Source organism: Drosophila willistoni (genome assembly GCF_018902025.1).
Source record: "Drosophila willistoni isolate 14030-0811.24 chromosome 2R unlocalized genomic scaffold, UCI_dwil_1.1 Seg167, whole genome shotgun sequence".
In the NCBI taxonomy this organism is placed as follows: domain Eukaryota; kingdom Metazoa; phylum Arthropoda; class Insecta; order Diptera; family Drosophilidae; genus Drosophila; species Drosophila willistoni.
This window is the reverse complement of record NW_025814050.1, coordinates 10887738-11030336: the sequence shown is the minus strand read 5'-3', so window position 1 is coordinate 11030336 and position 142599 is coordinate 10887738. Positions and strand designations below refer to the sequence as shown.

The 142599-nt window shown below is 34.2% G+C and overlaps 16 protein-coding genes and 3 non-coding genes across 22 annotated transcripts in view; 13 read left to right on the top strand and 6 right to left on the bottom strand.

The window, feature by feature from the left end:
* Positions 1-303, top strand: part of LOC6642570 (RNA polymerase II-associated factor 1 homolog) — a 1325-nt gene extending 1022 nt beyond the window's left edge. Inside the window, exons 2-3 of the mRNA XM_002064703.3 lie at positions 1-73; positions 136-303. The exon at positions 1-73 is cut by the window's left edge and continues 819 nt beyond it. Coding sequence (XP_002064739.1) covers positions 1-73; positions 136-207 — 145 coding nt within the window. The 3' untranslated portion in view covers positions 208-303. The remainder of the gene's footprint in view (positions 74-135) is intronic.
* Positions 304-41996: 41693 nt separating this feature from the next.
* Positions 41997-43873, top strand: LOC111518545. The gene is made up of 2 exons (XM_023175661.2): positions 41997-42096; positions 42163-43873. Exons 1-2 carry the CDS (start codon positions 42072-42074, stop codon positions 43773-43775), a joined length of 1638 nt encoding a protein of 545 aa, XP_023031429.1. The 5' UTR covers positions 41997-42071; the 3' UTR covers positions 43776-43873.
* Positions 43874-44113: 240 nt separating this feature from the next.
* Positions 44114-45073, top strand: LOC6642568. The gene has a single exon (XM_002064701.4). It carries the CDS (start codon positions 44238-44240, stop codon positions 44892-44894), a length of 657 nt encoding a protein of 218 aa, XP_002064737.1. The 5' UTR covers positions 44114-44237; the 3' UTR covers positions 44895-45073.
* Positions 45074-45158: 85 nt separating this feature from the next.
* LOC6642567 (cryptochrome-2) lies at positions 45159-47401 on the bottom strand. Its single transcript, XM_002064700.4, has 2 exons — positions 46552-47401; positions 45159-46487 (listed from the first exon to the last, which is right to left on the bottom strand). Exons 1-2 carry the CDS (start codon positions 47219-47221, stop codon positions 45517-45519), a joined length of 1641 nt encoding a protein of 546 aa, XP_002064736.1. The 5' UTR covers positions 47222-47401; the 3' UTR covers positions 45159-45516.
* A 274-nt stretch (positions 47402-47675) lies between these two features.
* LOC111518618 (sperm-associated antigen 7) lies at positions 47676-50429 on the top strand. Of its 3 annotated transcripts, none has more exons than XM_047010864.1 (6): positions 47676-47983; positions 48052-49414; positions 49501-49559; positions 49779-49885; positions 50071-50135; positions 50329-50429. In XM_047010864.1, exon 2 carries the CDS (start codon positions 48108-48110, stop codon positions 48882-48884), a length of 777 nt encoding a protein of 258 aa, XP_046866820.1. In that variant the 5' UTR covers positions 47676-47983; positions 48052-48107; the 3' UTR covers positions 48885-49414; positions 49501-49559; positions 49779-49885; positions 50071-50135; positions 50329-50429. The 3 variants fall into 3 exon arrangements, with proteins under 3 accessions (XP_046866820.1, XP_046866819.1, XP_046866818.1); XM_047010863.1 differs by having other exon boundaries at positions 49501-49578; positions 50075-50135; XM_047010862.1 differs by having other exon boundaries at positions 49501-49578.
* LOC6642565 lies at positions 49633-49710 on the top strand. Its single transcript, XR_049712.2, has one exon. It is a non-coding gene; the product is annotated as a small nucleolar RNA Me28S-Cm2645 (small nucleolar RNA).
* LOC6642564 lies at positions 49924-50003 on the top strand. The gene has a single exon (XR_049711.2). It is a non-coding gene; the product is annotated as a small nucleolar RNA Me28S-Cm2645 (small nucleolar RNA).
* Positions 50171-50252, top strand: LOC6642420. The gene has a single exon (XR_049710.3). It is a non-coding gene; the product is annotated as a small nucleolar RNA Me28S-Cm2645 (small nucleolar RNA).
* Positions 50430-50523: 94 nt separating the features above from the next.
* LOC6642419 (transmembrane protein 230) lies at positions 50524-51305 on the top strand. Its single transcript, XM_002064698.4, has 2 exons — positions 50524-50857; positions 50931-51305. The coding sequence occupies exons 1-2, from the start codon at positions 50648-50650 to the stop codon at positions 51117-51119; spliced, it is 399 nt and encodes a 132-aa protein (XP_002064734.1). The 5' UTR covers positions 50524-50647; the 3' UTR covers positions 51120-51305.
* A 409-nt stretch (positions 51306-51714) lies between these two features.
* On the bottom strand, positions 51715-56891 carry LOC6642418 (protein brunelleschi). The gene is made up of 8 exons (XM_002064697.4): positions 56278-56891; positions 54653-56217; positions 54349-54592; positions 53214-54282; positions 52959-53152; positions 52708-52899; positions 52436-52643; positions 51715-52132 (listed from the first exon to the last, which is right to left on the bottom strand). The coding sequence occupies exons 1-8, from the start codon at positions 56471-56473 to the stop codon at positions 51895-51897; spliced, it is 3906 nt and encodes a 1301-aa protein (XP_002064733.1). The 5' UTR covers positions 56474-56891; the 3' UTR covers positions 51715-51894.
* Positions 56892-56983: 92 nt separating this feature from the next.
* Positions 56984-59659, top strand: LOC6642417 (eEF1A lysine and N-terminal methyltransferase homolog). The gene is made up of 7 exons (XM_002064696.3): positions 56984-57152; positions 57232-57354; positions 57422-57658; positions 57714-58540; positions 58601-58793; positions 58852-58991; positions 59056-59659. The coding sequence occupies exons 1-7, from the start codon at positions 57061-57063 to the stop codon at positions 59463-59465; spliced, it is 2022 nt and encodes a 673-aa protein (XP_002064732.1). The 5' UTR covers positions 56984-57060; the 3' UTR covers positions 59466-59659.
* A 416-nt stretch (positions 59660-60075) lies between these two features.
* LOC6642416 (SUN domain-containing ossification factor) lies at positions 60076-86044 on the bottom strand. Of its 2 annotated transcripts, XM_023175566.2 has the most exons (6): positions 85735-86044; positions 84923-85645; positions 64900-65078; positions 62839-64838; positions 61117-61798; positions 60076-61045 (listed from the first exon to the last, which is right to left on the bottom strand). In XM_023175566.2, the coding sequence occupies exons 1-6, from the start codon at positions 85785-85787 to the stop codon at positions 60279-60281; spliced, it is 4404 nt and encodes a 1467-aa protein (XP_023031334.2). In that variant the 5' UTR covers positions 85788-86044; the 3' UTR covers positions 60076-60278. The 2 variants fall into 2 exon arrangements, with proteins under 2 accessions (XP_023031334.2, XP_023031335.1); XM_023175567.2 differs by lacking the exons at positions 84923-85645; positions 85735-86044 and adding an exon at positions 65938-66086.
* Positions 86045-86188: 144 nt separating this feature from the next.
* On the top strand, positions 86189-88849 carry LOC6642105 (serine/threonine-protein kinase TBK1). Its single transcript, XM_002064693.4, has 6 exons — positions 86189-86364; positions 86436-87462; positions 87518-87797; positions 87863-87938; positions 87994-88118; positions 88182-88849. Exons 1-6 carry the CDS (start codon positions 86281-86283, stop codon positions 88750-88752), a joined length of 2163 nt encoding a protein of 720 aa, XP_002064729.1. The 5' UTR covers positions 86189-86280; the 3' UTR covers positions 88753-88849.
* Positions 88850-89832: 983 nt separating this feature from the next.
* Positions 89833-92821, top strand: LOC6642104 (carcinine transporter). Its single transcript, XM_002064692.4, has 7 exons — positions 89833-90041; positions 90102-90326; positions 90482-90667; positions 90832-91090; positions 91307-91898; positions 91966-92364; positions 92420-92821. Exons 1-7 carry the CDS (start codon positions 89946-89948, stop codon positions 92694-92696), a joined length of 2034 nt encoding a protein of 677 aa, XP_002064728.1. The 5' UTR covers positions 89833-89945; the 3' UTR covers positions 92697-92821.
* Positions 92822-93127: 306 nt separating this feature from the next.
* LOC6642103 (vacuolar protein sorting-associated protein 52 homolog) lies at positions 93128-95808 on the top strand. Its single transcript, XM_002064691.4, has 7 exons — positions 93128-93358; positions 93425-94026; positions 94085-94300; positions 94360-94515; positions 94574-94692; positions 94936-95056; positions 95113-95808. The coding sequence occupies exons 1-7, from the start codon at positions 93205-93207 to the stop codon at positions 95740-95742; spliced, it is 1998 nt and encodes a 665-aa protein (XP_002064727.1). The 5' UTR covers positions 93128-93204; the 3' UTR covers positions 95743-95808.
* Positions 95736-97150, bottom strand: LOC6642102 (thioredoxin domain-containing protein 17). The gene is made up of 3 exons (XM_002064690.4): positions 96811-97150; positions 96631-96712; positions 95736-95990 (listed from the first exon to the last, which is right to left on the bottom strand). Exons 1-3 carry the CDS (start codon positions 96956-96958, stop codon positions 95837-95839), a joined length of 384 nt encoding a protein of 127 aa, XP_002064726.1. The 5' UTR covers positions 96959-97150; the 3' UTR covers positions 95736-95836.
* Positions 97151-97775: 625 nt separating this feature from the next.
* LOC6642101 (mitochondrial import inner membrane translocase subunit Tim21) lies at positions 97776-99032 on the top strand. Its single transcript, XM_002064689.4, has 3 exons — positions 97776-97974; positions 98072-98490; positions 98556-99032. The coding sequence occupies exons 1-3, from the start codon at positions 97839-97841 to the stop codon at positions 98745-98747; spliced, it is 747 nt and encodes a 248-aa protein (XP_002064725.2). The 5' UTR covers positions 97776-97838; the 3' UTR covers positions 98748-99032.
* A 122-nt stretch (positions 99033-99154) lies between these two features.
* LOC6642100 lies at positions 99155-100339 on the bottom strand. The gene has a single exon (XM_002064688.4). The coding sequence runs from the start codon at positions 100232-100234 to the stop codon at positions 99284-99286; it is 951 nt and encodes a 316-aa protein (XP_002064724.3). The 5' UTR covers positions 100235-100339; the 3' UTR covers positions 99155-99283.
* An 836-nt stretch (positions 100340-101175) lies between these two features.
* LOC26528902 (protein toll) lies at positions 101176-102348 on the bottom strand. The gene has a single exon (XM_015178415.2). The coding sequence runs from the start codon at positions 102346-102348 to the stop codon at positions 101176-101178; it is 1173 nt and encodes a 390-aa protein (XP_015033901.2).
* Between the last annotated feature and the right edge of the window lie 40251 nt (positions 102349-142599).

Genomic DNA, 142599 nt, shown 5'->3' with positions numbered 1-142599 from the left:
ACCCGTGGATCGTTACGTAAAATTGCGTAGAGAACGACCCCGTCCTCAGGCATTGACCAATAAGTGTCTGTTGGTGAGTTTTCTTTTTCCACAAAATATCTAAAAATTATTTATTAATTTGTTGTTACTTCTTAGCAAGTGAAACGTGTGCCAGTTAAAAAAGATGCCAACAAAAAGAAGATTGGCACCAAGGAAACTAATGCTTAATGGTCTGGTATTCAATTTTTCGAAGGAGAACATTAGAATTGGGAATCTCATGTATTTATCTAATCTATAATAAAGACTTTCTCCCATTTCCTTGAAGTGCTTCGAGTTTTTGACGTTTTTATTAACACTATTGGGGCGCAGCTAATATAAAGCAAATCACAAAAAAACGATAGTTTTCTTTTAGTTATTGAACCAGGTAAGGCTAGGCTCAGCAGGTTTAATATTTCCCCATCTGAAAAAGCAGAACTGTTTCTATTTTTATAACCCAAAAAATAATTCACTTTATCATTCAAAATTTAAAAAACAAGACTAGAATGAAGCATCACACTGCGGTTAATCGATAATGAAAAATTGACTATGACTTGTCTGCTACAGTAAAAAGGAAAGTTGACATTCTGAACCGAATTTAGTTTCAATTTCAGCATTGTGTAACTTAAATAAGTTCTCTTCATAGATGTCTGATTTCCACAAACAATTCGTAGGCTCAACTTTTGGCCAAACCAATTTTGCAATTGAATTCCTCTTATCTTTGAGTGAGTTTCCTTTCTTTTTGCCAAATCAAAAGTCAGTTAAATCAAACAGAAACAAAAAATGTAAAACTACAAAACAGATTTCAGTCTTTTGTGTGTGTATAAAACTTGACCTCGGTTAAACTGGCTGCTCCACAGTATGTTGCAAAGTTGAGAGTACAAATCTGTTTAATTAAGGCCGAAGACTGGGATCTACTCTTGTGCTGTGAGTGATGAGGTGTTGGTTAGCCTTTGGGGTTGGCAAATTGCTTGGTCAGTTCTTTGTTACCCAACAAGAGGAGTTCATTTCATTTGCCTTTTTGCCTTTTTTTTGAAGAGAGAAAGAGAGTGTGAGAGAAAGAGGGGGCAGTTTGGTTTATGTCCAGGTCCGGGCTTGGATTCGGTTACGGATTCGGGCTAGGTGCCAGGGCGATAATTTGTTGCCGGCCAGTCGCAACCTCTCGTAACTTACCCAACAGCCCAAAGAGAAACTCAATTTATAAATGGAATCGTTTACTTTCCTTTCATTCTTTTCTTTTCCTTTCTCTTTTTTTATATATTTGTGTGTTGTAGAAAAGTAAGATTTGAATTTGGCTGACTTTCATTCTTACGTACTCACTTATCGCTTGATAGATACACTTGGGTCCATTTGATTGCTTTGATGTATGACCACCCAGATTTGGGTAAGACCTCCTCCTCCACTTTGATTTGTTAAGAAGGTTCAATGCACTTGAATTTGTATTTGTTGCTTTTGATGTTTGGACATTAGTTTCCAAAAAAAGATTTTCATCAACAAACGTTAGTTTAGTTAACATTTTCTTGGGTAAAGGCAACTTTAAAGTGAGCAAAAACACTCCAACCGCACAACTAATCTACTTAAACCAAAAAATATATCTTTGAAAATGTTTTGGCAGCTGCCAAACCAAAGTTAAATAAAATTCCACAACCAAAGACTGCAAAAACGAAATGTCATAAAAAAAAAATTGTCTTTTTTTCTGACTCTGGGTATAGAAATAGTTGGAAATTCAGCTTAGCCAGGAAATGTGTGTTTTTGATATCAAGGAAATAGTTGCCAGACAGCCCCACAAAAATTCTGAACCATAACTAAAATAAATATTGACAGCCAGCTAATACCTTACAAGTGTAACTTAAATTGATAGGTAATTTAATCACTTAAGAAATTGGGGTTGATATTTAAATATTTAGTTAGTTAGTGTCACGCGATTTCCAGGTCTCAGCCTTAAAACAGCTTCCAATAAAATTTTTTGTATATTACACATATGTCATGTTGACCGAAATATTTACTTCAATGTCGCTTCGTTTTATTCGTAGCACTTAAAGCTATTGGATTTAGTTTTTTGTATTTAATTTAACCATTTCTTGAATGCACTTTAAACATTTTAGTACAATTTATTCCAAATGTTTTTGGCTAAGGATAGAATAGTTTCTATTTCTTCATTAAAAGTATAATTTTTGAATAGTTCAAAGTGTCATTTCTTTTAGCATTTTGTGCCATCCTTGCCAATTTACCTGCCATGAAGCAAGGGGAAGGGATGCAGGACAAGTAATCGCCTGCGCGTGGCAGTAGCTGAAGCAGCCATTTTGCTGGGGTCAAGTGTAAAGTTAAATAAAAACGCTTAGCTCACACACACACACAAGGGCAAGATGAAGAGCAAAAAGCAGGGCTGGATTTATGTTGAGCCTTTTGTTGACGTTGGCATGACTGCCAGTTGCCTGGCCAGCATGTCCAAGTAAGATTTGTGTCGGGGGCAAACGAAGTCCAAGGCGAAGAATGCACAAATATTCACATTACACAGCAGGAAAACGAAGCAAAAAGAGAAGACTCTTAAAATTACACCAACGGAGTGGGCGTCCTTCATCCGCCACCATCTGGGTTCTTGAGTGTGTCAGCTAACGGCTAAAATGATGTCAAGTCAAAAAATACAAGAAAAAATAAGTAAAGAAACTAATTTCCTAAGATAGTGTCAACTGCAACTTTTCGCTTGTCCTGCTGCTGCTCCTGTTGGTTGTCCTTGGGCTATTTACTTCATTTTCAAGTGTGTGGCCCACTCGACTGCATTAGGAGGACAAAAATGATGGCCAAAACGTTGACCATGATGATATGAAATGAGCTAATTGGAATGCGCTAAAGTATTGCAATTTTTTTATTGTACTTTTTTTCTCATTCTCTCTCTTTGTATCAACACCTCAGCCTCATATCACCCCACAAATGAAGGGAAAGATAAAACAGTTAATTAAAACAAAAATTTGCTTAATCAAAAGTTTTTGCCATTTTGCCAGGCTTTTTGTTATTGTTGCGACTTTGGCATTGGTATTTACTTGGCGTCAGCAAAAGTATTTCATTCTCATACAGTCAAAGGCATATAAATAGGCATTAACCTATAGTAGGGAAACAGTTTCTAAAAATGAAGAGTTTGTTGTATTAACTTTTGACTAAACATTGTAAAGAGAATTAGTAAAGAATATTATTAATTAGATTAAATTGTATAACAAAACTTCACCAAAACCAAGTTTAGTCTTCTCTTACATTAACTTTCAATTGTACTATAGATGTTGAAAAATTCAGTTTGTCACTTTACAAGGTCACATTCATTTATTTATTAAAAGTGTGATAAAGTTTCCTCTTTCGAAAATTTCCATACGAATAATTTCAATGAATATTTTTTCTATATTTTGACCTTTGTTCGTTAGTTGCAAAGTAAAAGTGAAATATTTAAATGCCCAGCGGTGTTGATTTATATTTATTTATTGATGAGTGGCAAAGGCATGTAACCACAAATTAATTGGCTTGGTTAGACGCCCGCAACGGACCGGAAAGCTACATAAAACTTTACCGTCTCGATTGATTGATGGCCAGGTGGTTAGTGGCCGCATAGGAAATGGAGACGGAGAAAGGTGAACACACGGGAGCTCACACAGCTTGCTTGGCTTGAAAACTTGATGAATATTTATTTTTCTTCAGGAATAACCACAAAAGCCTAAAAACTTTTCTACAATATAAAATTACGTTTTAAACACATTTTTGTTTATGAAATTTAAGTGGATTTGCCGCAATGCTGTATATTCTCGACAATTTTGTAATTCCCTGTAAATAATATCGTATTCTGTTTACTTTGATCCTTGTGATACTCCAATGAGTTCCTCTGTTTTTTTATCATTAAATATCTTTCCTTAATATTAATTGCTATAAATTTTATGTGCTATGGCAAAAGTTCGTTTGCCACTTTATCATCCTGTTCTCCGTTCATCTTCTGCTCTAATAAATTATGTGAAACAACTCTCTCATAGAAATCACCAAACATAAATTAAAGTTTCCAATCATGAATCATTAAACTATGCAATAACAACAAGAACACAAAAGTAAAAACTTTTCCCTCAGACAAAGAGCACCACAATTTCCATGGTATATCAAGAAATTAAAACTTTGACCAACTATTTAGATACAAATCCAAGAAATGGTCAACAAAATGGTTAGGAAAAAAAGGGTCAAATATTCAACAAAAACCAAAGCCGTAAAAACCACTAAAGAAAATGTGTTAATAAAATGAAAAGAAAGATTTGCATTTAAAAGACTAAAAGAAAGAAGCCAACACTCTTTTTGGCCATTGGAGATAAATAAAAGAGAATATAATTTTCATTTTGTCCTCACACAGAGCTTAGGCAACTTCAAAGCTTGTGAATCCAATCAGAGAATTGTCGACTAGACGTCAATTGATACAAAACAAATGACCCTGTATCTTGGCTTATCCTCCAAAATGTTTTAAATATATAAAAGCTAAAAGAAACAAGTTGAAGGCTTAAGAACACCCAAGCCAACAAAATCGATTGGAGATGAAACTTTTCTTACAATCTGCTCATAATTTTGTTCTTCTACTTGATATTTATTGCGGCAAGGGCTTTCTCTGTGTACTGTGTCCTTACATACCAATGAACATATGCATATGTGTGTATAATGGAAAGGAAGAATCCTTGCACACATTGCATTTTCCCAAGTTAACGCAGAAGCCAAGGAAGGCAGAAAAAATGACTCCTCGTTTGCTTGGCGCAACGTTCAAAGCAATTCCACTTCTGTGTATACATATATTAAATGAAAATGTCGTTAGAATGACTATTTTGATGCTGATTATTTGTATCGGTAGTTAGAATGTATATTTTGATGCTGATTATTTGTATTACAATTTAATAAATAAAACAGCGAGAAAAATGCTTACATATATGAATATAAATATTTGCTTTGCCCACTTGTTTTACTATTTCTGTCTCTGTAAGTTGGCGACCCTCTTTGGCCTCCAATCTTACAGTCCAACCACCTGCCAAGCCCAATCAAACACCAAAACTTACCTTATCTCTTGGTCTACTTCAGTAAACATATAAAACAAACCAGTAAAAAGCGGTTATGCCCCACTTATATCAGACCAAAAGTGTGCTAGTATGTCTATATTCCTACTGCTGATGGTTTATATCAAAAAAGAGAAAAAAGGAGGCAGAGAGAGACAGTGAGCTCAAGAGAGGGAGGGAAATGGAATATGTAAGAAAAAGTGTCTTTCAAATGCGTATATTTACGATTTTTTGTACCGTGTAAGCCGAAAGGATATAATTTCGCATGCGAATCCAATCCAACTAAAAAATATATCCTAGGAGCACCCAAATATCTATGCATTATCTTAAAAGTTAGCAAGAAACGAGTCAGTGCGAATTTACTAAAATTAATAATTCTTCCATTTTAAAGAAGAAGATGGATAACATAATTATTTAGTCGAAACAAACTTCTCTGATTCAACGAAAAAGATAAAATATACATATACCAAGTGAAAATTGAATTAATTCTTTTCTTCTATTATCAAAACTTTTATTTCTTTCAATGTTAAATAAGGCTTTATAAGGATGTAATAACAGCTTGAACTCTCCAGCCTTAACTTAAAACTTGAATTTAAAAGCATTCCAAAGAATATATTTTTGGGAAAAGAAAAATATATTCTAATTAATTTTTAACAACAGTTTTCCTTTTTTTTTTCCTTAATTTTAAACAATATTAAATGTACCTACTATTTTTGCTTAAAAAAAGTAAACAAACATCAAAATGAATTCAAAGTAACCCAATATACCTGAATTTAAAAACATGGATTATCTTTTATTAATATTTACAAAGTTTTTGGGTTAAAAAGTGTTTAAATGTTTTAAATGAAGTTGCCTTAAGTATAAGATAAACTGTTTAAGTAGTAATTAATACAATATTTAACTGACATTTTTCTGAAAAGCAAAACTTTTATGAATTTTTTTAGACATTGAAGTTTGTGAGTTGGGAATAAAAAACAATTTAGCAAAGAGAATAGCCCTGTAAATTCTTTACAGGATATATTTTGTTCGCCAAAAACCTGACTTTATTCATTTGTGTTACTCTCTTCATTTCTTTTTTGTAACAGTAACAGTAAAAATAAAAAGAATGTAATATAAAATAAAATAATAATACAAAGTAAAGCAGTACCCTCAGCAGCAATTGCAACATGTCTCAGGAGCAACACCAGATGCTGCTGTTGCATTCACTATATCAGGATGTACAAGCATGTGTGTGTATTCGTGTGTAACTATGCCCATAGAGACTATGGGTAAAATAAGTTTGCCATAAAGTTTGTTATAACGGCAACGCAACACAACACACACACCCAGACAAAAAATACAGCCATCTATGTATGTATGTGCATACAACATACATGCCACAAAAGTTGCATATACTTAATCAGCCTAACAAGATGAGTCCCATGTAGACAAGGTCGTGAGTTTTTACAATCAGCGTTAAACAAATACTTCAAGCTTAACACTTGGCTATTAAAAGAACAATATCTGCATATAAAATATTCTTAAGAGTGATTTGGTGAAAGGTTTCTTTCTCTTTAACCCCAAGTGCGTCTTGTTATATTTGTGACACATTTGACAGATTTTAAAGTTTTCTTTTTACGGATTAAGTTAAAGATTATATTTTATTGTGCAATAAATTTTATGAATTCTCAGCCCACTTTTATTGTATTTGACTTTATGTCTAAGAAACGGTAATCCATTCATTGAAATGAAAAGGTCTTAAGCTACTTTTGTTCTGGTTTTTATTTGTATGGACTTAAAAATTAATAAAAGATTTGCACTTACAGGAACATACATATATTTTTTTTGCTGTAAATTGAATTGTACTAAGAGAATAGCTTTCTTTGACCTTTTTAGTAAACTTTATATTAAATTTCTTTCATTGAAGCATATTCCCCTTCTTTATTTTTCCACTGCAATTTATTTTATTGCCGGTCTAGAAGTACATATATTTGTATAACAGTCTATCTGCCTCTCTATCTCTCACTGACTTTGTCCAAAACTGTCTGAGCGTGTGTGTGTGTGTGTTCCACATTCGCTTTAAGCTACTCGTACGCAGAGCACAAAACACAAATAATGTTGCTGCCAGCTTTTGGGCGCAAAATGCCAAGCCAAGCGCAATTAATGCGCCATCTCTGCACTACTCACACCTGTATGAGTGCATGAATCTCCGACGTGTTGAGGCAAGCCGCAACATAAAAAAAATAAACAAATGAAAAAAGAAATAACACATGAATGGCAAATTATTTTTTTTTTTTACCATTGCAGCTTATGCTGTGAATTTTTTTTCTTTTTCTGTTTGTTGTTGAATAACTAATTCCACACAGTTTTCTGCCAAAAACTTTTGCAGTTGAACGACTTCCGTGGCCTGTATATACTCAGCATGAGGGCATGAGAGCATGGCAGAATGACGACGATGATGATGATGTTGGTCTTGTGGCTGGCTGTGCCATTGTTTCTTTTACACAATATTTATGTTACGGTTACAAGGTTTTTTAGGCCCACATTTACTTTATTTTCCTTTGCTATATACTTTACTTTACAGACCACTTGGCTTTTCTCTTTTCTTACACAATGCTCTTACCATAAAAATAAGAAAAAGGTCTGTTAAAAATTATTAAAGGCTTGCAACACATTAAAGGATTTATCTGCATGCAGAGATTAAGTCTTAAATAGTTGAGTTTTTTCGAGCAAGTCTTTGTAGGCACATAAGTTTTTCAATTTGATTTCCCATAAGTAGAATCAATTTAGGGTTGATTAAACTTATTTGAGCAAAACAATGTAAAGAAAGGATAATGAACTTCTCAACTGTTGGTTGCTTCATCATTTAACTCCAATATGTACAACTTATGTAAGTTAGTGTATATTCACTTCGTCATTGCTTAATCTGAAGATTTTGGTTTTCTTTCAGTCAAAGCATATAACCAAACACACACGCACACACATTCAATAATACACCACACCCAATTCAAAGCCGGAAATGCTTGTTCTCAAAGGTTTCAAAATGGTTAAAAGCTTTGCCAAAATACATACATATGTGTATGTCTCAGTGTGTTTGTGTGTGTGTTATTGTGTATGAGTGTGCGTGTGCTACTGTGCGTATATATGACAGTAAGTCAAACAAATCGTTTGTTAATTGGCTGTCATGTATTTTTTATCTTCTTTTTAAATCTCGAAAATTTGCTAAAGGGCAGAAAAAAACGCATACGCCATGTTGCCAAACGAAGGAAATGGCATTTGCCTTTGATTACCTCTATGGCTTTGATATTCAATTGATTATAATGAGCAAAAATAAAATATAAAACGGTAAAAAAAGATTCTGCCAAAATAGTTAATGAACATAAAAAAATATATTATTGACATGTCAAATGAATTTTCACCCAAAAATAGGCTATACATAGTCAAAGCATGGGCCTTAATTAAAACTCATTTTTTGAATAAGATTTTCAAATTCCAAATAAAATGCATAAAATGCCCTGATTAAAGCCTTTTTTAAGACAAAAATTCGACACAGCCAAAAAACAACAAAAAAAGGTCATTAAAAATTCCACTGTTTGCCCTGTATGTAAGTGGCTTCCCATCGGATGAATACAATTTCAATTATGCATATCAAACATATATATATATACTTGTATATATGTATATAGATAGATATATATATTTTTTCTCGGTACCGCAGCCTTTCAATTTACATCAAAAGAGAGTCTCACCAACTCAATAAAAAATGCAGCCAAACTAATTTTAAAATAATGTGCGCTAAAATAACAGAACAGTCCAGTAAAAAAAAATATATTAGACAGCTAGACATTGCTTATCTATAACGAAATTAAAATACTCTATTTTTTTGAAATTGCATCGACGAATTTACTACTTGGTTAACATAAACCAAGCCAATGAGAGAGTTCATAGAATGTGTATTTTTTTAAGTGAATAATAATCATTTTCCTTTTATACATTGAGTTATTATTATTTTTGGTTGATGTAATAATAAGAGTCGAAGAATGAATGTGTGAAACTGATCATACAAAAAATTGGATTTTATGAAGCTTAACTTAATTTAAAATCAGAATTATTCATGAGGTAGCTAAATGATGTTTTTAAAGACCAATGTAATGTGAAATTTTTAAAACATTCCAGAATGTAATTTCTGAATCTGAATTTCTGAATTCCCCTTTTATTATATCTTTAGTATATAATTTATTTTTATCCCTCAAGGCCAAATCTTTAGCGTTTATATGAAAAAAATTATTGATTATTAGTTTATCAATGCGAAAATAAAAAAAATTTGAAAAGGAATGTTTCTGTGATTTTAATAACACTCAAACATTAGGTAGATTAATCAATACAATCATAGAATGTCTACAATATTAGCCGATTTAAAAATCTAAGTTAAACCTTTTTTGTTTTGAAATATCAATCAAAAAGTTGTGGCTGTTTTAGCGAACTTTGTGTTGTGATAGGTCAATTGACCTGAAGCCTGATAAGCCCAATTATATCAATCGAAAACATTAAAAAAAAACAAATTAACCGACAGTTAGTATATATGTATATTTATATCTGTAAAGGGCTATGCCCGAAATTTGTGTTACTTTTTGTCTTAATAAAGAAATCATTGTAATCGTCTCTTTATATTAGCTATCTTCTCTTAATCTCTAACTTCGTTACAATATGCATTGGTCCCATTTGCATTTGCAGTGTATAAAAATCAAGTAAAGAGTGTGAAAAAGCATTTGCTCTTCAAAGTGTAAAATTAACATGCAGCGCATTGAAGAAGAGCTTCAACGAATAAAATCCAAAAAAATTTATACTAGAAATTGCAATTTAATTAATGAAATGCGTTACAGGCAGCAGACAAAGTGAGAAAGATAGATGCAGAAGCTGGAGAGGAGATATACATACATACATATAGAGCACGGGCCAGCACAGCTGAAAAAACCGAGCAGAAAAGTGTGAAGAGTGAATTGTGGGTGAGAGAAAATGGGAAAGTGAAAGCTGCATAGCATAGCAATGGAAAATTACTAGAAAACCAAATTAACCAAATTAGCAAGCTGTAAATTTTTAGCCAACAGCTGGCAAAATGCAGCAAATTAATAAAGTTTCACATTATTAGAGTAAGAAACTGAACAAATTTTTTTTTGTTCGTTTTCAACATTTGGCAGTTTTTTTTTTCGTCGTTTTTTGGGCATTTGCCCAATTTAATTTTGCTTGTAGTTCTTAAGCAGACGGTAAAGTTTGTGAGCCGTTTTTTTCCCCAATTCTTTTTTTTTTGCGTTGTTTGTTGCTTCCTTAGAGCCCAGTTTTTTCGTCTTGAGCCTGTGTTTTAAGTAAGTTGGGCAAGTTCTTTGTGTAAATTATATACGCAGCAGAGAAAAGTTTTTTAGCTTGAATTTATTGCTAAGGACAGAGACATGCTAAACTTCCCTTACCATTCGTCCGAATTCCCTCACCTACTACACACTTTACTTTGTCACGACAAATCGGATGAGAGGAAAATAGAAAAGGGAAAAAAACACACACACACACATACACATCTAAAAGATATGCAGGATTCACACAAACGCATCCTGCAAGCAATTGACCTAATTTCATTCTAGACATTTGACTATGTATGTGTGTTGGTCGTGTTTTATTTGTTGTTTGTTCCTTTTTTTTGTCGTGCCATCGCGGTAATGGCCACCGTTTAGCTTATGGTTTCGGTTTGTTGACACAGGATATGCACGGGATATTCTGCCAGGATGTGCCACATTTGCCGCCCTTTTGTGGCATTCGGCACCTTTATCCAAAATATTGCGCATATTGTGGATATATTTTGTTGTATTTTTAGAGCTTAATGTCGCCAACATATTTACCTATATCCATAAATTTTATAATAGTTGGCAGAATTTTGTTTTTACCTTTTCTCGTTTTGCTCAGTTTGGTTTCTGGTGCAAAATTTTGTTTTTATTTGATGTTTTACATAATTAAGTACATGTCGAAATAGAAACTTTTATGGCAAGTGTGTTAATGTGTGCGTGTGTGTGTTTGTGTAAAAATAGGAAACTTTCCCAAAGCTCAAATTGTTGGCTCAAGGTAATACACTTGTTTTTGTTTGGCTTTATTTAATTGAATTTCATCTAATTTAGTTTCATTAATAAGGGAATAGAAAAATTTGTTTTGTTTTTTTTTTTTTGGGTCAAGTGTTAAAAAGTAAATTAAAAAATGTAGAGAAATGTTAGTTGAACTTGCAATTTTTATTATTAGATGTAATTTGAAAGTTATGAATAATATTTATATCAACAAAAACTAAAATGAATATAGAATTTCTATAAGTAAATTGTGGAAAAAGTTACTAAAAATGCAAATGAAACTATGTAGACAAACACTGAAACTGGAATTCGTTTAAACCATTTACAAAATATAATTTGCACATTTGTAAGCTTAAATACTATAATTTAATTATGAAACAAGAAGACGACAGGAATGTATACTTCTCTCTTCGTGCCTCATGTCGAAAAGGACGGATTGACTTAACATACCCAAGAATTAAAATGTATTTAGGTACAAGTTTGGCAACTAAACTACATCAAATCTAATATGAAAACCTACAACATTTTTATGCAAGTTAAAGTAATAACACTTAAGAACTTTAAACAAGTAAATAGATAACTTAAAAAACTAATTGACTTTGTCCCGTGTGAAATTGCTTGGCCAGAACATCTTTCAATCGATTTATGCATTTTCAGAATACAATTTTTTTGCCATCATCAGCAGCAAACAAAATTTTCTTATGAGCAAAGTTTTATGCTTGCACATAATTTTTGAGTAAAACCTATAACTATCTATATACAGTTAAGTGTACACACACACACACACATTTACGCTAAGGCGATGACACAACGAGGGACATGAAGTCTGAGTGGGCTGAGAACGACCCAGAACCAAGAACCACTCAAACCACTTTTAATTGCATTTAATTAGCTGTTCGTTCGACTTTCACTTTTTAGTTTGGCCCCAATTTTCGTTCGACTTTACACTTTGTTATCGTCCGTCGGCGTAGTCGTCGGTTTTTGCCGTTGTGCGTACTCCTGGCCATCCTGGCCATGTCGACACAAGGACCGCAAAAAAAAAAAGAAAGAAGAGAAAAAAATTCGAAAAGGAAAAAGGAAGAAAATTCTTGAAAAATTATATATGTATATACTTTCCTTATACTTATATAGAAGTTGACCGACATAAATTTCATTAATTAGTTGAAAATTTGCTTGAGCATTTTTGAAGAATTGTTAATGCTGGTTGTTGGCTGCTGGCCCAATTTTCATTTTAGGCCATTTTCATCGTTGGTCATTAACAAAATATTTATGAGGCTTGTTTGAAGTAAGTAAATTGCAAAAAACTGGCCAAGATTACCATGTAATTAGGCAAAGAAACGACAACGTGAAAATGAGATGACGTAATCCTTAATATTTTATCCAGTTGTGCCCTAACCAAACGGCAAAAGGATATCTGAAAGTCATCAAAATGTGTATCATAAACAAAAGAAGACAACATTTTGTAGCAAACGATTATTAACTAGAAATATATGGAAATTTTAAGTTAAAATAAATTGTATCAAAACGATTCTTTCACAAAAGTAAAGGGTATGTCAAAGTCAAAGTTTTACAACAATTTAAAGACTAACTTCTTGGGTATTCACTTGGGCATTTGCCTCAAATATTTTATTGTAAACTTTTCACGCCCTTCGCTTTGGGCTCAAGTGTTCAGGCAATGAAACGTAAAACAACAACGACAAAAAAAACAACCAACACCGACTTGACCAACTTTAAGGATCACTTTAAGCCTCAGACATCAGCAGTGTTTGATAAACAAACAAACAAACTTGTCTAATGTTCTACTTTCCTTTCCTTTTCTTACATTTTTCTCTGTGTTATTTTGTGGCTCAAGGATATGCCAGACATAAACCAAAAGCACAACGCCCCGATGCCTTTACGAATCGATGGCAGGAAACTCATTTCATCATTGACAAATTCTACTTCTCTTCTTATTGAGAGGGACCAAATCGAGAAAGATTGAGAGGGCCAAATAGAGAGCAGACAAAAAAAGAAGCACACAAAAATTGGCAACCTACTGAGAAAATGGGGATAAATCAATTGAAAAATATTAATGAATTATTTATGAGATAGGACAGCCAAAGAGAGAGAGAGCGAGAGAGAAAACAGATTTGGGGTGAATGGAAACGAAAGCCAAAGAGAGGGAATGCAGAACACTGAACCACAACGCCAAAGGAAGCCCCCAGAGGAAATAACCACAAAACACAAAAAACAAAAAAAAAACCCCACCACCAACTGAAACAAATCGGCCAAAAGAAATAACTGTGAAAAAATTACGCTGGAGACTAATAAAACAAGATTATTGCGGTAAAACCACAGACAGTTGCTAAAGTTGAGAAAGGAGAATTTGCTCTACCTCTCATCTTTAGGTTCTCTCTGCCCCAGAGCCACCTCCGAGCGGCATGCAACTAGACAATGAGCCAGTCATAAATCACTGGCCACAGAATGGCGTAAAGTGAAACGCGGACAGCGTAAAACTGCATTTGTGTGTGTGTGTAAGTGTGCGAGCAATGCAGAACTCTCACTCACTCACACATACACCACAAAAACTAGGAAACATATATCCTTATGCATTGCAGAAGGACGCGTCAGGAGCGAAACCAACTCGCATGCATTTAAGCAGTTTGCTTTAGTCATGAAGCCAATGACAATGATGATGATGATCATAATGATGATTATAATCACAATTATGGCAACATGAAGCATACTGCAATGTCTTCTAACCGCATATACACCATCAAACCAATATGAAAGTGTGTACGTATCTTTATATATGTGTGTGTGTAGATATAAAGAACAGACCATGTAAACATTCAATATTGACACAAAATCAATAGAACTAGGAAGATTAGATAAAGGAATGCATTTGCTTATGGATTGTAGAGGAATTCAATTCAAGACAAATTTATCAAAATTATTAAATTTTATTTTGATTTTCAACAATTAAATTCATAAAATCAATTTAATAGTTTTAATATTTGTTACACTTCTTTAATGAATAAACTTTTTAACTAAAAATTGTTTGTAATTGGGAGGCAAGCCTAAAGTAATTGTTATAACATTTACTTCTTTGTGTTTGTATAAATTTTTTTATTATATATAGGCCTCTTAATTGCCTTCCCCCAAAAAAACGTTAATACATTGTGTAGTTTGAGCGAGTTTTAGTTCATTTAAGAAATAAATAAATAAGGTGAAAGCCAATTTAAAAGTTGACACGTTGAAAACGTTTAAACAGACCTTTTTAAATAATATGCTTTGGGTTCTTGTTTAGTTCATGGTCTGAAAGGAATGCTTCAAAAAAGTAGACAACAGATTTTTTGCACCAAAAATTTAAAATTTTTCAAAAAGGAAATACGTAGTTTTAGTCTAACAGGTAGTTTTTAATACATAAAATGTTGACAAATTTTGTCAAGTATAGTTTTAGTATAATGTGTGATATAATGAACACATTAACCACACGTTACTCACAGAAAATTACAAGTAATACAAGAATCGGTAATAAGTTCCATATTATCTCAATATAGCTAGGATAAAAAACAACTGTTGCTATATGTCAATGTTAACTAAGGCAATACAACAGCGTGATCCGAAAGGTAATAAAAGTCCTAAGATCGCATTATGGTAAGATATATTTGAAGATGAAACTTAGACTTATCCAACTCACAGTATTGAATACTTAACAATGATAATTTTGAGTATGTTTTACCAACCGGATATGTCTTTCTAATGGTAAAACACATCTGAATGTTTTATTAATCAAAATGGTTTCAATTAATCAATGAACCTTTCATTTAGGAGCTCATATATGTAGAACAATATATTTTCCAATTCAGGATATATGAACCATGCCAAACGCTCTAACCACCACCAACTAAAAATTAGCTTTCTCAATAACAACTTATTCCAATAAAACTTTAAAATATGAAAATAAATCTTAATTGTTTTATCTATTCTTAAGTTCTGTGTTAAGTTATCAGAGAGAGAAGAAACTTTTTAGATTGAAGAACTTGGCCACTTACAAAATTGAAATGGCCAAAACAAATTTACGACTTATGTATGTATGTATGTGTGGAGAAATATTTCCCAAGAAGCGTAATAAACAAATATTTCAATTTTTATGCAAGCATACAAATTTCTTAGTTTCTCATTTTTGCATTTATGAACAATAACAAATTGTATACAAATGAATTGCTTATGCTTGAGCTGCTTATATTTCTTGTTGTTGTCGTTGTTGGTCTCCCTCAAGTATATCCCTCTCTCTCTCTCTCACTCTCTATGTGTAGAGTTAACTATGTATTTTGCATTATGCATTAAATGCAATTTGAACTGTTAAAAGCATACTCTTAACGCTATTTGTTGCCGGCTTTGGACGTTTATGGCCATTTCTGCTTATTTTCGCACGCACACGTAAACATAATTTGCATTGCTGCTGAAATATTATGGCAGTGGCTAAAAAGTATGCAACAGCAATTTTTTATTATTACGCTAAACAAACAACAACAAGGACAAGGCACAACATAAAAAAAAAAAGTTGTTGAAGTGGGCAAATGAAAGAGAGAGCGAGCACTTACCGTTATAAAATGGCCAGAGCGAATGTTGCTGCTGATGTTGTTGTTGTTGTTGTTGTTGCTGTTGTATTATGCTAAAAACTAACGCCATTATAATAATAACTGCTCGCGTCCTGCATTGGTGGCTTCTCCTAGTTGTTGTTGCTATTGTTGTTGCTGCTGCTGCTGCTGTAGCGTCAATGTCGACGCCAGCAGCAGCAGCTTGGCTTGGGTTACGATGCCGATGTTTTGCTGTTTTGTTGCTGTTGCCGCTGCTGGTGCTGCTGCTGCTGTTGCTGCCGCCATTGGCGCCGCATAAATTTATATTGCGAATTTGTTTGTATTGTTGTTCGTGATGTTGCTGCTTTTGTTGCTGTTGCTGTTGTTGCTGTTGTTTCACAATAACTATTGCCTCCGGCATCCAGCTACAGTTAATAGTTTTTGTATTTGCTTGAGTTTTATTTGCCGGATTTTTATTCGAAATTGCTTGTTGCTGTTGCATTTAAGTGTTGTTGCTGTTGCCACTGTTGCAATTGACGCTGTTGCTGGTATTTCTACTGCCGCTGCAGTCACCGTCAACTTTAACATCATACTGCGCCATTGGTTTGTTATTTTTAGTTATTCTTTTTTTTTTTAGTTTTTCCCCTTTGTTGTTAGAATATTGTCAATAAAAAGTTTTTTTTAGCTGTTGCTTGCTATTTGGGTCAAGTATTATTCACGTTTTGCATAGATTGATATTGGATAGGTCATAAAGTGTTTCTGCTTAGCTTATCAAACTTTTTATAACTAATTGTTGAACATTGAAAATTGAAGTACATAAATAATATCAAAAGAATTCACAAAGCGAAATATATTGAACTTTTGTTCAAATACTCCACTAAGTTTAGTTTTAAAGTGTATTTTAACATACTTCTTTTAGTTTTTCAGTTAGAAATTGCAGTAAGTATAAATAGATTATAAAATGCAGACTCAATCAACATAACATCGACATAAATAAAGAGCCTTACGAACTGCTTATCAAACGCATTCAAATGAAATAATGACACAGGCCAACAAAACTGAGATCCAGATACCAAAGTACAGTGCCGGATTAACCCATCACGAGGCCTATAGCATCCCAGACACCTAAGTATAAATCTTCAGGGCTGGAATTCTTTAAGAAGACATAAAATAGCTGGATAAATGAAAACAATTATTTTCGACACCATGTTTGAATGATTTTACATAATGATTTGTTGCTAAAAAACCAGTTAAAAATTAATTTTCCAAAACTTCAAAAATTTAAATTAGAGATTAATGAAACTAATGTTTTTGGGAATATTTTGCTCTTTATTTGCATTTATTTTCTCGCTTGAAATGATAACTTAATAGTTACCGTGATTTACAATTCAAAATGAAAAATTAAAAGCATTAAAATGAGATATCACTTCGAAAATTTGTTGAAATTTTGAAAAAAAATATCAAAGCCAACATCGGCTATGCCGAAGTTTATATACCCTTGCAGTCCTTGGTAATAATAATTTTACATGTTCAAAATTTGTTTTCTGCAACTCAATTCATCAATATACAAACAAAACAATTTTACTCCCTATTTTACAATTATTTTACAATCACATATGTAAATTTCATAGCATACTCCGATTTTTATGAAAATGTTTCTTCTAGTTCTTCGTGAGCTATATGATATAGTGGTCCGATCCTGATGGTTTTCATACTTTATTTTTCCCGGGTAATAAAAAACCCCGATATTTCAGCCCGATAGCTCTTAAGACGGCTGAGTAAAACGCATTCGCACAGACGGACGGACGGACGGACGGACGGACGGACAGACGGACATGGCTATATCAACTCAGCTTCTCATGCTGACAAACATCTGACCAATTTTATAATACCCTCTGCAAGGGTATAATAACAGTTTTTTTTCAGTAATTAAAAATCTCTAAAGTAAACTTCTAATAACTCTTAGCAATTGTTTATAGCTTGTCCAAATGATCAGTTCTGCTCTGCCATCAAGGAGATATAGTTACTTGATGGTGCAAAAATAAGCGTTTTTGTTTGTTTTGGAAGCATGAAAATTATTGTGTCAGTAAAAAAAAACAATGTAGAGCATTTGAAAAATGAGTTATATCTACTAAACTCTCATTGAATTTAACTAACGTTTCAAAATTGTTTGTGGGTCTGGGTTTCGGCTCATTTTTTGTCGGCCTGTGTTAAATGAAATACAAGTGTATGAAAGTTCTGTCAATGAAATAAACACTAAAAGGCAATAACTAGATATTTAATATAAATGCACTTGACATACTTTATGTGTGCTGTACTTTTAATGACAATTAGGAATGCAATCATTTAAATTGCAGGTCATTTGGTAAAAACAATATATTTAGCATTTCGTTTTTTATTTGGACAATTTGCTAAATTTACCATTTGCATGGATATCTAAATTTCACAGCTAGGCCACTACGATAATTACATTTTTCACACCACACACACATACACACACTTATACATATATCTCGGACTAATCAGAAAATTGAACTACCCATAGAGAAGACATTTTTTTAACCCCTATTTATTTATTTTCCATTGTTTGGCCAGTTCAAGTGCAAAGCAATAAATCTACACACACACCCACACAGTAGAGAATAAAATGGCAAGAATAGCAAAGTGTTCCGTGTTGAATTTCATTCGTTGCATCATTAATTACACAATTTTGTATTGGTAGTTGTGTGTGTTTGTGTGTGCTTAAAGCAGAGAAACTTCGGGGCATGCCACGAAAACCGCATGCGGCCGCAATTCGATAATAAATCATTTACCTAGCGTTTGGATTCCAGGAAAAGCAAAAAAAAAAACACAGAAATGAAAGTGAAAGTAAACCAAACGAACTGAAATGAAATCAAAAAACCACAATGTTTACCCCTTTTTCTCTGTTTTTTCAATTTTTGTATTTGCTATGGCAAAACTGATAAGGATTAAAAGGATAACCACCATACAGGACAAAGAAAAAGGCATGAACAACAAACAAAAAAAGCAAACAGCAAGACAAACGGTTAAATCAAGTCCTTGGCTTACATAGCGTATACGTTATAGGAGACAGAAATGAGCATCAAACGACCCACGAATGCAATTAAATTAGAGTAAAGTAACAAATGGCTTAAATAAGCGTAGACCCAAACAAAAAATAGGTGGGAGAGAGAGAAAGCAATGTTAACTGATAGAAAAGCAAAATAGAGCACAAAATGGCAAAAGTGGCGGTGAAAATGAGAAAAGCAAAAATGGAACACTAAGAGCACAGGTAGTAAAAGCGCCAAGTAAATGGGCTAAACTTTGGCATAGAAACATTGGCAAAACAAAAAAAAAAAAGAAGAACAAAAGCGTAAATGCAAAAATAGAAAGTTCTCAGAGTTCTTTCTATCTCTCCCTCTTTTTCTTTCTCTCTGGCAAAAGCAACAGATGAATTAGGACAAAGCAATGGAAATGAATTTAATAATTTAAGGTTTTAAAGATAGAAATAAAAGATGGAAATTTCATCGCACTGACAAGAGAATTGTGAGAATTTGAACAAAAAATCGTATAATGAAGCTCTAGCCAAAGAAAGAACTAAAGAGTGTTAGGAGTAATAAAAAAAATTGCTATTCATATAATTATTTAGATCTTCTTTTATTTGCTCATCTTTTATTATATTTCAGTTCAGTTATTGAAAACCAAACCCTTATCATCAAATGTCAATAACTAAAAGCTCTACGCTTAATGATTTTAGAAATCTACTATATAATATCTTCCAAATCTATGAAATTTAATTAACAATTTTAATGAAATTCTTATCAAAAAAATAGAAAACAATTAAGCATTTCCTTGCCTTGGGATGTAATTTTTGGTATTCCATGAAATTTCAATAAGTATTACTTATTTACGTCTACCCACTCAATTAAAAATAAGAAACGTAAAATGATTTACATTTTCAAGTGAAATAAATACATACATTTATCATGTTCTTTGTCTTGTAATTACTTTACCCAAAAAAAGAAAGGAATAATTGAAAAGTTGAAAGTGAAGACCTTGAATAGAGACAAATAAAAAAGCAAAAATTTTGTATTTATTGTGTGACTTTTTGTTACCGTCTCAAGGCAACAGGATACCGCTTTTGACAAAAGCTGCTTACGATTGACACCTGACCATTGTCAGGGGATGATAAGGAGAAAAGAGCCAAAAAACAAACAGAAGTAGCTTTACTTTTAACAACGTATTCTTGTTGTTGCCGTTGCCTTGGGTATTGGCAAAATCAATCAAGTTGGTCAGGCATGCGAATGACATAGAATTTTATTCATTTGCCTGAGCTAGGTCGAAGGTCACACAAAGTCTCATGTTCGAAGTCACTTGAAGTGTCTGGAGCACTTTTGGCCCAACAAAAAAAGGTAAATACTTAAAGAAATTTTAAACAAAATCTTTTGCCTTTAAGTTTAAGACTGATTAATTAGCTTGGCTTAAACTAATCTCATAAGAATCATTAATTATTGCATAGAAACCATTATGCGTTTTATGAGAAAGTAAACATAACTTTTGACCTACAAACTAGTTCGACTTTCGACAATGTATGCGTGTGTGTGAGTGTGTGTGTTTATTTATGCTAATCTAGACATATGTAGAAAACTGATGAATTCTAAAGAATAATGCACTTTGACTGGCATTTTCTAACTCTTCTCTATGTATGTGTAGTAGTTGGGTCCTGGCAAGCCGCTTAACCTTAGCTCATGTCCTCAAGCTTCTCCACCAGCTGTCGCTGTGGTTGCCTAACACACACACACACACACACCCTCGTCCCTTTTGCTATGTTTTTACTCAGAAAATTTTTGGGAGGTGCAGCAATGGATGGGCGATGGATAATAAAAACCAGTTTCCTGAAAATTGCTTCGGCATGTGCTGCTGCAAAAAGGTTTTTAATCTTTATGAAGCATATTTCATATATGTATCGCATGTTCTATATGTGTGTGGGTGCGTGTGTGTGTATGTGTGCACACGTGTATATATGCGTGTACATGTTTTTTATGCTCAACCTTACACGCAAGCATGACATATTATTAAGGTTATTAAAAAGCATTTTGGAAAACCTACATAAATTAATGATGAAACATTTTCTTTATTTTTAATTTATTTCTTAATACATTTCGATTTAAAAATTTCTTCTAGTATTGACAAATTTCTGAAATTGATAAATATATATATATATATATATTAAAGGATATTAAACTACTGAAATCCATGGATAATTGTTTTTAACTTTGCTCAATTTCTTTTATGTGTTTGATCAAATTTTGCTTAAGTCAGGAGTCTTAGAATTCTTTTCTTATATTTTGACCATTATAAAGTTCATTTTTGCTTTTTGTGGATATTTAATTTTTTTTCGACAATTTAATAATTACTAAATTAGTTTGTTAAGAATTTGAATTCAAAGTTTAAGACATGCCAATCACTAAAAATCTCGTCGTATTATAAGAAACTGCTTGTTAAACTGTTCCACTAACCACGAACTAAAATTAACCTTCTTAATATAAAAACACAGAAAATTCACATTGATTTTGGCATTTTCTAGGGATGAATATAGACGAAAGGAGAAGGCAAATCGTTTGCAAAGAATTTGGAAAACTCTTTAAAAGGGACCAAAGATAATCATAACCAATCGTCAATTTTTAAATTTTATTTTAAAGCTTATAAAGTCTTTATTAATAAAGGCAAAACTAAAACTATTCACTTTTTTTAAAAAAGGAGGTGATGGGATTCTTATTGCTCTCTCTTTACTAAAAATATCAAAATTATGAAACAAAATTAAATAAAAAGGAATCACAAAGCTGACAGTTAAACCGTTTTCTTCCTCGAAAAAAACAAATGTTAGTTAACTATTTGGCGGAAAATCATCTTTCTAAAGTAATTCGAACTAAACCTAATAGAACTAACTCACTAAAAACAAAACAAAAGTTTTGCATATTCAAATTTTTGTAAACAATTTGAACTTTTAAAAACTTTTTGAAAGTCAAAATTTTCTAAAAAGAAAGTCGAACATCGTCCAAAAATGTATTAAGTAAAATTTGTACCATAATTTTCAAATGTTTTGTTGAAATTGCAAAATTTAATTTACATCAATCTTGAATTAACAATAATCAAATTATCTATTATTGTGTGATAGATTGGTACCTAACTCAAAGTCAATTTGAGTATTTATCTTATATGACAAACTATAACTTATGACAAAAAATAACTCAAAAAAAACACTGTCTAACGTTTTTCCAATGAATTTCGATAACAGTTACTGGTTTTAGATTAGAAAAATTAGTTCTTACACATATGTATAAACTTCAAATGACAATAATCTAATGAACAAAGATTAAAATTTTGAAAAGTGTTCTATTCGTTCCCGACTAGTGCAATGACAAAAGAAATAAAGATTTATGCAGTTCAAATAAAGTAAGTTCTGCGTGAAATGTTTCATTTATTTGCCCTAAATAATATAATTTGGTGAAAGAGTCTTGAGAATATTTAGCTTTAAGTGGTAAAAGCTGTTATTCATTCAAGCCATATGTTGCACGGATTGTCTACAACTACAGCTTTCCCTCTCACTCTCTTTATCTCTTTGTCTCGCTTTGTGCTATTATCTTTAAGCCAGTTAATCCATAGGAACAACAACCAAACAGTGAACAACTTCTGCATCTCACTCGCACCCGCACACACACATAACTCGCCATAGAACACAAACAGTAAACACAACTCAAACACCTCCCGAGCCACCCAAATCAGCAAACCAGTGAGCCAATCTTTCAGCCAACCCAACTAAACAAACACTTTTCCATGCACTTGTCGAACAAGCGTTATTAAAGGCGCCTTCTCTCATTCTCGCATTGAAGAAACAAAAACCGAAACCAACCAACCAACAGCAAAAAAAAAAAAGGACCATCGCATGTTTGGGCCACATTTCGTAGGCTTAAATTTACGAGAACTCAATTCCACTCTGACACTCGGGACACTCACAAACACACACTCACACATACTGGCAAATAAAAGCAGTGTATAGTAAATTGCTTGACGATTTTCGCGAATTATTTTTTTTTCTTTTTTGTATATGGACCCAAATAAGTATGCTATGCTTTTTGAACGCCTCAATGCACATAAATCACATGGGAGGGCAATTGAAGTCAAAGAACTACGTTTTAATATCATATACCGCATACAAAATGTCAAACATTTTTATTTATATTGACACAAACATGGCAAATATTGGTTCGTTGGCTTTGCTTTTTAGCCGGCCACGCACGATTGGCAATGCGATTTGGGTTACTTAATTTCATGGTTAATCCGTTACACAATGTAAACTGTCAATTGTCAATCGGCAATGCTAATTGCCGATGCATGTCCATATCTCTGTCTGTCTGTCTGTTCATCAGTCCGTTTTCACTTCAAATATGCAGAAATCCTTGCATAAAAATGAATGTTTGTGTTCGCTGTCGATGATGTTGATGATGAGTGCATCGCCTGCCGCGTTTGTTGATATCTTTCACAATTGTTGTTGAAATGTTCATGAATATTTAAACTTCTATTGTTGTTTTCATTGTTTGTTCGACGTTCGTCGGTTGTCAGTTGTCGGTTGTTGTGCGGCTCTTTAGGGATTTCCCCCATCAACAACAACTACAACAACAACAACAAGAATACACAATAATAACAACCACAAAAATCCATTGCTTGTTGCCCTTGCCTCGTTAACGCACTTTTCTGAGACAAACCATCGCACGGCCTGCCTCAACTGCAACTTATGTAGATTACGCGAATATTTTTTCTCGTCACTCGACTTTTTGTGTGTCTGTGTGTGTGTGCGTGTTTCGTCTTCCTTTTCCTTTTGGCTTTATTTTTCTCTTTTTTGTTGTACCGATTTCAATTTATTTTTACACGTGTCACACTTCCGCAGCCCCTGAACGCCGTTAGACTACTGCTGGTTGCTACTGCTGCTGTGTCTGATGTGAGACGAGAGTTTTGGTCTGTGATGACGATGGTTCCCACTGCCAGGATAACAACGAAGCATAGGCCGAGGCAACGACAACATCAGCAGCAGCAGCAGCAGCCGCAGCAGCGGCAGCAACGAAAACAGCAGCAACAGTCAGTGAGCCGAAGGCATAGGTTGAAATCTGATAAAGTAGCTTGATACGATTCCCCTCGGCCAAACGAATTCGCCGCACTCCGAAAATTCTACAGTCAGGGGTTGGCTATAGAGGATTACAAGATTCCTGTTAACTCGACTGTAAAGGCAAGTTATTTACAACGCTGTAAGCTTGGTGAATTGAATAGTTATTAAATTTATTATGAAATTTAGTAAATTCAGCTAAAAATCATGAGCTTACTTGTATTTCGACAACTAGTCTCTTTAAATATCTTGGTTTCTGTTTCAACTTCAAGAATCTGTTATTAAAATATGCTAGTCGCACCACTTTAATCTAAAGATGAACGGTTTAGTTTTTAGTTTCTATATATCTAATAAAGATTTAACAATAGTTTTATTGTATTTCTTTGTATTTGTCAGTCTTTGTTTACAGAATTATCTCAAAAAATTAATCTATTAAAAATTAAAAAGCTTCCGATTGGAAAATCAAAACAAAAAATTCCTTGCTTCAAAAGTCAAAACAGTTTATAATGTTTTGGAAATCAAGTTTTGTACATATGTTCGTAGGTTTAACTCGAAACCTTAAGCTCGTCTTTCTTCAATTTTGGCTCAAAACCACTTTTCCTGTTCAAGTTTGAGTTGGCTTTTTCTTCCTTTCTTTTTAGTAGCTCAAAGGAGACTTAAGGATCTAACAATACTTTTAAAAATTCTTTTTATTTCTCGATAAAAAAAATTATTAATCAGAAATTGTATAGCAAAGAAAAGTGAAATGAATTGCCATTTTTTTTTAAATTCTAACGGATGTTGTTACGTGGTTATTAACTAAACTAAAATATTTTTAGATTTCCCACTTGATCTAAAAAGGAATAATGTGAATTCTATGATACTAAATTACTATTATTTGTCGCTTTTGCAGCATTTCCTTAATCTAAAATTGCTGTTAACATTGTACTAAAATTTACTTGTCAAGGATTTCCCGCTTTGTGTCCTTTTACCAATATTTTATCGGGAACTAAAGCACTAAGGGTACTAAAAATTACCATTTTTTGTCGCCACAGTCGATGTTAAATGTTCAACCCCTGTAAAATTTTCCTTAATTTCCTTTTCAATCGTTTGTCTTTTTTGAGGGGTGGATTTTTCATTTTCAATAGTCTTTCAACCATAGGGGAAATTCAGGAGTGAGTTTTCAGTAACAAATCAAAACAAATTAAAATAACATTTTTTATACTTTCTAACGAAATATTTAAATCGAAATTTCTAGACAAAAAAGATTCAATAAAAACCATTTTCGGGCGGACTGTATGAAATTTTTACAAAAAATCGATTTGAAGGTAATTTTGATGCAAAAAACTTTGGGATTTATTATTTTTAAGATTTTAGATTAAATTCCAATATTTTGCACTATTTTTAATAAATAACGCTTGTTTTTAAATTAAAATTATGTTGATATTGTTCAACATTTTTTATATAAAGTATAGTCTAAAATTAAGATGTTTTTAAAGCCCCATAAAAACATCTTAAACAAGGAAAAATAGTATTTTATCCTAAAAGACAACAAATCAAACTACTTTTTGATTTTTATTTATTTTAAAAAAATTCAAAATTTTTTAAAAATGTACTAATCGATAAGTCAAACAGTAGCCGAAAATGTCTTTGTCTTTCTTCAAGCAATTGTTGAGATTAAATTGATAGCCACACATCTTTAGAAATCAATGGATTGAACTATTAAGTAACACTTATCAATAAATAACAAGATTTGTAAGATTTTGAAAGGGTCCCTTCTGTATTAAATTAAAATTAAATATGCCAATGCCTGGCATATTGATATAATTGATTATAATTACAACTACAACTGCAATTGGTGTCACCAATTAAATTTTACTAGGATGAATAAAAACTTTTCCCTGCATTGCAAAATCCATTGACATTTGCTTGCCGTCAACGCGAAACTCTATCAAGTTATTTTGCACACACACTCACACACTCTATCTCTGTCTCTCAAGGTGAACTCAATTGAATTCTCAACATTTGCACATCAATTATTTCACAAGCAGCGCGTCGAGTAAGCTTTTTATGGTGCCAATGCGGAACATTGAAAAAAATATATGTATATACATATAAACCAGTTAGTACGTAGTTGGGTAGACATACATATATGGAATATGAGTTCATATACAGTTAGCCGGCACTGAAAATCAGTCAACCAAAAATTGTTCCAGCGCCAGTTGTAGATGCTGACACTAACTTTTGGCAATTGAATCCGGAGGCTGATGAAAAGTTGTCAAAAATCGAAGGCATAATCCAATATCTCCTAGATTATATAGCAGAACTTTTTAAGTCTGAATAAAAAAAACACAAAAACTACTTCAACTAGCCTAGTAAATTTTCTCACTCAAATTATATATGTATGTATGTAAGAAAATTAAACTTTAGACTCTCAATTTTAGAGCAAACCCATGTAACAGGCTGCGTTTCAAAATGTAGCATAATGGTCGATTGTTTGTGTTTGGAACAAAATTATGCGGTTTCCGAAAATTTAAAAGACATTTTAAAGCAATTTCGAAAAATTTTTAACTTTAAAGACATTCTTATTAACTTAAGAAGAATAACATTATTGTTAAAGAATCTATGTATAATTGAAAAACTATAATTTATTGCATGTATTTCCTAAGATAGTATCATAGCTCACACTGCCATCGCCAAGGGAGAGAGGAACTGTTTGTATACTCTTTTCTTAAATATCTATTCATATATTCATTCATATATACAACCATGCATTCATTTATAGATATGTTCACATCTATTCTCATATATCCATTTATATTATATGATATTATATTTATTTATCATCTATTAGTCATTCATTTTTCAATTGTGATTAAGTGTAGTAGATTCAAAGCTTTATACTTACCTTATGTATCAGCTTTATTTACTATAAGGAAGCTGTTTTTAAATCTAGTTATTTGATGCATTTCTTACTTTAGTCTTGTATTATTAATAAGATTACTAAGCTTCAATAAATTCACTTCTTTAATACGAATGATTTATTTGAAAGGGTTATACAAGGACAGAAGTTTTTTGGCCGATTCAAAAGGACGACGCTGCGAGCTACATGAACTTAAATCGCAATTATATATATACTTCTATACAAACATTGGAAAAAGTTTGTTTTTTCAGCATTTTCCATTTTTCCCTTCTAGTTAAGCTACCACTTTAAGTAAGAGTAGACTAAAAAAAAGACATCTTTCATATCTGCTGATGAATTCGTGGCAGTGGCATAAATCCACTGACAAGCATTGAAAAAATGCCCCAGCTAATACATAAAATAACACAATGCAATACCAGAAATATGAAAACGGGTAAAAATCCTTCTACAAGCCCCCACAACCGAAAAAAAAGAAAAACTCAAACCGAAAAAAAATGTCAGTAAAATTTTGGTGACTCAAAATTTTTGGCGCCAAAACCATACGAAAAAATAACAAAAGTGGGGAGAGAACACAAAAAAAAAGAGAAAAAATAGAAAACAAATCGTGAACTCAACAGAAAAGTCGCTGGAAATTTATTCAGTCAACGTCGAAGTTCATTTGAGTGTCATAAATCAGTTGCTTTCCACTTTGCCACCCAGAACCAACCCAAGGCGCAAATGGCAAGGAAATTTGTTGTTGATGGTGGATCAGGGGGCGAGTATATCGGTGTCGATGTGGGCGTGGGCATCGTAGGGGCATATAAATGACAACTTTGACTATTGGCTGCCATTGCACGTACAACAAAAACTGCAGCTTGGGCACGATTCTGGCTACGCCAAGTTGGATGATGTTGCCATGGCCATGGCATATTTGTGCAGCAGCAAAGAGAAAAAAGAAACTATAGAAGAAATATTTTCGAAATCGTTGCTATGTAGAGTCAAATGTCAGGAGAAATCCTGTCTAGCGCACACCCACACACATACACAGACATTCTGAAGAAATATCTTCAACTGACTTTGTATAATATAAGAAACGAACACCAACAAAAAACAAACCATGTTATAAATCAATTTGAATTGCGCGAACAGTTTAAAACGACAAACGATTGCAACAGGAGCGGAGAGCAAAAGGAGAAATAAAAGTATTTGCTAAAGCGGAAAATTCTGTTTATTTAGGCAATTTTGTGGAAGCAAATATTTCCATCTAAAAGTGCAGAGTGTTTAAAGTGGCCAGCAGGCAATGATTCTAAGAATTATTTCACTTTTTCTAGTTTACTTTTCCTAAGCGATTGGAAATGTTTAAACGAATCTATCTTAATTGTAAAACATATTTAAATGTAAGTAGAAAGTCAAATCATAAAGAATTGTAATCCAAAGTGTTGGAATAACGCATAGATTTGAAATAAAACTTTAACAGTTGTAGATGAAAAGATTACTATAGATAGATAAGCTAGTCTTTTGAAAACCACACTTTGAAGCAATAACGTAACTTATCTTACCCAGAAAATGGTCTAAGATTCAAAAGAATCGTAAAGAAATGTAGTAATCTGAAGCTAGGCAAAAAGGCAGTAGTTCGATACTGTATGTCCACGACTTACGGACAATTCGATTGTATTAAGGAAATTCGATCTGTGTGGCTTATACGGGAGACAATTTGTGAAAAATCTGGCAAGAAATAAATTAAATATATGTTCATTATAAAACTAAGAGATACACCTTTGAAGCTATAACTGTCATCTATCAATATGGATATTAAAAGGTTATTTTGTCATAAAGAAAAACTGTAAATAAAGAAGCCAGCAAAATAACAAACTTTCAGAATTGTAATAATGGCAACTATAAATTTAATTGCTCTCAGTACTTACATTAGTTTCTAGTTTTACCTTTAGTAATTACTAAAGTACTTACTTTAGTATTTAGTAAATTTAGGCAGACTAAGAGTTGTAGAGTCAAAATTTTTTTGCTTATATACTAACTGCATTGACTCCAATGCCGACATTAAACCATAGAATGCTGAAAATATTTTTCAACTTCTCTTAGAGAATTTGCTATATATTCTTGTGTGATTTAACAAACATATAACTAACTTAGAGGCCATATAAATAATTTATGATAAAGCGAATCAACAATGTTCTTTAGGGTTTTATTTAAACAATAAAAACTAGAGCTGTGTGAATAAAAAAAATATTTATAAATTACATGAGACAATCATAAATAGGGCTAAATAATAATATTTCTTGTAAATTTTATATATCTGACAAATGGCCGTTAAAAAATTTAAAGCATTGGGTTATAAATAAGAATCACAAGTGCAAAGTTTTTTTAACGATTCTAAAATTTTATGATATTTAATAATATAGTTTATAGTCAAACTCCTTAGATGTTTTCAATATAAAATTTCAATAGAATTCAGGCAACATGCATCCCCGAAAGACTTCAACACTTTCAATTTGCAACTTAAGCAACTTCACTCAAATGCTCCTTTTTATTCCTTTTCTTGTGTGCCTGAAGAGTCTTGAGACTGCTGTGAAGTCTTCTGACCTCTAGAATGACCACAGCAGCAGAAGCAAAAGCAGAAGCAGGAAGAGTAGCTCAATTACACCTGGAAAACACCTTTATCACTTTGCCACACTCCAGAGTCTGTCGCTTAGACGTTCCTCTTGAAGAAGTCAAGAGTGAAATTAAACAAGAACGAGAGCAAAAAAAAATAAAAGAAGAAAATCATCGGACAACGAGCAACTGGCAAGAACACCCAAAGCAAAACGTAAGCATTTTCCATCTGGACAGAGGAGTAACAGCAGGCTAAATGCTGCTATGGAACTAAAACTCATAACGGAAGTGATGATGATGCTGATGATTTCCGCAAACAAATATTTCGTTTGTTGTGTTAACAAGCAGTGGTATGGGGGGTAAAAGGAAGGAAGAAAGCTAAGCAAAAAAAATAATAAAAGGTGAAATGAAGAAAGAATAGAAAAAAACAAGAAAGAGCAAGGATCAACATTAGCCCAACATTTTGGAATGGTTTTGGTATGTCCCACTGCCGCCAGGTATAATATGCCAAGTGTAAAGTCTATGCATAAATGTGTGTATGTGTGTGTGTGTGTGTGTGTGTGTGTGTGTGTGTATGTGGGTGTTTGTGTTACCTTTTCGCATACAAAAGCGTGCGCATGTGTTTAAAAATTTTTGCACCTCTCTTGGCTAACCATCCGCTTCTTACTTCTTCATTGTTCTGCTTCCGGTTTGTGGTTTTTTGTTTTTGGCAGGCTGCAGCAAAAATGAGCTCAGTGGGTTAAATGGAAACATCTACACACACACACACATTTACTTTTTTTCTCATTCTCATTTTTAGTTATGCAAATGGGTTAGGCGCATCCCAAAAAAAAAAAAAAACTATAAAAAAATATGAAATAAAACAACAGCATCAAAAACAAAACAAGAAATTCTACAAATAAAACAAAAAATATATATAAAATATGAAAGTCCTTTTGCCAACTGGGACTACAGCAAGCAGCTCTCCTGTGCTTGACACTTGCAGATTTAGCGCTTCATTTGCAGAATGCTCCGGCACCAACAGCTGGCAGAATGAGGGTGGCACCCAGGCCTGGGTTAGTTTACGACTTTAAGCATATCCTCATTTGTTGTCAAGATTTTTTGAGCACAAAACAAAAAACAGACTACCCATTAAACTAAGCTTTTAGTTTGAGGGAAAAGTTGACCAAATAATTATCTTCAAATTACACACAGAGTTAACAATTATAAAGTCAAGCAACTGCTACACATTTAGCTTTGGTCAGAGAGAGTCATGTGATAAAGTTCAATCACTAATAAAAAATCAATGTTGTCTTGGGGGCTAAAACATTTTAGAAGTGGGCGTTTAAGATGTCTGTGATGAGAAAGTTTCAAGCAAACATTTTCAATTGACAAACTTCCGTTCATATCCTTTTTAAATTAAAGAGTTAGTTCACTTTGTGTGTTCCTTTGAACTCATGGCCAAAAAAGAGAAGCACTAAAATCTAAAAGTGGCCATAACAAAGTTAAAAACCAACCGAAACCAAAATCATAAGAAATTTAAAGCTCCAATTACACATCGAAAGAAATTTGTGGTTTATTTATGGGGAAACTTTGCGGTAATTGCATCTGATTGAAGATTAAAGGGAGACTCTTAAGCATTATTTTAAGTGGATTTTTGCTATTTTCATCCATTAATCTAATATCAAAGTAATCACCATATGTGAGTGGCCAGATATGGGCAGAGCTGTCAGCTTTGTCATATTTTTTGGAAATTCTTTCCAAATTTTAATTCATTTGAATGATATCGAATTAAAAGAAATTTAAGTGGTTCACTAAAGGTAAAGTGTGAATATTACTAAAGAGGATGATAAAAGACAATCATGATAGACTAATTACTTAGAAACTTATAGTTTAGTTCAATTAAATTTAAGTTTAAATTGTATTTTATTTAGTTCTAAGAATTCAAATCAAAATCAATTTAAAATAAATGCCATATAATTGTTGCTGCAAATGTCTAATTCGACATGGATAAAAATCAGTCGAAAACGATTCCCATAAATAGTGTATCACTTTTTTAATTTTAATCACAAATTTTTCGTTAATAATTATTCTAAAATATATCTTTTTATCAATATCATTTTTGAAAATATGATACAATTTATAGTTTTTATAGTTTTTAATAATTTTCCGAGTTTTAGCCAATTTATCTAATTCGATCACAGCTAAAACTTTATTAATGTATACATATAGAACCATTTTTTAAAATTTCTTTCAGCACTCTAATCCTGCAATTCCATTTTGTTGTCCTATATAATCATAGATTAAAAATTCGAAATTATGAAAAGATAAATTTAAAGAAATAGCCTAACTCACTGAGAAAATATATAATATTACAAAATAGTTGGGAGTCACGTTTTTCAGCGTTCCTTTTTCTAAAATCAAATATCAATTAAATGAAAAAAATATTACTAACACTAGATAAATACTTCAAAACACAATGTTTCAGGGGAAAATAATTTTTTTACAGTAATTGGCACAAAGCGTATAGAACATAACTTGTATTCTTAAAGCTAAAGAAACAAATTGAATGTTTGATTTTTTTACTTTTAAAAAATTTTTAAACTTAATGAAAGAAAGAAATGAAAGTTGAAGAACGGCGGAAAATGGTTTAGTTGGGATACTTACAAACCTTCGAACTAGTTACTCGGAGAATACATTTAAATCTTCATTTTGAAAATATAATGAAAAATTAAAATTTATCCGAAGTAGTGCATTTGCGCTAATCGAAATTCCAATGTTTTGTAAAATTTAATGCTGCTTCTTTTGAAATGTCAATATTGATGGCATACTTAGCATGTCAGCAAAATCATATGATGAATATTTTAGCAATTGCCAAAAATGTTTCGAATGCAATCAAAAATGCGCAATATCAATAATCCACCAACCATCCATTCATCCATCCATTCATTCATTCATTTATCCCTTATGTCACTTGTAGTGGCTCCAGGCCAAACTCTTTCTCTTTTGTGATATGGCATGTTAATTGCCTGTATTTGCCTATATTGCATAAATAATTATATCCTTTTCACAAAAGACACAGAAATCCGCGAGCTAAATACACACAAACACTGAAGGCATGTGCAGGGTGGGAGGAGAAATTTTGGAAAATGTACATAAACGAAATTGAGCGCAAATAATAAGGCATTGAAAATGATATTGACTCGACACGGACACGGACATGGATACGAATATGGAGACTGAGACACGCAACCGGAGACGTAGTTAGGGAAAGCGATTAGCAGCCAACTCAATTTATGCAATAGAAAACTCCAAGGAAATGAGGAAGAAAAACTGGGCGAGGACGAGCCAAACAATTATACTGATAAAACGTGATTGATTATGTAAGGCCGAACAGCATTTACAATCATTTTATAATACTCTAATAACTGCAAGGTATATACTTATTGTTAGAGGTTTTATAAAAGGTAAAGGTAAAGGGGTAAAATGGCAAAACCGTCTAGGCTAAAGATATTTGAGGTTTTCAGACCTTAGTTAATATATATTTTAGATTTAAAAACAAAAAAAATCAATATCGACTCTCGACTTATCTTAAAGTTTTCTTAACTAGTTTTTTATATCAAGCCTGAACCAAACTAAGTTTTGTATAGTTTTTAATACTATTTGTTAAGTTTTTATTTTTGCTATATCTATTTCTAGAATTTTTGCAATCATAAAACATAAATTAGTTATATTTACTATCAAATAAAGTATAATAATTAAGAATTTGCTAATATAAATATTTTTATTTCATAAATTTTGTACTCAACTCGAGAATGAAATGAAACTCTATGAAAGTCAATTATTTTAGAAAAATTTTTCTTGAATGAATGTTTTGTTCTTAAAGAAGACTCCAATTAATTCATTATTTTTTAGCATGGACTTACGTATGCAAAGCGGTGGGAAGGGAATCGGAGAGTCTGGACCCTTTTGAAATTTATAATGTTGGATTTTTATTTGAGTCTCTTTAGGCTCAACTTTAAATTTTTAAATTTTCAAGTCAAAAAATCTTTGTCTATTGGTCTGACCCCACATGGAAATGTTTCTGTATATATGTAAGTCCACTTTTTACAAACAAATAAATGAGTTTATTAAAATTAAATAAGAATTCCCTTAATTAATCCTTAAAACGTATAAAAACATTTTTAGAACTACAATACATAAAGTATCCACCAGACACTCTACAAAAGTTATTAGGCCAAAATTTCTTCGATAATTTATTAAATTTTTTTAAACTTTAAAGCATTAACCATATCTTTTTTTGTATAAGGGTATCTAAAAATGATGATGATTTGGCCAACAAGTAAGCAGAGAGAGAGAGAGACTTTCGTTTCCTGCACCAAGAGCAACAGAGCAACGAAAATGAAACGAAAATTTTCAATCAATAAAATAATTATATGTCGTTCTATGTGTGCAATGGAGTGTGCAAATTTTCAATCAACTCGGTGGCAGTCTTCGAAAATATTTTCTGTGTGGCGCAATAAAAATAAGTGAGGACAGGCCCCAATAGTAGCTCCTGGCGCCTGCTCTTAGTATGGGTGTCTGAGTGTGTGTGTGTGTGTGTGTTGGTAGGGGGAGAAAGGGAAGTGAAGGGATCCACCCAGTACTGGTACTGGAGTAAAATCTACTTAACCAAATTGATGACAATGCGATAAGTCAGACGGCGAGTTAAGCTGCTTAAATGCTTATAAACTGCCAGCCAGAACCAACCAAACTCAGCCAACACACACACACACTTACACACACACACAGAGGAAAAAAAAGAAGGTGCGTTTGGAAGGAAACACAAATGGATATATGAATGAAATGGAATGGAAGGGGCTAAAAATATGTGCATCTACTTTATATGATTCTTTCATATTAAGCCACATACCCATCCAATGCCAATTGGTTAGCACAAAAACTTTTTGGCTGGCTATGCGAATTATTTGCTCTGCATATGCCGAGCCTTTCCTCTGGCTTTGCTTGCTTGGGTTGCATAAATTGTCGTCATGCCATGCCGCATTAAATTCAGCCCTGGCACGTACAACAATTTGAGAGAAGAAGCTGGGCCATCGCCATCATAGTATCCATAGCCTTTGACCAAAAATGTTTTGCCAGGTAGGAATTGTCGTAAATATATCAAACATTCGTTCGTGCCATAAATAAGGAAAATGCGTGCACTTTCTTTACCTATAATTGGCAATTTGCCTTTTGCTATTCGTTAGTTTTGTCCCATTTCATCTTTCACCTTTTAGCAAAAATGTGTTCTTTGACTTATGAACTACAAGCAAATATTCCAGAGACAGACAGAGAGGGATAGAGTAAAAGCAAGCTCATTAGCACTAAAAATATGTACTAGAAAATTAAATTTGGAAAAAGAAAACATTTTCATTCGTTCTTGAATGAGACTTTTTCTATAGATTCGAAACTTTTTTTTAATCTTTAATGCAATGTCTAAGGACTTTTTCGTATAAAAATATTAATATTCTAAAAAAAATTGATGCTACAAATCTTAAACTTAAATCAAAATCCCATCAAAACAATTGAAAGTAAAGATTTCTTTAATTGTGAAAGTGATTTTTTATTTCTCTTCTATAAATGCATTTTTAAGAAATATTTGCACTTTTTATACTTTGGCCGAGTGCCATAAACTTTCTCCTGGTCAAAAGTAGAGCGCCAAAAAAAAAAATCGAAAAAAATCAACAGAAAAAGAAGAATCAAAGAAACAAACAAGAAATATAAAAGTTAATGCTGCATTGTCAACCGCAGAAGGTCAAGCTGAATTATTGATTTAGACAAATAGGTCTGCTACGGATGACTAACAGCGACAACAACAACAACAACAACAAATACGATGAAAATCAAATTCAACAAGCAATGGGGAAAAGGCGAAGAAAATTCATGCATTAAACATTTGTCAGTTGCACATTGTGAAAATGCTGGAAATTCGTCTATGGGGAAATTGGCAAGGCAATTGATGAAACATTTTGTTCAATAATTTTGTTTTTCCTCTTCTTTTTTTTTATAGATGGATACATATCAGTATCAATTTGACCCCAAGGACTTTAAATTTCATAATTTGATAACTATGTCTGTGTGTGTAGTCGAAAATTGAAATCCCCCAATGACCGAAAGCAACATAAAAGCTGAGAAGCTAACTTACTATTAACAATAAATGGATTTCTTATAATTTTTATACAATTTCTTTTTGTGTGTAACGGTTTCGATTGAATAAATTGTTAGAAAACTGCCAACTACAAAACTACAAGTTAGTCAAAGCAATTTACTGGACCGTAAATCATATTCTCCAAGGTAGATATGAAATTGATTTATATGGCATGGCCCATGATAAATCATGTTCCAAAAAAAAATAACAAAAAAAAAAACGGTAGACAAAAAAGGGAACACCAGAATGAATTTCATATAGCTAAATGTTGATAGTATATAGTAGAAACCGATGTCATGCTAACATCAAAGTTAAGCCAAAAAGAAAGCTTAGAGTAGGGTAACATGGATGCAAAATAAATGGAATAGCATAAAAAGTCCAACAAAAAATAAAGAAATATATATTTTGATTGAACTATTTTCTTTATACCTTAGTATTAAATGTCATGATAAAAGTCGATTTAAGCAAAGTAAAAAAAAGAGAATCTATTTAGCACCTGGAATACTGTTTTAATACAAATCATTTTGATGAGTCTCTTTTGAGTCTTGGTTTTTTCACTGAGGTTACATTAAATATGCATACATAAGTCCAAACTCGAAACTGAGTCGAAAATAAAGGGGTCGTAAGAAGTCCTGGCTAAGGATTCATTTATGTCAGACATAGAAGTCATTTATGATTATGATTTATGTCTATTTGTATCATATTCAAAGAAGATTCGTAAAAGTCCTGGTGGGAAGTTCCAGTTAAATTAAGTAACTTCGAGTTACTTTTAACTTTTCATGCTTACTTGAAGTTTATGGCTTTGTCTTTCAGTTATCTCAAAATGTCATTGGTTTCCAGCTCTAAGGATACATACTTTACCTTCTTTAAGATTTCAATTAAATTTAAGAACATTCAACAATATTCTTAAGACTCAAAAACTCTTTATTAAAGGTTTATAGAAGTTTCAATAAACGTCAAAATATTTGTTTACGAAAAATTGAGTGAAGCAAACATTTTATAATAAAATATCAGCTAAATCTATTATAATACAAGAGTCAAAAGCCTATAAAGGAATATAAGTTGAAAGAAATGCCTCCCTAATGTGTGCAACAGTCTATCAACAAATTTGTATTTCCTTAGATATAGTACTTTTAATGATTTATAAACAAGGACAACCATTTTTATTTCCAAAGTTCCTTGTTGATCTCAAAAAGCGATTTTTTCGACTTTTGATATCCATTTGACATCCTTAGATCTATAAATGCCACCGCTCTTAAAAAGATGAGAGAATGAAAACAATCTCCAATATTTCATAAAAAAGACAATTTGGATTATATGAAATAATTTTTAATATTTTTGTTCGTGTAATTATTAGAAAAATTCAACAAAGGGGTAATAAAATTTATTTTATTTTGGATAAAATTGAAAAATTACTAATCGAAATTCACTCGGTTAGGCTAAAGAGTTTACCTTTTAGAAAGTAAAGTCTTAAAAAAGCGATTTATAAGGTTTCGAAAGTTTACTAGAATATCCATTCTATCCGAAAATATTAAAAAAATTTTCAGAGAATACATTTTATGCGTTGTTTTGTTCAAAATTCTTATGAGGCTTAATTTCTTTGTATTGTACGGAGTCTGGATTTATTGAGCCATGTAAAGTCGACCACTCTCTCTTACATTTTTTAAAACAGCTTGGTATTAGTACAACAGAGGACTTAGGTCCTCTGTGTGTGAGTCAATAGTAAAAGAAACCATTGGGTTCCTGCCCCCTTACGTATGCAACAGCACAGATGCATTCCACAGGGCAAGCATTGTTTTGTTGGACCGTCAGCAAAGGTCACTCTAAACAGCCAAAAATTGAACTTTGACTTGGTTTTACATTGGGATGCAAGGGTATTAGAAAAGGACATGGTGCACCCCGGGTGGTATTGGGGAGAGAGAAGAGTACTTGAATTAAAGTGAAAGTACACACAAACACACACTCGTTTGTTTGGAAAGGGAAGCAGTTCAATAGTTTGGCCTTACCATACAATGAAGAGTGAAAAGGAATATGAACCATAAATAGCAAACAAATGGTCACATGGGAACGCTTTTCTATAAAGAGGACAGCTGAAGAGAAAGCGAGGGAGAGAAAGTTGGAAGTGTATAAACAAAACCACAAAAGCAATAGCAAACAAAATCGAGCTAATTACGTTTTGAATGTGTGTGTGTGTGTGTTTATTTTCGTATTTGTTTATGTGTGTGAGTGACCAAAAACAATTTGTTGCCAAAAATTATCTGCTAAATTAAGCAATTTCAATTCAACAAACGAAACGTAAAAGCAAGACAGCAAATCTAACGATTTTCTTTCATCCAAACTGAAACCTGAATCCCAAGCTCAATTACGTGTGTGTCAGTGTATGCGTGTCTGAGGAAGTGGACTGCGTGTGTATGTGTGTGTTAGGTGAAAAGGAACTTTCACAAATCGCTTGCTAAGTATCTCATAATGGCCGCTTGGTTCGGCATATTCCCACAAGCGTGGAGTGGTTTTTTTTTTTTTTTGGGATGAGAACTCTATCTTGTCTTGACCATAAAATAATGCAAAATGCAACCACTGTAACAGAATTTCATTCTGCTTACTTGTATAAAAATTACCCTCAATAGCTAGTACTTTAGCAAATATGGAGAAACTGGGATATTAATTTTATCTTTAGTATTAGAGAACTTTTAATTTAAATTCAAACAATGCTCTTTGTTTAAGATTTAAGATCTAGAGATACCAATCGCCTTTTTGTTGCTTTACTAAAATCGATATAATGATCAAGTCAGATCAGATTAATTTAATATATGTGCATTCATTTAACCATTGATTTTTATTTACATAATTTATATGGAGTACTTTTATATTAATTCAGTCGCAGAAAAAAACAGAATTTATTTCATTTTAGTTGACTTCAGGTACTCGTTGAGTGCATGTAAATTATACAAAATATTTCTGGCTACTTCATTTCCAAAGAGTTTTTGAGACTTTAATCGGTGTAGAATATATGTAAGTAGGCTTTAATATGTATGTATCCTGATCGAAAAAGAGAGAAAATTAAATTTCGAAGTTGATTACCTACCATCAAATTTCACGATAAGCTTTTGTAGAACTAAGAAGCATTTGTTTGCGGGACGTACATTCATATTTACTTATAAAATTTCAAGTATGAAATACGTAGAAATTTTGCTCTCGACTTACTGGGTTTTTCGATTTTCCGTAATGGCTCTGATCCCGACCCACCCGGATTATCGGGGTCTAACTGTATTTAATATGGTTTAGGAGTAATTTTAAAATTACTTAGGCTTATTACGATAATCTTCTTTTATAGACTCTAATAGAGAACAATTAACCGCCAATTTTTTGGGAAAATTTTCAGAGTACATGTAATGCATTTCACTTCAACGCTTTATTAAGTTTTTTATTAAATTTTTAAATTTTATTCTTTAAAAAATATTAAAGAAAATTATTTGTTGAATTCCTTATAGTAAATGTTTTAGATGTATGTTTTGCCGGCTCGAGGTCAAATTTTCTTTTGTGAATAAAACAAAATAATAATATTTTGTGTTGTTCTTTTCCGATATATTTCGACCACTCATCGGTGGTCGTCTTCAGGGCAATTATTTTTACACGTCCGCACACTGTGTGTGTAGCTCCACGTCACAGTGTGCGGACGTGTAAAAATAATTGCCCTGAAGACGACCACCGATGAGTGGTCGAAATATATCGGAAAAGAACAACACAAAATATTATTATTTTGTTTTATTCACAAAAGAAAATTTGACCTCGAGCCGGCAAAACATACATTTAACAATAAAAGGTCGCAAAAAATCAACAAGTAAATGTTTTAGTTTATTGGAAAATCTCATTCACTCAGCTAAATTTCAACTTAAAGCCTTAAGATTGTATATTGTATAAATAAATGAATTTGCTTGATACATTACTAAAAATGATGGCCATTTGCTTCGCAAATGAGACATCATTATGGCAAACTTTAATCACACAGAGAGCCTAAAACTATGCAACGAAAAAAACAAACACACAAACACTATAGAAAAACTAAGCTAGAGCAAGGGACAAAAACGTATAATTATTGAGAGCGAGCTACTCGGTTTTCGAACAGGTGAGCCGTATATATCTTTGTGTGTGTGTGTGTGTGTGTCATACTGTTAATGATGTTTTGCAACTTCACACACAAACACACACACACACGCATATGTATGTATGGAGACCAGGCCACACACTTTTAGCATCCAATTAGCGGCAAAACGGGTTCCAAGCGGGCATTTTTTCTGTTTTTTCTTTCTGTTTTTTTTTTTTTTTAGCCATCTGACTGCTGCTACTGTCTAACAAGCACTCGAATCGCTCTTTTTTTTTGTTTTGCACGGCAAAACTCACATATGTTTCACTGTGTGTGTTTGTGTTTGTTAGTTTGCACACAGATACACCCACAGAAACACCCTCGAGCTTTTGTGTGTGCAGAGGAGCAAACAACAACAACAAACATAGAGTTGGGGCCAAATGAAAAATGGCAACACTTTAACTTTTGAACGGTGTGGCGCCTCTTCTTTATCTTTTTATCAAATGCGTTTTCTTTTTTTTTTACATAATAGAACTACTAGTATTAGTAGTAGTAGTAGTAGTACGACTGCAACAAAAACAACAACAAAAACTAATCCAATGTGCTAAAGTGAACCAAACTCCGACTGAGTTTGGCTTATGAAAATAAAGTCAACAACCGTAAACTTTTCCGGGCAAATGTTAAGCACTGTCGAATTCCAATTAAGTTTTAAAATTTGATCAAATGAATGATGGAATTTTATACATCTTTGAATTAAATATGGGTTATTCAACAAAAGAAAGGAACAACAGAAAACATATTCAGGACAAAGAAGCAGAGAAAGAGAGAGAGAGACAAAGAGAGAAAGGGAAACCTTCTTCTCTTGACCCCTGCAAGAAACAAATTATCAAGGATTTTACGTTTTTCTTTCATACTTTCTTTTTTTGGCAACTATGTACATAGAGAATGAAAAGTACATGCTAGTGCCATTATGGAAAGTAATAAACCAGACTGAAGCAATTAAAACATTTTCTTGTTCCACACAAAAAACATAAAAAAAATATGGAAAGAAACAAGTTCCAAAAAAGAAAACAAACTTTAAAACTATTTAATGCAGGTAAAGTGTAAAGAATGTTGTTGATGATAAGGTATACTTTGACTATACATAGATGTAGAAATATACCTAAAGATCATTCGGATACATAATATTAACGGATAAAGAATTCAATATTATCAGGTATCAACTATAGAAATATATTTCAAAAACTAAAATCAAATATGTAATAGGTTGATTCCTTTAAATTGTATTTATTTTTATTTATTCTATGTATGTAAGTATCTCTGTCTCTCTCTCTCTCTCTATCTATCTCTCTCCTTATCTCTCCTTATCTCTCTCTATCTCTCTCTATCTCTCTCTAATTCTCTCTCTCTATCTCTCTGAGAGAATGAGTACTACCGTCTTAAGTGAACAAGCCTGCCAGAAATACCAATTATAGGAATAAATTATAAATCTTACAATTCTTTATCTATTACCAATGTGGCTAATGTACCAGCATCAAAACGATGTAAACTAAATTTTAAGAAAATTTTAGTTGATTTCCGAGTTTATAGTCTCGAGGTGTCTATCTATAGCAGGTATATTCGAATTGATCTGAGCAAACTCAGTGTCCTTCGAGATGTATATAAATAAATGCTTTTAAACTTACCGTTGTTTCCCGAAATTTTCCGATCGACAGCTATGACGTGTCCGTTTCAGAGTATCTTTACAAAAGTCTTCATAAAACAAAACTAGTAGGCGGAAAAGGTCGATATAGCATTAGTTACCATCAGCTGATGAGTCTTTTGGGATACCACATAGTTAAAAGTTCCTTTAGGGAACTTTTTGCGATGTGTTTCGTCTCTGCTCCTAGAAATTAATCACAATCGTTAGTGTGCTAAAAGTTCAATCGGTTCATCAAATTATGGGGATAGCAGGGGGCATGGCGAAAGAAAAATTTGGTCGCTTACACAGCGTAAGCATTTTTGCTTTTCTGCGATTTTAATATATACATATACATATGTGTACTTATTCATACCATTTCATACATTTCACCATATAGGCGCAAAATTAAAAGAAGTTTAAATTTTGGGGAATTCCCGTTTTATTATAAGCGAATCTTAAAAATTATGTAAAATGAACTTTTTAAAGAAACTGGAAGGGATTCCCCGTTTTATGTTCTTTTTAAGGGTTATCCCCCAATCTATAAAAGCTATCGATTTTTAATCGATTATTCTCATTATGCCATTATTTGAGGCGAATTGAATTCTTTATATATATGTATATATATGTAGTTTAATCGAATTGATTTATTGAAATCGAAATAAGTAAAAAAAAAGAATAAGTGTTTGTCGTATTGCACGTGCTGCTGCAGAAAACTTTAAGCTTTATTTAAAAAACCTTGTGCTAAAATTATTCAAAGAAAATTACATAATGTTAAAGTTTGACACCTATAATCGTAAGTTGATTAATAAATATATACATACAGCAAACCACAATGATTTCATGGGGATTCCCATTACAGGGAGACGCCATTATGTCAAGAATGGGTTGTGGTTCACCGAAGACCATATTCCAGTACGAAAGCTATTTCTCACCAAGATATCAGAAAATCTGAAGGAGGACACGTTAGTTGAACATTTTAAAAGATTCGGGAGTGTCATAAGTGTTCAGCTCTTCAACAATGCTACACGAAATTGCGTGCCTAATCGGACATTGTCCAGGGTCTATGGCAGACAAAGGTATAAAGAGCAGCGAAAATGCGGATTTGTTCTCTTTGCCAATGCAAGCGATGCGACCAAAGCTTTGGAAATGAAGATTCATCATGTGAATGGCCATAAGATCTATGTCATTGTGGCCGATAGTTGGCACCAACCGGATTTGTATGGGGTTTCAGAGCCCCCAACTGCCGGCGATCAGTCAGGGGAGGCGTACATTTTAAAGATTCCTGATGATTGCCTATCAATGATTCTGAAATATCTTCCATTGGCGGATCAAGTCCACTTCCAAAGTGTTTGCGAGCGCTTTCAGTCTGTATATCAGTTAACTGCACGATCCATACATAAATCTATTGCTTCGCAAGAATTGGATAATTTGACACTTTGGGAGTGTCGCCAATTTTTTCGCAGTTCCGGGCCATATGTGACGGACTTGAATATAGGTTTGCACGCAAACTTCAGAAATCGCTTTTTGAAATATTTTGGAAGAAATTGCATCAACTTGAAGTCTTTGGACCTTTCGGATATCCCATTAAGTGGAGACATGTTTTCCATTACCCATAAGACAAAGAATCTGATGAAATTTGACCTGACTGATGAAGAGCTGTTAGCTTTGAAGAACTTGAAGAATCTAAAAACACTTAACCTAGCCCGGAATGGTTCTCTCACTGATCTTCATCTAGATAAGCTTCCTGTCTCGATTGAAAACCTAAACTTGGATTATTGTATTGGTATTCAGTCAGGCCATTTAATTCAGATGTCCAAGTCTTTAACAAATCTAAGGGAACTCAACATTTCCTTTGTCAATTACACTATTGGAGAGGTTTTTAGTTATATGGTAAAAAATGGCTGCTGCCCTTTACTAGAAACATTGGGAGTTTCCATTGATGGCCAATATGAAGAAGCCCAATTACCTAAACTAAAGAGTATTTACATTCACTCCATATCATGGGAACTTACCGCTACCAAACTCTTTGATCAACTGGTACTTTTTAAATCCGAGCAATTGGAAGAATTAAAAATTAGTGAAAACTTAACTAAGCAAAGACTCATGAAAATCGCAAAGTTAAGTGGATTGAAGACTCTATTGGTTCGGAAAGTGCCCAACATTGATGATGAAGTCTTGGACGCGTTTACCAACTTAAGAAAACTGGAGCACATCGAACTTACAAACTGCAATCAAGTTAACGATTCTAACGTTTTGCGTCTGGTACTTGGATGCCCGAAGTTGCATGAGGTCAAACTTGACTTCTATTATTATTCACAAATAACTCAAAAGTTATTAGACAATATTATTATCAAGATTCCAATTTACTACAAAAAAAATGAGCGCAAGTTGCCCATAACAATTTATTTTGACTCGTGTAGTAACCTACAGACTCCTGCAGCTCAGGATATAGTTAAGATAATACTAGACTAAATGATAAAATAAGTTAAATCCCAAACTGATTGAAAATGAATTTAATTATGTACATTTTGAAATTACTTTTAATAAAGTCTATTCAAATTCCTAACTAATCGCTAAATCTATAACTAACTAACAATTGTATTATTGAAATTTACAGGGTGGAATGGTCCAAAATATACTTACGTATCTAACATACAGAGGAAAGCTTGCAAGACCCCATAAAGTGTATATGTATATGGATTCTGGATTAGTAAAGCCCAGGCCCTTTAGTTTTTTGAAAACTTTCCTAATCAACTTAGCCTTGACTTTAACTTTCCATTCGATTGCCAATGTCTACGATTTCTCTATAGAAGGATTTCAGTCATACAGTTCCGGGCAAATCAACGGCATCTCCTCATTTTTCAAAAAAAAAAAAATAAATAAAAATTAAATTTTCTTTTAACAATTCAAAAAAAAACAACAGAAAGAGTAAAAATGTTTCGATTCATGCGTGTAGTATCCAAAAAGATTGTTTCAGCCCCCAGGAACATAGCCGTTCGCTTGGCCCAGCATGCCAATATGTCCACCAGTCTGCTGTGCCGTTCATCAAGCCGGAAGCAACGATCCGATGGCATCAAGGTGACCGACATCGACATTTACGATCTGGCCAAGGGGGATAAGGAATTTACACGCAACTTTCTAACTTCCATGAGTGTGCTGACCAAGGGAAATGTCGAGAGTCCAGCTAGTTCCACAAAACCAGAAGATACAGCCGAAACCAACTCTATTGGGGACGAAGCTCCTGGCAGCAGTGGACCGGCTACCTCATGTGGTTCAAGTTCAGTTCTGGACAGAGATGGCAATCCAATTGTGCCAATTGAGATCGATGGCTGGAATCAAGACTACGAGGATGGCGATCTGACAGTCCAAAAGAACAATTCCGTGGACATTGGTAATGATGAGGAATACAAGCAGGAAATGTGCTTGAAAGTGCCAGAAAAGCGTGAAGGTCACTTTGAATACAAAGGAATCAAGATCACATTGCCGAAATCGGCTTCCAAGGATATTGGCACATATCGCTTTCGACGAGATGCCGAAGATTTTGAAACCGTGGCCGATGACATTCGTGTCGTCAAATATGACAAAAAATAGAAAAAAAATTTTTTGACAAAATTTGTTTTGGCATATTCAATAGTTTCAATTTCCTTTCGATTGTAATATGCCAATTTAACCAAATTTGATTTTTTTTTTTCAAACAATTACAAGAATCATTTAGAGGACAATATTTTAAATTTTTGGATTTCATATAAAAATAAAAGGGATTGCAGTAAGTTTCTCGATGGTCTTTAAATTTTCTTATCTAGTTAACAATTCATTCGTTTAATATACTTTTTAAAATATATTTCAATATATTGAATTTCAAACATTGTTGATACTATAAACCCTTTAACACATTTTTGGTTTTTGTGTTGAATTTACAGCCAAAAAAAAAAAACAATTCAAGTTAATGTTCTCATTCATGCTAATAATCTATGGTTTTTTTTTTTTGTTTTTGCAATGCTTTTTGGTCAAATGATATCCGTGATTATGCCAAGTAAGGTTGTTTGTTGGTGATTTATGCGATGGCAGGGCAAAAGAAATGGCTGCGCCTTGGTCTCACGACTTGGTTTCCAGTCGTTTATAATGGGCCACATTATTGACGATGAAGTTGAGCCAAGGCCAAGGAGGAAAGAAAAACTCAAGAAAATTTATGTCAAAAAATTTCTTTAAGAGTTCATTTGCGTCTGCGTTTGGCGGCTCCAGCCGCTTTGTTGCCCTTTCGTTTTCCTGTGGCTGAGCGATCATCCTCCAGTTCGTCGTTGTCGTCATTTAGCATGGAATCCTCTTGTTTGCCCGTCCTCACTTCACGATTGATTTTGTAGGCCTCACTCATCTTTTTGATATTCTCCTTGTGGACCAATTCATGCTTAACTATGCGATGGGGATAATCCTCACCGAGAACACAACCGTATTCCCGTTGAGCCTGTAATGTGGCCAACCAGGGCTCATAGATTTGTTTGTTAGGATAATTGGCCAGTTCGGGACAATATTTTCTTATATAATTCCCTTGAGGATCAGTTTTTTTGCCAAATGCCACCGGGCTATAGACACGAAAGTATTGATGGAAAAATGCCGAAGCCGATAGCCACATCCAATTTCCGGCATTCAAGGCCCAATCCTGATCCAAAAGCAATTGCTCAAACACACGTTGACCCTCCTCCCATGATATCCAGAGATCTCCACGTGTAAGAAAACACGCAACCGCATGTCGCGCCAAATGATGGATCCAACCCTCTTGCCGCAATTGACGCATTATGGCATCAATAAATGGATAACCAGTGCGTCCATATGTCCAGGCCTCCAAGTGTTCAGGGTGCTCCTGCCATGGGATTTGCAGGCAATATACGTTACCCAACATGCGATCAAAGTTTGGCTCGGCAGCTGCTACAGTATAATAGAATTCCCGCCAAAGTACTTGGCCAACTAGGGAAACCGGGGGCTGAGAGTGTTTCGGATGCTTGGCCAGAATTTCTTTGAGACGTTGATAAAAGAGTCGTGAGCTAAGGCATCCAAATTTAAGATACGGACTCAATACTGTTGTACTGGGCTCCAGGGAATTGGGCGCAGTGTTGGGCTTCTCGAAACGAGCCACCCAAAGTTCATCATTAAGGGAATCCTCCATGCGACGCAATCCCTCAGTTTCTCCTGAAAAGAGTTGATAAAATTAAGTACTTTGCATATAAAGAAGTTAAATTAATTTCTTAATTACCACCCGGAAATATATTTGGACCCAATTCGTTGGGCTTCTTGACCAACTGCTCCTGGCTAGGACAATCGTAGACTTTATCATTTTCTTGCTCCAATTCATCTCGAGACGGTTGAGTCAGAGCATCCAGCTTCTCTGGCTTGTCCAACACTTTGGCCAGCTTCAATTTCTCGACCAATGCCAAAAACTTTTGATACGTAATGGGAGCTTTGCCCAGATTCTTGGCAATCACCAGCTCAGGATTGTATATAGTATGCGAGCAATGTGTCTCCACCTTAATGCCCGCCGCCTTGGCTATTTTCTGTACAGCAGCATCTCTTGTCTGGGCATATGGCTCGATGTCCGACTCAAAGGTCAACAGTTCTACGTTCCAACTCTTGAATAATCGAGGAAAGACCTCAATGGGTTTGCCCCTAACAACGTATAGGCGAGAATTCAATTGCCTTAGCTGCTTATCCAAATCGTCAAGCGTTTGCTGGAGGAAACGCCAACGATTCGCTCCTACTTGCATCCAGTCTAAAATCCCTGGATCTAGGATGAAAATTGGACGCACATAGAACTTTTTAGGGGCAGCTTGAGCTGTGGTGAATATTTGCATCAAGGCGGGATTATCATGAACCCGCAGACCCTTACGAAACCAATGGATAAGGGTGGCTTTTGTTTTGGCTTCCATATTCGCTTCCGGCACGTGTTGAGCAAAGCAATAACGGTTCTTTATTCCAATTTAAAGACAAAAATTCTTATTCAAATGCAGAAAACACGCGCGACTTTGCGTTGAAGTGCTGCCAACTTAATACAAACTCGCACTGTGAAACAAAGTCTATTCTTTGAAAGTCATATTAGTGTCATATTATATTCAGTGTCTAAAATATTAAAAAAAAATTAAAATTAAAATTATGCACAATAAAAAATATAAATACATAAAGAAATTTTTTTAGATGAATAAAAATATTATATTATTATAATACATATTTAGAAAAAAATATTTACTTCATGAGAATTATAAAAATTTGGTATAAAAATCTGCTAATATATATATTTTTGTTGCTTTAGAGTACATCGCAGTAGGTCGAGTCTATCAAATAGCAAAAATAAAATTAATACCTAGGCTATTCGAATATTAAAAAGAAGTGAATACAACTGCTATTAAATTAAAAACTATAAATAAGAAAAGCAAATTATACAACTAATATTGCACTTCTTGAAATTTGCCGGAAACTACTCAAGACTATAATTTTTCTCAGTGTAAACAGCTGATGAGGAAATCAAAGATACCAAAATTTGTATAGTTTCTTTTCAATAAGTTGGTAGTTCCCTTCGAGCTGCACCGGCCAATAAATAAAAGAAAAATAAAGGTTTATTTTTACAAGAATAAAACAAATAGTTGGGACTTAATTGCTAAACAATTAAATCTAATAATAGACTAAACAAAGTAGTGAGTATACACTGGCTTCGTTCGAGGCAGAATCAATAAAATAACACGCCCTCTTCTTCAATTTATAGCGTCAAATAGAAAGTGATTAGTTTGGGGGCAGGGGCAAGGACAGACGGTCATCAAAATGGACCTCCTCGACTCCATTCTATCCTCCATGGACGCTCCGCCAGCCACAAATGAGCAACAGAAGACGCTGATTAAGAAACAAAGGGAAATGATGGAACGCATGCAAAACAAACAGAAAGAGGAATTATTAAGATTTCGGAAATATGTAGAGGAGCGCATGGGCCGCTTTGCCAAGGATGATCGACTATGCATTGAGTTTCAGCCGCTGGATAAAGTGCATCGTTCTGTTATTCATGAAATAGCCGAAAATGGAGGCTTTATAGCCATGAGTTTTGGACGCGAGGATGTTGACCGACATTCGGTTGTGTACAAAAAGGAGCATGCCCCCGGTGAAGATGAGGTGACGGCCCGTCGCAATGGCGATGGATGGAATGAGGAGATAGCCAAAGAATATGCCGAAAGGCGACAAGAACGTCTAGAGCAAGAGCAAAGTGAACAGGCCGAATTGGCAAGCAGCAGTTCAGGAACCCAATCCTTGGACAACACAGATCAAACGGGTTCAACCAGCGCCGGTGGCGATATCAAACCAACATCGAACTACAAGGCTAAATATGCTCATCTTATAGGTGAGTCCGCTGCTTTACAAGCGGCTCGCAAAACAGAGACAAATCAAAGCTATGGATTTGTGCCTAGTAAAAATAAAAAGGACATGCGTTCCATAGAGCAAACGCTGGCCGATATTCAGGCCAAAAAACGGCTCAAGCTCCAGCAGCAACAGGAACAGCAAGAACAACAGCAGCAGGAGGACGAGCCGCAGCAGGGCCCTGTTGATTAGATTAGAAAACGTTTCCTTAACATATTTTTTTTGTTAACAAATCCAGTTTTAGTCACTTGCGAAGAAAGGAAGTCGTCATCGGACTGCCATGTTAACTTGTAAGCAATTCAATATTATTGTTGGCCAATAGGACGCATAGAAGTAACAATAACCTATAAATTTTTAGAACAAGTTATATATATATATACTACGTATTAAACTGCAGTGTCCAATTCGCAATATCTATTTATATAATAAAAAAAATACAAAAAAAAAGTAAATTACTGGTAGATTCAAAACATTGCCCCAGTGTTGGAAAATAGTGGAAATTATTTTTAAGCAAACACTGCTCAGATACTGGGAGCCTGCGGTCTAAACTCGAGAAGTCTCTTTTAGACCTCTGGAGAGCTGGTAACACTGATCAATTGCACCACGTGTTGAACGGGACTAGCGGAAAAAGATTGGAAGAACATTACAACATGCTAGAAAAAATTTGTTTAAAAATGGATTTACAACCTTAAAAAATTGGCTGTTGCCTACGAGTAGGAACAGTAAGTTGAATTCGTTTAATTTAACTGAGTTTTATGATGGTTACGTATATTTTTATCTAATCCGTTATTTTCCATGTTGTTTTCAGATGGAGCACCCCCTTTGGATGTTTGAGACTTTTTGGACATTGAATGTACCTTAATAAAGGTAAACTAATGCCTGATCTGTAAGTATGCAATCTTTATATACATGTGCATATGTGTATCATTACACACATTTAATGTGTATGATGAATAACTTAGATAGGGACAACTGATGTCTATGACTGATTTATCTAACTTGATAGTAGAGCTGACTTCAAATTGATATACACTTAAGAATTTAGTTCTTTGACTTTGCACTAATTTATGAAATTGAATTTTTCAGATGGAGCACCCTTTAAGAACAAGGAACCTCTTAAACAGAGATGACCACGTGCTTATCTAAGTTTCAATCGAATGATGCACCACCATTCTGAGTGCTTCGAATTTGATGTAAGTCTTTTATGAATGATAAACAATTTTTCTGTATTTTATGTATGATGAATAATTTAGATAGGGACAACTGATGTCTATGACTGATTTATCTAATTTGATAGTAGATCTGACGCTAAAATAATATTATATAGAAATGGAATTCCATGATTTTGCACTAAAGTATGAAATTACACATTTTTTAGATAGAACACTGTGGAAACCAAATTTAAAAGTGGAAAGGAAGTGCGCTGGACCTTTTTAAATGATTGTGAGTATATTATCAAAAAGAATAACAATGAATACTATGATATGATGAATACTATAGATAGGGACAACTGATGTCTATGACTGATTTTTATCTAATTTGATAGTAGATCTGAACATATCTAACTTAAACAAAATTTTTAAATGCTGCGTTAAACACAAAACTAATTCTATATTATGTGTGTTTGTTTTTACAGATGCCGATGAATAATTGTTGTCGCCTATAACAGTGACTAAAAATTAAATTTAGCATTTATATAATCAATAAAAGCGAAATAAACTAATTTTTGTATTTTAATTATTATCGTAACATTTCAAACAATTTAAATTTTAATTTTAAATTTGGTTTATTTGTCATTTGGTCACATTGATAGCTGCTTGGCATTTCTAAGTTTGTGAAATCTGGTCACACTGGATGGATGAAGCAGCTGTTTTTGGGGCTAGCCGGTTTTGTTTTTATTTTTTATTGCAAATCCATAGCGTTACTACCAAGATCATCAAGTTGCCAAATTAAAGATGATGCCCACCAAGTCTGATTCACGTCGACGACTCAATGCCGGATTACACGTGAATGATGATTGCAAGGATTATGTCAAGGTCTCGAGTGGAGCTAGCGAGGTTGATGGCTTTATAAATGAACAATGGGTACCACCCAGTTCCGCCGCGGAGGAGCAGATACCGTGGAAAACCATATTCATAATATTCACATTATTTGTAGGCGGATCCGTGAGTGCCAGTTCAATGGTCTTTCCTGTGTATACATATAGCACATAATATATTGTTCATTGTTCTCTGACAGATTTGCATCGGTTGCGCCACTTACGATTGGCTAATGGATGTGAATCAGGAGCGCTCTGATCGCATCTGGGCTTTGCTTATCATTGGGGCCCTAACCATTATTCCTGGTGGTTATTATCTGATGGTGTTATCCTGCATTTTATTACATCGTCGTGGCTATTCCATGGATGATATAAGACGCTTGGGTTAAGGATCACAAATTAGTTTAGTTTTAGATTTTTGTTTATTGCGATTTCATTTACTACATTTTCATTGGCATAATTTGTCTCAACTCTTGTCCAAAGTTAAAGCAACAATCTTTATATTTAATGTAATTAATATAAGTTATAACTCCAATAACTGTTTTTTTTTTTGTTTTTGCTGTGTTGTATAAAAATATTTTGTATATATGAATTGTTATCAAAATTTTTTATATGTGTAACTTTCATACCATCATTCTAACTACATATTTCTATATATATATATATGTTGATAACTGAAACGGAATATAAAGCAATGTGAAATAAACACGTTTTCATATCACATCACTCTTAATTCTCGCCTAAAGCTTTACTCGCATATATTAATGTATATAGATTTATATTATGGCCATTCTTTGTCTATCAAGCAATATATATATGTATATACATACGGGATTATATCGCTTATCAGAAGTTATTCTTAAGCGCGTCTAAATTGTAAATTAATTTAAAGCCAATAATTTTGGAAAATTTGAGCTTAAATTTATACACTGTTATATGATTTTTATTTTAGAAACAATTGCTTTTGATTTCATTGTTTTGGTTTTTCTTTCTTTTTTTTTGATGGGGCTAATAAAATTGTATATAAAGAAGAATGTAGGAAAGGGCGCAATGCGTACACATATATATATAAATATAACAAAATTAAACTACAATTAACAAAAATTACATTATTTTCTTGTGTGTTATTTTAACAGTTCTTATTATTTGTTGGTTTTTTTGTGTTCACTGCTCAACAACGGTTACCTCAATGGGTGGTATAAACTTCCAGACATGGGCCTGTTGCTCATCATAGCTGGCGGAGAATGTTTCTAATTGACCTATTTGATTTGTGGTTGCTCCGAGCTGGGTCTGCGGTTTTGTCGAGCACTCAATACTGGCCTTAAATCGTCCAGGTGTAAAGAATATCACAGAGCAAGTGTGCTGCATATGCTCTTCTCTCTCCAGAATAGGAATGACAATTCTACAAATTGAAAATTGAAATTATTTAGGTTACTATGATGACAAATATATTTGATATTTGTTATAGTAAGTAAATCTATTTTAGTGGAAGCGACTAGATTAAGGACTACAAAAAATGTTTTAATCACTCAAACGACCTTATGTTAGCTTGATTAGCCAAGATTAGACAAAAGAGGCTTCGCCTAATCTATTTAGAACTAAACAATTAATGTTCTATATGCTCTGATTACATTCTGATCACATTTTTTACGAGACATATAATTACAATTCCATTTACCACAGCAAAGACTAACGATTGCCTTACCTATTTGGTCCAGAAATGGCCACGCGTGTCTCTAAATTATAATTCTCCATTCCATTCAAATAGTCCTGATAGAATTTAATGCTCAGCACTAAATTCTTAAGCGGTTGCAACGATTTATTTGTCAATTGAATGCTAAGCAATGCACATTGGCCCACAGTGCACATCATTTCGCTGTGCGGCTGCACGGGAGTCTCACGGAAGGTAATGTCTACACGAAAAACAAATAAAATTATTTCAAAACTTTCTTTTCAATCAAAGTTTTTGTCATTTACCCCACTGCAAGGGAGATACTGTGGTCAGATCTACCATGGATTGTGCCAGCACAATGCCACGCAGGCAGGCAATGCCTTCAATATCGGTTCCCGTCAATAGCCAACTAATTTTTACCCGCTCGGCAATATGGGTTGAGCAAAGTTTGCTTAGAGCATCGTTAAACGAAAGCAATTGTGTGCGAAAACAAAGTTCTGAAGGGAAAGGAATCAGGTTATAATTTTGCAAAGCAGAAGAAAGTGACAAGTCTCACCTCTTTCTAGATTCTCCGCAGCTTCCTGTGCTCGTGCCGCGCATACTTGCTCCAATGAACAACGATCCACTGGTATGGGCACACGGCAACTTTCTTTGGCCTCGATGAGTATATTCTTGTTATCCGTATAATTGAGCGACATCTCTTGAGCGGTTAAATTGGATATATCCAACACTAGATAGAACTGGGAAGCTCTGTAAACAGAAAACCACATTAATCTGATGATCCTTAGAGTTTAGATAAATTGTTACTTACACCTCAGCAGGTAAAACATCCCATCCAGTGACCTGAACACTTGGCATCAATTCCAGATTGACAGAAACCGCACATTGGCGACAATAGCCGCCGGTTAGACCTTCACCGCCTGAATATTTCAATCGTACCTGAGCTTCTATGTGTTGGGAATATTGTGACCCCAGGCTAGATGGTCCTCCTGCTCCTGCAGCACCGCCACCACTCGGCTGCAGACTGAGATGGGCCAGCGAATGTTGCGCCCCCGAGATGGTAGAACGAAAACTCGAATTTTGCGGATCTTGTCGATGACTCCGATGTTGCGGAGAACCTACCCTTGAGGGTAGACTTGCATGACCAGAAGCTGACATCGTTGAATAATGCGTTAACGAGGAGGATGCTGGTCCATAATCTCCAGCCGGACAGCTGGAATGTAATGAGGCACTCGGTCCGGTCACAGGACAAACAAAATCGGCCTCCGCATAAATGTGCAAAACAAAATCAATGGAAGCCTGCGGTGGCACCGGCAATTTAGCTTGCAATGCCTCATTATCAAAACTAAAGATTTTCTTTTGCACATCTTGCTCCACATTGGAATTGATGTTGATTTCCAAATACTCCAGAGGCAGTGTGGAGCTCTCGTTTGTTATGGTAATGGTACAACTAGACGATTCACCATTGTAGAGCGTAAGACTGGCCGATGTGACCACAATGTCCGAGCTATTTAGATTGCTAAATGTCGCCGTTTGGGGCAGAGATGTCTTTACCCCAATACGTGGCAGGGCGGGAATCACTTCAATTAAATAATTTGGCGGAAAATTGCGTCCACGCATATGTTTCAGTCGGCAATTGGATTTAACGCCCAGGGTGTGCGTGCTAAAACCCTGTAAATCCAATTGCCCCGTCTCAATGGGCGTGCCATGCAGCGACACATAGGTGGGCACATGCGGTTGCAATACAATGGTTTGGGGTATCGATTCAAAGACCACGCCATTGGTCAATAGACGCATATCCGTAATGGTCAGTTCAAAGGGCAGAGGATTACGCAAACGAACGCACACCTCGCTCAGATCGTTTTGAACCCAAAGAAAAGCTAAAAACAAAAAACAACTCATATTACACAATGGTTAACCGATATTTCATTGCTCATTTCCTTTACCGATTTTATTTTTATCCTTCTTTTTATCCCTTCGATCCATGGAATTGAAATGAATTGGTGTAAACAGAAATGGACCACTGTCCGCTTTGGCTACTTTGATCCTTTGTGGCCTTAGATGAGCTGCCAAGTCCTTAACATTTAGATCCATACAATAGGGAAGATCGGTGAGATTGGCGGGAGGTATCACAGTGCCATTCTCAAGCACCAGAGGTACGGGTGATCCCTCGCATTGGGCACTTAAATTCTACAGAAGATATAAGAGCACATTAAGGAATAGAACAAATAAATCAATCGAATTATTCACCTGCAATTGGACAGCCATTTCACTTTGCTCCGTCGTGGACATATTATTCCATTGCGTTTGTAATAAAAATGTCATATGCCTTGTGGCTAGAGCCGAATGTCCTAATCTTCTGGCAGCTGATATTAAACTTTGCACCAAATCAATTTGCAGTGCTGGCCAACCAGATGAATTTTCCAATACCTCGAGAGGATCCAATGAAAGTAAATAACCGGAAAAGCTGCCCAACATTAGGCGATAACTTTGATTCCAATCAGGAGCCTGACTACCCTGCTGGACATGTTTGAGGGCGGCCAAACGTTGAAAGAATGCTGCTTTACGTTGATAGCCAATTTGCTGATAAAGATCCGTAATGACCTCAAAACGCTTGACCCGTTCCGGTTCACTCATGCTCAGATTTATGTAGAGTATGTTCTGCAAGAACACGGCCACATCCAAGGGCCGATTTTGTTCAATGCAAATCCTTGAGGCTTTCAAAGCAGCCTCCGTCTCAATGGTGGCCGCATGTCGATATTTACTATAGTTAATGATTGCCTTGCGATAGAAATTGGTTATCTCCTCCGGCTTGAGTATATTCAAAGGCAGTTCACCATTCCGGGTGGCATGCAGAGCGGCCGGGGCAGATATTGTGGATGTGGAAGAGGATGATGAATTTGTAGTGGGTGTCCCAGAATTGGAGGAATTTGTTGTGTTTGTCACCAGGGAAGATACCGATGAGCAGGAAGAGGAAGTCGAAGTCAGCCGTACATCGTTCATATCGGGAGGATTGATTTTCTTTGTTGCATCACTTGCACGCCATTTCTCTGGCGTATTCCTTAACGGAGATGAGGTGCCCGCTTCCTGGAGTGAGGCATTTCTATGAAGCGTTTCAATCTCCCGCATTTGAGGATACAGTAAAACCGACGATGCTGCACATAGCCCCTCCTCAGTGCCACCGACCCATAGGGAATCGCCGACAGAACGCAGTGTTTCATTGGCATTGTGATACAAAGTTAAGGCATCCTCGACTAAGCCCGCTTGCAGGGACAAATCAGCCAAATTCTTCATAACTCTGCCCACGCAACGTTTGCGATTGTTCCTTGATTCCATATCCAAACCAACAAAGTCCCGCTTCTCGAATGGAGCCAGCAACAGTTGAACCTTATCTGCCTTTTCACGTGACCTTTCCAGGCGACGCGATTCAAGCACCCAAAACAATGCCTGAACAAAGTCTGAGATGCGGCCATCCAAATCGGAGCAAGGATCATGTTCGCGATAGAAGAATGCTTGCGATTTGAAATTCGATGGCGTCGTGTAGTCATCCTGTAAGCGATGACCCTCCTCCTCGCCTTCTTTCTCTTCGGGACCAAAGAATATGGCACGAAATTCGTATAGGGTGCTACCATAGCGCACCTTTAAAGATTCATGCTGACGACAGAGCTCATTCAGTTCGGTCTGTGTCTCAAATTTGCCAATTGTGATGAGTCCCAGTAAACGGCGATGGGTTTGAAAGTCACCCCAATCGTTATGCTCGACTGGATGATCATGGATAAAGCGTACCCAGATTGTACGTTGATGACCACTTGAATCTAGAGAGATAAAAGTTGAGATTAGTCAGCGATAGGTGAGGTAGATGTCCAAGCACTCACCAGTCACTTTGATTTGATTGACACGACGCACTTTCTCAAATGCCCTTTGCAGGACTCGGGCCCGGGATGGCCCTACACCTCGGAGGAGTACCAATAGGCAACTATGATGCAAGGCATTCTGTTCATAGTCGGGTCGTGACATAACTGACTCCACGTTGCTACCATGAGACAGCATAAGACCAACTGCAGAACGCATTTACTTTGCTATTGGAATTGATACACTGAAGGGAATTTGGATCCTGTCAATTTGAGGGTTTGATCCGTCTGATCCCAGCCCGAGGCCGGCTTAGTAACTGCCCATTGTCTTTAAAAATAGTCGGATAACTCCTACTATTTAGTTCAGCCCTCCCCCTTTTCCGCCTGCTCCAGTGCTGCTGGCCTGCTTCTTTGATGATGATGTTGCTTTTGCTTTCACTTCGCACTCAGTTACCGCCTCTTCAGTTCTTACTCTTGGACAGTTTGCCTGTGCCACATGGACTAGAGTAAAGGTCAAGTGGTGGTCGTTTATAATTTTGATTGATTATTATGCAAATTATGTAAATTCAAAACGATATTAAACGAAAACAATTTAAGATAAACTTTTTAATGAAGAAATTGTCCAAGAGAATAAGTGGAAATGCTGGTCACACTATTCAACTCTTGCCATTATTTTTTTACCACTATTTTTTTTAGCCACTATTGAATGAATTAGCGGTGCGCAACTAAAAATCACTGTATTCCTGAACTTAACATGTGTAGGAATCATTTTTGAAAATTTATTTTATTTAATTTAAACTTAAAACAATGAATTTACTACCCAAAACGCGAGAGGAATTCGCCCAGACCGACTACTGGAATGAGTTCTTCAAGAAGCGCGGTGAAAAAGCTTTTGAATGGTAAATGCAACAATTGTTTGAAACGTTTAAGAACACGTTTTGTTGTTATTTTGTTTTAATACATTTATTTTGCTTATAGGTATGGAGAATATTTGGAGCTATGCGATCAGATACACAAATACATTAAACCGGTGGACAAAATTCTAATGCTCGGCTGTGGTAATTCAAAATTGAGCATGGATATGTATGACACCGGTTTCCGGTATGAATATGGAATTCCATAATTTATATTTCATGTTTATTAACAATTACAAAATGTATATATTTAGGGATATTACCAACATTGATATCTCACCGGTGGCTGTAAAAAAGATGTTGGAACTTAATGCCAGGACAAGGCCAGACATGAAATTCATACAAATGGATGCAACAGCTATGAGCTTTCCGGATGAACATTTTTCAGTGGCCCTAGATAAGGGTACATTGGATGCTTTATTTGTCGATGATACGGAGGAGACCAAAGAATTGGTCAACAAGTACTTTAACGAGATTCTAAGGACTATGCGGTAAGCTTGTGAGGCTATGTTGATTGTCAAAGCTCTAATCTTTTGACTCTTTCAGGAATGGCGGTCGTTATGTGTGCATATCTCTGCTTCAGGAACATATTCTCAATTATCTGCTCCAGTATCTGCCTAGTCATAATTGTATGCTTCGCATTGTCCATTGCCTGGGTGTGGAACAGTCCAATAAGGAAAAGAATGCCGATGATGCCTTAAGTTTACCCGTTTTCGTGGTTGTTGCAACTAAGTTTAAGAGTCTACCCATGCCAATATTGGAATTTGGTTTGGCCAATGATAAAATGCAAAGATTTTCCATTGCCAAAGATTTGGCCAATGCTGTGGCATCGGTGCAAAAGGCTGCCTTGGTATGCAATGGGCTGGCACGCTCCAATCTTGCCGGGCACAATGAGGTGACCATGGATTTGCATCGTCCTGGAGATGAAACACCACGTTATACCGTTTATATCTTGGATCAGCCACCATCACGTGGTCTGGGCAAATATGCAGCATTCATTGTGCCTCAGGGCAGGGAAATTGAATGGCTTTTTGCTACTCCAGCGGGTCGAAAAAAACTCCAAGCATCGGCCAAATATCAACGACTTGCAGTGGTTACTTTACATCGTGATCAGGTCTATAGCACACTGGATGAAGTGAAATCGGAGCTGGGTGTTAGTATTAAGAATTTAGCCCCAGCGGGTCTCACTGACCAAATTCCCTATCTCTCCCTCGGTTCGGATGTGGGCAAGAGAGAAACTCTGATAAGTGGTTTTTCCAAGATATCCGGAGATTTTCGTATAGAAGAAGTAGAGGCCAATGGCAAAACATTGCGTCGCCTTATATTTTTAAACAATCAATTTGTCGTCCAATCGGAAGCTTCAGTCAAGACAAGTAAGTAATGGACTTATATCTTCCTGTAGAATAAAAAATTGATCTTAAGTGCTTTTTCAGTAAAAATCAAAGGTAACAAGGAGCGTAAGAAGATTGATTTCGGTTATTTGGCCTGTCAACATCATTTGTATATGTCTGTGGGTGTCCAACTGGCTACAACTCTGCAGCATCCGCAAAAGAATGTGGAGAAAGATGTTCTAGTCATAGGCCTGGGTGGCGGTGGCCTTTGTAGCTTCCTTCATGCAGCTTTGCCGTAAGTCTGAATAGATTTTTAAATAATTTCGCTTATTAAGTTTATTTCTTCATTGTAGTCAAGCAAGGATTACAGCTGTTGAGATTGATCCTATTATGCTGGAAGTTGCTGAACAATATTTTGATCTTAAACAGGACAAACGTCTGCATGTGGTAATCGATGATGGTCTGTCGTTTGTGGAAAGATGTCGTAATGAAGGTATGACTATATATTTCATATTACTACTATGTTTTTCTATTAAATTTAACCATCTAAACTTTAGATATACACTTTGATGCCGTACTCTTTGATGTGGACAGCAAAGATCTTTCGCTGGGCATGAGTTGTCCCCCAAAAAGTTTTATAGCTCCTGTTATCCTGGAGCATATCAAAGAAATCATTGGTCCAAAGGGTCTCTTTATGTTGAATCTTGTTTGCCGCGATGAAAGTTTGCGAAGCGAAGCCTTGGAAAATTTACAAAAAACTTTTTCGGCTGTCTGTAGTTATAAACTGGATGAGGATATTAATGAAATTGTCTATTGTGCCAACGATGCAAAGTACAAAACTATTGAGCAGTGGAAAAAACAAATGGGAACAGCTGCACGTGGTCTAAATGGGGCAGTCCGTGAACATAAATTGGCCACTGATGATGCTCTTGAAGTGGCCGAGTTCTTGAATGAATTGAAACTTTAACGTTAATCGATGTGATGTTACTAATATTGTTAAGAGATGAACATTTTTAAACTTTACATTTTGTAGATATTTTTTATAGAAAACGCAAATGTTGAATCTAAAATAAACCCAAAATTAAATTGTAATACAGAATTGTTGGTTTAAATGAATGTAAATAGCATTTATATAAATAAAAAAATATCTAAACTATTTAACTAAATTGTATATAAATTGCTAATTATAATAGATAATAACAAGGATAACTTATTCATTGATTGGCAAAGAATTTGCAAATTGTTTTTCGTTTCGTTTTCACTTAAATATTAAACTAAAAACTACTTCTTTTTTTTTTAGCAAGAATAATAACGAGGCTTGGAATTATCATAAATGAAATAATTTAAATTACACTAATATCTAGGTTCTGTTGATTTTCCTTTAGAGATATTTTTCTAGTTGTTGGGCAAAAAGTATTAAAAAAAGGAAAGCTATAAAACTATATAAGTACTACATGTTAAACTTCGTGTTTCATTTATAAATCATTTTTTGTTTTGTTTTCATTTTTTTTACAGTCATTTTGCATTTGATTGCAACTCATACATACATATATAGGAAAAGAAGGAACTTTTTGAAAATTTGTTGGGAAATTCCATTGTAATATCCCGACACAATTTTGTATCTTTTACATTTTTGTTTCATCAAAGAAGGTGAACACAATGGTTAAAAAGAAGTTAGCGGAAAGTTAAGTATACTCTATATAAACAATCGTTTTTGTTAATTAATAACTGGGCATTATCAGTTGGCTAAACAACTAAGTTAAGCTGAATAAAACATTCATCAAAAGACTTTTCGAAACAGATTATTAAACGCTCGCTGTTTTTTCTTTGTGGTGGATGAAGTGGTACTGCCACCACTGCTGCTATTACTGCTCGTGGGTAGTGGAATCTTTTGAATTAGGCCATTTCCATTGTGATTGACACTCTCACCGGACGAGATGATGGCCTCGCCAAGTATGCGAAATGAATTTTCCGTTGATGTTAACGGAAATGGAACTTCTGACAGCGATGCACTATCCAAACTATTGGCGTTCATTCTAGCGGCCAGTTTCTGTTGATGCTTTTCATTGCGTTTCAAGCGATACCATTCCCAGGAGGTGGCCTCATGGGCTGAATGGCTATTTTTGATGCCACCATTAAAACTGCCACCTTTGTTCTTGCTCTTGCCAAACGGGGATTTAAAGAAACCTGGCGAGGACAATCGACGTGTTTTTTTGTTCGCCGAATTGTTGCTGGCGTTATTCTCCTGGACGGGATCTACTTTGCCATCGACTGTATCCAATATCTGATAGCCCGATGGACCGTCAGGCATGAATTCATTGTAAGCCAAATCGCTGGTTGGTATAAAATTGGCCAAATCATCATCGTCAAGTATCAAACTCTCATCGTAATCCGTCTGAGATGGCTCCTCGGAGTGTTCATCTAGCGGCGAGTAAGTGGCTGGCGCAGATTCTTGTCGTTTAAGGCCATTTCCTACTCCCATTGGCTGAGATTTCTTTCTATTGGCTTTGATTTGTGGTGGCTGTTGCTTAAGACTTTTTAATGTATCTACAAGGTAAGAAAAACAAATCATTTATAACTATTCAGGCTTAGGGAATAGTTTTATTGACTCTACTTACCCACATCGAAGAATTTATCTGTAACTGATTCCTCCTTATGCCATGAATTTTTTGCTCCCTTACGTTTGTGAAGCGACGCCCGAGCACTGGCATTTAGCATATTGGCTGCGATATTATTATTACTGCCATAGCAAACGGATATCTTTCGTTGCCTCATGGAAGGGTCTTCAGCATTTGATGAACTATCGCCGCATTCCTTAAGTATAAGCATGGCCTCTTCGCTAGGACGACGCTGTTTCGCCGGCGATTGTTGGGACTCACCCGTCGTCGTGGTCGTCATTTGTTCATAGGATTTGCGACGACTTAGCTTCAGCTTTTGCTTAGATGGCGATGTGGCAGCTGCTGCTGCTGTTGGCAGTAACTGTTGGGTCTGGCGACGCAATTTGCGATAGTAGACTGTGCCCATTACCAGCATGAGGAATATACAAGTGCCCACGATAATGATCACCAGTATGCAAGCCTGCACTTGGTAGGTTAGAGCACGCACCTCACCGGCCAATTCGGCACTTTGCTGCTGATAGAGTTGCTCCTGCTCAATATAGCGACGACTTTGATCCTCCAGGGAGCGCACTGTTAGCGTCTGTTGGGTTAGAGTCTGTTGTAGTTCCTCCACTTGCTTCTTATAGCGACGCGATAGCTCCTCCAAGTACTGGCCAGACAGCGACATATTGCGTTCGAGAGCCTGCAAAAGACAAAACACGAAAAGGTATTATTATTATTTTGGCGAGCTGTTGTTACGCCAACTAGCATGATGACGTTGGTTGGTGGGTGCTGGTTGGGGTGGTTCATAGGTAACTATTTTAGCGCGCAAAAAAAAAAAAAAAACTGTTACAAGGATGAAATTGAGAGCCCTTGGGCGGGGCCAATAAAGAGCTACCGGAAAGTAGCTACCTATTGTAATGGCTGAACAACACGCAACTTGGCTATAAACAAGACAGCTGGGGGACAATGAACTAGAGAGCAAAGCTGGCCTGGGAATACCCTAACTTATAAACAAAGTTGGCTAGGTTTAACCGAAGTTTGTTTACTCTTGTCGCTCTATCTATCTAACAGCTATATAATATAGTTAACTGATTCCGATCAAATTTACGAAAATTATAAATTCTTATTTGCATATGTTAATAATTTGAAGATATCCAAGAACAATGCTGCTTGTTATCCGATCTTCTTGAAATTTGGCATTGTCGTTAATAACTCAATTAAATTAACCTAATTTATTTTTATGATAATCGCTTAGAAAATAATGAAGTTATTTACATTAGTCTTTCTCTTCGACCGAGCGTTGTTATCGAAACTTTTTAAAAATATATGAAAAAGTTTCAATCCAAAAATATAAAGAATCCTAAATGGAAAATTTCAACACCATCTCTCATAACATTCTAAGAGGATTTTACTTTGTCTGGACAGACAGCCAAACAAACAGGCTATATGATCTTTTCTTGTCGTTGTAATCAAGAATATATATACTTTAGAAGGTCGGATACGGGTTGGACACTTCTGATCAGAATACATATACCCTTTTTAAAGGAGTATAACATAAATAGCATTTAGTTGAACTTGTTTGATACTGAAACTAAATTTTTTTATCTATCTGGCGTTTCCATAAGGAAATACTCTTTACCATGTGCGAGAGTATTTCTATATGTGTGTGTAAGTGTCTGTGTTTGTGTGTAATGACGCACATGCTCTTTTGGTAACCACTTGGTGGGTGTTTGGACTTACCTTAATGCGATTTGAGAGCCTTATGAAGACACTTTCCGACTGTGCTCCATTTGTGAGCTTTTGTTGTAGGTTGACACCATTGGAACCGGCTGGTATAGCACCACCGACAGTGGCTCCGCCTCCGCCATTGACAACAGCAGCAGCAGCTGCTGCTGCTCCACCGCCAGCTGTTATCGATGCCACCGTTGTGGTTAGAAGATTATCAATACTCTCCCAATTGGCTGGATTTGTTTCCTCAATGGCCAGATCCGAGCTGCTAGATGCTGTCTCTGTGGTGCTTGAGGTGCTAGCGGCTACTGTTGAGCTATCTTCAGTGCTGCTCGCCTCTGTGCCCAAGAGAGCTGGAGGTTCTTGGGTTGGAGATGGAACAGCCTGAGCTTCCTCTAGGACAGGCGGCACATTAAAGATATTGACATCTGCTGGTGTTGGAGGTAATTGTTGGCTGGGCTTAGAGGCAATTGGTTGATCAGAAATCGAAGGCGTCTCCTTAACAGGCAACTCTTGACTATTTATAGTCTGCGGATTAAGTAATTCCAAACTGGGAGTTGAGCTTTGGGATAAAAATTCAACGGGTTTTTCTTCTTGGGCAATTTCCTGGCTTATCTCGGGAGCATTTAAGTTAATCTGTTCTTCCTTTCGCGGCAAATCGAGTGGTTTCTCTAAGGTTGCTGGTTGCTGCTCCACTGTTATATTGTGTTCCACTTGTAGAAGCTTGCATAGGGCTCCAACTTGCTCTGGCGGCAACATACTAACATAGTAACTCTTTCGTTTGGCCCACGTAAAGGTGAGTGAGGCGCTGGTCAAACTTATGCCATATTCCTCTTCACAGATTTGACTTTTTAGCAGATCCTCCCTCAGTTGGGGTAGATGGAGAAGCAATTGCAGTTGATGAAATTGACAAGATATCAGTGTGTTGACACGTTCCACCAGTGTGACATTGCAAGTGGCACAGCTAAACGAATCAAATGATGCAGTGCGACAGAGCAACGATTCGCTGGACCATTTAAACGCTTTGGTGGGCTTAACTAAAACTTCGGCGGCCTTCTTCACAATTTGCATAACAGCATCGGAGGCACTTTGAAATATATTACCACCACCTCCGCTACCAGCACCACCACCACCAGCACCATTACCACCACTACCACCAGCGCCACCGCCGGATGACTTATGAGCTTGATCCTGTTGTCCACCAAAATCATCATAGAAATCATCCAGTTCATCGTTTGGACGAATTTCCGTCTCGAATGCCTCATATTCCGATGTTCCAAATACCCGAAATAGCGAAACAGGACAAAAATGTTCCTTGGAGTAATGTGAATGTATATCGACACGAACAAATTTCCCAAAGAGATGAGGATGCAATTCAAATGTCTGGACGGTGCGCTTATCTTCCGCAGCAAATCGTCCCACATTGCTCCAATCTCGGGTGGGAAATCTCTTGGAAACGGCTACAGTAAAATTTTTCGGTGACGAACTAAACAATTCAAAATTAGCCAATTCGACTTTTTGGGCTTGAATTGCTTCGCATAGTTCCACGACAAACCAAATGCGACTTCCGCATGTACTCAACATGTACTCATCACTGGAATGACTCAACACGGCTCCCGTATTGGTGGCATCTGCATTGGAGGCTATTATCTTGGCCCCACAGTCGGGTGAGGCATAGTTTTTGGCTCGCAATTTCAATGTGGGTTGCTTGCCATTGCCCGAACTGGTGGCATTTCTTCTCTGAGCCGAATTATTAACCACTTGTTGCTCCAACTCCATAGCCTGCTCTCGACTGGCCTCAGCTTCCATTTGCTTCTGTGCCCACTCTGAGAATACGGGCATGGGTACCTCCTCGGTCAAATTGCTAGTGATTACATCACTATCATTCGCCTGACCAACTCCATCATTACTTGCTGTCAAAGTTTCGTTAATGCTGCCTTCAACAGGAGCCAAAATTGATTCATCTGTATCAACACCTCCTCCTGGATCATTTATTTTCAAGATTTGCTCATCTGCAGGGAAAATACGAAAAGGTTTTTATATAAACTATAATAGGGTATTTTTTTAACTTACCCTGCTGAGGCAATTCCTTGGAATTTTCCTCCTGCTGTTCGCGTGGATCACTTTTGTTACTGGCTGTTGCCGCCTGCTCAGCCTTGTCCAGGATAACTGCATCCAAACGGTTCTTTATATGCTCCAATGGCAGCTCTGTAACCGTTACAGTCGGCAGCTCTGTTATGATCTCAGGAAAGCTGCAAACAAATAAAGTTAATATATACATTAGAGGAAAGAAATATGCCATTTAAGATATAGGTACAACAAAGTCTTTTGGAACTTGTTAAACAGTTTCTATTATCTATTTAGATTTTTTAGTATATAATACTAAAACACTCTTAGGATAACCCATTTGTTCGAAAACGGATTTTGCCAACTTTCCTGGATCTTCCCGCCATTCTTTAGGCCATATTCTCTTCTGGGGCTTTTTGTGATTCGAATCATTCCCTTTTCAGACAAACTTTCTAATTACAATATCCATCTTTTTATCTTTTTACAATATCTATCAACAACACTTCAAATATAGGCACAGTTTTGTTGTTATGAAAACTTCTGATCTTCATCGTAGATTTATCTACCACTCTCTCAGCCAATTGATTTATGTAAAAGTAATTATTGTAAACAAAAATCATTTGGAAATCTTTCAATTATATAAACAAATGATTTAATAATTGCCTCATTTTTATTTTTCCAAAAATAAATAAACTAATTTTTCGATTTTGATAAAAATAGTAAAATATTATTTTTATTTATTATTAATATGCATAAAAAATTGTTATTTTTTGATTGATAAAATAAAAATCCAAAAACCTAAAATTATAAAATTTTAACTGTAATATTGAAAACAACAAAAAATATACTAACGGCTCTTAAAAAAATACAAACATAAAAACACATATATCTCTTCAGATTTTTAATACAAACTTTATACATGTTTTTAGTAAATATTTAAAGAAAGTTCAAGTTTGGAAGGGTGCACAGTATAAGTATAAGTATAATATTAGTAAAAACCTTAAAATAAAAACGACTGCTTTCTTTGTTTTAAATTTAGCTCACCTCATAAACACAGTCGATATGGCCAAAATTTGTGAGAACCATATTATCCAGAAGAATATTAAAAACATGGTTAAATTTGTTTTCAACTTTTTCAACTCGCTACAAATGAATTTCATAACGCATTGTAGCAGCATTTTGTTAACACATTTGAAACTTTAGTTAAGAAGCACTTGAACAATGAAATAATTAATTTATTTATCATAATGTAGCAGAAGTTTTGCCCTATTTTTTCGTTTTTTGTTTTGTGACAACAGCTGTGACCGTGGCTACAAAATATGCTAAAGATTGTGTTCTATCTATCTGTCAGTTCCTCACTTTGATTTTTTTTTTCTCTTTTGTCTGGAGGTGAGAAACCGCCACGTCGGAAGTTTATTTAATAACTGATAAATAACGAAAATGATTAAATGTAAATATAAATGTAGTTGTAGAGCAATGCAGAGAGAATTTGTATAAAAGGCGCGACCAAGTTTCAGCTGTTGACTCAATATAAAATATACAAAAACTGAAACGTTTGTTTTAGCGAGCAAACAGCTGCAGCTTCAACTCTGAAGAGAGAGAGATATATAGTATATACTATATAGTATACATTATAGACGATTTCGGTGCCAGTGACATGAAAGCGAATGCACGATTTATAAATTCACTTTTTAAGATTGTGTGATAACAAATCAAATTGCAATTAAAGCAATTAATTACCCGCCCATAACGAAATCTTTATACTCTTGCAAAGAAAACAATGAATACAACTAATCTCCTGCTTTAGTTTAGTTCGAATCTAAGGTCATGTTAATCAGAAATGGGGTTTCAATCAATTAGACCATGGTTTATCAAATTTATAACTAGCATGAAATTCAGCCATTTGTATAGAAAGTATATTCTTAATGTTAATATTCTTTTTTTTGTATACCTATTAACTAACCTATCAAAAACCACGTGACCTATATTTTCCAGAAATTTGAGACCCCTCCCTTCACCTAGTAACTAAGTGAGAGACACCTGCCCTACTTTGTGACATTCTCAAAAACCATCTACCACTTTTAGAGCGTCATCTATGTACTAAACTGAGTTACACAATTATCTCAAATTGTTTCAGATTGGTTCAAAACCTAAAAACTTTCATTTAAATTAAAATCTTTAAACTGTGAATTAGAAATTTTCAAAATATTTGGAAATATTTTGTAAATAGCAAAACTTAAGTTTTCCCTTTTTTTTGGTTTGTTTATTTAAAGGGAATATCCTTCACTCACTTTTCCTAGACCAATAACCTACGAAACGACATTATTCAAATTTTCGATTTTTCGTTTGTATTTTTGGTTCTTGATGATGACCTTTTTCATTTAGAAAAATATAAAACTCCAAATTTTTTCCAAATGAGATATTTCATGTAAAAATGATCTAAAATTCGACTTGTCTATAAATAGAGAATTGCTAAGATTTGCAAAAGTTTATGAAAATGTAAGACGCAACTTTTTATTTTAGTTCAAAAAGATTGTTGTTAATTTTTGAAATTTGTTGCTTAATTTGAAAGTTTTCAGGGATTCAGGGATTGGAGGGATAAAAAATTTAAAAGACTATTGTTGTATTATAATTTCAAATTTCTAGTGTATATTTTGAAAACAGAACAGCTAAAGCGTAATTAATTGTAATATAATTATGAACTCTAATTTCTATGGGCGATTTAACGTTTTTTTAAATTATTTATCTTAGATAAGAATTAATTAGATAATAGTACAAAATCATTCCATTTCGAGATCTTTACAGAAACATTAAAATCGTATTTCACTTTGATGTACTCATAAAATTTTTAAGAAGAAAATATATGAACACAATTGTTTAACTTTTAAATGTTTTCAAAATCATTTTTATGTTAAATTGTTGTTCAAAAATTTGAACATATAGAAAATGCATTATTTGTTCATTTTTGACTCTTTGCAATGTCAAAATATCTTGCCAATTATCTATTCAAATAGAAATATTTCTAACAAGCACGTGTCATAAAATGAAACAAAATGTAATGTAAAAATGTTTCTTTTTTTTTTTTTCAAAAACAAAACACAACTTAATTGACATAATTTGCATTTATCTATTTACAAAAGTATATATAAATAAATAAATTTTATATATACAAGTCCTTAAAAATTATGCCAAGTGCAAAAAGTGCGTATGCAAAAAAACAAAAAGAAAAAAATTATTATTATTCCGTTGACAAGATTATGAATAGAATTTACTATAAATAAATTATAAAAGAAATGTGTCAAGATGAAATGACAAACAAAAGCAAAAATTCAAATTTATTAAATACTCTAGCAAAAAGCAAGTTAAATGACTTTTTAAAAGTTCTTTACTAAGAAACATCTCAATAGATTATTTCAAATGGGATTTTTTGTTGTCGATGATAAGAAAATCACGTTTCGTGTGGGAATTCACTTTGACTGTTTCTATGGAATAGAAGTATTAATGAACCCTGTAAAGATTAAATTTAATAAAAACATATTTTTATTGCTGATTAACAATGTAAATCCTATGTGTAAGGTGTAATCTAAATGCATAAAAGTGTTGATTTCTTTTGAATATTTTCCACTCGTAATTTTTAGACAAATATCTTCAATTAATAGCCTAAATTGGGCACATGGCAATGTTTCAATTCTTCCCTGTTAAAAATATATATAATTACTGAAAAAAAAACAAAATCGATGTAATTTATGCAATTGTTAATCTTTTAAGTTCAACAATTAATTCTTTTCGCTTGGCTTGGTCACTGACCGCATTCAATAAATTTATCGGACAATAAAGTATATACATATATAGTATAGGTAAATGTCGAGCCTCCTTACCCCACATTATTATTATGTGAATGCATGTACATCATACACTATATAAATTTCCTGCTTCAAAAGCTTTGCTCGTCATTCTTAGACTGTCGTCTCATTTACAATTTTATTTCGCTTTTGGGTATTTCCTATTTACGTCAAAGACTTTAATATGGATTATAATATAATATACAAATACAAACGCACATATTTTTATACGTTTCTAAATGTATATATAATGTGTTTTGGTATTTAATCAGTTTGTGTGACACATTAATACAGTTCACATGACACCTAGAAAACCATAAATGTGTTCTACTTTGCGTATGCGTGATATTAAGACTTTAAACAGAAGTTTAGGAAGCATTTAAAGCAAACACTTTACTTTCCCCTTTTAAATTCACTTTCACATAATTGGTAAAAAGATCCCAACACTTAACTATTTATGTTTAATTTCATTAGCAATGCCATATAATTTTTTTTTAATGATTTCTGACTACCTATAAAATTAAACAAGCCATTAAAAACTTATGAAACAGGTAAAAAAAACAAATAACTACTAACAAACAAAAAAGCGTAAAAGACGGTGAAAAAAAGTAAATATCGCAAAAGGTTTCAAAAACTACGCAAATCGCACACACACACACACACACACAAATCTCACAAAGACTATTAGCATATTCTTTTACAGTAATAAATGTAATAGCCAATAACATATTAAATGATCTTTTTGTTTATTTTTTAAATAAAATTGCAATACTTTAAAGTTATTGTTGTAAATTTTGTTTTTTTTTTTAAAACAAATTTTTAAAGTAGTTTAAAAAATATATCGAGTTTGCCATTTTTTCTATTTTTATTGCTAGAGATATATCGCTTTATCAATTTATTCAATTATCGATTTATATTCACAGTTATCAAAACCTCAGTTTGTAAAAAAAGTTAAAGTTTATTCTTAGCTCTCTTTTTGGTTCGCAGTTCTATGACGACAATGTATCTACATATAAATGAAAATATTAGAAGCAAAATTAAGACGCAATACCAAAGGCTATCTTTTTCATACTGCTTTGATAGCATATGGCTCTCTGTCTTTCAACTTGAATAACCCAAAACGGGCCCACAGTTGAAGCCCTCAATTGCACTGTTTTCTTTGTCTGATTTCTATAAGTTGTAATAATAAAATCCCCTTCATTTTATTAAATCTTCTGCGTACATCAAGGAGAAGCTTAAATACGAAATCTCGATTGAATGGATTTAAAACTGAGAAAGTAGTTTGGATAGAAACAGACAAACGGGCAACGTGACTCTGAAGGACACTCTGCGAAAGTACGAGTATTCTGGATGAACAGTCAATCCTAAGCTTCTCTCTCTCTTGTCTGCTCCGAGCATTTACAAAAAATAGAAAGCGAATACAAAAGAACTAGTGTTCAAAAAAGATCAAATGAGCAAAAAATAAAAATTTAAAGAAAACATGTTTAAACTCATTTTTTACATTTCAAACCTAAATTCCCCAAAAAAAATTTTTTAATTATTAAATCTGATTAGTATTTGCATTTTAAAGCTATAAAGAGAGCTTCAAAAATAATTGAATAATTATTAACTTATGGAGAGTTTCATTTTATTAAATAATTCTTTGATTTTTTTGTGTTTTTTTTATAAGTAGGCTTAAGTAATTGTTCGCTCATGTTCGTTTGTAACCTCTTTAAAATCAAAAAATTGTATTTTGTAACCAATCAGTTCAAGTGGCCTTTCCGATGAATGAGAAAAAGAAAAACACAGGGAGAAACAACGACAAAAAAAAAAAAACAAAAAACTATGCCACAACAACAACAAAACGAGATGAAAAACTTATAGGAAGACAAGTTACGAGAGCGCAACGGACGCGTCACCTGACGCCTCTGCATCATCTTAACTCTGGGCAACTTGAGATGTCTAGAGGTGGGTTCGTCTCCATCACTCCCATCTTTACTACTCCCCTCTATCTGTCTCTCTCTCTCTCTTTCCCTGTGTCGTCTGCCCCGTTTTGAAAAACCTCAAAGGCTTTTCATGAAAAAGTCACGAAAAACACTTGAGCCGAGTCTCTGTAATAATTAGCAAAACATTTGTATGCATTTTTATTGCATAATAAACAACTCATCACATAAATATAGTAGTTAGGGCACCTTTTGGAAGCTAACAACCGTAATGCCTATGTGTCTTTAAGTTTTCACTTTAAGCTAATTAAACGAACTAAACCATCGATTAGTTAGTTACTTGTGGTGCCAGTCGCAAAATGATTGGTGAAAATTCTTAGAGCGATCAACTAATTGATTACCTTTTAAAGCCAAAATTCTCAACCAGCAAACCCACAACTTATGTCAACAGTACGCCCACAAGATAACCAGGTATATGTACATATATATACTACCCAGCTGGTGGCTGATAGTTGGCATATTTATGGCTTGTTTTCTGTCTGCCGTGAGTCGGCATCAAAAATTCACAAACTGCGAAAATTGTCTTGGGCACTAAGCCAGACATTCAGCTGAGTGATCGAGCCAGAGTCAAAGCGAGAGACAGAGAAAAATAGAGGTGAGCTGGAGGAAGGTGCCACCACATATTGGGTTAGCCCCGTTCCGGCATTTTGCATATGGCCTACAAGTTTGTCAGGAATTTCTGGCTTTTCTTTGACTATTTGAATAACTTAAGACGCATAAAATAAAATAATTATTCCATATTTTTTTTTTTGCCATGTGTGAAAAAGTGAAAATATGGTATAAGCCATTTTTGACTAGTTACTACAATATTTTCTGTAAATATTAGAACTAGTTTATATGGCGATTAGATTGATGCAAAATGTTACTACTTTAGCTGGCACACTCTGCGTATACGTTATTATTGGGTAAATGAGAATAATGAGATTATTGGGTAAAAATCCATCAATCATATTAATATTGAATTCCAATTTAAAGGCATATGAAAACGATAGTAGAACAGATTAATGCAACTTTATAATGCCCCTAGAAACATGTTTTTTAAATTTAAATTATATCTGTTTTTTTTTCTGTTGTGTTTAAGAACATTTTTTTTGCGCATAAGTTAGGGTTTCGGTATATATTATAGGAAATATGATCCATAAAATTTTATTTATTCTGTTTGCATAGTGATTCGGCACTGTTCGAAATATTTAAAATATGGTTTGTCCAGTTAGCACTTTAACAATTTTAAAAAATTTGTAAGAAATTTTTCTACACTTCATTTGAATGGTGTCATTTTATATGTAAAACAAAACAAATATCCAAGCGAAAACACATTTTACCCCAAAAATAAGTTTTTTTCAGGACCTTTTTTAAGGTTTATTAAAGAAATTTGGACTTTTCTAAACACAGAAAGTTTTAAGTTTTTATTTAACGCCAGAACTTATCTTAAAGTAAATCCTGAGCTGATATCAAGAATGATATAAAGAGAAAAGAGCTGGAATTCAAAACATTTTATTTACTAGGGGACTAGAGGTAAATGTATATTAAAAGTTTTATTAAAATCGGTTTTCTTATAATTTAATTAATTTAATGTTGATATGTTTCAACAAATTCATTAATAACCAATGTATTTGGTTTATGTTCTCGTTGCATCACGTTCAAAAATGATATATTTAGATTTGATGAGATTTTTTTTCTAGCAAAAAGACAAATAGTCGAAAACAGAAAATGGTTTTTCCTCAAAATATATTTTTAATATTCAAAGCTGAACAACATTCTTCACATACGTTTATATACATATGTGTTTAATAAACTTGTAATATCAATTAAATTTGAAATTTTTTAAGTAAAATTGTTTAACAAAACAATTTAAATCCTCTTTTTTGGTATATATTTGTCTGATCTATACGTACATTTTGCTATCAAATTGAATATGTAAAATAATGCAAAGGATAAGAATATATGGATAGGGATAAAGAATTAGATTGGGCGATTAGAGCAGTTTACAAGGATACATAGAGCAGTTTTCCTTCATTTGCCTTCCCAAGGATTCACCACTGAAATGAAGTCAATTGCAATAGTGGCAGTATTTCCCATTTCTTACTGAGAAATCTTTATTACAAGTTGATTTTCAATACTTTTATATTTATATATTATACTTATTTTATTTTCACACAGGTTACGAATCATATCAATGAGAAGATCGAAACTGGTCTTACATTTCAATTTCTGATTAACACAAAAACAATAAAAAATTCCAAAACTTTGTTTATGATCATTGCAAAACGTGCTATCATTTAGCGCTAAAAATTTAGTTAATTGACGTTCGTTGAACTTGAGAGTGCTCGAAACAAAGTAGATCAACTAAAATTAGTTATCAATATTAACTCATTTTAAAGCACATAATTATGAAAAACAAAACCTTACTTAAAGAAACAGTTTTTTGTTACATCTGTTTTCTGGCTTTAGTCATTATAGATAAAAACTTATCGCAAATGTGTGTGTCTCGGTGTGTGTATGTATTTTAGATAGTATGTATTTAGGTTTTAATTTATGCCAAAGCAAATAGTTTTAAGATTTCGCACAGTCGAAAAACTGGAATTGTAATGATGATGATGTTGCTTCTACGCTTTTTAATTGATGAACAAACTCAATTATAGACAATTTGTGGATCTTAATGGTTTGACATCCGGTTAGTTTTTTAGTGGATCTGATTGTCAAATAAACTAGAACAAATATTTGTTATTGTCAAAATCAATAGAATTTGAGATCTATTTTTTTTGTGGACTATTTATACAATAAACAATTGGCAACTAGCAAAAAAAAAAAAAAAACAAATCAATAATCCAAAAGAGGAAATGGAAAGGTCATCAGAAGGATGTCACAGCTGTAGTCAAGGACTTCTACACACATAAGTATTCAATTTACATGAAATATTTGTGTTTCAATTGAGTTAAAGTATTTCTGCTTCGTTCAAGTGCACAGCGGGCACAAGGACTAAAGGATTACACGCACGGGATAAGGATATATTATTATCTATTAAATAGATGGTTAGATGATATCCTTGTCTTAGTTCACTTCACTTTACACAATGCGCGGCACCACTCAAAACCGAGAGCCACCACCACACACCACACAGCGGAGGCGACGAAAAACGCACGATCGCACCACTGGAAATCGAAATGAGAACTGAATTGTATTAACGGAGTAAACTCTAGGTAATTGTGGTCCAAGTGTGCAGAAAATTAACCGGCCATATGTCGCACACACACATTGAGACTCACCAGAGAGACATAGAGAGAAATACAAAGAGAGTGGAAAAACAGATTTCTCACTGTCTCCCCACTCACACACACACACACACCAATACCAATACCATCAGCCAGAAAGAGACTCATAACATTCGGCATCATTTGTAAATGCACTTGCAACAGCTCTGCCAGCTGAAACGTCGACGTCGACTGCAATTTGCCGGCAAACTTGTCACACAGCATATTGAGCTAACCGCAACTCCTACCTCCCCGCACCCTTCGGGCCTGTCTGGGCATCAACTAAATTTGATAACAAGAAAGAAAAGCCTCTAAGAGAAAGAGCTTTTCACACATATACACACACTGAAACACACACACAGCTTCTCTTTGATGATGATAAGATAAAAGACGCAAATTGCAACTAAAACTAACCATTCATTTGACTTAACCGATCTTAATATGGCTATGACCATATGCATCAACGATTTAAATTATATACCCATATTGTTGGACTCATTTTATTTAATGCTTCGTTTAATCATTCGATTAATATTGGATTATTTTTATTTTTTAACTTTATTTAAAATAATTTGCGGTGCCTTTGATCTCATCGGTAGTTTTTGTGAATTATTTGTACAATCATTTTACAAAGAATGGTTCGGAATATTTTAGATTCAAAAAAGTTTAATCGTTGTTCTTCATTTAAACTACAACTTATTTCTAAAACGTTATCAAAAGTGTCCTAGATTCCAATTCTACAATGTTTAAATTATTAATTTAATAATTTTATTTTGTTTATTGTATCAACAATAAAGGTTAAACGGTTTATCTTAGATTTGTCGAACGTTGATCGAACTAGGCTCTAGAGGTTAGAATTTTCATGCTAATTTTGAACTGACGCTTGATCTTTACACTTAAATTAGATTTTTATGAATTTCGGTATTCTTTAGAGTTTTAGAGAATATGAATCTATTGTATACAAATTATGAATAAATTGAAGAAAAACTAACTCAGCCGCTGCAAGTGACTGACTATATATACACTGCCAAACAACATTTTTTTTCTGAAATGTAAGTATATAAATTTTTGACCGATAGTTTCCTAAATTTTATAGTAATTCGGAAATTTAATTTATAATTTTTTTTTTTACTAAATTATTTTATCGAAATCTAGGTGTGTTATTTGAAATCCTGAAAAAACTTTTTTTAATGAGCATATAATAACCTTTTGTTTTTTCTCTTCTGTGCACTGTTCGACTTTTCACACATTAGGTTTTGAATGCTTAAAAATTCTGTAAATAATTGAAATATATTTTAATCAAATGAATGCATATGCTATGTATATACTTAGTCAGTTTAATTTGTTGTCTTTTAGGATAAATTTCTATTTCGATTCACTTTAAATTTTTGGGGTCTATGTGGGCTTTTAAAATTAGTTAATTTCATTTACTTATGTCGCATAACAAATTTTGTACAAAATCAGCATAATTTTAATTCAAAGCGTTATTTATTAAAAATAGTACAATATGTTGAAATATAATCTATAATTATTTAAAAAATAAAATTACATCAAGGTTATCTTCGAACCGACTTTTATACACTCGGCTCTGCCCAAACTATAATGGGTAGATTTTTTTTTGACCACAGATTTGGATTCGTTGGATTGATATTTATAAGACTATCTGATAAACAAAAGTTAGTTTTCTACTGTCCTATCTAAAAACTGGGCATCTTTTAAATTGATTATATAATAAAATGCTTGTGAGATCAGATCAAAAATATAGCAGCTAAAAATTTTCTTGACACTTTTTCGGCATTTGTTCAATAAGCCACAAAGAGCAAGAAAAAAAATGGTTTATTTATTTATTATTTTCGGTTTTTGAGTTTTGCAAATCATAGAAAAAAATATATTTGATTGGCAACTTCATGACTGTTGCCTACTTGAGCTCCTCTACCACCCACAAGGCAACAAAAAATTGTGTCTCTGTGATAGAAATGCAAATATTGTTTATTCCAGACCAATGTCTGGAGTCTCCCTCTCCCTCTCTCCCTTTGGGGCACAGCTGCATTATAATGGAGCAAAAGAGTAAGCAGAAAGAAGAAAAAGAAGGTGTCGGAAACGACTTTTAGCCCCCACAAAATAAAATGCAGCACAACAAACAGCTTCGCCTTCAAAGCCCCCAAGGAAGCAGAAAAAAAAATTTTTTTTGAGTCTGTGGCACTTTTTTTTTTGAGTGTGTGATTTGCCTTGTGACAGGTTTATGTCTAAATCTGCAAGCTGCAGGACCATTAGCTTGGCAAGGCGTGGGCAAAAATTTACAACAAAAACATTTTTTTTTATTTTTATAACAGATAGATAAAAATCATCAGGATATTTGAGCAAGTTGGACAAACAAAATATTCAAACATATTTAATTGCCACAAGTGCAAAAAAACGGCTAAACAAAAACACACCAAAAAAAAGTGAAATGTGGCTCATAAATTGGCCATGCAACCGCTGGCAAGTTGCAAACACAAACAACACACAAAAAAGTCCTATAAAAAAATTAAAAGAAAAAAATACAAAAACAAAAAATTGGCAAATCGCCGCCAAAATGTCTTTGATGATGTTGACTCCTTTTGTCCAAAAAAAAAAAAAAAACCTTAAACAAATAAAAAGGTTACAACAACGGGCCAACAGTGTCAATTGAATTGAACGACGATGCCAACTGCGGTGGCGGCTGCTGTTGCCGGTTGCTGGTTGCTGGTTGCCGGTTGCCATCGCAGTGAGACGCCTGCATTGAAAGATAAACACTTGTAATCCGAAAGTGTTTTCGAACCCAAAAGGCGCTTACACAATTGACTCTAACAACCAGCTACATTGAGCACACACACGAGTTGTTAAGTGGTTCGTGGCTTAGGTGTTCGAAGAAAGAGAAGACCGAGAGAGATAGAGTGAGACAGACCCATGTGGGAAACGTAAAAGGTTCGACAACGGCTACGTCTGTGGAAAGTGCGGCAAGTGCAAGTGCAGAAACGATTTTTATCTATCTTGTAGTTCGAGATGCTGTCAAAAGATGCTGTTGCGGGTGAAAACCAAGGCAAAGATCAGGCCAAATAAGGCAAATGCAATTAAATTTCAAGTTCAATAGGTTGCCAAATAATCGACAAGAACCGAAAAAAAAACAAAAAATAAATGCCTATTTCCCACACGTCTTAACACAGACATCAAAGCGTAAACTCCTCAAAGTATCTACGAAAAAGTAAAAGCTTAAGGAAATCAAAAATAATCTAAATAATACAAGTAGTTTTTAAATTAAATACTTTTAAAGTTCTTGACTAAACCGATTCCTAAATGAAACACACCTATTGAAAGAAAAAACGTAGAATCTTCATCTTTAGAAACTCTGGAATTTCTAAGCTTTGCTCTTTCTTTTTCTTTCATTAAGTTGTAATTCTTAACTAGTTTTAGCGTTCAAGATTTCGTTAGGCCTTAGCAACACTTGTAGTTCTAAGCTGATAATAGATATCGTGTTCTCTTTTTAGTACTATGAAATAATTTGTTTCGTAAGATCAAACTCAAGTCGGCTGAAATTTTTGATACATTTTTCGAAAGGTTTATGTGTTAACTGTATCTGATTTTAAGCAAGTTTACCGTAGTTATCATTAGTTTTATATAAAATCGCCAAGATGTTACTCTTTTGATAAGCACATTAGGAATCGGAAAATGTTTCTTTCGTTATATCACCTTTTGCTTTGAATTAAAAGTTTCTTGCACATTAAATTAAAATTAAAAACTATTTTTTAACGAATGATTTTGATTTCTCAGGTTACAAGTATTTGTTCTTTAAAAGGCAGGACGCCTTTAGCAGAAATTTGACGGAAGAAAAGAAAAGAATTATATGGAAAATGTCGTATTTTTAAATATTTACTTTTAACCCGAAGAAACCGAAAACACTGATGAAATAATAATGTTTCAAACTTTTAAAAGGACTTACAATCTCATAATATAAAATTTAATATCTTTCTCTCTCTAGATATTAAAGTAAATTTTCGAAAGCCTGTTTGATGTTTCAAAGTTGTTCACTATGCCTTTTTTGCTAAATGTACACTTTGTGTAAATAAGGTCAAGAGATCATTACAATAAAACTAAGGAGAAACATATGTTTTTACAACTGGCGCCTCTCACCTCTTACCACCAAATTGGTTGTAAATTTGCCAAACCTCTAAAGCTAAATATCGATTTTGGTTGGAACAAATTTTCAAATGGTTTTGCTTTTAAGTAAAAGTAGTGCAACATTGTTTCAGTCTTTAATAGGCGTAGAAAAAAGGAATGTTTAAATTGTAGCAGAACTGTTTACCTACAGATTTTTTAATTACTTTGTACTCAAAGATAAGAAATATTTAAAAAGGAGATTGTAAGCCATTAATACCATTTTAGTTCCTTGAGTAAAATTTTCACATTTACAACTAAATTGAGTTACGTTTTTTCCAATTACTATTAGACAAAAGTTTGCTATTAGTTTAATAATAAGATTATATAAGACATCTATTATTATTGTTTGCACCTATTTGTCTGTGGTTTTAACATAAATTATAGGATTTCGTTTATATGCCAATTAACTGAATATTCCTTTTCATTTTCATTAAATTGATCAACAATACAAAAGATCAATTTAATGAACGAACAGACACATAGCAAATAAAAATAAAAATGAAGCCATTACTTTTGGGAAAAATATCGTTAAAATACAAAAAAAAACGTATATTTTTTATCTATATTTTTTTTATATCCATTACGTATCTACATAAATAATTTTTTTTAAGCCTAAAGATATATTTAATGTTTAATGATTGAATGAAATAAATTATTATGCCAAAAAAAAAACTTACAAATTCACAAATATCATTTAATTTTAGCGGCTTTAATAGAAAGTTATGACGAAATACTTCCACCTACTGAAAAATCCTTAAATCTAAGAGAAATCTAACTTTAAAATGTAAAAAAACATATACATATTAGCTTAGAAAGATTTGACAATAAATATCTTTAAATGTTTGTTTAATGTATAGACCACCTTAATTTCTTTTTTCGATACTTTTATTAAATTGCAAGTTGTAATTTATCAGGATTTTTGAATCATTCACCATGCCATCTCGAATCTCTCAAGAGGTAAAATTTTCTCTCAACCATCACTATTGACAGTAACCGCTTAAAAAATGCTTATTAATTTGTAAGTATCACAAAAAAAAAAAAAAAACAAAACAAATACAAATTGAATAAAAACTGCAGCTGCCTCAACCCACCATCTTCCCAATCCTTAGTGCCCCATGGAACACCTACGCCTTGAACATTTTTCACTCTGCACGATGCCCAGCGAACCAACCAAACGGCGGCTACGCGTCTATGTCTATGTCTGAGGCATTTTTTTCGCTAGAGACTTGATAGAAAAAATGCCGGCAACAACAATAACCGGCTTTTCCGAAGAGACTTTGAATGAAAGAAGAAAAAAAAAAGACAGAGACACAAAAAATGCAAAAGGAATGTGATGCGAGACAAGTGAAGGCGTATGTATGTATGGTACAATCAACGCATGATCATGCTACTAACTTAATCAATGCAGCAGTTAGACAAGAGATCAGTTGATCGTTGCGATCAACAATTGATGGACGAAAGTCAATGACGACAATCCTGATCATCATCATCATCATGACGACGCTCACTCACAATCAATTAAGTATTTGGCGAAACAATTTTTCAATACCCTTGTAGAGGGTATAACGAAATATTTGTTCAGTGCCTGTTTGATTTGCTTACTAAAATATATGGACATTGGTCAATGGCTGGCATAGAGTATCGAAGCTGTCGGATTTAGCTCCTTTTGGTTTATCGTTAGTTTTTGTTTTTGCTGTTGTTCAGATAGATAAGATCATTATGGCATAGCCATGATCGTTGAGCGATCATTGACAGCAAATGTAATGTAAACTGAATTAGTGATGAGCACGATTAATCTTGTGATAGGCATAAGTGACAATTTATCTACAGGTGAACCAAAATTTGATAAGACTTTGTCACACAAATGCGATAGAAGTTCCAGGTCAAATTCAAAGACGAGATCTACTTTTTTTAAGTTCTCTTATCTTGAAGTTAAACTGGAATATCGTCAAGGCCGATTGTGCTATAGTTACCATATTTTTCAAAACTGTTCAAATTTGCCTTTCAATATTGTTTTCTAATATGAGGTTTAATACCAACAGAGCGCCTTGTTTTCAAGATACTGATACTAAAACAAGAAAGTGTGTAACTAATGTTTTAAATTTTTATTTTATTTTTAATTTTTGTGCTCCTAGTTTTTTCTTTCTAAGTATCATTTGCTTTAGAAATAGATTTTAAAATATTAATTTAAGCGATTATATTTATTTTTGTTCTATGAATAATAATTAATAATTGCAGATCTTAAATTAATATAAAAAATTTAAAGAACCAATAGATTAATTAATTATTTTTGGTTTTTATCTTCAATTAAAGTAATTATTGAAAATAAAAACTAAAATTAATAATTTATTAAACTTTAAAAATAGAAAATTTAAAAAATCTGATTTTGCAATCCTCGATATTAAAATACACACAGCATAGATTAATAAAATATTGGAGCTAATTTTACAAATTTATTATATTTATCGATGATTTTATACTTCTTTTGATGGTTCAATAATCGCACACCTTTCGATGAATTTCGATTAATGATATTATTTTTGCCATCACTAAAAATTGAGGCAAGGCAAAATCAAAAACTTAACCAGCGCCCCAAAATGTATTTGCATAAGTGTCGAATTGAACATGATAATGTGTTTTTGCCAAGTTTGATTACCGTTCAGCAAGATCATGATACATTTGAAAGCAACAAATTTTTTAATTTTTTCTTTTTTATTATTTTTTTAGAGAGTCCTTTACAACAAGAAGAAGACGAAGAAGAAAGTGAAAGTGAAACGATCTGCGACGATCACCTGCCAACTACTCTACACACACACACACACACACACACACATTATGTGTGAATCGTATATGTCTGTCTGGGGGGGAAAAAGGCAAAAGTCTTGCCAATTCCACTCATCCTCCTGCTCTTCCCTCTCCCCTATCTCATCTTATCCCAGTTGTTACTGGGGCTAATGTTTTCATTCTGAAAATTTATATGCCTAAATGAAAGTTGCGGGGGAGCTAGCAAAAGGTTGAAGCATCAAATCAAATTTTAACACTTTGATGTTAATAAATTGTGAAAAATGTTGAGCAAAGCCTTTTAAAGGATCAAAAAAAAAAAAAAAAAACATATATAGCGTTGGCGCGACCCACAGCGATGAATTGTAAACGCAGTTTCATTTTCGAAATTTTGAAATGGCCACCGCCAATATATTAAGCTGATACGGAGAGAGAAAAAGAGCCACAGACACACAACTAGGAGAAGGACAGACAGAGAGGTGACAGGAGGAAGAGGAGATTTGACGAGGAGGCATTTAGAAAGTACGCGCGCGCGCACCACTCACAAAACAAAGCAAAACAAAAACACAAAAAAGAAAGAAAAACCCGAGGAAAATAAATTGAAAAACTGTAAAGCAAATTACCGGCAAAAGGCTTTGTGACAAGACATGGCGTGGGTGGGTGGTTGCTGCTGCTGCTGCCTCTCTGAAGCTCTCCAGTCTTCCAGTCGTTATGGTCTCTTGGTCTCGTGGTCGTGGTCATGGCCCGGCATTGGGTATTGGCTATTGGCCGAATGCAAAAGACCTGACTCCAAACCTCTCTTGGCGTTAAATAATTTATTATTTTTAAATATTTTCTACCACATGTCCATGCAAATATGTTTCCCTAATTAGCTCGAGGCTATCAATAAGGAAACGACCAGAAGAAGCAACGTACCGAAAAAAAAGGAAGACTAAAATCAATTCTAACTAGAAAAAATCAAAACTTGAAAAAGAAAACTCATTGGAACAAAAACTTTTCTTTGCATAAGTTTTAATTTTGGAGAACGGGACTATTTTGGAGACCAAAACCATGTGAAGGTCGTTAGAAACAAGGAAAAAGAACGAAGATTTAAATTGACTTTAAATATACAGAATTATAATATTCTTCCAAACTTTGGAATTAAGCTTCCCTAAGGTTGATGGATTTCTACATATATTGTTTATGGACATTCACTTGGCAATTAATCTTTAACGAGACGAGTCCTTTTAATCGTCCCTTTAATTTATTACAACATGTGTAATGTAACAGGTTCAATTATGACTCTACTTCTATGTCTTCTATTGTCTTAAAATATTTTGGTTATGAATCTAAATATTGACCTGTATAGGAGGACAATCTTCAAATATTAAAAAAAAAATAATCCAGAAAGTTCCCTCTGTCGATTTAGCTGTCATTTAGCTGTTAAATTTTCCAAAATTACATTATGGAGAGCCCTTAAAACTTTTATTGTTCATCGTTTTTCCTAACAATAATTAGCTTTATGTTCTGTTGAACATAAAGAAAAGGCCAATATCGGACTAACTGAAATGATTAAAGAGCTGCTGATAACCAAAATTAGTTAATATTACGTGGCAAATTAATAAACATAGCAACTATTGCTGTCAATTAAAATGATAACTAAATTCGTACATTAATCAAATTAAGGCCCAAATATATTTCTGCGCATTGGAGTGACCAATACAACTGAGGGTACTCAAAATGTTGGAAAATAGTGTACAAAAACCACTTGCAACTAGCGCCACATGTTGCATTCAATTTCCCAAAACTCAAATTGCAGCTCAAATATCTTCAATGGGAAGAAATGGCCCGCCCCCTCTTCACACCATAATATGTGAATACATTCCTTCTCACATTTGGCTTTGGTGACGGGTCAAATTGTGTTCCTCCTTTCTAACAACATCACAATAATAAAAAAATAACACAATCTGGTTGAAGCTTAATAAAAATGTTTCAAGACTTTTGTTGCCTAGCCATAAAAGGAGTCAATCTGTTTATTGGTAAACGATGTTTGGTTTTCTTAGTGTTAATTAAATAAATTTAAATAAATAATTTATTTTTTCCAAAGATTTCTAAGGGGTTTTTTTTTTAAAGCTTTCTAAATTTATGAAGTTGTTTTAGATTTTTTTAAACTGCTATCTGCTATCTAATAATGTTAATAAAATTACTTTTCTAATGCAATTTTTAGAAACGAAACGAACATTTTCATTATTTTTAATTTTTAACATCATTTGCATTTGTTTTTGTCAATGCCAATGAAAAGCATCTTATTGGCAATATAATTTTGAATGCTAATTTAATTACCAATGCAGTAGAAAAGTAATTAAATAGGACAATTTTGTGCTCTTGTATTGATTAGAAGTATCTACAACAAATTGAAATAGCTACTTAAGCTAATTAGCTTACACGAGCTTACTTAATTTGTTTACTGAGTTTCTTTTTATCTCGATTCAATTTAAATTCTTCTCCAGTTTCCTTTACAATCAGTTGCTAACCAAATAAGATTATGTAAAGCCAGCTTTACTTGCCAGACTGACAACAAACCACAAATAGTTATAACTAAATGTTTATCTACAATTAAATTATATCATATTTATCAATATTAAATTACATTTGACGTCGTGAATACTCTCTATGAGATAGGAAAAAGTTGAGTTAGCAAATGTTTTTCGTCCAACACGTTTCTCGGTAAGAGATCAAGCAAACATTTGGAAATTGTCATTAGTTGAAAAAGCGAGCTATTGATAAATATATTGGCAAAGTTTTGTCTATTTTTAGAAGCACAACAACTAAAATGCAAAACAATTCAATATTGACCTTGGGGGGCCCAGTTAAGTGAGAGGCAACTTTGTTATTTGTTTTCTGATCGCATTTTAAGTAGATTTTGTTTCATCTTTTGACATGAGACACTCTTGGGAATGAACTTGAAAATCGTGCGTAAACCCAAACGACGTGACAACACACAGCAACAGAAAAAAAATGTTGATAAGAACTCTTGTGTGTGTATGTATATGAAGAAATCTATATTATAATCCATGGGAGTAGTAAATAGTTTCATCCATATAGCTGATAAGCTTTCAATTTAATAAGCGAGACCAGAGAGAGAGAGAGAGAGAGAGAGGGCAAAGGAATGTGTTTCACACAGTTCCGCAGCGACTTTCCATACATTTATCTAGTTCCGTTTTTGCATTTATCAATTTCAACTCAAATGTACATGATTTCAATATGAATTCCAATAATATATACTCTATACTCTACTGATTTCAACATTAAGAAAAGAACACAAAACTATATTTTGCTTGGATGAAAAGGTTTTAAAAAGTGAAAACTGTTTTATTAAAAAATATAAGTATGTACGTTATGGTTAAGAGGAGCGCAAGTAATGGTAGAATTTCTTTATCTATTGTCCGCCCTCTCTTGTTACTTATCTACTCTTTTTACTACTTTCTTACTCTCATGCTTTATTGCGTTTTTACTACACACACGTTCAAGTTCAATGTAAACAAATGTCACGTCAATTACAAAATGTGGGAATATAATTTAATTGATAATTTAAATTACGTATGTATGTACATACGTAGGTTTAATGTAAATATTCATAGAGACGAGGGAATCTCCCAATATGCAAATTATGTAAAAAGTTTATTTCAATTGCTTTATTTGTACCCTTTCAGAACTTTTGACATTTAAAACACTAATTTTCATCGAATATAATTAATTAAATAATAATACCAAAGATTAAAGTTCGAGTCAAAGACCTCATAATCATATGTTATGTATTAATATTTTATCTAACATAGTAAATAAATAATGATTTGAATTTGATCATCAATGTTGTAATTTCCATAGAGTTAAAAAATTTGCAATGTCGTTGGATTTTGATTTTTGGGAAAGGGTATACCAAAGTCGCATATGGCATTTGTTTTCGACTAGACCTACTTTTTATAAAACGTTCATTTTTTATTTGCTTTTTACTTACCCTTTTGTAGATTCATCTTGTTTTTGTTGCTGTTGTTGATTTTGCTTTGGTTTCAGCTCAGCCTCGGATGGCATTTCACTAACACTAGGCACTTTATTGTAATTATTATTATTATTATTTAATTGATTTTTTGGCACTTGAACTGCGGCAGCGGCATCGGCAGCTTTGTCAGTGTGTTCCAACGATTTGTCGACATTGACATTATCTGCATTATTTGCATTATAATTGCTATTTACATTAGGAGGAGAAGCAGGCATCGGAGGCGCCAACACTGACGTGTCTATTGAAATTTCGCCTTCTTCTCCACTCTCATTATGGGGCAGCTCGTGGGGCGCCGCTTCGCTTGTTGTTGCTGTTGTTGTTGTTGGCTCATGGCCAATTGATTCCTTTATCGATTCCCTATCGGGCACTTGACTTTCTTTTACTTCTGTTACTACATTTCGATCTACTTTAGCTACTCCTTCGACTTTATCTACTTCTAATGCTAAAATTGGGGCTTTTTCTTCAGCCGCAAATTCTGTTGCAATTTTCTTAATTTTTTTGTAATTTGGCAATACTTTGTCCTTGTCTGGCGGCTCAGGCGTCATTGTGTCTGGCTTAAGTGGCGCCTCCGTTTCTATCTGTTGTTGTTGCTGTTGCTGGTCTTGCTGATTGGTTGCAACTTTCGTTGCAGTTGTTGTTGTAGTTGCAGCTGCCACATTGTCGTAGAGCCAAAAACAGCAGCTGTAAAGGAGAAGGAGAGTAAGGGAGAAAAAAAACAGGAAGTCAATTGGAAATTTTCTAAAAACAAAGCAGATCCAAAGAAAACTTACCTTAGTAATAAATTTATATACATAAAACGCACTAAATGCATGCGTATAGGCATTTTGTTTTGCCGTTGCTTTATATTGCTTTGTTTCTAATTAAATTCACTTTCAATTGCTAAATTTTTAATTCAGTATAAAACTGAAAATTAACCGTTGTTTTTTGTTGCCATTTGCTGTTGAACAAAATTGTTGAGTGCCCCATAGAAATGGATGTTACACTGCTTCATTGATTTTATTGCAAATATTTGGCATTTTCTATAGTTTTCTTGTTTTAAACTAATAAATAACTTAAAAAACGAGCGCACACAAAAAAATTTGTTCAACGCGACGGAAAACAACAAAAAAAAACTAGAGATGGGCCTTGAGATAAAACCAAATGTTATCGATTCTAACGAAACTGCGACTTATTGCGAATGGTCACGGTCGATAACAACACGGGAACAATCGATAAAAAAAAAGTGCAGTCTTTTTTTTGGTAGTTTCAGGCTTGTTGCACTTGTAACGAAATGAATCAACAAATTTGAAATAAAATAAATAATAACTAAATATACCATGTCTTTCCTACGTGGATCGGTCAACTATGTGTGGTGCACCACCAGTGTGCTGGGTAAAGGAGCCACCGGCTCTGTTTTTCAGGTAAGTTGTGCGTCATCAAAAATGCATATACATGTCCCTAATCTAGTGATTCCCCTTTCGTCTTTGGCCAGGGTGTTAACAAGATCACTGGCGAATCGGTGGCAGTCAAAACCTTTAATCCATATAGCCACATGCGACCAGCCGATGTACAAATGCGTGAATTTGAGGCCTTAAAGAAAGTTAATCATGAGAATATTGTCAAGTTGCTGGCCATTGAGGAGGATCAGGAGGGTCGTGGTAAAGTGATTGTCATGGAACTCTGCACCGGTGGTAGTCTTTTTAATATTCTCGATGATCCTGAGAACTCCTATGGTCTGCCCCAAAATGAATTCCTATTGGTTCTCGAGCATCTTTGTGCTGGCATGAAACATTTGCGTGACAACAAATTGGTTCATCGTGATCTTAAGCCCGGAAACATTATGAAATTTATATCGGAAGATGGTCAAACTGTTTATAAGCTTACCGATTTTGGTGCTGCACGTGAGCTGGAGGATAATCAGCCATTTGCCTCACTGTATGGCACTGAGGAGTATCTACATCCTGATCTCTATGAGCGTGCTGTTCTACGAAAGTCCATACAACGCTCATTTACAGCCAATGTCGATCTTTGGTCCATTGGTGTCACGCTCTATCATGTGGCTACAGGTAATTTACCCTTCCGTCCATTTGGGGGGCGTAAAAATCGTGAGACTATGCATCAAATTACCACAAAGAAGGCTTCCGGAGTCATATCGGGCACACAGCTATCGGAGAATGGTCCCATAGAATGGTCAACATCATTGCCACCCCATGCTCACCTCTCGCAGGGTCTTAAGACTCTGGTTACGCCCTTGCTGGCTGGCCTGCTCGAGGAGAACCGCGATAAGACTTGGTCTTTTGATAGATTTTTTCAGGAGGTTACACTTATACTGCGCAAGCGGGTCATTCATGTGTTCTATATGAATCGAACAAGTTCCGTAGAAGTATTCCTGGAGCCCGATGAACAAATTGACAATTTCAGAGAACGCATTTTCATTCAAACTGAAGTGCCACTGGAAAAACAAATTTTATTGTTCAATAATGAGCATCTGGAGAAAAGGGTTACACCCCGAACAATTGGTAAGAGATATTACACTTCAAATAATACAAGAAATTTAACAAGAAATCTTTACAGTCAAAGCATTTCCGGCCACCACAACAGAGCAACCGATATTCCTCTATAGCAACGATGATAATAATGTTCAATTGCCAAATCAATTGGATTTACCCAAATTTCCAGTATTTCCACCAAACGTTTCCGTTGAAAATGATGCCAGTTTGGCCAAGCAGGCCTGCAGTGTGGGTCATGAGTGTAAGAGACGTGTGGATATATTCACAACCATGGATATACTCATTAAAAAAGGTGTAGAGCAATTTATTGAAATGCTTATAACAACCATTGGCTTGCTGCTAAAGTAAGAATATATGTTTACTTTAAACTTTTGCAATGATTTAACTTTTATGTACCTCTTTGTTGTAGGAAAACTGAAAGTTTTGACAATCTCTTGTCCACAGTTATTGATTATGCCGATGTTGTGCAGAGCACGACGCGTGTGGTAATATTATTAACAAACCACATTTAATATAGTAAATAGATAATATTTCTTTTAGACCAAAGGTGATCAGGAATTAAAGTCCCTATTGAATGTATTAAATGTAGTCAAAAGTGATTTTGATGGAGCAGCGGATGTTATTACACAAATGCACAAACATTTTGTTACAGACGATGAACTAAAGTAAGTGAATTTTTCTAAATTTTGACAATTGATTTAATAATAAACTGTTTGCTTTCAATGCAGTGATCAATGGTCATCATCGATGCACGGCAAGAAATGTCCTTGCCGCACTCGTGCCAGTGCTCAGGCCAAATATCTTGTGGAACGTTTACGTGATTCGTGGCAGCATCTATTACGTGATAGAGCAACACGCACTTTAACCTACAACGATGAGCAGTTCCATGCTCTTGAGAAAATCAAAGGTGATCACAATGGCAAACGCATAAAGGCCTTGCTAATGGATAATGTAAATCCGGCTGTAGCCCAAATTGCTGAATGTCTTGCCGATTGGTATAAATTGGCCCAAACCGTTTATCTAAAGACACAAATTTTGGAGAAAGATGTTCGAGATTGTGAACGTAAATTGAATAGCATACGGGATGAGCTCTATCATGTCAAATCGGATTTAAAATTGGATGTCGATACAAAGACCATAAATAATAATAATCAATTGGCCAAAATTGAGGAGCGCAATAGATTGCGAATAATGCAACAACAACAACAAGAAGTAATGGCTGTTATGAGAAAAAATAGTGAAGTGATTTCATTGCTAAGTCAATTGGGCATTGGAAATGGAGTCATAGACAACTCATAGCAACAGCAAACACTGACATTTTTCTAGACTTAACTAAACATTCAACTATTTTGCATACATGTATTTGTGTTTATATTTTACTTTATGAAGTTAAGTTAAAAAATATATACAGATATTTAATTTTATAATTTTGTCTTTTAAAAAGAAATAACGTTGGTGCTTGGTTTAACTAAAATAATAATTTAAAGATTACTTCCAAGTAGAACTTGGAATACAATGCTTTTAATCTAGACATTTTGAGATAATGAAAAATATTTGTGGGATGAAAAAGATTATTATCTTTTTTTAAATTACAAAAATGTGCACAATTTCATAATTTTCTATAATATTAAATTTAAAAAATTACTTTTTGAAATATTAATGCAGATTGAAAAATCATTCTAACTTAATAATAAAGAAATGCATTTTTTTTTAATATTTCAAGAGATAACTAAAGACTAACTATCCAGAGATTCATGAAATTAAGATTTATTCGTTAATTTTTTTATTAAAAATATTAATTGACAATTAATTTGACTAAAATTCTAATTTAAATAAATATAGATATTAATTGAAGAAATTACTTTCGAAAATCATCAAAGCATTGGCATAGATACAGATTAGCAATGTTAAAAGTTTTTGAGAATTTTCTAAAATATTTTTTTTTTGTCCTTTTATCTAGATTTTATGTTCTTTATTTTGACCAATTTACATTTCTAGTTATATTTTAATTTTTATCATTTAAGCATATATTGATAAAGTTTTAGTTATAAGTAATGAAAGTCTAAGCCTTTGTCATACAATCAGTTCATTATCTTGGATTTCAGATCTCTGTAAGATCCAAAACAACTATTTCTTGACAGAATTACCTATCCATTAAAAAAATTTAAATTTAATAATTATAATATGTATCGCATTTATGTTTAATATCAAAACTATTTTAGAGTAATAGTAATAATAATTATCCAAATGTATAAGTTTCTTAAATTAAAGATAGAAAATATTTATTATATTCTAGAATGGATCCATTAAGTGGCGCCCTCTATTCAAATGTTATTCAAGATATTTCAACCCTTTTTTGCAAAATGTCAGTTGACATTTTCTTTGTGGGGCTTCTTCTAGTTGAAATACATTTGAGCAATTGCACACAAGAATAGACGTAAATAAAAAACAACCATTTCTTAGCTAAATTTGTGCCAGAGGAAATCTATTCCATGACTGAAACTGTGGACAGTAGTGATAATGATGAATATGATGAGTTATCGGATCTACGACAACGCCAAAAACCCGAACCTCAAGTTTCTGTGGATGTAAAATGAATCTCTTGTTTCTTTTAGAATCATTCTTTTGATTATTTTTATATGTATTAGGAGGCCTTCGATTTGGATGATTTGCTGCCAACAATTGGTGAATTTGGCAAATATCAAAAACTTTTGGTTTTTGGCATTTGTTTGCCTGCTTGTATACCATGTGGATTTTGTGCCTTTAATCAATTATTCATGGCCGATACGCCAGATGATTATTGGTGTCGTGTGCCTGAATTGCTTGACTTTGATGTGGAGCAGCGTAAATACTTGTCCATACCCAAGGAACAGGTGAGTAATAAAGCAGCCATATGAATGCATTCGGTTTTCTGGAGGGCGGTTGTTGCAATCAAGCAAATTCATTGATAATGCGTTCATTGAGGAGGGGGCCAAAGAAAATTGAAATGTCGATAAAAAATGCATTCTAATCTTTTTGCATTTTGCAGGAAAACGATGACTTTGTTTATAGCAAATGCTTTACCTATGGCGTCAATTGGACAGAATTGCTTGATCCCGATAATATGGATCACTACTTGACAACACTGGAACCCAATACAAGCTGGCCATTGATTAAATGCAATCAAGGCTGGGAATATAATACCAGCACTGTTTGGTCATCCATTGTGATCGATGTGGGGGGCATGGAAATACCAAATCAAGTTCCCCCTTCATAGAAACATCTAATAATTTGCTTGCTATAAAATATAAATCATTCCCCATCATCAAAGAAGAAGTTCCCAAGATAGATCATAACAATCATTCAGATACAGAGATATAATGTTCAACAAATTTTCAGTTTGATTTAGTTTGCGATCAGGATATATATCCTACAATTGGTCTGGCGGCACTTAACACTGGTGGTCCAGTGGGAGTTTATCTATTTGGCCTACTCAATGATCGTGCCGGTCGAAGACTTTCCTATTTTACCTGCTTAGCCACATTATTGGCTGGCAGCTTGATGACATCATTAAGTCGAGATTTCTGGACATGGGCCGGTAGTCGAGTAATTGTGGGACTAACTATACCAGCTGTGTATCAAATACCATTTATTATATGTAAGTGAGAGCAGAGGAATTCTGATGCATACCTTTAGGGGCTATTTTGAAACTTAAACTTGAATATTCGAAAGTATTTCGAATTGAGTAATGAATATTTGAACCTCTGTAACATCTATATTACTGCAGCATACTTTTAGGGGGGGTCAAGCTTGGATATTTTAAAGTATTCCCAATCGAGTAATGAATATTTGGACATTTTCTTTTTTATTCTAGCTCTGGAACTGGTGGGTGAGAATTATCGTTCGTTTGTAACCGTGATGACCTGCACTTTCTATACTTCGGGCATTATGCTGCTCTCGGTGGTGACCTATCTGGAACGAGATTGGGTTCGCCTTTCCTATTATACATCTCTGCCATTCTATGCATATTTCCTATACATGTTCTTTATGCCCGAGTCTCCGCGTTGGCTATTGATGCGTGGCCGCTTGGAGGAAGCATTAAAAATTCTTGAGAATATGGCTCGTGTCAATGGACGACAATTTCCAGAGGTGGTGCACAGTAAACTGGAGGCACAGATTATTCGAGATAAGTTGAAGAAGACCAAGAAAAAAATGGCTAATGTCGGTCTAATGGATCTCTGTCGTACGCCCAATATGCGTTTGAAGACAATATTGATAACATTGAGTTGGTTTGCCAATGAGACTGTCTATCTGGGCCTAAGTTACTATGGCCCATCATTGGGTACCAATCAATATGTAAGCTTCTTCTTGTCCGCTGTGGTGGAATTGCCAAGTTATCTTTGTTGTTGGTACTTTATGGACACTTGGGGCAGACGTTGGCCTTTAAGTTTATCCATGATATTGGGGTAAGTAAGAAACGAGTTTAATAAAATATTTAGATTTCAATTTCAATCATTTGTCATATATTTAAAGAGGCGTGGCTTGTGTTATAACCGTGATGTTACCCGATGATGCCGTCGATGAGACTCTAGTACTTTACCTGATATCTAAGGCTCTGCTGTCTGCGTCATTTCTCATCATATATCCCTTTGCGGGAGAATTGTATCCCACACAAGTACGTGGCATTGGAATTGGTGCCTCCAGCTATATAGGCGGTTTGGGTCTAATTGTCATCCCATTTGTCACTTATCTGGGCAAGGAGAATCTAAAACTGCCCTTAGTCATAATGGGTTTCGTTTCCATGTTGGGTGGCATGACGGGTCTTCGTTTGCCAGAGACTTTGCATCATCGTTTGCCCCAGACCGTGGAGGAGGGCGAGGAGTTTGGCAAGGATTGGCAACTTAAAGATTGTTGCTCTTGCAGCAAAAAACCGTAAGTTGTTGATGGGTAACAAAAGTGGTGAAAATTCTTTATTTTAATTCCACAGAGATGTACTGTCGCCACCAACATCGTATGAAAATCTTGATGTCTTAGCTGGATCTTCAAATAATGCCTCTGAAGTGGAGTTGGAATTACGTGATAATCGTCGCTTGAGGCAACAGACAAGCAGAACGGATGAGCGTACACCTTTAGACATGCCAGGAGCCAGTGTATCGGGTCGTCCAAGTCATCGTCCATCGATGAAACGTCTTGTCCGCCAGATGAGCATAATGGACACACAGAGAATGCATGATGGCACAATGCAGCTAACGCATTGGATTTAAGTGCAGTTGGCACAAAATGGAAAGTTTATTGTTTCAACTTTTAAGAAAAATTATAATACGCAAAACAAAAATATTATTTAAATAGCACTTATACTTATTTACCATTAAAACATTGAGTGAAACGTAAAAAACTTGGTTTTACAATCGACAAAATATTAATTCTGTACAAAAAACAATAAGGGACTTCCCCTAATAAAGATATGAAATATGTATGTGTAGTCTGGCTGGAAAGCTCTTGGCATTCGCCCTAGGCGCTGGCAATCTTCTAGTTCTTGGCAATTGCATCTATAATGCCGATGAAATGACAATCCAATTATGACTTATTTCCAAAACAATAATTCAGTTTATATGGCATTCAATTGAGATGGAAGTTTATTTGAAATGGCCTTCCATAGGGATGGCACTGGAGACCAAATATTGTTATCGATAACTGGAAACAGCTGTTGCCAAACAAATGACATCAAAGAAAAATTAAAAAACTTTAAATTGTTAAAATTCAATTTAAAGAATGTCCACGCCAAGAGAATTGTCATCGCCCCCGATGACGGAGCAATTGGACAATGAAGAAGTGCGAGAGATATTGAAAAACACCACCGACTTACGCCAATATTCTCGACAGATAGAAAAGGAATTCAAGGAGGTGGAAAATAAATCCATTGAGGGTAAGTCCCTTCACCTTGAAACGTCAACAGTCTTTTGTCATTTGGCCATTTCCCTAACCTTTTCAGACTACATAGCTGAGTCGCAGAACATTGCCAATCTGCATAATCAGATCAATGATTGCGATGATGTGTTGGAGCGTATGGAAAATATGCTAATGAGCTTTCAGAGTGTCTTAAACAATATTAGCACCGAGATCACACAATTGCAGCGCAAATCGGTGTCCATGTCGCTGCAGTTGACCAATCGTCAGTCTGTGAAGGCTCAGCTATCGCAATTCATTGAGGATATGGCCGTATCCGAGGAGATGATTAATATAATTATGGAGACACCTGTAACAGAACGTGATTTTAGTAATCAACTAAATGTTCTCAATCACAAGCTGTCGCTGGTCAAAGAGCTAAGCTTCAAAGAGTCAAAATCCACGAATGATGTTAGCGATGTCCTACACAAACTGCGCCTTAAAGCCATGGCCAAAATACGCAGCTATTTGCTTGAACAAATCTACAAGTTTCGCAAGCCAATGACTAACTATCAGATACCGCAGAATGCCATGCTGAAGCATAAGTTTTTCTTTGAATTCATCTTGTCGAATGAACGACAAGTGGCTCAAGAGATATGCAGTGAATATATCGATACTATGAGCAAAATCTACTATAGTTATTTTAAGGTAAAGGTTCTACTTTTATCTTCAAAAGATTCACCAATAATGCTTATTTTTCTTATAGAGTTACTCCACCCGCTTGACCAGTCTTAAATTTGAAGAATCTTGCACCAAAGATGATCTCATGGGCATTGAAGATAATGCCTCGAAGGGTTTATTTGCAAAGACGACAAGTTTAAAGCACAAGAGCACAATATTTACTATAGGCAAGAGGGGCGATATACTTAATCAACAATTGGAGGCACCCATTATAGTGCCCCATGCCCAGCTTAAGAATCGTGTAAGATTTTCTTCTAACGAAAAGAAATGTGATCTTTAAGTTAGTTTTGTTTTCCATAGTATACGGTTGAAGCTCTGTTTCGTTCCGAACAATATGCTCTGGTCGACAATGCATGTCGTGAATATTTATTTGTAACCGAATTCTTTATGGTACGTGGAACTCAGGCTCAGGATTTGTTTAATCAAATTATGGGTAAAACTTTGACTCTAATGATTGTAAGTAAACAGCAAAGTTTCTTGGAATAGTCATAAGATATTCGATTTCTTTTTATAGAAAAATCTGGAGACATCAATTCACGATTGTTATGATACTATAGCCATGTTCCTGTGCATACATTTGATATTTCGCTATCAACTTATGTGCCACAAACGTTGTGTGCCAGCTTTGGATAAGTAAATTTAACATATTACAATATAAATATTACTCATTTAGTAACCTACACCTAGTCGGTGGCTCAGTGGAGACCTGCTAAATCTACAATTCTGTTGTTCTCGAGTTCGAACCCCGACGTAGGTCGAGTTTCCCCCTGATGAAGCAATACTAAAAAGTAGTTCCGTCGGGGATAAAGGAAACGATTGTGGATAACGAATAATTTTTTCATTTAGTAACCTTTTATACATATGTATATTTTTAAGGTATTGGGACTCTTTGCAGTCGGTGATTTGGCCACGTTTGGAGCATGTTTTCCGCTTGAATATACAAAGTATACACGATTGTGACCCAACCAAGTTTAACAAGGAGATGGGACCACATTATGTAAGCTTGGAATGCGAGGAATATATAAAATAATAATATTTTATCTATATATTTAGATAACTCGACGTTATGCGGAATTCAGTGCCGCAATCGTTGGTATCTCAGAGCATTTTCCCAATGAATTGGTCAGTCGTCTGCTCTTGGAATTGCAAAATGAAGTTGAATGTTTTATTTTACGCATGGCGGCCATTTTTCCCACACGCAAGGATCAATTAATCTATTTGATTAACAATTATGATCTCGTTTTGGGTGTCCTCATGGAGCATACACGTGATAATTCCAAAGAGGCAGAAGCATTCCGTGAACAGGTCAATGCACGCAGCGCCGATTATGTGGAGGAGATATTGGCTCCACATTTTGGAGGCATCATACAATTCGTTAAGGAATGCGAACATTTCCTTGAGAAGGAACAGATGGATGAATTGCGTAAACAGGAACGTCGTAGCTTAGCCTTGGTGGCCAGTTTCTCGGCGAATTGGAAAAAATCACTGGAGGAATTAAACCGTGAGGTTCTCTTATCATTCCCATCGCTGTTGACGGGTTCTCAGCTGCTGCAATTGGCTTTAGCCAGCCTAGTGCAATACTATCATCGCTTCCACAAACTCCTGACACCAAATGCACGCGCCCAATTGACCAATATCCATGTGGTCATGGTGGAAATTAAAAAATATAAAAGTAATTATTGAAACATGTTCACACGACGCATTTTTAATCGATAAAATAAAATTTCCAAAAAATTATTATATTCCTAACATCTGGATGTTTTGGGGGAGAGGGCAACTAATCTTCATCCTCAAACATCATTTCCACAAGATCCTTGTTCGAGCAGCGTTCGCCATCCAAACGTTGAGGTGATTTCCAGCGCAAAAGAGTCGGCAAGAAAATCAAATGTGTGTTGGGATCCTTACGGAATGGACAATTCAAGTCCTTCCAGCTGCAAAATGAGAAAAAAATTTATGGTTAACAAGTTGAGATAAAGACCAAACGATTGAGAATCAAGTGCCGCCAACTCATCATAAAAGCGTTTAATTCTCTAATCAGCAGAAATTGCCTTTGCAATTGCTTTTATCATGTGAATGTTCTGGATCCCCCAATGAGTTAGCACTTGGAAATTGATTTCGTCATAAAACATTATATATGTACCTAAATTTTTGGATTAATTCGTTCACCCAAAACTAATTTAATTGGAGCAGTTTAATAATCAACCCAAAAATGGATAAGCTGTCAACGTTTTTATAGTAAGAACATGCCAAAAAGTAGAGCAGCCTTTCATACATACATACAAGTTATACATTAATTTTGTTTTTTTTATCAAATGAACTTGTTTGGCTATGAAGATAAGCCATTGCCGGTCTGAATTATCTGTTTACAATGAAATAATTTTCATGTCACGGTCCCCTGAATTGATCAATCTACATCTATGTATGTATACAGCACTAGATCTTTCGAAACAAGTTTTACACATATGTGAAATATCAGAAAAATAAAAATATGACTCAGATTAAATATTTATAGTAATTCGACATGAAGGGTTTCCCTCGAAATCTTTACCAAACACTTGATTATCAACTTACAAGGCGCGTTCGCCCACATCCACATGCACAAAATGAGAATTTTGGGGGGCCTTTTGGAGGGCATCATGTATCACCGGCTCGGCTGTAATTACAATGAAAAGCGGTTTTTCATTTGTGGTTAAGTAATGGTAATTGAAAACAGCCAACCATGGCCAATTGAGCAGAATTGAGTTGATTTACCTTTAACACAATAAGGACACCAGCTTAAACCATTCTCATCCTTGCCACCACTGAATAGGACATGAACCGAGCCGTTGCCATTGCCCTCCAGTTCCTCCATTTTCTTGGAGAACTCTTCGTATCCCTTGACATTGTGTGTGACCACCATAATTTTAGATTTTTTCAATGTGTTAATAAAATCCGCGTAGCCGCGTCTTAAAAAGAAACCAGTTAGCTTTGGGACCGACGTGATTGTGCACTTTTAAGTAACTGCCTTTTAATTCTTATCGTGAGGTATATTTATTGTGTTTTTTTTTATTTCTGCTTTAACTTTGAGTTAGTGCTGCAAAATCATCGATGGACCGTCTATCGATATTTTTTTTTATTGTTTTTTTATTATTAAGTTAGCTTGTTGTTATCGATTTTTTCATCGTTATTGATGAAATGACCAAATAATTAGTAGGATATAAAAATTTTTCAGTTACTTGTTCTTCCTTATCGTTTTCTTTTTCCTCCATGTTTCCATTCCTTGTTCTTTTTATTTGATCCGCTTCCAATTTATCTTAATCCTGGAATGTTGATTCCATGTCGTTTTCTCCTTCTGATTGGTATATACGTTTTTTATTTGTATTGTCGTTCCTTGGTCTCAGTATCCTTTTATCTTGCCAGTCATCATTTCTCTCTCTTCAATGGCCCTTAAGGCCATTCATTTGGGCGGATTTGTCCCCGTCCTCGAGTAACAATAGTTGGACTATTCGGAGAATTTGTTCAGTATTTAATAAATATATCACAAGCTTTTGGTATCCAGAAAGATAAATTCAAATAAACAAAAAGGTTTTTATTTCTTTGATTTTTCAAATTTTTCCCGCAGAGAAATGACTTTCACCTCGTCTATCGATATATTTTTGATGCTAATGTCTGAGTCGAGTGTTATCGATTATTGCTTACTCATCGTTAATCGTTAGTCGAAATAAGTAAAATTCACCTCGAACAGCTGTTTGTTGTCATTGTATTTTAGCTGCATTTTTGTTTTCGACTTTCAGATCAAAATGTCGCATTTATTGCGAAGATTTGTACTCCAACGGCATAGACTATTGCCCCTGCAATCCACAGTGACCGCTTATGGTCTGAATATTTTAGCTGCCAAGTTCTCAAGTAACTCGCTTGTTTGTCAAAAACTTAAAGGTTTGTATTTAACGTAGAGTTTGGGTTATTGGCTTATCGCACATCATTTAGGCCGTATTACGTAGCAGATTTGAATGGCTTCTATTCTATTTTTCAGATGCCGGTGGCGAAGGGGCCTTGCAGCCTTCAAGTGGTGGCTCAGGAGATGTTTCCACTGATGTTCGACCAATTGGCGAAAAGATCAAAGAGAACACAAAGACAGCCAGCTATACGGCAATTATATTGGCCGGTCTCGGCGTGACGGGGATTATGTTCTATGCCATATTTCGCGAGTTGTTCTCTGGCGAAAGTCCGTGCAATGTATATGCCAAAGCCCTGAAACGTGTTGTCGATGACCCGCGGGTGCAAGACGCCATTGGAGCACCCATCACTGGCTTTGGGGAAACATCACGTCGCGGACGACGTCAACATGTGGCCAATACCACCTATGAGCGTAATGGTGTTCCCCACATGCGTATGCAGTTCTATGTGCAAGGTTTGCGCAATAAGGCAACAGTTCAGTTGGAATCAAGAAGGGTCAGTACATATATAACAACATCTCTTACCACTAACTCATTTTTGTTGTTCCCCATGATTTTTAGAATTCTTCGGGCAAGAGAGAATATCGCTATTTGTTTGTGCAATTGGATCATTATCCTCGTACCACTATCGTATTGGAAGATAATCGCGCTTTAGACCCAGTACCGGATTCAGGATCATTATCATCACCTTCTAACTCTACAGCGTCTCCCTTTGGCAGCTTGGCCCTGATGTCAAATAGTAACGAGAAGTAGAATAAGTCTTTTTTCATCCAATCCCCTCAAATTGTCTTTATATGTTTTTGCTCTTTTCTTATTTATTTTGACTGATAATGGAAGCCTTAAGCCTTAGGCCCACTAAACCAAAAAAAAAGTTATTAAATTTTGAAGCCATAAAGTAAGAAAATTGCTTTTTCTTCCAGTTAAGTTGATATTTTCTCTTCCAACTGATTATTGTTATTAGATTTTGTAGATTACAAAAATCCAAAGTCATGAGATGGTTTTAACAGAATTGTAATAAAAGTGAAAATTTTAAAAACAGCCGAGAAAATTTATAATTTGATAACTGAAAAGAGTTGTGGCTATATAAGGCTCAAAAGTTGTAAATATAATGTTGAATGAAATAAATATCTCTATATATATTTCTGTTGAATGCAGTGAAATCCATTTAAAACACATAGAAATCCATTTATTAATGTATTAGCAGTTTATTTTTTATTATTTGTAATTTGATTACTCATTCATTCGCCAATCGAAAAGTTATCCATTTCCAGAATGGCGCCCGATTCGTGTCAGTAGAGTTTCTTCCATGGTATTATCTCCCAGGAGCGTATAATATGATGCCCGAAGAGAAAATCTTTCAGCTTATTCATTATATAGAACGATATACCAAAGAATGATGCAAAATATAACCAAAATTGTCCAAGACGCTCCCAAATGCTTAGATGATAACGTGCCGCCACTTGAAGTATGTTCAATTCTAGTTCTATATGCAGACCTGGTTCAAATTGTGGCGAGGTATTACGTTTATAGGCTTCCTGTATGGCCAATTGAAAATAGGCTGGATTGGCTTTAACCTGAGCCAGTAGGGATTCCATTTTATATTGGGATATGTCCGATGTATTTGAGTTTCCAAATTGAACCGAACGAAAATGTGTTTTAATATTTCGTCCTGGAAATGGGCAAGTGAATTCCACATATTGTTTCAATTGTAGTTCTCCTTTTAGATGTATACGACCATTTCGTAGCTTAGGCATTGGTTCCTGATGGGCCAACAAGGCGGGCGGAGAGAGATCACACTTGTGCCGCAACTGCGCCTCAAAGAAGAGAAGTAATTGGAAATCCACTAGCGGCGATTCCAGATCCTGTAGTTCTAATTGGAAATGTGCCCGATCTGTAATCGTGTCGTGATCAACATCATCTGTCCAGTATTTGCTGATGGCACAGCTATTCGAGAATGAAGCCATCTGTGCATTAAAATCACTGAAGCTGCTGCAGGCCACCAGTGTGGATAACTCTGTGCTGGCCACGAATATGTATTGGTAATCGAATTTCACATTGGGCTGCTCGTACAACACACGGGACTCGGAGATGCCAGAGTAAGGACTAAGCAGCGAGACCAACAGAACCGGCAACATCACAGATAAGGCAATAAAAATCAGGACCAACAGCGAGGCCATCGAACACAAGGAATTTTTATACACAATGGCCGTGTTGGTCGCATGAAGAGGTATAAATCTCATTTTGAGAGAAAATATTTACTAATTATATATTTTCTTTTTATTTTCCACAAGCCTTCTTGTTAGATTTTAACTCCGACTGATGTGTTGCCTTGGTGATGAGAATTCAAAACAGTTGAAAAACGTTTGTTTTGCGACACTTTGGCGCCCCCTAGCCTAACTAATAGTAGGTTAGGAACTATGGCTAAACAGTGTGACCATCAATTATTACAAAGCGCATCGAAATATTCGAAAACTTTAACTATAGAAACTTGACAATAACAACAAACAAAATGGATTAAATCGGAAATATATTAAAAAAAAATAAAATTAATTCATGGTTTAATATAAAAAGGCAAATGTTTCAAATTGGTTTAAATGGTAGTAAAGTTTTTTATAGTTTTTTTTTTATAAATATAAAGAAGTGAAAATAAAAGTAAAAAAAATTTTTAAACAAATTTTTGGTGCTTACATTTTTAATAAATTGTGGTTAGAGATATATATAAAAAAGAAAAAAATACAAAAATATTTATCTTAAATCTTGTGTATATGATACAATTAATCTTGCTTAAAGCTATTTCAAATATTATTAAAAAAAGGTATTAAGATATTAAAAAGTTTGCTATTTTTTAAGTGCTATAACCAATTCTAAAATGAAAAATATTATTACTTTCGAAAAAGCGGACAAACTCAAGAAAATAAAGGCAACGGGCTGATCTCTACTGCTTGGAGAGTGAGAATAATTGGAATAATTGGAAAATAATTGGTTAAGTATATATATACAATATATATATAAATCTTAAAAGGATGATCCTGAATGTTGTCAAACTTGTTAGTGTAATCCGAACATCAATAAAAGTTGGTCTTCTCAGCAACAATTAGTCGGCAATTAAATATCTGCAATAAAATTTTACAAGTTAGAAGCAAATAATGAAACTTGGATAATCTTTTAATATTTACAATAATTAGGTTTCAATATTGATCATCTCCATTTCCTCGCACTCATCTACCATCTTGTGGGGCAAGGCATAGATGAGCTTATTCCAGAAGTTGGCATCATTTCGCATCAGATAGGTATTAATTTTCAAATAGCTTTGTAGTTCGCCATCGAGTTGATCAAAGTTCTCCACACCCGGATAGATGATGATAATTAGTCGCTTGTACTGATCCTTGGAGGTGGCATGAAGGGCCAAACGAAATTCCAGACGACCCCAAGCGGACTTAAGGAAATTTTTGGTCATTAAGATGACAATGCACTTGGAATTCTCCACAGAGTGGCAAATGCAGTCAGGAATCGGTTCACCAGCCAGCCAATCTCTTTCGTAGAAGCAGAGACGAAGTCGATTGTGACCATGTTCCAATCTTTCGACATACTCCCTTACAAAATGCGAATCCTTGTGACAATAAGCCAAAAAGCAGTCATATTTGGTCTCGATCCCCTTCTCCAAACGAGTGGTCAGTTTCAAGAACAATCTCTTTTCATATAGCCACATCGCAATGGATTTCCAAAAGCATTGCAGAAAACTCAACAGACAGCTCAACATTATAAACGATGTAAAATAGATTACATATCGGGGTATTTTTTCAGGGCATAGATCCTTTTCCTCCAGAGAAACAAACAATCTAGAATCATGGCATTCTGTTTTACATAGGTCCTTGATATTCTCTGCCAGATTCTTCGTGAATCGGAAGAAAAGTATTTCCTTGCAATGACAAATCCAATTATTGCCCGATATAAAGATGGTTAAACTGGACATATTCGATTTTTGTGTCAGAAACTCTCTTAGACTATTGTTCAGTGTCCTTAGAGAATTGTTCCTTATATCGAGGAGTTGAATGTTTTTTGGAAGATTCTCTATCTTTTTTATGCTATTGTACCTACAATAAAGTTCCTTCAGTTGATCAAAGCCTTTGATTTTGGTAAACCCATCCAAAGACTGTAGATTATTATGTTCAAACAGAAGAGTGGCATTCTCCACGATGGGTAGTTTCGAGGGTATCTCCTTCAATTCCAGATTACTGCAGTTGATAATGAATCTGTGATTCTCATCATCTTTACAACAGATGCACGGATCTGGGCAATAATCTTGCCCACTGCATCGCCTCAAGGCAGCTTGGTATTCTGAGAAAAAATTCATTTTTATATAGGCAAGAAATTTAACAAATTTACAACTGCACTGCCAAGGGTTTTCTGATAATTGGAACTCGGTTAGGTTTGATACAAACTGTGTCACATCGTCGTCAAGACCTGTGAAATTATTTTGGCGAATATCCAGGACTCGCAGATTAGATGGAATTTGATCCAGATGAAGATGAGTGAGATTGTTGTTTTTCAAATGCATTTCTTTTAAAGTTGAATTCCGCACAGACGTGGTTGAAAGAGTTTCTATTAGATTATTATCAAGTAAAAGTGATGGATATCCAAGTATATTAATCGGCAAAACCGGAAATATTTTCAAGGCTTTACTTGTGCAGTTGATTATGAATTGATTTTCATCTGCTCCACTAACGCAGCAGCTACAATTATCTGGACAAGGTCCTTTCAGATGGTAAAATTGTGCAGGGATAACAAAGTCAATGTCGGGAAAATATATTTTTTGTTTAATACTCTGGATTTGATCTTTTCCCAGATGGTCAAGGTAACTTAAAAGATTTGTGTTGTTGCAATTACATTTCCAAAATAGTCCATTATGAACTAGAGTAATGTTATATTTTCGTTCCATTAGATACTTGGCTACATTTGCATCCAATGATGTTATCTTATTATTATTTCGTATATTCAGCCATTCCAGGTTTTTGGGCAATTGATTAATCTGTATGTTAGTTAGTTTGTTATTGGCCAGATTAAGTCCCATTAGATTATCATAGCCCTCTAACGAACTATTTGGTAATTGTGTTAGACCATTATTAGCAAATAAGAGAAATGTATAATGTGAAAGCACTAATGGCAAAGGCAATTCGGGAATTTTTAGTAGTCCCGTGGAACTGCAGTTTATTACCAACGCATTAAAAAAGTCGAGGTATTTACAAATACACGCGCTGGGACAACGTGTGCCCTTTGTATCTTGAGTTAAAAAACAGTCTGTATCAGAGTAGAAACACATTGTAGGTGATATACAGTATACATTATCGTAGAAACAAATGTAAGCTGATATATTTGTCTTCTTTATCTGTTCTAAATAATAGGACTTTTTATCCTTATTCAGAGCGAGAGTTTTAAGATTTTTATAACTTTCAATGTATTTGAAGTCGACTGTGTTGAGGTAGGATAAGCTTAGTTTTTCCAAGGTATTCCGAAGTGTAGTAGACCTGAAATAAGTTACGTTATACTTAAATGCAAAACAAATAAAGTAAGTCGTCTTAACGACTTCAGTATACCATGCACAAAGTGGAACAAATATTTTTAACTTCCAATTGTACATATATGTATGTATATATATGTTTACCAAAATTGGGTTTTCGCCGTCTTGAGGACAATAAATCCTCTCAATTTATATATCAGCATAAAAGGTGAGCTATTTAAAGAAGCCCCCAAGTTCTATGATCAGCAGACTTTGCTAAGGAATCCTGAATATGGCCGTTAACATTAATAACATTAATGCTACATCGCTCACTCTTACAAACTCACGAGCACGGATTAGGTGAAGTTCATTACAGGCGTTTAATCTTGAAAGCTCACACCAAAGTTAAAGGAACTACAGTTAAAAACTGTCCAAGATGCAGTGTTTTTTCTGCAAGAGATCTGAGCACCTGCAAAAAATTGCTGCTCTACAAGGCGATTCTGAAACCTATATGGACTTATGGCATACAACTCAGGGGCACAGCGATCCAGAACAAGATTCTACTCAGAATTGTTGAACCGCATCCATTGCCACCTGTGGGTGCATGGTATGAAACATAAACGATATATTTTTAAGACATTAAAACCAACCTTATAAAATCATTGTTGTCCAAAGTGCAATTCATAAATTCCAATTCCCTTATATTAGACAAATTTTCAAAAATCCCAGAGTTTAGATTTCGTGGAGTTAAGTTAAAAAGACGAATTCTCTCCAACTGGGTATTATGTTGAAAAGTATCGTTACGAAAAACAAGTGTTATTTCACACCAAATTGATATTTCTACTAAATTGCTCTTTTTCTCTGATAAATAATCGTTAAAAACTTTTGAAATGTTAACTTGTTGATTTTTACATATAATGATTGTTTGTATAGGTCCGTTAGAAGCATAAACAAATCGCTCCTCTGTCACAACAAATCCATTTTGATTAAGGTCTGACCACGCAACATAATATAAATTAAGAGCTTTCATATATTGAGTAATTTGCTGTGGTGAATATAGTGTAGAATTTATTATTGTCATGACATAGACTTCTATTTTATCTAGCGTCATTTGAAGTTTTTTTAGCTGTGTTAAGTCTACTTGGTTGGTAGTCCAAGTTATATTTAAATATGCACCTATGTCTTTTACTGTTAGTTCAATTTTGTATTTATCCGTAATTATAATATTTTCAATTTTCTTGCACATTTTATCGTTCTCACTGACATTGACTTTTTTACATTCATTGGCACAATAATCATCACAGTAATCGTCTCGGATTGAATCTAGGTTGACCATATTTTCTTCACATAAACCAATTGCCAATAATAGTAAAAATATATTTAATGTTTTTAGCAACATTTCAATGTTCACTCACGATCCGATGAAAGTTCAAAACTCTACTAACCCGGTCCCAAAATGAACAGAACAAACGACAACTCGCTTGCAGAACCTCCAAGAACTCCAAGAGCAGAGCTAAACCGCAGGGATTTGATAACGAATCTAGATTTGGGTGTGGAATTTCCATTATATATATAAATATACATAATCATATTTATACATATATATGTATATATTTTGGTGGGAATTTAATGCCCTAAAACTTATCATTCAATAAGTACCGAATGATTTGGTTTATCTATTGATTGTAAATCCACAGAAAACTATTCGAGTCAAATTAAAAATTGTTTCGTTTTCAAATATTTTATCAAAAGGCAAATAAAAAACAAAAATATGTATATAAAGATTGTTGAGTCGTTTTTTTTTTTTTTTGGTGTCGAAATTTTTTTTACTATTTATCAAATTTTGTTAAACAAATTTTATTTGATGGGCGATTCAATTACCGTTTTTTTTCGTATTTCAAGAATAAGTGACGTAAATGAAGTTTAAAAATGTTCTATAAAGTTTATCTTATTGCTAGTTTTTCTATATTCACAACAATTAATTCCCCAATGTTAACCGCACTATTTTGGGTACATTTTTATATCAATCTTGTAAATTTTTAAATTTAGTCCCATACCAAATGCTTCCGCTTTAAAAAAAAGATGCTCTCAATCGCTTTATTAGAGGTACACCCCAACTTCATCGAGACACATCCGTTCCGGGCAATAAGCCGATACAAAAAAAAGTATTGATTACACATAATTATAGGATCTCTATATAATGCCTTGACCGACCAAAAATACAAGAAAACCAAAAGGAAAAAGTAAACCAAAGAGCTGCAGAACAAAAAAAGAAAAGGGCAAACCACTTGACCAACATTTGCTTACAATTAAGACCGACAACTGGTTTTCAGAATCGCGGCCGGGTAACGCAAAGCCGCAGCCAGAGACAGAGACAGACTGGTCCATAGCCTTGCAGCACTTTCGTGTGCACCACATAAAAATCGGAAGTTAAGTTGCATTTTTAAATTTAATGAGCTTATTTTAAAGAGTGTTGAAAGCGCAGTACTAAAAACAAAAAATGGAAAGTTACCGTCACAAAGAATTTCAAAAAGTGGATTAATACTGACCCATTTATTTTTGTTTTATTTACAAAATTTTTTTGTATATCAGCTAAAAGTTATTTATGTAATAAATTTACAAATTTTATAAAGTGTTAATGATTCTTGGGGTTTCAATGCAGTTTAATAGAATAGAAGATCATAAAATTATTACATGATAAATAATACTTTCTATTCTTCTTAAATTTTTATAAATTTGAAGTAAATTAATAATAACAAATCCGAAGAATCTAGAAGATCCTTACTTAAAAATAATTATTAAAATTGATGATAAAAATATGACTTAGGATTTTATAAATTGAATTAAACTATTATTGTACATTACTAAAAACAACAAAAAAGTAGTGTTTTTTTTTCTTTTTTATTTGCCCATTTATGTATTTACAATCTGATTTGATTTGATTTGTTTAAAAACTGATTCCAATTTATAAGTTTGTTTTAAACTCTAAAGATCCCAATTTGTATACATGATGTTATATACAATAGAATCATAAATATGAGATTAAAATTAACATATTTCAAGTTAAGTAGAATGCTTACAAATATAATTAACAAAAGGTACAATAAAGAAATTTAATCAGAAAGTAAATATAATCTGAGGCATGATAAAACACGAAGCCTAATGTTTTGCCCTAACAAAACTTTGGTTAAAAAAAAAAATAACCATGGTCGGCATAAATGCAATCAACTTGTTGGTCTTTATGACCATACATATGTAAATATACTATATTTCGGAACAACCAATTCCTCCATTCAAAGAGCTCTAATATTTTCTGCCAATTTTTGCTTTTACTCTACTTTTTGACTCCTTTAAGACATATCTTCTACAAACGCCTTGTCTGTGCTTAATCCTTTCAATTTACCACATAAGACAATGGCAGCTCTATCGCTAATTCCAAAAAATTTATTTTGTAAGTATCCTCATCTTGTTTTTCTCATTTTTCTAAGGTGCTATAAAATTTGGAGAACTTCTTACAAACTTCATGAATTGTTCAAACAAGTGCATAAAATCATTTTTAAAATTTAAAAGTTTTGTTAAACAATTTTTGAACGAACAATGACTTACCATAAATGCAAAAGGCATATTAATAAAAAAAATTATTTTTATTTGCCATATAAGCCAAATACTTTTTGATTGATTAGTTAAAAAGTCAAAACATTTGATTTTTCGAAAGATTTTTAATGACTTAGCCTCCTAATATTTATTTGAATAAAATTTTTTTTCACATAATTATTAGTCTGTTTCATATATTTATACTTTATTTAATGGTTTTATGTCTTGAAAAACCAATTCTTACAAATTTCTCCTTAACAATTGTTAAATAATTACTTAATATAGCAGATTGAATGACTTATTTAATTGAATGAAAAACTTATTTGCCTGTCTTACAATTAGAGACTTTTTTTCGGTTCTTTTGTTATTCACTTGTCATAAAATGTTTTCAAAGTTTTTTTGAGCATTATATTTATTTTGGCAATTCTGTTTCGTTTTCACAGTTGAGACAGCGTGACATGTCAGTTTTGTTTAGTTTATACAGGTGTGTTGGTTTATGCATTTGGTTTTCTGATTTGTTCTTTTGACTTTTTGTTGTGACACATACAAAAAAAAAAAAATTCAAAATATGTGGTAAAACTGATGGACATGTATGTCAGGCATAAGAAAAAGCAGTTAAGAAAATGATGAATAAATAAATGAAGCAAGCTTTTTGACAGTTACACTATTTCTCTCTTTTTCTCTCTCCTATCTCTTTCCCTGACAAGTTTGACAGTTAGACAGTGTTTCGATGTTTTGACTACAATTACTTTGACTGATTCCACGTGCCAAATTCAGCTGGCCAGTGGATGCCACTAAACACACTTAAAGCTTAAGTTTAGGGAAAAGCATCACAAAAAAAAAATCAATAATTTATACTTCCTGTTCTTCTGCTTTTCTTTTTTTTTTTTTTTTTTGCATTCGCTTTTATCTGTCCCCTGCATTGCCACGCCATTTAAAAAAACAGAAAGAAGGAAACTTTGGGGCTGTATACACCCAAGATGGCGAGCAGACATTTGAAATTCAGAGCACGAGGCCCACGAGTGAATGCCAGCACTGTGCCCATATATCCTTTTTCAGCGAAATTTTAGCTTTCACTCGTTTTGCCTACGTGACCGTGTTTGTCGACGAATTGTGCGGCAACAGGAGCAGGAGCCATAGCTGTTGAAGTGGCAAATTTGCACAGCATGGTAAAAGCGACACAATATGGGAGGATGCTTTGGGGTTGGCTAAAAGACGGGGGGACAGTGTGGGTTGGCGGCGGGAAAGTAGCAGTTTATTAGGCTCACCAAATTAACATGAGACTACTAATGACTTTTGAGGTAAAACTAAAGAGATGCTCACCAATTCAGGTAGATGTTAGATGAGATAAAATTTTGAAAAGTATTCGTTTGCAAAGGCAAAAGTGAAAAAGAAGAATGGCTCTAAAATCCTAAACCCCAGCCCAAAAAAGTATGCTAATATTTATTTTTGCTGCCATGCCTTTGAAAGTTGTCAACGAACTTTTTCATACTTCGAGTATTGAGTATTAATGAAATGTTCAATTCTCAATGAGAAGCACAATCATCATCGTTTTACTTGATTCTTTCATTTTTGTAAAATTACAACGCCTGCGCGGATTTATTTCAACCCCGTTTTTATATTTGTTTGCTGGATGCTGGAAAAAAGGGGAAATTTTCTTTCTGTTTATGTGTGTGTATGTTTTTTGAGTGTCCATTTTACGTATCAGTTTTTGTTTTTTTTTTTTATTATTTTGCTTGTTTCCCTTAGGAAATCAAAAGAAAAAGCGTATGCGATGCTGTTTAAGTTACTTAAATATTCAACATTCGTAGCTAGTGCAGGATATATTCATAGTTCATGTGTCTGGTAGGTATCTATGTATGTACATATGTATGTATATAGGAAATTCCCCTTACAACACTCAAGTGGAAATGTGTTACATCTGCGTTCCCCTTTCCTTTACAGCAAGACCCAAAAGAGACAGAAAACACACTCGGAATATTTCCAGGAGGATTGTGGGTGAAGAGAATGGGTAAAGTCACTCAAGAATTGCTGTAGATGTTGGTCCTTTCCTCTCACTATATATATATTTGACAATCCAGCCGCAAGCATATGTTACCCGATAATTTGCCGAAAGTTTTAATGAAAGACATGGGAGTCATTTTTCCTTGTCTCTCTCTCTCTCTCTCTTTGTTTTTGTGTTATGCGTAAGTGTTTGTGTGTGTGTGGGTGAGTTAATATCTTTGTGTGAGTCTCTTGGCTTTGTCGCCATTTTGTGTCTGTGTTGAAGCAAATTTGATGAGCTTGAGAAAAGTTATTGTCTTCTGGGGTTGGTTTGAGTTGGAATGCGGGTGTTTGGGGGTTCATATAATTTTCATTTTATAAATGACAATTGCAGAAATGAGTTAGCTGAGTGCCTGTTGTGCTGCAGGCAACTGTAATCACGCCATATCTTTGTACATATATCTGTTGAAAGTTTAGAATGCTTTCACAACTGCTGGCCATCATTCAGAATAAGTTACTTTTTGTGTTTTATTGCAATTTATTGGCATGCCATCGATTTAGTTAAGTGCTAAAAATATTACTAACTGATATGTAAAAGAAATTTTAATGGGTTTTATTCTGCCATTGGTAAATTTAGTTTTATCTAATTAAAGCATTTTATTTCATCATTTCATCATCATCAGAGAACCAACAAATTACCTTTTGTTTGCTACAAATATATGTACATATGTACATACATACATAGGTATTACGAATTTTTTTTCATATTTTTTTTCAATATTATCGCCAAATTGAAAAATTTCAGATAGATTGTAAACAAGAAAGAGTTGATTAATTCCTGAATTGAGAATTAAGATTCATCTCAAGAGAATACAAAAGAATTATTATTAACTAAAGAGAAATTTTTTGGGTCAACGAAGGCAAATGCCAATACCTAGAACTACCGATCTAGGGTAGATCTCGGATCTATTACATAACTTTTCAAATGTATATGTGTGGTGCATTATTACAGATTTAATTTCCAGGTACCATTGCTATGCTCTGCTCCTAGAAATTAATAAACAATCGTTAGTGAGCTAACAGTTCAATCGGTTCTTCAAAATATATACATACATATGTACATATGTGTATGTGGATGACAGTGGACATGGCAGAAAAAACATTTGCCCGCTTACAAAGCCACTGATTTCAATATACATATATGTATACATATGTTTACTTATTCAAACCATTTCATACATTTCACCATATAGGCGCAAAAATAACAGAAGTTTTAATTTTGGGGAATCCCCGTTTTATTATGAGCGAATCTTAAGAATTTACGAACTTTACAAAGAAACTGGAGGGGATTCCCCGTTTTATTTTCTTATTAAGGTTGGGGGGTCCACCATCTATAAAAGCTATCGATTTTTAATCGATTATTCTCATTATGCCATTATTTGAGGCGAATTGAATTCTTTATATATATGTATATATATGTAGTTTAATCGAATTGATTTATTGAAATCGAAATAAGTAAAAAAAAAGAATAAGTGTTTGTCGTATTGCACGTGCTGCTGCAGAAAACTTTAAGCTTCATTTAAAAAACCTTGTGCTAAAATCATTCAAAGAAAATTACATTATGTTAAAGTTTGACACCTATAATCGTAAGTTGATTAATAAATATATACATACAGCAAACCACAATGATTTCATGGGGATTCCCATTACAGATAGAAAACCTTATGTGAAGAATGGGTTGTGGTTCACCGAAGACCATATTCCAGTACGAAAGCTATTTCTCACCAACATTCCGGAAGATCTGAAGGAGGACACGTTAGTTGACCATTTTAAAAGATTCGGGAGTGTCATAAGTGTTCAGCTCTTCAACAATGCTACACGAAATTGCGTGCCTAATCGGACATTGTCCAGGTTCTATGGCAGACAAAGGTATAAAGAGCAGCGAAAATGCGGATTTGTTCTCTTTGCCAATGCAAGCGATGCGACCAAAGCTTTGGAAATGAAGATTCATCATGTGAATGGCCATAAGATCTATGTCATTGTGGCCGATAGTTGGCACCAACCGGATTTGTATGGGGTTTCAGAGCCCCCAACTGCCGGCGATCAGTCAGGGGAGGCGTACATTTTAAAGATTCCTGATGATTGCCTATCAATGATTCTAAAATATCTTCGATTGGCGGATCAAGTCCACTTCCAAAGTGTTTGCAAGCGCTTTTAGTCTGTATATCAGTTAACTGCACGATCCATACATAAGTCGGTCGATTCGCTAAAATTTATGGGTCTGACACGTTGGGAATGTCGTCAGTTTATTCGCAGTTCCGGACCACATATAACGGATTTAAATTTAACTCACTCAAACTGTACAGAGTGTTTGTTGAAATATTTTGGAAGGAATTGCATCAACTTGAAGTCTTTGCAACTTTCGGATTTCCAATTAACTGCAGAGATGTTTGAAATATTTTCGAGTACCGATAAGTTGGAGAATCTAAATTTAAGTCATTGTTACCTGGCTGATAAAACGCTGTTAGCTTTGAAGAACTTGAAGAATCTCAAAAAACTTGACCTTGCCGGGAATTATCTTCTCAGCGGTCTTCATCTAGAAAAGCTTCCTGTCTCGATTGAAAACCTCAACTTGAAGAACTGTAATAGTATTCAGTCAGGCCATTTAATTCAGATGTCCAAGTCTTTAACCAATCTAAGGGAACTGAACATTGCTGGTGTCAATTCCAATCTTGCAGAGGTTTTTAATAATATGGTTAAAAATGGCTGCTGCCCTTTACTACAAACATTGGACGTTTCCATTGATTGCCAATATGAAGACATAGCCCAACTGCCTAAACTAAAGAGTATTTACATTCACGGCATATCAAGGAAATTCAACGTTACCAAACTCTTTGATCAACTGGTACTTTTTAAATCCGAGCAATTGGAAGAATTTAAAATTATTGGACGCTTAAGTTTTCCTAAGCAAACATTCATGAAAATTGCAAAGTTAAGTGGATTAAAGACTCTAGTGATTTGTGATGGGCCCAACATTGATGATGAAGTCTTGGACGCGTTTATCAACTTAAAAAAACTGGAGCACATCACCCTCAAATACTGCAATCAAGTTAACGATTCTAACGTTTTGCGTCTGGTACTTGGATGTCCGAAGTTGCAGAAGGTGAGCCTTGTGGGTTGTTCACAAATAACTCAAAAGTTATTAGATAATATAATTTTAAAGATTCTAATTTACTACAAAAAAAATGAGCGCAAGTTGCCCATAACAATTTATGTTGAGTCGTATAGTAACCTACAGACTCCTGCAGCTCAGGATATAGTAAAGATAATAAAAAATTCTAAAACTGATTGAAAATGAATTTAATTATGTTCATTTTGAAATTACCTTTAATAAAGTCTAATCAAATTCCTAACTAATCGCTAAGTCTATAACTAACTAACAATTGCATTGTAGAAATTCTTTCAAAAATATATTTACATATTTAACAGACAAAAGGAAGTTTGCCCGACCGTATAAAGTGTATATGAATATGGATTCTTGATTAATATTCAAAGCTTACAAATATTTAGTTTCATTGTTCAGATTTAAACAATTGACTTTATTTTAAACATCTTTCAAAAAGCCAAACAAAACTTTGTCAGTTAAAATTACCGATTAGTGGATGAAGTAACCAACACAGTTTACACTTTAAAAATAATAAATTTTTGGAAATATTTGAAATATTAATTACAAATATCCGAAATTGAATTTAAATGGTTTTTTTATAACCTTGCAAAAAGTGTATATTAATGTTGATCAGAAGTGTGAAACGCATAGAAGGAAGCATCTCCGACCATATAAAGTATATATATTCCTGATCAGCACGACGAGTTTAAATAGCCATGTTTGTCTGTCCTCCTCCTAGACAGTTAAAGCTACTGGTGAACTTTTTCATGTAGGCTTGTATTTTCCGCACAGTTTGTATAATATAAAATATAATTTTTTTTTTTACGGCAATTTCATATAGCGATTTCATATCTTTTAGATGTTTGTTTCTCCAAAATAGTCAAAATTTGTTTAGATTAGTTGATACATGCACTTATAAGAATAATAGTTCATTTAACTTTGAAATTCAATTTTAAAATATATTTTTAAACCAACACATTTATTCGGCTTTAGTTCTTGAAATTTATCAAATTAAATGTAGAGTAAGTAAAAAACTTATGATGATTTTAATATACCCATTTTTATTCAATGGCTACAGGTCATAAATATCTGCAAGTTGGGTAAGCAAAAAAAAATATGCATATAAATCGCCGGCACATAACCCATAACCCGCATCCCCCACTTGGCAGCAACTGTGCGACACTATGTCATGCAAAAATAAACAAATGAAGTTTGTTTCGCAGTTCCCTTTTCTGTCTTTTTTTTTTTTGTTTGTGCTGATGGATTCAAGCGCCATGTTGTTGGTAATAAGCGCAAAACTTTGACAGTTTGTTATCCGCATTTGCTTCAGGGTATTTAGATCTCTCTCTTTTTTTTTTTTTCTGCAATCTCTCTCGCCCTTTCCCCCAGCGAGCACCTGTTAAAAAATTTTATTCTGTGTTTTTCTTCATTTCTTGGGATAGTGACAGGCACCGACGAGGCACTTTTCAAACGGCAACTGCTCGCCCGGGAGCCAATGTCCAACGGTGCCTGACGATGAATTCGGGATATGGAGTGCGGGGGGAATCGACCAGAACCAAAGAAATTAGAGCAGGAAGAGTATTTTAAACATGTGCATGTAATTTGCGGTTTTTCCCAAAACCAAAAAAGTAACAAAAAAAAAAAATTTACTTACTTTTGGGTTTGTGTAATACTTTTCTCACCTTTTCTCCAGTAAATTTTGACGGATGTTGCACTCGTGTTTTTTTCTTGCATTTTGTATTTCTGTTTTTTCGATTGCAGTAATTACAGCTTAAGCGTTTTTTTTTTTTTTTTTTTTTGTTTATTGAAGGATATGAAAAATGATATTTTGAGTATGGCATGTTTTGCGGTTTCATTGGGATTCATCGGAAAATGAAAATATTTTTTTTTTTTTGAAGGCGTTGCCGCCACAATTAGTGGCATTTATGTCAGAGATGATGGGAGTTTAAGGAAATTCTAGACGTACCCGTCAATTAACAATTCATAACTAAAATGGTATTATATTCAAAATGATAGACACCTAAGGTGGATATCTTTTACCTTAAGTTCTTTTTAAATCACCTTTGAAATTGTTCATTAATTGCGGATATCGCAATCGGAATTCACTTTAATGATTCTTGTACGTATGTAGCTTTTTATATACATATATATATTATTATTTGTTTTTATACCCTTGCAGAGGGTATTATAAAATTGGTCAGATGTTTGTAACGCACAGAAGGAGACGTTTCCGACCCCATAAAGTATATATATTCTTGATCAGCATGAGAAGCTAAGTCGATATAGCCATGTCCGTCTGTCCGTCTGTCCGTCTGACCGTCTGTCCGTCTGTCCGTCGGTGCGTACGCGTTTTACTCAACCATCTTAAGAGCTATCGGGATGAAATTTTTTTTGGGAGCTTTTTTTTACCCGGGTGAGATAAAGTATGAAAATCTTTGGGATCGGACCACTATATCATATAGCTCTAGAAGAAACATTTTTGCAAAAATTGGAGTATCCCCATGAAATTTACCAATATGATAGTAATAGATATAAAATCTCAGATCCCAAAATTTGAATCTGATCCGATAAATAGAACACAAGTTACAGTCAATATAAATCGGTTCAAACGCTGCCGGCAGCGCTGCTTGCTGCCTACTACTGCCATCATCAAATCAACAGAGCACACGCATACACACACAGACGCAACGCTACATGAACTGTATGTGTATGCGTGCCGTGCTTTGCTTAGAAAATGATGGAAGAAGAAAAACTTGTGGTAAAAAGAGAAATAATATTTTGTTTGTGTATTGATGAATTGAGTTGCAGGGAAAGAAATTTCAAAAAGGAAAAATATTATTGCCAAGTATACTGCAAGGGTATATAAACTTCGGCATAGCCGAAGTTAGCTTCTTTGATATTTATTATTTATTTTATCATCGAAAATATGCTTTGCGGGCTCGAGGTCAATTCTTTTGAGAATAAATATATAGAACGGTTTGTTTTCCGCTATGTTATATTACGATAATGTTAATCATAATTAAATGTTATTAATAGTGGCCCGACGACCGACCGAAGACGACCACCGATAAGTGCCCGAAATATGTACATATATCGAAATATAACATAATAGAAAACAAACTGTTTTTTATATTTATTCTCCTACGAATTGAACTCAGCATATTTTCTAACAATTTATAGGTCGCTAAAATCAACAACTTTGAAAAGTGGAAAAATCTGTATTCAAGAATTCGAATTATTGCTTTTAAAAGATTCTTTTGTCTTTTTTTTTTTTTTTAAATTGTCATTTGCTTTGATATAGGGCTTCAAGTTAATAAATGTGAAAAGATCGTAGTAAATAAATTTGAAAAAAGAGATAACTTGCAGTCTGATTTAAACAGAAAAGCTTTAATAAGAATAACTTAATAGAAGAACCTTAAGCTTAATGCTCAAAGTGAAATTTGAGAAAAAAGTGAATTTTGAATGTTCCACTCTTAAACATTTATATGTGCAACGAGTTGCCCCTGATCATTTCCTTCATAATATGTTAGAGTGCAAAATACACTCTAAAATTTACTTAGTAATAGACATCTACAGATGTCGCTAGCTTAAAATTAGTTGTATAACTTTGCTTTGAAATGATTTGACAAAGAAAATGGTTATAGTAGTTCTAGGATCATGAAGATGTTTACTATGTACATAGATATGTCTAAATATTTGTTTTGGGTTTTTAAAGTAGAGAAGTATGTGACTATTTACTGAATAAAATGTGTTTCAAAACGTTTTCTCCACTATACAGCTCAGATTTTTTTTTTTCTAACTAGACAGTTTTTGAATGTGTGTGGCAAGTAGCGTATTAAAATTTCAAATAATTACAAATGTCATTCAACCAATTGTCAAAAATAAATCCTTCTACGGCTTTTGTTAAAATATGTATCATAACAACAAGACTTTGATAAGTATGGAAACTGATGCTAGACGACCATCTGTTAAAAGACAGGACTAAGGAGCGGCTCTCAACTAAAAAGTTGCTAATACTATAGTTCCTATAGTTCTATAAATCACAATGTGTAGAAAAAGCAGCAATCAGCGGTAAGAGTTTGATTATGAAAATATCTTTTGACTATGGAAAAAAACTTTCGTTAAAAAACTATGTAAGTAAAATAGTTTTTGGTTTCAAGAGAAACAACATAAAGTGATGAACTTATCTATGTAACAATCTAATTGTATTGTTAAGGTTTTATGCAAGAAAATGTTAACCTATTCTCAAAAATTGCATGTTAAAGGCAAATCCTTTTTAGACGACTTACAACATATATAATGACCATAAGTGCTTAGAGCAACAGTTTCGTATGGGCAATAGTGGGATACGTGTCTCCAAAACGATTGCAATTGTGTGTGTGTGGTGTGCGTGTGTGTGTGTGTGTGTGTGTGTGTGTGGCACTCTTAATCGCCTTGAAAACAACTACAGTTTTAGCAGCAGCAACAACAACAAATGGCAACTATATCCTTACGTTAGTCCTTGCGACATTCATAGTCTGACCAACGAACAGCAATTAAAACGGATTAAAAAGGCAACAAACTGATTTATGAGCCAAGAAACTCAAATAACGACACCACCAATTGGCTAACAGAGACTAAGAGATTGGTATGGAAAAGTTTTTAGCAGTCCTTTTGCTTGGAATATACATACAAACATACATACATACTATATGGTTACTATTGTGGGGGTTAAGGCACATTCGAAATTGAAATAATTGCGCATTGAAGCAATTTAGAAGAATCACAGAAGCCATTCGAGTGCGTTGTATTTGCTTTTGTGTTTACTAATTGAGACCATGTGAGAATGTTTCGAATAATCACACAAAAAAATGGCTCGATCTTATGATATCCCATACTGAAATTTTAAGTGATGTTTAATCAGCAATAAGATTGAAACAAGGTTAGGAAGGGATGCTCTAAATAAAGTTTTTATTAAAGTACTTTTTAAGATGTTTATTTGTATAGGCAACACGTTTTAGTTTTAAAATTTGAAAGATAGTTTGGCCTTATGGCAAACCGATTTCATTTCCAATTTATTTTGGAATGAAAAGTACTAAAAATCGAAATCTTTACTTTCTAAAAAGCAAACAATTTGATATAGAAACAAGTGGTCAAAATAAAGTCATAAGGAAGTAAAGTAAAGAAAATTTGTAGTTTTCATTGATTTTTGTTTATACATTTTTTTTGTCAACTAATCTACTCAACGATTGATATTTGTATGAGGTAGAAAATATTAGGCAGCAAACAAATCGCCATGAGCCGCAGCAAAAAGAAAGCTTTGTTGCTGCTGTTACAGTCGGTGGTTGGCTGTGTTGCTGCAATTTGGCGCATAGATCTGGCCAAAAGAGTGTAGGAAGGAGGAAGCTTCATGGCCATAGGAGCCATAGAGACAGAGCTAGAGCGTTCATGTATTTGGAATTTATAACCGCATATAGCGAACATAAATCCCCAGTACCCAGTAACAAAAGCAGGAGCCAACAACGAATCGAACTTTATGTGATGCAATGGCAATGGCTGCCATATGCTACCATATCTCCCTCCATTCCTCCCATCCCTCCATTGCCATATACACAATCTCTCGTACCACCGATTGGTGGCACTGTCGCCAAAGCTATTGCCACCGTTAGAATTGGCTACAGAGGCTGAGGATGGATGAATGGATAGATAGATAGATGGAGTTGGTGTTCGTGTTGGTGTTGGTGTTGGTATGGGAATAACGTATTCTAGTGTGTACAACGATTATAATTGCCTGTTGTTGGTGCTGAATCGTTCGGTGAGCACGCATCTCTCTATATATGTATATATGTATGTATCTATCTGTGTATCTGTTGTTGTACTCCCACTCTGGTTACGTGTTGTAAAATGTAAAATTCCAAATAAATGGCCACGGGTTTGCCACTTAAGCGGCGTTTGCTTCGGCCTCTTCCTACCCGCCTTCCCCCCTAGTCATGTGTTATGGCCTAAAGTAAATCTTCATTAGATTTGCCAGAGTTACCAAAGGCAGCAGCATGGCCATAAAAAGCAGCGTCACTGCAACTGGACATCAATATTTATGGCCACTTTTGTTGTCATTTTAATTGATTTCAATTTTTGTGCATCGCACATTGCTTGAGAGATAAGGATAACTTCGAACAAGACGATTTCAAATTGTTAAATTCAATTTCTGTTACGGCGGCAAAAAAGAAGAGAGAAATCTAAAAATATACGGTCTAACGTTGCAGATGTGTGCACCAAGTAAGTGAAACGGTATTCGACTATATCAATTTAATGGTGATTTATTTATTGCAATTTAATAAAACATGATTTCATAAAAAGCATTCATAAACGGAAAGTCTTGAATGCAGTTACTAGTTAAGAGGTGTTTCCAATTATACGAAATTGGAATAAACTAAATGTCGACTATAATATAAATTTTATCTAATCGATTCCTTGGGGTGATAGTAAAGAAATTTTCTTCCTTTTACTGTTTCCTACCTACTGCTTTTTGTACTATTAGTCTACTAGAAATATTTAGGATCTATTTCCCTCATAAAATGTTTTGATTTTATCCTCCAAATTCAATACCAATACCAAAAACAAAGCCAACGTTTTCAACTTAAAAAATGAGAAGAAAATTCAAATATTTATTTGCTTTTATTTTAAAACAATTTCTGAAAGTAAAATAGAACACAGTGCTTTGATAACAAATGTCACAAGTTAACGGACAAATGCTTAATCTTTATAAATATTCAATACAATAATTATTCATTTATATGTATATACAAATTGGGATAGATCATAATTGGTATTATTAAAATTTCTGATATTCAACAAGGACATTAACAAATCATACACCAATCATTTATTTTAGACGGCCAAAAATCAAAATTAACCTTAAGAACTAAATTATAACATTGACAGGTAACTACAAAAATATTTTTCTATATAAAAAGTTGTTAATAACAGATTTGAAATATCAACAAATTAAAATTAATCTATTGACATAAATATGTATGAAAAGTATACATAAAAATATTCTTTAGTACATAAAATCTAAAAAGCCCAAAATATTTGAAAAACAAAACGTCCAATTAACAGATTTGGGATAGTAGAAATGTGAAAAATTGGCTGTTTAAAGCTCAAACAAATTGTGGAAAAACTTTTAAAAAAAGGTCCAATCTATATACTATGTTTTCAAATCCAAATTAAGTTCGATTCCATAAACTAATAGCAAATTATATAATAAAAAACTTTCTGCATAAACTTATTGATTTGAAATTTATTAGAGTAATTTTGATTAAATCTTAAGAAAATGATTCAATAATCTACTCAAATTGATTTAAGTTATAAATAAGAGTACTGATATTCAATGATAATTGAAATTTGTAAAAGAGTCCACTCAACTCAAAATACTAAATTCCGATTACTCGACATTTGCCCTCAATCAACGAGGTACATTTTATACATTTGTGGCTTTCTGTATTTTCCAAAAATTTTTGGTAAATTAATTCTCGCTCAAATTAAATGAAATGTGACTCAAGTGACCAACAGTTCAACAGTTCAACAGAGTTCAACAACTGACAAACTGCTCGACTGTAAATGACAACAGCTGGTCCCCATATTCATCCACACCCACTGCCAGTCCCTGTCTCTGTCTCCCTCCCTCTCTTTCTCTCTCTCTGTCTATCTTTCTCATTGTTGGAAAATCATCTCCATCCTCCAACTTTAACCACTAACAACTTTGCTTCCTTCGTTCACTCATTACCAATTGATGAAGCGCACACGAAGTAACAGCAGCAGGAGGAGCAGGAGCAAGAGCAAAAGGAGTCTAGGGGGGGCAATTGGACGGGCGGGTAAAAACTTTATGAAATTTTGTGGTTGCTACCGTTTTTATCCGAAAAAAAAAACACAATGCCTGACAGCCATAAAAAGCCCAACCGCATGGCCAACCCCTAATTGTTGTGGCCAGTATATAATGCAAATGCCGACTTCAGTATATAGCAGTAAACTTGTGAAAGAGCAATAAAGATGATTAAAATGTAATTATGCTTAATTTTCTGACATAACCAAAAACAAAACGAACGCACAAAAAAAAACTCAAACTTTTCTACTGGGTAAATTTTAATTGATGAGCTAGAGGGTTGAACTTTTTCAACTTTTTGTGGGTTTTGGGTTTGAGATTGGGGTTTGGACTTGGGTCTCAGGATGTATGTATGTACCTGCAGTTGAGTGCAAATTAATTTGTTTTGAAAATTTGCCAAAGTACCAGAGAACCCTGAGAAAGTTTTCTTCTTTTTACGATGAGAAAATGTTGTGATATTTTTTTTTTTTTTTGGTTGGAAAAGTCAATAATGTGTAATTTAGGGGTTGCCTCTGATTGGGTTTATTATTTGATTTTCTTCGTAAAAATTTCTATATGTCTATGTTTGTGTGTGAAATTTGCACTTGTAACGCCAATTATTGAAATTTGTCATTTGCTGCCTCCTGGGGATTTTCGACATAGAGGGCAGAAGACATAAGCCACAAAAACATAAATCTGGGGGTTGGAATATACATTTCGAGGGTTGTAATAATATAGATACACTTACAAATAGGCATAAAATTAATGTCTTTTGCTGGTTGGGTGAGTGTGTGGAAAATTGATATGTATTGTAGTAAAATGTGATATCAATTGCTTAGAGTAGTGTGGGTGGGAATTTGGTTTTTCAATAAGGGGCAACGGAGTTGCCTGAGAACAGGTTGAGGATCAATGGAAGGAGCAGTTGTAAATGTTAATTTCTAGGAAAATACAATATTTATTTCTTATTTTTAGTTTCAACCAATGACATGTGAGAAATATATTTTGTATATAGAAGATCTAAAAAATTAACATTAAATGTCGGAATTGACAAATATACGTACATACATAGTTACTTGCTTCTAATAAGCAAAATGGTTAGATGAGAAGACCAGATGAAAGAAATGTATTGATTTCCTGCTAATAAGAAAAACAGCAAAAACATTTGTATTTGTTTCGAAATAAAATCGAATATTTTACTTTTTTTCCCCCAATTCAATTGACGAATTACGCAAATTTCGATCCAAGTTTAGTTAGTTTTGTTACCATAGCTTAGAAATTTAAAAAATAAACAATTTCTAAGGTAATCTATTAAGGAAAACGTTCAGGCATAACTTTGGAAATTCCTTGACAGTTCATTTAATCTTTATGCAGGATATGCTAGAGCAACTAGAGTTCCCTAGAGATGAATTAATAGAGCAGTGTAAATCTAGATCACCCTTTATTAGCGATGAAAATTATGGAAGGGGCAGAAACTTGAGCCAAATGAATTTCAGTGATTCCACTAAAGTAAGACTCATATAATAACATATAGAATATTATTTGGGTTTGGCTTTTAGACGTTATCTAATGAGTTCAAATTTTTAAAGAATTTTTTTTCTAAATATCATCGTTATATTATTTCAATATACATATTTTGCCTACACTTCGATAACCGTCTTAAGGGTAAATAAAACTACATGACTGCCAATTTTTTTTGTTATTAATACCCATATTAAATATATTGATCTATAGTTTAGAGTAGATTTGAAGTAAGTTCGTGTAATTGAAAGTAAACTATGATTTAAGTTAAGAATCTACAAGACAAGACTGTAAACCTATAGAGGGAGAGACCAGCCATGTTGTCAAGCACCATTAAATCGAAAGATTAGCTATATACTGTGATTGCCGGTTATGGTGTTAATCAAGGGACCAGCAATTTTATATCCATACTAAATGGTACTAAAGTACTTTGTATGAAAACCAATTAAACCTTCAAGTGTGTTTCGTTAACAGCAGTAAATCGTTGAAATTGGTATCGTTATAGCTGTCATTTACTGTAGATAAAACTTCCACAAGGCTGTTTTAAGAAGACTTTCTTCAGTTATACTATGTATGATTAATTAGATTGGTTTTAATTTTTGATTTTTATGCTAAACTTTTTTTAATCTATTGGCTTAATTATTAAGGTAGTAACTTTTAACAAAATTGTAAAAGCAGAAGAAACTTTTGAGTCATTCAGTCGCAAAATACTTGAAAGAACTCTAAAGTGTCATAGAAATTATTAATAAGCAAATTATCTTTTGATCATCTAACGGCTTAGATCCAAATACATTGTTCTAATACAAAGCTAACTGGCAACGGTATTATCTTAAATGATCCATCTACATATATGACTAAATATAAAAAAAAGAATCGCTCATATTATTTGTTAATAAACATATGATGGAAGATGCCCTTTCCATACCCATTTAATTATACATTTTTTAGTTGTTTTTGTTTTGAATGCCTTTCATAAAGGCCAATCAATGAATTTATAATATCGAACATAAACTAGCCAAGTGTGGAAAACATTAAATGTATCGAACAAAGGAAACTCAAAATTCATGGCTTTTCAAAAGATGCGATAAAATGAATGCCGTCTCCTCTCGATGGCCAGAAAGCCACTTAAAACAGTTGGCGTGCAGAAAGATAAACGAGAGAGAAACAAAACGAAATTTGTGATACCCCACAATATCAAAAAAAATAGTAACTTGCCACATTAGAGAGAAAAGTGTGAAGAAAAGTATCAAATAACTCAGAAACCAAACCAAAAAAAAAAACAAAACCAAAACTAATAAAAAATTAAAGTCCAGCGCTAACTGGGCCTGAGGCGCACCCATAAAAACTGGCAACGGTCCATCATAAAGTAGACTACAAATTTTCTAGATACTCGGCGACCACTTGAAGTGGGGGTTTTGTTTTTCGTCTTTTATTTTTTTCCCCCGTTTTCTTTATCTTTTTAATATCGATGAGCTGTTAAAATAAAAAAGCGACATGAGTCCTTAAGCCAACGAACGAATTAAAAAACGTTTTTTTGTTATTATCCGAAAGAATTTCTCTCTTTCTCTCTGTCTCTTTGTGTAGGTTTTTGGCGGTTACCGCTGTGTTGGGGTCATCGCTAACCACAGGATATGTGTTGAAATGATTGTTAAACAACAAATATTCCACAAGAATTTCTAAAAGAGTACGAAAAGCCATAATATTTCGATATGAGCGCCTCATTAGCATTTACAGCGTTGAAAAAAATATTAACGATTTCAACGTTGTCAATAATATGCGGAAACTAATTTCAAGACAGAATGAGTACAAGTATCAAGCTCAAAATAACTTGGAAATTAAAGGGTTTCTTATATAGGCTTTGGAGATGAGACATAATTTTCTGTGTGTGGCAATCAATCCAGTGCCGAATTTAGGGAAGAACAAGCTACAAGTGGAGCCCATAAACGGAAATCTTCGGGCTATGTTGAATTTTTGTTACAAGGCAAGCAACACTCGGCGAAAAGACATAAGAAAGACTTTTTAGAACACATCTAATTTTAATAAAAATTTTTAAAAAACGAAATTACTTTTTAAAAGTATTAAACTAAATTCATTTAATTTAATTTTAATCTAAAAATATTTGCACGTTTCCATAATTTAAAATTTAACATTTAAGCAGAATATGTATCAAGAGGGAGACATTGTATTAAGAGGAAGACTGCTCGAATACATTCAATACATTCAGAGAATGATTGTCGAACGAAATCTGATCAAGCTTTAACATTAAACGAATAGGAATGAGTACGTAAAACCAAAATTAAATGTTTATGACATTGTCATAGCACTTTTCTGATTCATATTGATATTCAAATACACAAAATTCTGTTATCCAAAAATAACTCATTTGAATAAATTTTTAGAAATTTTACACAAAACGAAATCAAAATTATGCGAAAATTAGGAGCACTGTAAATATTTACAGTATTTTGAGTATGAAAACGCCCCTTAACGAATGTAATTGGATGACTGAATAATATAAGCCCTACTTACAACAGGATTTTGAGTATTCACAGTCTCTCTTCATTAAATTCATTGTATTTATTTCAACCATTTCAGTTCTAAACCGCCTTGATAAGACTTAATCTTTCAAACGTCAATTGTCATATATTATTTCCGTTCTCTACTAAAAACCTTTAACAAAATTTGCTCCTCCTTAAAGATAGGATCTTTGCTAACTGAGATGGGTGTGTGTGTCATTTGAAATTCTCTAAAGGAAGTTGGAGGCAGATACATCTGCATGAGTGATAGTTGCTACGTGCCCACATGACAGACTGATCAATATGCATATAATAATCGGCGTAAGCTCTCTTGGTTATATTGTGCGTTTGGGGAATGGGAGACCGCGTTTATAACGGTGTTATGTCGTTAATGTGCAATTGGCATGTTTGGCTACAAGAGGCAGCCACAAACTCATGCCTGTACTCATACTCATACATATATTTATCTATGAAAGGCATGTATTCTCAGGTAGGTACACAAACAGCTGCTACGAATTGTGGTTGTTAAATTGTTAATGGGGTAATTCCTTAGGCAGAAGTCTAACTATGTGTACTTAAGAGAAACGAGAGACAGACCTTTCCCTCGTCGGTTCAATATGTTATCTGTTTATGTCTTACATGTTCACTAAACAGCTATAGAGTTAGTTATGGCAAGTGCCATGGAAAATGTGATTTAATATGGGAGAAGATGTTCCAAAAAGTCTTTATATGTGTGTATGTTGAAGTTAGATCTTTGTGTATACATAAACCTGACACATTTTTAGTCTAAACGAACATTTGTAGCCTTTGAATTATTCCTTTTAAACAATTTGATTAACTTAGTCTTCAAGAAGAACCTTCAAATCTTGCCATCTTTAGATGGAATATTTTAACAGGTTAAAGTAACTGAATTATGTTTTTCCACTTAGTAACCCTCGGAGTCATTTTGCAGACAATTTTTTTAAAATGTAAACCGCTAAGTTGTGATTTTTATCTATCCCAAAGAAATTATGAAAACTTATATTTAATTAGTAATATACTTTTTTTAAGTATTAGAACTTTAAGAATGAGCCTTTTAAAAATATTTGAATTTTAGGTTAATTTTTAGGACTCAAGTTTGGTTTATACATAAGTGAAGACTTCAAATATATTCAAATGTAACTTCCGTTTTGGGTTACCTTACCTCGTTTCTTCCTACTTTTTTGGTTTTTTGGTTTTGGGCATTCTAGTTGGAGTGAAATTCTAAATTTCTACCACTTTCAACACTTTTGGCCAAGAAATTTGAAATGTGTGGAATGTTCAACTTTGTCACGTTATGTTTTTGTTCACATTTGAAGAACTTTGAAACTTATTTGCAAAGATACAAGAAACATGCTCGAAAATAAACATTACGAATTAATTGTTATAATTATAAAGGTGAGAATCGGACAATAAATCAATATCTTAAAGTCATCGGATTCCTTTCACAAAAACACGCACACACACATACACACCCACTTGAAGTATTTTTGTTGTTGTCTTTGTTAGAGTTGGCGACGACATGTTGAAATTCGCGCGCCAATTTAACACTTGTCATTTGGTTTCCTTTTTTTTTACCTCTTCTGTAGACATATATATTATATATGTATATATATTCATATACCTGAACACATACATACATCCCTTTATGCACACACATACCTAGACAACGCGCAGACGTATCATTTTCATTATAAATTTAACTCCGACTGACTGAGGTAGACTGAAGAGGTCTTAGTAAGTTGCAAATGAGAATGGGAGATATCGGGCGGGTATAAGCAACGAATTTATGACATTTTGATTTGCGTGAAATTTGCTTTTGGCACGCATGCGTTGTCCACCATACACCATATACATTGTCGTCCATCGCATCCGGTAATCCTCACAAAGACATAGAGAGAGAGAGAGAGAGAGAAAGAACCACCACAAACCACCTCTGGCCATTGTCACGTGCTGCTGCTGTCGTCGTTATCCTTTTCGTTCTGTGTCACATTAAATGCGCTTAAAGCGCTAAACCGAAACTGGGATCTGGATTTTGCGATCTGCGATGGTCGCTGGGCCCACCTATGCATGCGTGTGCTTGGCGCATTTAGCGTCGTCGTTGGAGGTGCCACTACCCAGTGACTGGTGCCCGTTGCCAGTGCCCTGTTCATGCCTTTTGCCTTGCATTTTGCCAATTAAAGCGAAATATGCGCGCATGCTCGTTGGAGTTGGACTCCCAGGGTAGACAAAGCGTCGCAGCAACACAATTTTTGACATTTTTATGAGCAGGCAGCGCATATATCAAGTTGGCCTCTCTGCAACGGACTCGAATGGAGACCAATATGAGACTTCAGCAAATAAAGTGTGATGCGGCGCCCACGTAGGTTAAAGGAGGTGGAGATTATATGAACACGGGTTGGTGGTGGCACTGACACTGAAACAAAATTTCATATATTCCCCAAAAGTATGCAATTGCATTTTGAACTTAGTATTTTAACTGCATTCAAAATCTGGACGGCCTAGTAGTTGGATAATGATATAAAACAAGCCAACAACTACCTGCTATCAGTGTTTCCTCTTGATTGTTTTTGTTTTTGCAGTTGCTCTTGATTTCTTGCAGTGTATTCTAGTGTGAAGCAAATGCCCAGAGGCGCCTGTGCGGTTTCGCGCCTGCGCTCTGTGCATCGTCGTCGTCGTCTGCCAAGGGGACATATATCGTGCGAATATTATTTATTTACATGTGTTCAGAGTCTCGGCCACAAATGAAATGCAAATATTTATCACGCTTTTTTTCCCCTCGTTACTCTTTATCTTCCCCCATCACTCTCTCTCTCTTTCTTCCTTCCACTCTCAGTCTATCTACATACATTTGCTACAGTAACTGACTTATTGACCAAGTGGCCAAAACATCAACCGACAGCAGCAGCTCCTCCACCTCTCCTGGACGTGTTTGGCTTGGCTTCGTCAATAACCAGTGGAAAACAAATTGAACTGTAGGTGGGTGCTGACCACTGGCCTCTGCTGTGTTGGCCCTTGTCATCTCCCGTTGTTATTTGACTCATAAATTTCCTCACAGATTTTTACGTACTTTTTTGTCTTGTTCTGCACGCTTGATTTGTATGTACATACATACTTATATTTATACACATATTTATTTATATATATATACTTATTCTTTTTGCTGTTGTGGGTTAAAAACCGAAAAAAAACACTTTCCCGACTCTGAGTTATTGAACATGGCTGCGATTTATGACCACGAATGGTCGTTGGGGTACTCCCTAACCTGATTGGTGGCAATTTTATTTATTTATTTGTTCTGTTTGGTTTTGGTTATGTCAAAATATGTGTGATATGCAAAATAATGAGTTGTTGCGGTTTAAACGCGTTTTGGTATAATATTTTTGCGTTGATAAAGTTTTTTTACCCTCGCCATTTCTTTTATTGCCATTTTCCCCATTTTTGATATGTGCCACAAAAAAAATATTTGATTAACTTCTTTTTTTTTGGGATTGGAAAGAATAATTGTAGTTGGCTTTAAATTGTTATTTGAATATGTAGAGTTAAATGCAACAAATTCAATTATATAGAATTCAACATAATTTGTCGCATTGAATTAGATTATTTAATTATTTTTATTTAACTGTTAAGGCTGTTTTTTGAAGACAACTATTGTGGTTTTGTCAAACGAAACTATTATACTTAAAAAATGTTTTAGATATTATTGGGTTTACATGAATTGGCTTGGAATTAGTACTCTTACTTACATAAATGATTCTTTACGGTTGGAAATCAATTTTATATAGACAAAATTATGTCGAAAATTGATAAAACTCTTTTGCAACACACTTGAATGATGTAATTCATTTGAACCATTTCAGTTGTTATTAAAATTTTAAAGAAACTGTTTCTATTTTCATACAAACTTTTTTTTTTGAAGTAATTCGTTAAGCCAACCAAAATTGACTTATTCTTTCCTTCTTTGAAATATAAATTTGACTTAAAATTTTGTCATGGTTCAGGTTCATTAATCTATGAAATCTTCATACATACACATTTAAAGCAAAAACTCTAGATGCTTATTTTTGTTAATTAATAATATGTATATTTAAACTAAGAAAACTGGTGTACAAGATGGAGCCACTGTTTGAAGTTTACGATTCCTGAGATTAATGAACAAGGCCACTTTTTTAGTTTGGAAAAGAAAGGGCCTTAAGAAATACCTCAATCTAATAAAAAATCATGCTTGGTTTTGTCTATATAGAAATTGATTAAATTAAATTTTTTGTAATTCGAATAATATTAATTAATATTTGTATCTTAATGATGGTCAATTGATTTGGCAATACATAAATGAGAATAATCATTTCATGACGTATTAAAATGTTTAAAGAAACGTTTTCCGTATCATATCAGAACTATAATTATGGTTATAATCAATCAAGCAAAATGTGGGGAAAATCATTTCTTCAGAATTTCAAAAAATTTCATTTAAGTCAACTCGAATTGAATGCAATCAATTTAAAGTTTATAAAGATGTAGTCAAGCAGATGACCAAATTATCTAGACAATATAGAACTTTTAAACAAAATTATAATACTAATAATGCTAATAAGATTGCTCTACCACTTAAAATACTCTTGAAACAGCTTAAAATGAATTAATGAAAATTTTTTGAATCATTTTCTAACTCTCTCAGTCTGCAAGCTTTACATATTCATCATTCTAAATAGATCTCATTTTAGCCTCAAAAATAACTGGCACAATCTGAAAAACGTGCGTGCTTTGACAAAAACATGAGATACCAATCAACGACATGAAAATCAAGAGAAAGAGGGAGAAAAAGATAACTTAAAAAATATTTATTAAAAAATTACAATGTATTCATTTCCCCTCGCCAATCCGTAAGTCTTATGAAATGATGATCTGGCTTCAACGATGCGATCTGATGTGATACGTTACCAAAAATACCTTGATGTCCATGTCGATCTCGAAAGTCAAGAAAAAAACCTTATGCCGCTTGCCAACTGCACATTAAATTGTGATGCATCAATAAAATTTGCCTGCAGCAAGTTCCCAAAGCCATGCTACGAAAGTGTTAACTTCGAAATATGTTGCCGCTCTATAATTATGGATGGTTTTCGGTATAATTGCGGTAGATCGTTCGGACTGCGGCCGTCTTGGTTTTGTTTTTTTTTGGACCAAGTCCATCAACAAAAACATCTCCAGCGACGCATGAAACTTCCATCGACTGAGTGTTTCAATCAGAGCCAACAAACTGACTAACTGACGAGTTGCAGTCCCAGTGGCTGTCGTTGATAGGCCCCATCTCTGGACCCTCCTCTGCCAAAATCCCTTTTGGCTTTCATTCACACACACACAGCAACGACCCTGAGATCCCGGTATCGGTCTCAACTTGTATCTGTATCGGTATTATGCACGGCAGCCGCTTCGCTTGAAGTAGCTTAAATTCATTTGTCTAAACCAAAAGAAAAAACACCAAACACCAAAAAGGCAAGTTAACCAAATGATGAGGTCTTGGCTATAGAGCTTTCATCTATACTCTTTCTTTAACTTTTAGTTTCAAAATCTTCTTTTACAGCATAGACTTTAAGTAAACCAAATTATCTTGCCAGTTTGGGAAACCGTTTAAAAAATATAACTAGCCATCAGAAGATGTATCAGACATACATATATAATTCTAAGAAACTGTACAACGTTGCCTATTAGGTAGAGTATTTCAAAAACAAAACTAAAAACAAAGTAGAACGTTAATATAATTTCGGTAATTTGCCCGAAATCTTGAACGACGAGCTCAACGCTTATGAATCATAATCACAAAAATTTCTTTGGCCATCTCTCTTATTTGGGTGTGAGACGATCTCGATCTTACTGGGCTCTCTCCCTCTGACGATGATCAATGATCTGTAAAGTGTTTTTTTTTTTTCGTTGGTCTCGATGTCGAAGTCTCGGAGTCTGCGACTCCAAATCTTTGCCACTTTTCAACTGGAGACCAGAGACTAGCCGCAGGCCAAACGTGCGCTCGCTTTAATTTTCAATATGTCTGGGACCTGGAGACGATGCGACGTTGATGACGGCAACAGCCACTGCGACTGGCGACTGGGTCAATGCTGATGGCTTTTTGTTTTTATGGCAGACATATAGGCACCTTACAGCTAATTTAACAACAACCAAAAAAAAAAAAAAACCTAAAACAAAAAAGGTTTCTTGTGAGTATACTTGTATTATTTTTTTTTTGTTTTTGGGTGGATATTCATGTTGAAAAATAATTAGATACATATACAAAGAGTGCTAAACTTTTAAAAATAACCGTTTTGTTTTATCGTTACTGTTGAAAGGATATTTGTTAAAAATTTATGAACTGAATTTATGTTAATCTTGATGCAAAGGTATGAAAATTTTCTTCTTTACATACCTATCACTTTTTCTTGCGGGCAGATATTATTGTCAGGCCATGGTATGGGTTAATTAAGTCATGATTGCCTTTAGAAATCTAATCTTAATGTTTGAAACAATTAAGACTGCCATTTTTTCGATAAAATTGGCATATGACTTACCGTCAAATTATTTACTTATTAGACTGTTTAACATTTAGTTTGTTAGTTTGTTTCTTTTTTCCTTTAAGTAAATGAAATCTGTAAATGTTGTGCAATTTTTGAGTATGTTCAATTTGTAGTTTTTACGTTCTGAAACCATAATTAAATTTTTGTTCTAACTTAAAACTCGACAAAAATCAACTCATCATATTATTATGCCAATATCAATTAGTCGCTGGAATTCGAAGACATAATATATGTATATATTAAAAGATTGAGCTAACTATTAACATAGGTATTTTCAAGTTAGTAATATAAAATTTGTTTTTTTAACTTAGAGACTTGTTGTCTTATTGGTTTGGCACCTGGTCTAAATATTTCTTAGTGCAACTAATTTAATTTGAAAAAGTTTCAAGACCAATAAAAACTTCCGACATCCTATTTGAATATTATTTTATTCATATATCTATTGAAAAGGTTTTATGCCTTTGCAAAGTAATTTTTGAGACTGGCAGCTTGAAGTTCTGCTTATAAAATCCAATTAACTTCACTGAGGAGTTTAGAAGTAATTTTGATTCAATAATCCATAATGAGTCCTAGAAAATATTACCTAATAGACTTTCCTTTTCCTGTTTCATAGGACAGATCCGAGTCTATTTAACTCATGATTTTCTACATACAAGGATTCATAATAAAACAATGTCTATTGTTTGAGACTTCATTTCTAATAATAATATAATATAATTTTTTAAGCTAATTAAACAACAGAAAAAATGAACTTGTAAAGTTTTCTACAGTTTTTATAAGAGAGTTATTTGAGAACTTCAAAAAGAGCTTTGCTATTTTAGAATAAATCTCATTTTGATCAGAAAAGTATATACCGTATATGAACGATAATGCTAAGAACTATTGACTATTAGTGATACCAAAAAAAAACACCTTGAGACCGCTTACCTGGCATGCAAATGAGAGTCCTAAAGCCCGTTGAACTGGCTTCAACCTTGTTGCAGCTCCTTTGTCATTGTCTTGTGCGGCTTTATCTATCCGTTTGTCTGTCTATCTGTCTGCCATTGGTCCACGTATGTACGTCTGTTGCAAGTTAATGGCAATAACTGCACACATTCCAACAACCATTTACGCAATCATTAAGCACGAAACTAATTTGTGGGCCCCAGAGATGCATTTCAATGTGATAGCTCGGACTTCTGAAGTTGTTGGATATGTTGGCATGTTGCACGTGTTGGCCAATGAAGATGGCTTGGCCAGTGACAGCCTCACCAGAAGCAGGCATCTTCCAAGTCCAAGTAAATGTAGAATTTTGCGGCATAAAACACTTGAATTATGCACAATTATCTCAGTGGCAGAAAGAGAAGGTGTGATGATGATGATGATGATCGCTGTCTCAACAATAAAATAGCAAAAATAATTGAAATGTAATTTTTGTAAATTTGTGTTGAAGTCCCGATTGAAACATCATCATCATCATCGTCGGCATGATACTAATTGGAGTTTTTGGTTCAAAACTCATGGCGTCCCGACACTTGTTAATCAAAATTCCATAAATTTAAACATTTAACGCTGCATTTTTGATGCTCAATGGCATGGCGAATGCTACCAACTCTTGTTGCCACTATGGATGGCTGGCTAATGTCTACTGCCTGCCTGCCTAGGAAGCATTCATCAATCGATGTTTCGATGCATCTTCGAAAGATATGAGAATTGTGCGTGGCAAAATGCGCGTGAAATTGTAATTGGTTGCATTGAAATTGTTGTATGCAATTATCTTGATTAGTAATGGAAATTTCTCTTCTTGCTTTCAGTCTTTGAATGTTCAAAATTAGTGGTGATGGCAAACTAATTGACTTGACTGTATTGATAATTTGTTAAAATGCTAAATTTCAATTTGCGAGCAATTGATTTATTTATTCAAGGTTGTTTAGTTTTTCTATTTTTTTGTTACCTTTCCAAAGAAAGGCGTTTCAGTCTTTTGTTAAGTGAAAGCACTTTTCTAAAAATTAGAATTTTTCTATCAAATATATTAAGGAATTCTTATTGAAAGCAGTTTTACAACTTTCCAAAAAGTTCGGTTTATAAATTAAATCCTTTCGTTAACTTATTATTGGGTTTTAGTGTCACAGTAAATAAAGGAATTCGATTCAAAATTAAAATTAGACAAATTGATTTTCATAAGTAAAAAAAAAAGTTTTTGGCACGATTCTTTGATTTGGTTAGCTTTGTTTGGGCTCTGCGTTTTATAGCTTATTGTAAACGGCTTGAACTAAGCTCATCTATTTTATATTTTTATGACTTTATAACGAGCCATGTCATTGGAACCAGTTTCAAATTTTGAATGTATTTAGAGTACGTAGAACATTATATATACATATATTTATAAATTCGTCTAACAAATAACGAAATAACAAAAAGATTTGAAATTCGTTAAACAATGGCATAGATAAGCATCTGAAATTGGTCCTATCAACACGTCAAATCGTTTTTAATAAAGTGTAAAATACGTAAGAGACTAATAAAAAAAAAGTTGCATTACTGGTATTATTATTCGATGGGGAGTGTCAAATTTGATTTGCCCAGCAATGACACACAAAACAATTTCCTTTCACACACTGAAAAATTAATATAAAAATTATTTAAAAAACGAAACGAAAAAAAAAATAAAATAAAATATATATACACACACAGAAACAACAAAGACAACTGATACAAAAACCATAACTTTGCCACTTTACGAGCAATTAATTTATGCGTTGACAATTCTAATGACTTTTGATATATGTATATATGTATATATTTTTTCTGTTGCTGAGATTAATATTATACATACATACATATATACAGACAAATAGTAGGTTGGTCTATATGCATGGAGCGTGTGTTGGCTGTTTGGATTTGAACAAAGCGATAATCAACCTGAAAATACCATACATATGATATTAACAATCATAAAATGTATTGAAATGTTAGTTGATTTGATTAAAAACCGCTGTGAATGCCTAACACGGCTTCAGATTGCATCGTAATTTGATATTGTGTTAAAAAGCAATGGCTATGAGCTGTTCACTCTGTGATATCACGATTCGGAATGATAGACAGAATTGAGGAAGGAAACCAGTTTTTTTTTTAAATGCTCACAAAATTTCGATTCAAATTGGGCAACTATTTCAGTTAAATGCTTGATATATGAGAATGGAAGTGATTGAATTGTATATTTTGATTACCAAATTGTTAAAGACCATTAATTTTGCTAATATTTCCCATAATCTTCTGCTCTTATCATAAGCGTTTGATATTGACGTGGCGGATATTAAGTTTGTGAATATGTGATGGCAACACTGGTTAACACAATTTTGCAACAAGGAAGTAGTTTAAGAATTGAAAGGAACTTATCTATCCTATGTTAAAATGTGCTTTAATGTACGTTTTATATAGTATGTAAAGACCAACAAAATTAAAAAAGTCAGGTAATAAATTATAATTTTGGCAGGACACTAAATCAAATAGTATTGAGCTTTATTATTACAAGTTAAGTTGTTAAATACAAAAAAAAAAAAAAAAACTAAAGATATATGAATTTTAAAACTTAAATGTTAGAAATATTATAAATATTACATTTTATACATTTTATAATATTTTATTATTAGAGACTTGAAGTGTCCACTTATACCCTTTTAATAATTATTTAGTAAACTTAAATCTAAATAGCAGAATAATTTCACCTAAAAGCATGCAAATAGTTTAACCCGAATTCAACCTTCCTTCGAGTTTTCGAGTTGCAGTTGTAGATAACTTTCAAAAAATGTTTAAGCTAGTTAAAATACCAAATACTAGAGTAAACATTTCTTGGATTTGTGAATGACTTATAAAGATTAATATAAAACATTTTAAATAACCTCTCTCTTGCTGAATGGAATGTAAAAATTTGTTAACTAGTGTTACCATTTAACATTATTGCGCTTTCTACAAAAGCCATCGTTAGCAGTAAGTGAAACAATTTAGTTGATGTCGACTAAAAATATTACGATATTTAGTAAATTGTAATGAAAATCCATTTTATGAAAATTCAATCAAAAGTAATTTTAATTTCAGTGAAACTTTAGTTTTTGTCAAAGATCTTTTGGAAAGAGATACATTATATAACAAATGAAGCAATTCAGTATAATATTGAGTATAAATATAAAAATAACAACAAATTTAAGCTTCAGCTTTAACTTTGTATATACAAATGAAGATGTGAAGCATCTTTCATTGTGTTTTATGGTTTTGAAAGCGGTTTTTAAATCAATTTCTGCGAAGTTCCACCACTGGACACTTGGTGCTAAATCAAGCGAAGCGCCCTAGTTTTGACATGTGTGCAACTTTGTCGCCGCTTTTGCCATTGAAATTACATTCAACAGAATAAAGAAAAGAAAACGAGTCAGAAAAAGAAGTATTATGAAACATATGAAGAGTGAAAAAAAAGATGATTTCATAGCCTGTCATAAATGTCGGCGGCAACGGCGGCGGCGGTACTTTTGGGAACAGAAAAATGTTCAACTCCAAAGTCAACTGGTCTCCATTCCAAATGCCCCGAACATCATCAAGTTTTGCTTGGGCCCTCTTAAACAATTTGCAGCATCTTCATCTGGAGCTTTATCAAAAGGAGCAGAAGCAGTAACATCAGCATCGGCGGCTTCGTGCTGGAGAGCGAGTTATTATGATCTTTTAATAGCCCGCAATTTTCTCACCTCGCAAAGTGTGAATATTATGGTGTAATTGCATCAACGCATCAACTCCTACCAATTTCGGGCTAAGGGCTAAGAAGGGCCTGGCCACCAATTGCCCAAAACGTTGGACTTCGTTCGTCTTCGACTGGACTACGAGCATCATCATCAACAGGCAACCTTAGCAGCAGCAGCATCATCCACATCCACATCCACATCCACATCCAGCTATGCCGCCAGCCTTGCCGGGGACTCATCATAACTTCTGTTGGGGCCGCCGCGCCACTCTTTTTGGGCTAAAAGTTCTGTTCGGGTTTGGCTTGGCTTGTGGGGCGTTGATTGTGGTGCAACTCCTTCTTTTCATGAATCTTTTACCCTCTTTGCCCCCCGCCCCCCTATAATTCCCTCTTCATTGGCCTTGTATATTGCCGACAGGTTCATGTTACCTGATGGGTCGTCCTCGTCTTCGTCGTTCCTTTCTTTCTTCCTTTGTCGATGTCGATGCCTTTTATGAAATTATGGCAATAGTGCGTAATTATTTTTTGTGCTCTTAATTTCCGCAAAAATCATAAAAAAAGTGAAGGGACTAAGTTGGAGGTTACTTTATTGAAATTATATTTCTCTTGACTGTTCAACAATGATCCCATAGATAGAGGGAATTGATCATGTGAAAATATATGTTAAAAGTCAGCAATTATGATGATGCCACATTAACTCACCATTAGCCATTAGCTCGTCCCTTTCTCAAGTGTTGTTTTGGCTGTTGTTGTTGTTGTTGTTGTTAGAACTTCAACTAGTTGTAACGTCTATATCAAACCAATTAGAAATTACAATAACCTGCACATACTCCATTCAGGTTGCTCTAATTTGCTTACAAGGCAACCATCGAGCCATCGCGCAGTGCCATCGACACGCATTAGGTTCACACCCAGCAACATTCTACTTTGCACATCGCACACACACACACTCACACACACACACACAAACACACAAATTGTCGCGGTTGCTCCGAAACAAAAAAAAAAAACAGAACTTCCTAGCAGAAGAGCATTTCCATGCTACCATGCTCCATGTTGTTGCTGTTGATACCAATTTGATGGCATAATTTCAACATGCCCTGCAGCCATATAAATTTGTATGTTGCTGTCGTTGCCATCGAGCGATTGTTGTTGACTGCCGCACGTCGAAGATGTGGCAAATTTAATGCCAAACCCAACAGCAACATCAACAGCGGCGGCGACGGCGGCAACATAGCATCCTGCTCCAGTTGCCAGAACCTGGACGGGATTTCAATTTTATGCCCAAAAGGTACATCAACATGACTGGGGTATAGAGTTGGAGCAGGGTTTCGGGGTTGAGGTGACGCTTTGGCTTCTGCTTCGTTCAGCTGCTTGTCTTGCAACAGACCGCCGCTGCATAATTGCCCTGGCACTCACACTCACAGAGGGACAACAAATGCTCCATTGTGGCCAAGCCATATACTTTTCGTTACGCTTTTGTTATACCTATTAATGTGGATAAATGGCTAAAGTATATATTAGTTCAGTCTGAACTACTACCCAAGTGGGCAGAGAATAAAAAGCTAGAATTCTGCAATTCGGTGTGCCTTATTTGCTTAGAAACGGAAATGTTCCACTTTTGAAGCTGGACTAAATGAAACTTACTCCTTGGGTATTATAAAAATGCAGACTTTTTGAACCTTTGTGTGGAATATAAATCAGAGGCATGCTTATGCTTATTCCCTTTTGCTGAAATTTAGAAGAATTATATTTCAGCTTCTGAAATTTGTGAGATTTTTAAACAATTTGCAAATAAAGTAAAATCCGGTTATAGCGACGCTGAAGGGACCAACGATTTTCGTCGTTATATCCGGAAGACTTAGTAACCGGAGGCCCTTTTATATAAAATTGTATTGGGACCAACCAATCACTCAGCGAACTTTTGTCGCTATAACCGGACGGAGTCGTTATAACCAGATTCTACTTTATTCCCCAACTGCTCCCATTAAAAATTCAGGTCTGTTTCTTCTAATAAACAGAGCGAATCTAAAAAGGATATAATACCAAAGAGTTAAAGAGAGCAAAGACAGTTTATTGATGGGTATTAACTGTTCGTATTGCTTTTCTCTCAACCTTTTGCAGATAATTATGATTTCCTATAGTCTGGCTTAGATTGTCTGGCCACGCTTGATGACCCCCGGAGGTGTTAAAAATTGGAAAATGCAAATCCTAAAGGCCGTAGCTAACACATAAAAATAATTTATTTTTCGCTAGTTGCACTTCTAAGTCACCGCTTGCCCATTGCCATAGTCATGAATGAATGAATCAAGTCCGGTTCCAATCCTCTGAGCTCCGGCTCCAACTTCACACAGTAGCTGATACAATTGTCATTTGGCGGTGCTTTGCTGCTGAAACACCACAGTCAAAGGAAAGATTTATGCCTCCCTGTATCTCTCTCACTCTTTCTCTCTCTCTCTCTCTCTCTTTCTCTGTCTTTGCAGCGTTTTTCGCTACTGGTTTTCTATACCGCAAGGGTTTTAATTTCACGCCAGAGTCGCCAGTTTTTTTTCTCTTCTGTCTGGTTTCGTCGTTTCCTCCACTCTGTGAGCTCTTTGCCTGGCTTCGTAGTTATGTTGTCTATTATTGGCTGTCAATATAAATGTCAAAATTCGACTCCTAATAGCCTTGCTGGTAGGTCTTTGTCTTAAAGCCGGCTTTCGCTTACAGAAACAAAAATTTAATTAAAAAATTTCTACCTACATACACACATAATCGTTGTTTGCCAAGAAAATTGAATTCAATTATAAAGATTTTTTGGTGGCATAAACAAACCTCAAGGCTAATTAAATGCATTTTCAATTAGTTTCCCATTCAAAATACTCAATTCTCATTGGAGAATGAGTTTAACTCTGCATAATGTATGTACACATATATAAATTGGGGTAACACCCACCCAGACATTCGCACACCCACATTCACGCACACACTCACACACACACACACAGAACATAAACGCTTATTTTGATCGTAAAAATAAAAACGAGCTAAAGTTGTTGGTAATTTGTAAAAGAGAGCGTCGAAAAGTTTTGCGGCACAAAAATGGGTATCAAAAAATAAAAAAAAATGTTGTGTTATGTTGTGCCGCCATTTTGTTTGTCCCAAACCATCTACATATACATATATACAGATAAATACACTTATATCTCAATATATATATGAAATAGTAGGGTGATTCATTGAACAATTTTGATAGAGCTTTTTGAACAAGTTACTAGGAAATTCGTCTGAAATGCATATGAGAATGAGTGTTCCAATCGATTATAGAACATTTTAAGGAGCTTTGAGGAAGGTAATATTATTATATTTACCTCTCTAGCTACTTAGTTTTGGATTAAAAGACTTATCATTTGTTAAAAGTATTCGTTTTTTGAAGCTATCTTGTTAATCGCCTACTTTGGCGATAAGGTACCAATCCAAAAATTAACAAATAAAGATCCTGTTTCGAAATCTAAGACAAAAAGTAGATTTATAAGGTCATATAAAAATTATAACCTTAAAGACAAAGCGAATTTTTTCTGTAGGTTTATTATAATCTATCTAAATACAGATGAATTTAAAAGCATTCTTATTAGATCAAGTTGAAATCATTAGCCAATACATAAGCCGTTTATGTAAACTCGAAAATCTGTAATCGTGTTTTTATCGTTTTAAATCCCTTAATTTATTTAGATAATGCATTGTTTAGTTTTTTGAATTAAAAAGTGACAAAAATCCAAAAAGACTAAAGTTTTTAAAATTTTATCCATAATTTTTGACTTGGAAGCTTTAGGTCATTTTTTGGACCAAAGCATAATGAACGAGTTGTCTTTATATTTTGGCCTTTTGATGCATTCTTGGTTTTGAACAAAGTTCAATTTCGATTTACAAGGAATGGGCCCAGAAAATATAAAAATATACATATGTAGATGCAAATACTAAAATGCAGCAAAAAACTCATTAAAATCTTTGGTAACATTTTAAGTAGTTACTTTTTAAATGACTACTGCTTTCAATGCACTTACATAATTTTATATAAACAAAAACGAATACACCAATGGTGTAATAAATCTAAAACATAGAGTATTCTGAACATTTACAGTCCTGTATTCAGATGTTATACATATACTTTCAGATTTATTATTAATCATTACTTATTCACGTATTCCTTTTCTTGTTTACTCAGATTCTCAATTTACTCAATTCATATGAGATTTATTTTTATTTATTATTTATGCATTCGATTCATTATTTGACTAAAAATCTAAAACGTTGATTTCAATGTGTTTATAACTTTCTAGTGCGTAGTGTATGATCTAATATTTATTAGTTTTAATTTGTAATTCATTTTAACAAAATGTCCAATGGCTTGCCCGAAGTTTCGATTTCTGAGTGGATTTTCATTCCGTTTCGTGTCACCCTAATGTCGAGGCAATATTGAAGTACTCCTTGTTTGGGTGTAGAAAGGGTTTTTGATAAACTTTTTTGCACATTATATGGCAACAGCCAACACAGGCAACTCCGCCACCCAATTGAACCATTTTTTGGCAACTTCTTAGTCTCGTAGTGGGTGTAAAAAAGTTGAAAGCAGACTTAATGGCGCCACTTGCGCTTAAAATTTATTTTATGATGCGCATGCTAAGCCACAGTTGAATTTTAAAATACACTCATCTACACACACACACAAAGGCACATAGACAGGAACACACATAAGCTTTCGCTATGCATCGTCCTGGCTGCTTATCCTTGGGGGAACGCGTCCTCTTTACGCCCGTTAGGGAAAAACTCTTTCGAAAAAGTTTCGCGCTACTTTTGTTTTTCTTTTTTTATTTAGCCATGCGTTGGGTCGTTTTTGGGTTAAGTAAAGGGTGGAAAGGGGGCTTGGGGGAGTGTGGAAAATGGCATGTTAGCATGTGCCTTGGCTGTCAAGAACGCTGCGGGGCTTAACCAAAAGGATTTATGTATCAACGCTTTAAAATTTGGCTCAGATAACGCGCGTTTAATTGGCTCAGGGAGCGTGTGCAGACCGACTACGGCTGGGTCATGGGTCATGGTGTGTCTTGGGTTGGTCTTCTTGTCTCTTGGGCGCATATGATTTCAGCTTGTTTCTGGGTATACTTTTTGTTTTTTTGGTGTGTGTATGGTGAGTGCCTCAAATGATTTTTAAAACTGTCTATATATTTGTGTGGATGAGAGAGAGAGACAGAGAGAGAGCACAGCTTATCTGAGTTTTTGAATATTGAGTGTCGACCCGGGGTAAGTGCAAAAGAATAAGGTTACGATTATGGGGAGTTAAAAGTTCTATCGAGTCTTTGGATTTAAAATAAAATAACACGTCAAGTAATATATGTATTCTTTTTGAAACATTTCCTAAACCTAGTCTTAGAGTGCTTTACTAATTAAACTAACAATAAGCTGCTTTAAAAGTCTACCATATCATTTTTGATTAGTCACATTTTTGGCTTTTACTCACAAAACTTAAAATACTCCTCGATACACTAAAAAAATTCATTAGTCAGACTTTAAAAGGCTCTTGTACTGACCTGGGTCAAACATGTGCTTAATATACTAACCCATAATATAGGTTTCTTAATCCGATATAGTTATACCTTATTAAATGTTGATATTGTCTTTTCTTTTCAAAAATTCTTCAGTTAATATAATTCCATCTTGTTATAAGCTCTATTCTTCAACTGTCTCCCCAAATATTTTGTATAAATGAAGTTTACAATCATCAAAACACTTACAGCCCATAATAATTATTTATTTTTAAATATTTTATACAATGGCCATCTTAAGTTATATTTTTATGGCATTACCAGCCTTGTGATATAGATTTTTATATTTAAGTTTTATATGCTCCCGTTACGCTTTAATGATTAACTTTGTGAGATTTTTTCTCTCTTTGCTTTACCTTGAAAAAAAATCGCATTGTTAGTCAAAAATTCCCATCCAACCAGGTGAAAGGAAGGTCTTATGACCTTGATGGGCATTTCAAAATCAACTTAACACTTAATACAGAGCACCTATTATTTGTATCACAAAAGTTCTTAGACAACTAAAAAAAACAAAAAATTAGTCTTTCCACATAATCAAGTCATAATATTTTGATATGTTTTGTTTGAAATAAGCAGCTTATTTAAACAAAAAAACTAGAGCTCAGATACGTTTTATGCCCTAATCAGCTTATGCACAATTGACAAATTTTTGGCTAGCTAAAAAAATAAAGTGTTAATATCGAATCAAAATGAAATGAAATCACTATGCAAAACAAAGAGCTACTTAACATACGCAAAAAATACAAAAAAATCAAACGAAAAATATATGGAAATCATATGAAATTAACTAAAAAATTGGATGGAAACGCTAAGCATACTTTTCAAACATGAAAATACACTTTAAAAGACGATAAAATCAAATAAATTAGAATTTAATTAAACTAAAAGCCGAAAACGTTTGAAATTCTTTTGCATTTCATAAGCGGGCAGTAAAAATGTCAAAATATTGTGCTTGGCCCAACAAAAAAGCTGTCATGCTGTCAACCATTCAGCTCGTCTCATTGTCATTCCGTATCGGCCCCCCAACCGCACACCAAACCCCACACCAGGCCAGCATTATGACCAACTTCACTAGAGGCAGGTCCAGGTCCAATCGTGGCCCATTGTTGTGAGCTCTTCTAACGCCTCACTAAACAACATGAGCTTATGTCCGTAAACCTAATGAACGGATTAACTCGACTTGTCTGTCCATCTATCTTTCTCTTTTCTCAATGTGTGTCCAAGTCCGATCTTACATCGGATCAACAAACACAAACACATACATACACACACACACACACACACGAGTGTGTGGCAAGGTGATAAACTTTAATATTTTAATGATATTTTCAACAAAACGTTCGTTGCACATAAACATTTTCTCATCTCTTCGTCTGTGTGGTACAGGCAAAACCAAATTGTAACTGTTCAGTTAAATCGGCTTTTGCTTTATAGTTCCTCTTTATCTCTATCTCTCTTTCTCACTCTCTCCTTTGTCTATTACATCACCCTCACTCTAACCAATTCCGACTTCCATTCCGTTGGCTTGATTTTTTCTTCTTTTTTTTTATATTGTATGACATCGTTTGGTATTTGGTATGGCATTAAACTCATTTTACAGGTGTTTTATAATTTATGAGCTGTAAA

Excerpts from the sequence above, each read along its gene's own strand:
- LOC6642419 (XM_002064698.4), top strand. The coding sequence starts at position 50,648 with ATGATGCCCACCAAGTCTGATTCACGTCGACGACTCAATGCCGGATTA. Across the intron at positions 50,858-50,930 it reads CATTATTTGTAGGCGGATCC|ATTTGCATCGGTTGCGCCAC; the intron begins GTGAGTGCCAGT and ends GTTCTCTGACAG.
- LOC111518545 (XM_023175661.2), top strand. The coding sequence starts at position 42,072 with ATGTTAAAGTTTGACACCTATAATC. Across the intron at positions 42,097-42,162 it reads AAAGTTTGACACCTATAATC|GGAGACGCCATTATGTCAAG; the intron begins GTAAGTTGATTA and ends TTCCCATTACAG.
- LOC6642104 (XM_002064692.4), top strand. The coding sequence starts at position 89,946 with ATGACTGAAACTGTGGACAGTAGTGATAATGATGAATATGATGAGTTA. Across the intron at positions 90,042-90,101 it reads AACCTCAAGTTTCTGTGGAT|GAGGCCTTCGATTTGGATGA; the intron begins GTAAAATGAATC and ends TATATGTATTAG. Across the intron at positions 90,327-90,481 it reads TGTCCATACCCAAGGAACAG|GAAAACGATGACTTTGTTTA; the intron begins GTGAGTAATAAA and ends TGCATTTTGCAG.
- LOC6642567 (XM_002064700.4), bottom strand. The coding sequence starts at position 47,221 with ATGGAAGCCAAAACAAAAGCCACCCTTATCCATTGGTTTCGTAAGGGT. Across the intron at positions 46,488-46,551 it reads TCCAAATATATTTCCGGGTG|GAGAAACTGAGGGATTGCGT; the intron begins GTAATTAAGAAA and ends AACTCTTTTCAG.
- LOC6642100 (XM_002064688.4), bottom strand. The coding sequence starts at position 100,234 with ATGAGATTTATACCTCTTCATGCGACCAACACGGCCATTGTGTATAAA.
- LOC6642102 (XM_002064690.4), bottom strand. The coding sequence starts at position 96,958 with ATGGTGGTCACACACAATGTCAAGGGATACGAAGAGTTCTCCAAGAAA. Across the intron at positions 96,713-96,810 it reads GTGTCCTTATTGTGTTAAAG|CCGAGCCGGTGATACATGAT; the intron begins GTAAATCAACTC and ends TTGTAATTACAG. Across the intron at positions 95,991-96,630 it reads GATGTGGGCGAACGCGCCTT|CTGGAAGGACTTGAATTGTC; the intron begins GTAAGTTGATAA and ends CTCATTTTGCAG.
- LOC6642103 (XM_002064691.4), top strand. The coding sequence starts at position 93,205 with ATGTCCACGCCAAGAGAATTGTCATCGCCCCCGATGACGGAGCAATTG. Across the intron at positions 93,359-93,424 it reads GGAAAATAAATCCATTGAGG|ACTACATAGCTGAGTCGCAG; the intron begins GTAAGTCCCTTC and ends TAACCTTTTCAG. Across the intron at positions 94,516-94,573 it reads AAACTTTGACTCTAATGATT|AAAAATCTGGAGACATCAAT; the intron begins GTAAGTAAACAG and ends TTCTTTTTATAG.
- LOC6642105 (XM_002064693.4), top strand. The coding sequence starts at position 86,281 with ATGTCTTTCCTACGTGGATCGGTCAACTATGTGTGGTGCACCACCAGT. Across the intron at positions 87,463-87,517 it reads GGTTACACCCCGAACAATTG|TCAAAGCATTTCCGGCCACC; the intron begins GTAAGAGATATT and ends AAATCTTTACAG. Across the intron at positions 87,939-87,993 it reads TGCAGAGCACGACGCGTGTG|ACCAAAGGTGATCAGGAATT; the intron begins GTAATATTATTA and ends TATTTCTTTTAG.
- LOC6642417 (XM_002064696.3), top strand. The coding sequence starts at position 57,061 with ATGAATTTACTACCCAAAACGCGAGAGGAATTCGCCCAGACCGACTAC. Across the intron at positions 57,153-57,231 it reads GGTGAAAAAGCTTTTGAATG|GTATGGAGAATATTTGGAGC; the intron begins GTAAATGCAACA and ends TTTTGCTTATAG. Across the intron at positions 58,541-58,600 it reads GGAAGCTTCAGTCAAGACAA|TAAAAATCAAAGGTAACAAG; the intron begins GTAAGTAATGGA and ends GTGCTTTTTCAG.
- LOC6642416 (XM_023175566.2), bottom strand. The coding sequence starts at position 85,787 with ATGCCTATACGCATGCATTTAGTGCGTTTTATGTATATAAATTTATTA. Across the intron at positions 85,646-85,734 it reads TATATAAATTTATTACTAAG|CTGCTGTTTTTGGCTCTACG; the intron begins GTAAGTTTTCTT and ends TCTCCTTTACAG. Across the intron at positions 61,046-61,116 it reads AGATAAATTCTTCGATGTGG|ATACATTAAAAAGTCTTAAG; the intron begins GTAAGTAGAGTC and ends CTTACCTTGTAG.
- LOC6642418 (XM_002064697.4), bottom strand. The coding sequence starts at position 56,473 with ATGCGTTCTGCAGTTGGTCTTATGCTGTCTCATGGTAGCAACGTGGAG. Across the intron at positions 54,283-54,348 it reads GAAGGATAAAAATAAAATCG|CTTTTCTTTGGGTTCAAAAC; the intron begins GTAAAGGAAATG and ends TTTTGTTTTTAG. Across the intron at positions 52,644-52,707 it reads AGTATCTCCCTTGCAGTGGG|ACATTACCTTCCGTGAGACT; the intron begins GTAAATGACAAA and ends TTTTTCGTGTAG.
- LOC6642568 (XM_002064701.4), top strand. The coding sequence starts at position 44,238 with ATGTTTCGATTCATGCGTGTAGTATCCAAAAAGATTGTTTCAGCCCCC.
- LOC26528902 (XM_015178415.2), bottom strand. The coding sequence starts at position 102,348 with ATGAATTTTTTCTCAGAATACCAAGCTGCCTTGAGGCGATGCAGTGGG.
- LOC111518618 (XM_047010864.1), top strand. The coding sequence starts at position 48,108 with ATGGACCTCCTCGACTCCATTCTATCCTCCATGGACGCTCCGCCAGCC.
- LOC6642101 (XM_002064689.4), top strand. The coding sequence starts at position 97,839 with ATGTCGCATTTATTGCGAAGATTTGTACTCCAACGGCATAGACTATTG. Across the intron at positions 97,975-98,071 it reads TGTTTGTCAAAAACTTAAAG|ATGCCGGTGGCGAAGGGGCC; the intron begins GTTTGTATTTAA and ends TCTATTTTTCAG. Across the intron at positions 98,491-98,555 it reads TTCAGTTGGAATCAAGAAGG|AATTCTTCGGGCAAGAGAGA; the intron begins GTCAGTACATAT and ends CATGATTTTTAG.